The sequence below is a fragment of the Sciurus carolinensis genome, chromosome 5 (genome assembly GCF_902686445.1).
Source record: "Sciurus carolinensis chromosome 5, mSciCar1.2, whole genome shotgun sequence".
Classification (NCBI taxonomy): Eukaryota; Metazoa; Chordata; class Mammalia; order Rodentia; family Sciuridae; genus Sciurus; species Sciurus carolinensis.
This window is the reverse complement of record NC_062217.1, coordinates 28,181,969-28,320,455: the sequence shown is the minus strand read 5'-3', so window position 1 is coordinate 28,320,455 and position 138,487 is coordinate 28,181,969. Positions and strand designations below refer to the sequence as shown.

General features: G+C 38.9%; 1 protein-coding gene across 1 annotated transcript; it reads right to left on the bottom strand.

The window, feature by feature from the left end:
- Nucleotides 1-34,218: 34,218 nt before the first annotated feature.
- Rxfp2 (relaxin family peptide receptor 2) lies at nucleotides 34,219-87,773 on the bottom strand. The gene is made up of 18 exons (XM_047554279.1): nucleotides 87,742-87,773; nucleotides 77,388-77,614; nucleotides 74,703-74,780; nucleotides 71,363-71,468; nucleotides 70,091-70,162; nucleotides 61,558-61,629; nucleotides 60,886-60,957; nucleotides 59,178-59,249; nucleotides 58,051-58,122; nucleotides 55,242-55,313; nucleotides 54,275-54,346; nucleotides 50,634-50,705; nucleotides 50,461-50,532; nucleotides 47,310-47,381; nucleotides 44,543-44,772; nucleotides 43,459-43,869; nucleotides 40,033-40,251; nucleotides 34,219-34,896 (listed from the first exon to the last, which is right to left on the bottom strand). Exons 1-18 carry the CDS (start codon nucleotides 87,771-87,773, stop codon nucleotides 34,637-34,639), a joined length of 2,283 nt encoding a protein of 760 aa, XP_047410235.1. The 3' UTR covers nucleotides 34,219-34,636.
- Nucleotides 87,774-138,487: the final 50,714 nt, after the last annotated feature.

The window sequence follows — 138,487 nt, the reverse complement described above, 5'->3', positions numbered from 1 at the left end:
TATACCTGGAGGGCTTGGGGGTGGGGGGGGGTCTTGTTTTTGTTTGTTCTTACTTGTTTGCTTTTCAGGCTGAAGGTGCCCTTACGCACCTTCTAAACTTCATCTTATGAAGAAACTAAATCCAGTTAATTTGTCCAAGGTCATAGAGCTAGTTGGAGATTGACTTCGTTTTTCCATACCAATCAAAGCTCCGCAGTTTTTATTTTTACTCATGTGAAAAGATGTATTCTAATATGTAATTCTATGTGTACTGCATAGCAAGAAATTAATTAAAAACCTTATAGCGATAATTGGAGGTTGCTAGGGGGAGGGGGAAGGAAGTAGGGAGTGAAAAATAATAGGTAGGCTTTTCTTTCTTAGGGTGAAACGACATTCCGAAGTTTGATGGTGGTGGTCAATGCACAATCCTAACTATTCTAAAAACCCCTGAATTGTACGTTTTTATATGGTGAACTTAATATGTGAATTACATCTCAATAAAGGTATTACAAAAAAAACTGGATGCTGTGGGGAAACACATAAACACATAGAAGTGTCATGATTCTGCTCTTTGTGGGCAGAAAATACCGGTTTATGTGCTGGCATCCGGTCCAGTCATTCAGTAATCTGTGTCCATGTTCATCAAAGTTACTTGGGTGGGGTGCAAAGATTAAAATGTACCACTGTCCTCAAGGAGGTCCCAGCCTGTAGCCGGGGCATCCATAATACTGGAAGGTAAGCATTACCATGCGGAGGTAAGCAAAGTGCTAGGTTTAGGGCCCTAAAGTCAAAGAAAAGACCTTGACTCAGTTATGGAAGTACTGGGCAGTGTGTAATATTTTTAGCAGTTGCCAGTGGAGATAAGTGTAGGAAGTGAAGCTGGACAGTTACTTGCAGGTCAAAGTACATCTGTGGACTAGAGTTCAGTTCAAGGAGGGCAACCTAATTAGGAAGCAAATTTTGGATTCCTGGGTCCTTCCTATGCTGGGGTAGTATGTGAACTGGGTGTGAATGGTCACAGTCTAAAGCCGTTTCATCATCCTGTAAGGGAACAATAGTAACCACCCACTGACCTTTGGTTCTATCTTTCCTCATTCTTTCCATTGAAGCTCTGAGAGGTGAGGGGCTTGTGCCTTATGGCTTCTAAGTGTTGGACATTTCATCTCCCTGACTATGGATCCCTCATTCTGGACATTGTCAGCCTTTTTAAGTCAGCCAACTTAGCTCCTCAGTTGGGTCTGTGCAGAAAAAAACCTGTGATAGGGGACAGATGCAAGTGGTAGGAACATGAGGTTAGGGCATCGTTCTATAAAATGGGCCCGCTGTGCTGACCCCCACGTGCTTTCTTTCCAAGAAGTAATTTACCTGCAGCCCTGCCCGGCTTAAATGGACAGGATAGATTACATTCCTTGGCAAAGTACCTGTCATCTGCAGGAGAAATGCAAGATGAAAATAATGTTGATAAAAGGAAACCAAGTTACCCTGAAGGGGGAGACTTTTGTAACCCTTTTCATAGACCTGATCCGGAAACTCAGGGCGATAAGGATAATCCCCCCTAACCATAAAATCTGGAAGAATTATGGTTACAAATCCAATTAGAACCGGTCAGTGTGGGCCAAGGTGACCTAGAGTTGTCATGAAAGTGGGGACTTGAGAGTCTGATGTCATCCTGCTGTCAGTCAAAAGTCAAGAGGTGAACCTGGGCAGGACTCTGGAAACTTCTTTGGGATCCTCAATAAAACTGGAGTGCAGGAGAGGCACACTGTCCCTCTACTTTCTGAGAGGATCCACTCTGTCCCTTGAGAGATCGATCCCCTTTCCCTTCCTAGCCCTATGATAAACTCATTGAGTTAAGTGGGATCAGCATGTCTGAAATCTTTCTGAGTTGATTGCAAGAATTAGGGTTTGGATGGGGGAGTGGGCTTGTGCTGCCTCAGTTTCCTGGAAGACCCAGACCTGCAACACTTGGATTCTAAGGTTTATTAAAAGTGAATAACCAGGCACAGTGGTGCACATCCGAAATGCTAGCGACTCGGCAGGCTGCGGTAGGAGGGTGGCCAGTTCAAGGCCAGGCTGTACAAGGTCGTGAGACCCTATCTCATAATAAAAATTAAAATATTTTAAAAGGGCTGGGGATGTAGCTCAGTGGTAGAGTGCCCCTCCTGGGTTTAATCTCCAGTATCAGAAAAGAGAAGAAAAAGTAACTGTACAATTTTTAAAAATTTAAAAACTGGAAGACAGGTCATTTATTTATATTGTCAGTTAAAATTGTCAGAATACTTGCAACCTCTTCCTTTTCTTCCAACTCTCATTCTTCAGGAGATTACAAACACCTTTCAAAAGCAAGCGGGGCCTGTACTGTTTTGTTAATTCCCTTACTTCCCCTCCTCTATTTGCATTCCTATCCCCATCCTTACCCCTCCCCCACTGTCTTCTCACCCTCAGTAGGTCCCCAATGAATGACCAATGTGATTTTTATCATCAGAAAGGGAATAATTTTTTTTTTTCTGTACTAATTGTCCATAGTGCTGACACGCGTTATGAAATTTGGAATTAATTGGCCCATATAGCATGTGTGCTCCAGAGCTTTGGGACAGAGTTGCAAGAACATTAGAGAATTACATCAACACTTTCCACAGTTTAATAAGCTGTGAATTGAACTCTAAATGCCTGAAACTGAAAAGTTAGTCTCAATCTAGGAGAGCACAATGTTTGTACTTTAATAGTAAATCAGATAAATACTTGGAAGCAGAAGAATTTTATGCTTATATAATTTTTCAGATAATTTACTAGTATACTAGTATTTTAAAGGTCTTTGAAACCTTTTCTAAATCTTGGTTCTTTTCTCCCCTGTCCCCTCCCCCCCCTTTTTTTTTTTTTTTTTTTTTGGTGGTGCTGGGGATGGAACGCAGGTGCTCCTGAGCATACTAGGCAAGTACTCTACCTCTGAGCTCCATCCACAGTCTCTTCTTTCCTTTTTCAGTACCCCGTCTTAAGCTTGTTTTTCTTTCACAGGATTCTGATAGCTAATTAACACTTCAACATTACAGTTCTCCTTCCCATAAATTTCTGTGCAGAAATCTGGGCAATCCAAAAGAATGAAGGAGTGCTAACCTCCCTGGAGTCTAAAGCCTAGAGAAAACCAAGGAGAAGGCTGTAGCTATTTCTCTTGCAGGAGCAGATGCTGTCCCCCTCCCCCAGGGAGTTATTATAGGTTGGAAGAAATGAGATAATGAAAATAAACAAGCTACTTTATGAATGTTATCAAATGTGATCAGCACCAGCCAGTTAGATCTCTAATGAGTAAATGCTTTTTACTGATAGAAGCAAAAGCAGATGAGCATTAGAGTTTTCTAAATATTTTGAAAAGGAAATAATTTGAGCAAAAGGACGACCTAATTGGGCTACATATGGAAGCATGTGGGAAATAGTCTCTGGGAAGTAGAAAGTGTGTTGCTGGGTTGGCTCAGCTGGCTATCAGCTGTCAACTTTGCCCCACAGCCTTGGCTCTGCAGCCTTCTCCAGCAGGCTTCCTCCCTTCCAAGGTCACAGGGCAGGGTGATGGGGACAGTGATCTATTGTCCCTTAGGATGCTTCTGGGATCTGCTTTGAAAAGTCAACCAAGGATAGGACCAGGAAAAGAACCAAAATGCCTCTCTGCTGAACTGTCTTTCAGATCCTAGTATTTCAGTCACCTGGCCTGGACTTCTTCACTATTCTAGAAGAATCAATTAATTTCATGGCTAAATTTCAAGAAAGGAAGCAGACCAGCAGTTAGTGACCATCAGAGTGGTAAGCTGATAGAAAAGAAGAAACTTGAATGTAATGTAAATGTGAAAACTATGGAGTTGTGTTTTTTTTTTTTTTTTTTTTTTTAATTAAAAATAATGCAGTCCTCACAGCACTTCCTTAAAAAAATAATAATGGGCAGCCTTTCCGTAGCTGAAGCAGGAACCTTGGATTCTGTCTGGGGTGACCAGGGAAAGCATCTGGATGTTGGTGGATATGGAGCTGACAGCGAAGGATGAGTGAGGATCAATAGTGTCAGAGGAGGAAGGCACATTCCTTGTTGACTAAATGACACCAGGAAAGTCACAGGGTGTAAAAAATGTACACAGGTTTTTTTTAAAAAGAAAACAAGCTGACCTGATTGAGTGAAATGTGGAAGAGATCTTGAGAGGTGAATCTTGAAATATACATTTCTGTTAGCCTAAACTGTTTACACCATTCCTGCTTTGTATTTCCAGATTACCCCCAAGAAAGTAGATACATGCTCAGAGAGAAAAGAAATAGGCTTGAAGTATCTTTGCAGTTACCATAGAGAGTCAGAAAATAAATTTTTCATATTATGTGAAAGGAAAGTTAAGCATGGTATATAATTATTCAGAAGCAACCACAAAAAAGGCTCTTCAGTAGAATAAAGAAGAATAGTTATCCCAAAGGAAGCTACTGTTGTGACATGTAACTGGAAGACAACCAAAAATTTAGACTAGGATTATAGCTCTTGCTTTTTCTTTTGGAAGTCTTTGTAGTGATTATTCAAAGAAACCGATGTTTGCAATTCTAGTTACCTTAAATGATAATAAAAGAAAAGAAAACACAACCCAATAGATGTATGTGTATAAAAGAAATTGACAAACACTTCTAAAAAGATGACTTGAAGTCATTTCTTGATGGAGCTAAACTTCCCTCAAAAATGAATTATAATTATCCTTTTCTTTATTTCCTAAGTCATTTTGCCTATTTACAATGCTAGTTGAAATGGTTCAATTTATTTATTTTTTCCTTTTTTTTTTTTCTTGTTCTGTCTCTTGCAAGAATTGTATTTCATGGTACTGAGTGGCTGGGAAGGCCCTCACCAAGGTGTTTATCTCTGAAGAATCCTAAGGAGTGAGTTCTCTCTGGAGATGAGAAAATATAACATTGAAATCCAGTTTTCCAAAGCAAAAAACAAACAAACAAAAACTCATTTCTGCTAGCCATGAATTCAGTGAGGTTCTAAACCAGGCTATTCAAAGTCTGGATGTGAGCAACTAATAGAGAGCAAGGACCACCAGAATCCAGCAGATTTATTTAAAGAATAAATTATGTCAGGCCATCCCTCTGGCTCCTCCAGATTACACCAACAGATCAAGAATTTATTAGCTTAGGGTATATAGAGCACTGCTGCTAGTTGTTTTCGTTGACAGCATAGCAGAGACTCTACTTCCTAGGCTTCCCTGTGGCTGGGCATGGCCTTGTGACTAGGCTCTAGCTAATGGAATATGAAAAAAAGAGACATCCAGTCTCCAGATTGTTTCCCTCTTACTTCTGCTTCCTGCTTCCCTCTGTTCCTTCCTTTTCCTGCAAGCTTCTGGTACTGAGGAAACTTCAACCAAGTAACAGGATCAAAACCTGGGAAGTTAGAGTTACAACATAGAAGGTCCCTGAGTCCCTGGATGATTTCATGTAGAAAATCCTTATTTTGTCTGAGTCATTGAGTTTTAAGTCTCCATGTTATAGCTTAGGTTATATCATACCTAGTAAAATATGTAATCTTCAGTAAGACATGTGCTTAGGTCTCTTATGATGTCTTTTTATACAAAGAGAAGAATGTGTACAAGAAAATCCTGTGAATTTGCAGCTGGAAGAACGACCTTATTTAAGTCTTCCTGATTAAATAGGGGCTGCAAACTAGCTATTGGATAGAATTTGACAGTACAGACATTTCGTTTGCAGTGCAGTATGTTGAAAATCTTTTTCTTTTCTTTTTTTTATAACTATGAGTGCTTCTGGGATAGTTACTTGCTCTCTAACTTGCCACAGTCCCTACTGTCTTACTCTTGCCCCATTATGTATTTATGTTCCCTGTGTGACATCTGAAGGCATTAGAGTTAGCGACACTTGAGTTATCATGTAGGGCAATAGAATATGCTGCTGTTACAGACAACCAACAATACTGTAGCTTAAAAATGAAAGAAGTGTGTAGAACTGTGTTTCTTTCTCACCTAACAGTTGTAGGTGAGCATTTTGTTGTAGTCCGTCTTCTGTTGCAATATGGAATAAAACAGACTGGGTAATTTATGAAAGATAGAAGTCTATTTGGCTCATGGTGTTGGAGGCTTGGAGCTCCGAAGCACGGTGGCACTATCTTATCGGCTGCAGGTGAGAGTCTTTCTGCTACTTCAGAACACTCTGGAAGAACAAGAGGGTGGTGAGCTGAGGAAGTCAAGCGTGTTTATTTAACAGCCCGCTCTTACAAGAATGAACCTGCTCCCATGAGAACAGCATTCCTTCACCCGCACGACCTGAACACCTTGCATTAGGCTCCCTCTTCCAGCACTGACCCCCCACTGGAGACTGAGGTTCTAACAAGAACTTTTGAGGAATGCATTCAAACCATACCACATTCCCAGTCAGCAAGTCCCTCTCCAGGAATTGTCATGCAGAGACACAAATTCCTACAAGAAGTTGCTCCAGCTTCTCTAGGTGGTTTTGCATAACTGAGAAATCAATCACAATGGGTCTCAGGCGTGCTGCTGGTAGGAAAGAAAAAACAAATGTGAAGGACTTTGTTGACTGCCACAATATCATTGTGTTAAACAAGTTCCTCTGTACTCCCTATTTCCTGCAAATCAGTAGCTGGATTCAGATCATTGATCAGACTCAAGTTTGATTCCTTTGGCAAAGTGGTGGTGGTATTCTTTGGCAGGAAGCACATGTTACCTGGTGTTCCTTTTTGTGGTTTCAGTCACTGATGACAAGGTAGTGCTGAACTCTACCAATCCATTAAGGGTTGTAAAATGGCTGCATTCTATTTCCATCACTTCTGCTTCATTTTTTACTTGAATTAATTACCCATTAAAAGCATACTTAGGTTAATCTAGGGCGTGATTATCCAGTGGCCCCTTTTATGTAATTAAGGCAAAATAAATACTCACATTTTTCCTTTGCCAGTTTTTAAGATAGTTATTTTCATAATTATCCTAATTATCCTCCAAAGCTGACCGGTTTCTTTAATAGCATGATATAATTCATGAATTTAAACATGTTTAATAGGTGTAGAGTTGGGGGGGGTCCCCAAGAGCATCTTCGTTTTTGACATCAAACAAAAAGTTAGAGGGACTCTAAGACCACTCTCATTTCTGATGCCAGTTGTAAGTCTGGATGTCCCCAAGACAACCATCAGTTTTGACAATCCATTAGAAGGATTTACAGAATTCAGTGAAACCTGTTATGCTCACAGTATAGTGTGTCACAGCAGAATAATAATCTGGAAAGAACCCCCATTAAAATCAGCCAAGACAGGAAGCACGCAAATCAGGTCCAGGTGAGTTCCATGGGGGCAAATGGGAGCATTTGTTCTTTTCCAGGGAGCCATGGACAGTGCTAAATCCTTCTAATGACAAGTGATCCCTCTCTTGCTCTTCAAATAAGGCCACTAATCCCATCTTGGAGCCCCTAGAAGCCCTATCTCCAAACATCATCCCTTTGGGTTTCAAAGTTTCAACATATGAATTTGATGAGAGCACAAACATTAAGTTTATAATATGAGCTTTAAAGATGGGCAATAGGTGGTTATCAATTCCCTAAGGATTTATATTTAAAATTTTATATGAGTGTGTTTGTTTTCCTAGGAAGAGTTTTGATTCTCACTGAAATTCAAAAGAGATCACCAACCCAAATTTTTAAAACCACTTTCATAAAGTGTGAGTGCCTTCAAAAAGTGAGGATGTCTTTTTTTCTTTTCAATACGTGAAGAAATGAATGGTTAAATGATTTTCTTTTTTAGATGATATAAGGGAGATAAGGATGATTTAGAAGATATGAAATATCCTTCCCTTTTCTGTTCCTTGTGGAACAAATGTGAGTATATTTACTGTGAAAATATGGGACCATGTATAGAGCATATAAGGATTGATGGGAGTGGGGTACTTAAAACAATGTGCAATATGTAGGTAGAGAAGTGGAAATCTTGTAGGCAGACTAAGGGCAAGATTCTGCCATCTTTTCACTTAAAGGTGAAATTCTAATGGTTAGGTTGTCTTAGATCATATAATAGGATAGCAATTTCTTTCCAAGGATGTCATTCTGGTGATGAAATAAAACTAGAGATGCTCCAACATTAATCATTAATGCAATAAATGTGAGACTGTCCCAGGACAGGTTTGGAGTCAGGATGAAGTATTTCTGGCAGATTCGAATCACATTAGCAAGCTTTGCAGATTCAGTTCTCATTTCCAGCTCGCATTTTTATGCTTTCATCTGGTTAAAAGACATGTGACTGCTGGAAGAACCATGCATATGCTCTATTCTAAAAAGCAAATGCAGCATTTTCAGCTCTAGGTAGTTCCTGATGCTTTGTGCTCTGCACCCACGGCTCTCATCATGATTCAGAATTAGGGCTTATTGAATGACAAGAACTGTCAGAAATTAATCCTCAGGAACATTAAAAATAGGGAAGCCAAACTCTGGAGCTCTGTTGATAAAAATTACATGTATACTTGTTGACTAGGCAGCCAGAGGGGCTCATGTGGAGATTGACCAGAGGCAAAGACCTGCAGAGGCAAAAATCAGGGCAGCACCCCCCCCTTATGTGCATACAGTATGGAAAATTCCAATAGCATGCTTCTCCTGTGGCAATTTATTGATGTGAAATCAGGTTAAATTAAACTCAGCCGCTTTGAAGACAAGGGTGAAACACAGCTTGAAGGGTATAGATAGACAAAGGGAGGGAGAATTCCAATTTTGATTGGAACTTAGGGGTTGAATTTTTGGGCATATGTGAATACAGGTCTTTGCACACCATTGGACAAGACTGAAAGCTTCTCTATTACACACACCCCTTCCTTTGCTACTCAGTGGGACAGTGATCTTGTTGGTAACTTTAGGGTGCCTCGAAAGTTGCTTTAAGAAAAATAAAATTATGGCATCTGCTGGTAAATAGATGGAACTGAAGACTATCATGCTAAGTGAAATAAGCCAATCCCCCAAAACCATGTCCTTTCTGTTATGCAGATACTAATGCACAATAAAGGGGTGGGGGAAAGAATAGAAACTCAGTGGATTAGACCAAGGGGAATAAAGGGAAAGGAGGGGGATAGGAATGGGAAAGACAGTAGAATGAATCAGACATAACTTTCCTATGCTCATATATGAATACATGACCAGTGTTAAGTTCACATCATGTACAACCACAAAAATGGAAGTTATACTCCATGTATGTATGATATGTCAAGATACATTCTACTCTCATGTAGAATGAAAGAACAAAAAAAGAACAAATTTTTTTTAAACAAGTTACTTTAAGGAAGTAGCTGCCTGTGCATCAAATTTGCCTATAGATGGGACCTTCTACATTCCTTGTGATATGTTTATGTATTTCATTAATTCATTTTTTTCTGAGGACTGTATTTCTAAATGATGTACTTCTGTAATTGTCTTTTCAAACCAACACCTACTAAATTCTATAGTAGGAAGCCCCAAGAGTTTTGTAGCCACAATTTCCAATTTGAAGTCATGATTAAAAGCGTGTTAAACCCATAATAATTGCAAATGTATAATTTTTTCAGGAATAGGCTGAAAATATACTCAAATTATAGGTATTTCAAATGCAAAAGAATCCACAGGCTAAATAATTTTGATGAATTTGAAAATGTTTAATGATTATTAGAAATAAATAAAAATGAGGTTCTCAATACTTTTTTCTCAAAAACAAAATCAGTTTTCAGACTCAACTACAATATAGACTGATCTGTCTTGAATGGTAAATCAACTCTAGGCTGATTTGTCATGAACTAGTAATGCATTAATTAGTTTGATTTATAATCTATTTTTAATAATCCATATATCAGGGCAGGAATTTAAAATTTTAAAACAATATATAGAGTACATTTTTTTTTGTCAAAGTCTCAATTTTCCTAAAAGTAAGGAAAGAAAAATTGTAACCCTTATCTAAAGCAATATATTTATATCTGCTTCTCAGTATTCTAGAATTCTAATGGACTTTAAAACCAAAAAAATATATTTGTTATAATTTTTATAAAATTTCATTTTCCTGAATTTTTTTCTAAAACATTAAGATGAAAAAATCATATGTCTAATTTCAAATTTATTTTTATTAGTCAATATTTCTGCTAGGTACATATTACTAAGACACAGCGTTCTAGCTATAGAAAATCTAAGGATAAGCTACTGAAATTAATGTTCTTTCATCATACTTTTAATTCTAATTGGCTAAATCTAAGTATTACTCCTGCACATTAAAATCAGGCAGACAGAATTGAAAATACAGCTTTTATTTTGACAGAATATGCTTTGATTTTTCTAGAAATTGTGATGTGCATGCCTCTAGGATGAATTATACCCAAGTATGGAATTTAAGATACTTTTAGATATTGATTTTTAAATTATATTTCAGAAAGCATTATGGTTGTGCTTACAAACTCAATAACAGGCATCTCTGTGGTACTCAGCAATAGCTGTCAGATCAGAGAAATAATGCACTTCATTTTAAAAATAATTTAATGTCATATGTATGTATTTATACATTCTAAATTAAGATATTTGAGTAATTAATACATGAAATATTCCAATTTTGCATTATTAGAGATGAAAATTTTCTGGATAAGTTAATTGAAGAAAAGAGAACAAATTAGCAATTTGTGATTTTTTTTTTTTTTTTTTTTTGGTATTAGGGATTGAACCCAGAGGTGCTATACCACTGAGCCGCACCCCCAGCTTATAGCTAGGTGGGAAGTGGTTATAAAGATCAATCGGGAACATAGAGGTTGGTAAAATCTGTCTCTCAGAATGCAAATCAAAACTACTTTAAGATTTCATTTCACTCCAGCCAAAATGGCAATTATCAAGAATACAAGCAAATGCCAGGTGCAGTGGTGCACGCCTGTAATGCCAGCAGCTTGAGGATCCCAAGTTCAAAGCCAGCCTCAGCAAAAGTGAGGCACTAAGCAACTCAGCGAGACCCTGCCTCTAAATAAAATACAAAATAGGGCTGGGGATGTGACTCAGTGGTCAAGTGCCCTGAGTTCAATCCCTGGTAACCATCTCTGGCCCCCCAAAAATACAAGCAACAATAAATGTTGGCAAGGCTGTAGGAAAAAAGGCACACTCATACATTGCTGGTGGTTGGCACTGCAAATTGGTCCAACCACTATGGAAAGCAGCATGGAAATTCCTCAGAAAACTTGGAATGGAACCACCATTTGACCCAGTTATCCCACTCCTCTGTTTATACCCAAAGGAAGGACTTAAAGTCAACATACTACAGTGATGCAGTCACGTCAATGTTTATAGCAACTTAATTCACAATAGCCAAACTATGGAACCAACCTAGGTGCCCTTCAATAGATAAATAGAAAAAGAAAATGTGGTATATAAACACAATGGAATATTACTCAGCCTTAAAGAAGATTGAAATTATGGCATTTGCAGAAATGAAATTATGGCATTTGTAAATGGATGGAGCTGGAGAATATCATGCTAAGCGAAGTAAGTCAATCCCCCCCAAACCAAAGGTCAAATGTTTTCTCTGATATGCGGATGCTAATTCACAATAAGGGGGGTATAGGGAAAAATAGAGGTACTTTGAATTAGGCAGAGGGAAGGATGGGAGAGGAGGAGGTTTAGGGGTAGGAAGGATAGTGGAAAGGATCAGAAATTATTACCCCATGTACATGTGTGATTCTATGCCATGCACAACCAGAAGAATGAAACTTTACACTCCATTTATATACAATGTGTCCAATGCTTTCTACTGTCATGTAGAACTAATTAGGACAAATACAATAAATAAATAAGTAAATAAATTGGGCAGAGGAGGCGTAAAAAATAAAATCTGTTCCTCAGTCCTCTTCCTCCATTTTTGTCTTCATTTGTTTCCCTGAGCCCTTGAATAACTATTGCTTTTAATTATTTTGGATAGTCAGGACTTTGGGGGAGCTTCAGGGGGTCATGTGTTTTATATTTGCCAATTTGTAAGACAAAAGTGAGATGGGAGGAGGAGGGCCTTGGGATCCAGCTCTCTCCGTGTCTGTGAAATGACCCAAGAGACACGGGGCGAGCGTGGGTGTCTGTGGGGGCCTTGCTGACCTCGCTGCTGCCCCACCCCACTCGCTGTTCAGGGTCACCATAGGTCCCTTCTCTCTCTAAAGCCCTCATCCCCTCCCTTGAGTCATCTGAACTGAGTCTCCGTCCTTCTCTACCCCACCTGCTTCTCGAGGGAGGTCCATGCTGCAGCCCGTCAGCCTCCCAAATGCCCTTGGCTGTCACACAACTTCTACCTCCAGGACGGCAGAGCTGAGGGAATTCAAAAGCTCTGTGATGGTTTGAACAGTTTAGACACCGTAAGTGTTTGGGTGCTGACCCTTAACTATTGATCTTTTGGGTGGGACCTAGCCCTTCAAGGCATAGTTGGTCTCACGGGTAGGGCTCTGCTCCTTTAATTTTCTCCTTTGGGCAAGTTTATCCTTCTGACCTGCTAGATCACAGGAGACCATGGTTGACAGACCCTGAAATCCTCTCTGTTCTAAAGCCAAGTGTGGTACTGGACCAGTGGGATTTAAGGGAACCCAAAAGCCTTTTGTCAAGAAAGCATCAATGAGGGCTGGGGATTTAGCTCAGTTGGAAGAGTGTTTGCCTTGAAAGCACAAGGCCCTGGGTTCAAATCCCCAGTACCACAAAAAAGAAAAAAAAAGAAAGCATCAATGTTCCCAGAACTTTGAAGGAAAGAAACTAGCAAGTAAGAACCTCCACACTAAAAGATTAAGGCTGGGAGAAACCTCTTAGGTTGGGGTGAAGGTGGCCTTTCTGACTGTGGTTACCGCTCCTCTCCCACCCAACTGCAGACCGGCCTTCCTCAGCTGTCCAATGTGACACCTCCACCACTAGAATCACTAACAGTAAAAAAGGTCCCCAGGGGACCATGTGTCTTCAGGAGTGATTATTTACCATGTGTCTTCAGATGTTACATGTCACCTGGAAGCACCCCAGCCCCCTGCCCCTCTCTCTGTATTGTCAGCCTCTGGAGCAGCCGGCTAACGAAGAAATCCCCAGGACATGAATCCGGGGGCGATGAGCGGGAAATATGTCCTCCACTGAGTGTTGGAGGCAAAGTAAAGACTGAGTGGGAGGACCAAGGGGGGATGAGGAGTTTGAGAGGCCAGAGAACAGCAAGGTGAGAAAACCCTTTAAAAAGAGAGGAAGATCTTAACAGGAGAATAAAGAGCAATAACAGAAGGAAAGAGAAGAAATATCTCAACTAAGTTGGCCTTTTTCTTTTTTCTTTCAATTTAGCTTAAGTTTTTTTTTCTGTTTACTATCAGATTGATCCTCGCCTTCTATACTCATTATCAATATTGATGGAAGATAGTCAAGGAGGATCATTTTTTCATGTTTGTTCTCTGACTTTAGTAGAGCAGATCCCTTCCCCCTCTCCCTCCCTTCCCCCCCCCCCCCCCTTTCCTTTTTGGTGCTGGGGATGAAACCCAGAGCTTTTCACACCCTAGGCCAGTGCCCTACCACTGAGCCAGAGATCTCCATCCTGGCCCACTTTCAATAGTGGGCTTTTTCAAAAATAGAATGTGCTTTATCCTTATCAGTGCTGGAATAGGGCTCAGGGAAAGAACATTGCCTTTAGCAAAGGGAAAGTGTTTTTGCAAAGAAGTACTTTTGCACAGAAGTACTTTTCATGAGTCCAAAGAACTGTTACAGGGCAACTGAAATTTTAGTTAAAGTTTTAAATTGATTTTTTTTTATTTTTGTAAATTGAAATGAAGAGCTCAAAGTTCTCCAAAGTTGCTGAAGTGTAGAGGCCCTTATTATATTCCCTATTTTTTCTTTGAAAGTCATTTTTTACTAGGTAAATTGCTGCTCAAGTCCAAGATTATTTCTCTCCCAGGAAGGGAAGCAGGCTGGTAAGTAGGTAGGAAGGGCTCTGTTTTCTGAGGCAGGTACAGGTATCACTTCCAGTGAGACTCCCATTGACTCTTCTCACAGATGTCCCTGCTATGTCCCTGCTATGTCAGTCTTTGCTCTAACAGTCTCTCCTTCATTCTTTGCGTTTGTGATCAAGCTACTATCTTTCAGATCAAATTCCTGATTATTATGAAGAAACTGAGTAGAAAGAAAAATGAGCCCATCAAAGGAACTGAACAGGCACTTCACAGAAGACGAAATGTGATCAGTCAACAAACACATGAAAAAATATTAAACACCTTTAGCAGTTAAAGAAGTGTAAATTAAAACTATACTGAGATTCCATCTCACTCCAATCAGAATGGCAATTATCAAGAATATAAGTAACGAAAAATGTTGGTGAGGATGTGGGGAAAATTTACTCTCATACATTGCTGGTAGGACTGCAAACTCGTACAACTACTCTGGAAAGCAGTATGGAGATTCCTCAGAAAACTTCGAATGGAACCACCATTTGATCCAGTTATCTCACTCCTCGGCCTATACCTGAAAGGACTTAAAATCAGCACACTATAGTGATGCAGACACATCAACGATTATAGCAGATCAATTCACAATAGCTAAACTATGGAACCAACCTAGGCGACCTTCAACAGATGAAAGGATAAAGAAAATGTGGTATATATACACAATGGCATATTACTCAGCCATCAGGAAGAATGAAATTATGGCATTTGCCAAGAAATGGATGGAACTGGAGAATATCATGCTAAGTGAAATAAACCAATCCCAAAACACCAAAGGCTGAATGTTCTCTTCAATATGTGGATGCTAACACACAATAAGGGGGAGGTAGGGAAGAAGTTCATTGAATTAGACAAAAGGGAATAAAGGGAAGGGAGGGGACTGGAAATAGGAAAGAGAATAGAATGAATCAGACATTACTTTCCTATGTTCATATATGAATACACAACCAGTGTAACTCCACATCACGTACAGCCAAAAGAATGGGAAGTGGTACTCCATGTATGTATAATATGTCAAAATACATTCTACTGTCATGTATAACTAAGAAGAATAAAAAAATTAAAATTAAAATTTAAAAATTTAAAAAAGAGCCCATGATTATCTACACCATTCTCTAGCCAAGGTGGACTGAAACATTAGCATTATGCTTTCTTCCCCACAAAAGCATTATAATATGGTTTCTTATACACAAACAGGACTTGGGTTCCACATATCTCCTTTATATCTATTCCTAAGGGTCTAACTTGAGTTTCTTTAGTTCATTTATGCCCAAGAATACAGGTTTTCATGTTGTCTCAAACCTGAGTACGTTGTAACAAATTATTTTCTATTTTTTTTAAAAAATTATTTATTTAAAAAATTTTTAGTTATAGATAAACACAACACCTTTACTTTATTTATTTTTATACAGTGCTGAGGATCAAACCCAGTGCTTCACACATGCTAGGCAAGCACTCTACCATTGAGCTATAACTCCAGCCCCACAAATTATTTACTTAAAAATTTTTTTTTTCATAAAATTTTCAGAATACTTTGACATCCCCCTCTGAATTCTTGAGTTTTGACATCTCTTTATGGGTCTTTCTGACTTAGTTTCCACCAGATGTGAGAACAGTCCAGAGAAGTATGTTTCTAGGGTGATCAGAATGGTTTAGTGCTGAGGAGGATGGATTTCAGAAATAGGCAAAGGAAAAAGAAATATAGAAAGAAAGAAAGAAAAGCTTTGGAAATTTACTGAATAATAATAAATTAATTCTTGCACTCTGTAGAGTGTTTCCATGAGACACATCATTAAGTCCTCAGACAAGGGCCGTGTGAGATAGATGGGGAGGAATTATTCTTATCTTACAGACATTTGAGCCTGGAAAACAATAACAGGCTTGTTCAAGAGCACACTGCCTCTCTGTGGCTGATCTGAAACTTGAAATAGATCTTTTGATGCCAAGAGTGAGATTTATATTTCATTTCTGCCCCAAAGCCTTGCAACCTCCTATTTCCTTCATGGCATGTTACAGTCTCTCCAGAAAGTACACTCTGAAACCCAGTTTAGTGTCCAGGGAGAACTAGGGCATGCCCTCAGGATCAATACCTGTGGAAGAAAAGGGGAAGAGGCAGATTAGGCTGCAGAAGTGAGCTGGGACACAGGGCCAGCAGCCTAGGCCAGTAACTTGGGGGGATCTGGGTGGAAATTAACCCTTCATGCCTGCCAGGCATTGGACTGCAGTAGACCAAAATGACCTCAACCACTGAGCGGCAGTTATCCTTGGGAGGACATGATCATGGGCAAGGTGCTCTCTGAAGATGATATGATTCCTAAAGGTGATGTTGATTGACAACTGAAGTTGTTGACTGTACTCAGCAGCTGGGACAATGTAAGTCCCCTGCCAAGAGCAAAAGCCCTGATTCCATCATTGGTGTGCCCTCAGCAGTGCTTCTCAGGTCTAGTGTGTCTGTCAGCCAATCAGGGACCTTATGAAAATGCAGGCTCTGCTTTGGAGGGTCTGAGGTGGGGCCAGTGATCCTGCATGTTAATTAGGCTCTCAGATGCTGCTGGTCCCCTGATCAGCCTCCGTAGAAAGGCATTCCAAGTGCTTACTGCAGATATCTTCATGTGCTCTTCCTTGATGCAACATCTTTATTTTGCGTCCACCTCCCAACCCAGGGTGTGAATGTATTGTCTCAAAGTTGTGAGGCAGGCTTTCTGAAATCAAGGTGTCAGAAGGGGTATGCTCATTCTGGAAGCTTCTAGAGGAGGCTCCTTTCTCATCTCCCAGTTGCTAGTAGCCCTAGACATGGCCTGTGACTGCTCAACTCCAATCTCTGCTTCCCTCTTCACATGGTCATATTCCCTGTTTGTCTGTGTCTTTGTCCAAATTTTCCTGTTTTTTGAGGATGCAAGTTATATCAGATTAAGAACTCAATGTCATGACCTCAATTTAAGTTGATTAGATCTACAAAGACTTTTTTCCCCCCCCCAGGTGGTTTGATGATCTTTTTTTTGAAAGTCTTGCATTTTTAAAATTTGTTAATTTTAGGTACACATGACAGTAGAGTGCATTTTGACATATCATACATACATGGAGTATAACTTTCCATTCTTGTGGTTGTACATGATGTAGAGTTACACTGGTTGAATATTCATATATGAACATAGGAAAGTTATGTCTGATTTATTCTACTGTCTTGCAAAGACTATGTTTACATTCCTACGTACCAGGGGTTACTTCAACATACATCTTTTGGGGGAACACATCAATCCATAATGTATCTATTCATGATTAGGAATAATTCACTAAGCAATTTAAATATTTAAGACACAGTAGTGGCCAATCAATTCTGTCTTGAAGTACTTTTTGCATGTTTCATTTCACAAAATTTTCAGGGATAATGCTGGGACAAGTGGCAATTTCAGATTCCAGAGTGATCTGTTTCATTAGTTCAGTCTGTTTGCACATTGCTTGTAGAATGTATCAGAGCAGATTTTCTCTGTGTCTACCTGGTGGATCCTTTGCCTAATTATTGTCTTGCAGTGGATCCTGAAACTGAATAGTTATGGGAGAAGCTGCAGACCATCTTCCTACCTGTTGATTCGGGGTGCATGCTGACTCTCTAGGAATAGATTTTTAAAACTGTGTAACTTTGCTCCATCTATTTCTCCTAAAGCCCACTTGACTCCCACTCCCTTTTCTCATAACACCTATTCACAAACCTTCCTAAGGGTTTTGGGAAATGCTAATCAGGACTCCTATAAAAAAAGAAAGAAAGAAAGAAAGAAAAAAGAAAGAAAGAAAGAAAAAAGTGCCTATAGCTTTGATTTTCAACCTTTTAATTGCACTGTGTTTTGGTTTCTTTTTAGTGAACATTCCTCTTTCACCCCAAGAGTAGAAGCCTTTTTTCATTTGCCATTAGGTCCTTCATGTTTAGTACTTAGCATGGAAAAAAAAATTGCTTCCGTGCTCTCTGAATAAATGAACAAACTTAGAAAAAACCAAAAATGTTTTGCAGCAGGGAGATGGTTAATCCAATCGGGCTTAGCATTTTATTTAAAAATTATGCCTCTCTATCTGGACATGGTGAAAATGTGTAACATTGTGAAAAAAATGTGCCACCTTGCACAAGAAAAATAGCACAGTGTAATTGTATGTATACTGGGTTTGTAATGAAAGGAAACATGTATATGTATATAATAAGGGCAGAAAAGAATTAATAAATGAAAATAGTCATTATATTAAAATGGTGGAATTATGGGTGTTTTCATTTCTTTATTTGAATTCTTTCAACATTAATATAATGTAACTTGTGTGCTACTAATTACATTGTTGAAAGAAATAAAGAAAGAAGAAGAAGAAGGAAAAAAAAAAAAAAAAAAAAACCCACAAGCTTGTGGCTTTCCTAATACCACAGTTGGCCTGAGAGTCAGCCTGGTGGGTCCCGGGCAGTGAGTTGGGATTTAAAGAGCTCAAGAATAGAGCTGCTATGCAAATCCAGTCAGCTTACTGCTCAATTCCCAGAAAGCTATACTTAACTTCCCCAAAGCACCTGCAAGAAAGACATTATCTCCTTTGCTAAAGGCTATTTCAAAGTCATTAACTGTTAAATTGTATCTGCAGTATCTGTGAATTCAAAATTGCATTGACTTAATGGAATTTTGTTTCTTTTGGTATTCATATTAACTTATCACAAGACATTTGGATCCTTATAACATGCTTTTAATTCAATCCAATTATACACAGAGCCCATTCAAGGATTGTTGTGGCTGGGGGTGGGTGGCGGGAAGCAGACCCTCTCCTATACGCACCTTACAGGTGACTTAATGAACCTGGCATTTTTGCTCAACAGGGAGTGTTTATTTCAGTTAGTGGTATAAATTCTCTCATATGCTTCAGTTACAGTACTTTTATGAGGTATTTATATGTGATCCTTACTCTTTCTCTTTGAACACGTCTCTTACTCTCTGAAAGCAAATTCTGCTAAATGAAAAAAAACTCTTCTGCATACTTGGCCATAGGAAGTCCCTCCCGAGACTGGCACCAAGTTCTGCCCTCGGATGTCCCATTCCTGCAGGAGATTTTGCTTCCTCTTGTGAGTCGGGTCAAGGATCTGATTTTGCCTCCTCCATTGCTGTTGAGCCTCAGGAAGAATGGTATCGGACATGCCCTTTTCTTAAGAAAGCTCTATTTTGTAGATAATAAGCATGTGGGAAAATCTTATCGCCATCTCAGTGTCTCCCTCTAGGTAGGGTTTTTACATACCTATGTGTATTTTCTTATCTGTTTATAATCTATACTTTCTAATGTCCTTGTGTATAATAAGATGATGGGAAAGGAAAGAAGGGTGGCTTTGGAGAACCTACAGATGTGCACGTGTCTATGCCTGTAAGCACTTCTCTCCCTAGTACCACACAGCCAGTTAAAACCCTGGGCACGTTCTGCATAACTAGACTGAAACACCAGATAACTAGGGATCGACACATTTCATTATTCATTTGTTTATTCATTCAACCAATAATTCCAAAGTACCTGTTTCAGACACTCATGTATTCATCAAACTTAAACTTTGAAATGAAATTATTTCTAAAACCTTTTGCATTTCTTTTTTTTCTTCTGCAATGCCCTGACACTATGCTCTCGTGCCTCCGTCCTCCCTCAGTATGATGCTTCCACCAACATGCTAGCACTGCAGAGGGCGCATCCATCCTCAATTCCCTGTATCACGACTAACTCAAGGCTGCTGTTCAGGGCACGCCAGTATTGATGGTTGAGGATAATCAGGGATTCGAGGCTGAGTTTTTTAAAAACTCATTGAGTCAGTCACAGTGATACACATCTGTAATTCCCACAACTTGAATGGCCGAGGCAGGAGGATTGCAAGTTTCAGGCCAGCAGGATTGCAAGTTCCAGGCCAGCCCGGGCAACTTAGAAAGATTCTGTCTCAAAATTTTTAAAAATAAAGAAAATGAAAATAAAAGGGCTGGAGATGTAGCCCAGCATAGCCCCTGATTTCAATCCTTAATAACACACACACACACACACACACACACACACACACACACACAACCTCATTGAGGGAGATCAGAAAAGCAAGAGATGGGGGAGGGAGGAAGACAGGGAAGGGGAAGGTACTGGGTGGGGAATTTAGATCAAATTATCTTGTGTACATGTGCGAACATGGCATAATGAATCCCACTATTATGTATAATTATAATGAACCAATTAAAAATGTAAAAAAAAAAAAAAGTAATAATATAGCTCATTGAGCCATTTCTACCTCTGTGCTTAGGCCTGCATTGTTTCTATCATCTGGGGCCTTTTTCTTAGTGTCTCCATTCCCCTAACCCGGTACCCCACACCCCCACATTTTCCTAACCTCCCCAATCCTGTTAATCCCTTCTGCATAATAGTTTTGTTCTCCACCGCCCACTTCAAGTTTTAAGCCTACCTTTGCATATCCAAAATATGAATCTACTTTGCTAAACAAAGGCCTCTATTCAAGTTCTTTACCCTGTAGCTGCACAAAACAAAAGGAGAAACTTTGTAATTATAGGCTTTCTCTTAGCATAATCAGATTTTATGAAAGATAACTTCCCCCTACAAGTTTTTTCTAAAAGCAAAAGGAAATCCACCCTCCATCCTACAGAATGAATCTGTAAGAATGGTCTTTTCCCAGGACACACAGCCTTGCTCCACACACACTTATATTTTGTGTTACTCTTTTTTCCAGTCACTATGACAAAGTACCTGGGATAAACAACGTAAAGGAAGAAAGTTTCATTTTGGCTCATGCATTTGGAGTTTCAGTCTGAGGTCCCTTGTGCTCTGCTGCTTTGGGTCATGGCGAGGCAGTCCATTACCTGACAGTACATCTACTTACCTCACGGCAGCCAGGAAGCAAAGAGAGAAAGAGAGACTGGTATCTCAATGTCCCCCTAAAGGGCATGTCCCCAGTTCCCTAACCGCCTTCTACTAGGTCCTACCTCCTGAAGGTACAACCACCTCCCAAAATAACACCAAAGGTTGGTGACCAAGCCTTTAGCATATGGGCCTTTAAGAGTTAAAACATAACATTTGCAAACACTAAAAGCCCTGAAATCTAGGTCCATTTAGTATAGGGAAAAAGAATGAAACTTAATTTTTTTCTCTATGTGGGATAACAAATTCACTTAAAGCTAACCATTAACTAGTCTTTCCTCTTCCCCTTGACTTCTTCTCCAACATTCTAATGTGAAAAGTAGTAAACATATAGCAAAGCTAAAGGAATCTTACAGTGAACTCCTGAGTTTGCACCACTTCAATTACCTTTAACATTTAGGGTACTTGCTTTATTAGTCTGGCCTTCCATTCATCATCAACTCCTCTTGTTCTTAATCACTTCAAACTTAAAGGCATACACCAATACATTTTCTCCTAAATATTACAGAATGCATACATTAAATACAGCTCAATAATGTTTTCAATTTTTTTCTTTTGAGCTAAAATTTGCACAACAAAATACACATATCTTAAGTTTATATTTACTGAGTTCTGACAAATGTATATACTTCTGCAACTTAAACCTTAATCAACTTAGAACATTACCATGAACCCAGAAAGCTTCTCATGTCTCTTCTCAGTCAGTCCCCAAATAATAAGCTTAGAATTCATAGTGCACACTTCATATACAAGCAAAATTTTTCCTTAGGTTTACTTTGGGAAAATTTTGGCCATAATTTCTTCAAAAATTCTTCTGTCCATTCCCTCTTTCCTCTCCTTCTGAATTCCAATTACATATATCTAGCTCTTTTCATATGAACCCCATAGGTTCCTGAAACTGTTTATTTTGAACTTTTAATCTTTTCTTCATATGGAATAGCTTCTATTTGTCTATCTTAAACTTTGCTGGCTCTTTATTCTGCTAAAGGTTCATCCACTGCATCCTTTTTTATTTTTTATTCCAGGGGTGATAAGAAAATATCCACATTAAATCCATGGAATGAGTACATGTGACCTACTTTGAAGAAAATGGTCTTTTCAAATATAGGTAAGTTTAGAATGTTGAGATAAAGGTCATCCCAGATTATCTGGGTGTGCCTTAAATCCAGTGAACAACATCTCATAAGAGATAAACAGGGGAGAGTTAACAGAAGGAGGAGGAGGCAATGTGATCATGGAGGCCGATATTGGAGTGATAGAGCCACAGGTAAGAAATGCCACTAGTCACCAAAAGTTGGAAGAAACAATAAAGAGACTTTTCTTTCTAGATCTCCAGAGGGAGTTTGAACTTGTCAACACTTTGATATCAGACTTCTGGTCTCCAAAACTGTGAGAGAATACATTTCTATTGTTTTAAGCTAGCCAGTTTGTGACTATATTTACAATCACCACAGGAAACTGATATATATTTCAGGTCTAAAATACTTGAATGTCCATATGATTTTCTTTTTATAGTTTTGATTTCTCTAAGATTTTATGTAATTTCATTTATTATCATCATATTTTCCTTTATGTCATCAAGCATCATGATAGTGATTTCTCCAAAATTCTTATCTGCTAATTCCAACAACTTGGACACTTCAGAATTGGTCTTTGATTTTTATATTCTCTTGAGAATGAGTCGAATTTCCTTGATATCTGTGGAATGATTTTGGATTGCATCTTGAAATTGTGAAAGTTATGTTGTGGGGATTCTATATTATGTTATATTCCTCTGACAATATTGATTTTAAAAAAATTTGGCACAATTACAAATGGTTGGTTTGATAATACTTAGTCAACCATTACCCTTTATATTGATTTTTAGGGCTTTCTGTTATATACTAAGACCCCCTAAATATGAGGATCTGTTTCTGATCCAATGAATTATTCATTAGTACTTTCATAATTACTACATTGCATTATGAGTCATTTTCAAAGAGACATCACTTGTGAAATTCTCTAAAGGTTGATATAAGGATATAAATAAACTTCTGGAGACATTTGTGAAGACTGAGTTGAGAATTTAGATTGTGTTTAGATCTTCCATCTTAGAATTGATTTTTTTCCCCCAGGGCCTTGTGCTTGCAAGGCAAGAACTCTACCAACTGAGCTACATCCCCAGCCCCTGGAAATTTCTTGATTTTGAAGTCTATGAACCACAGGGAGTTTAATTTTGTAGTGCAAGCATGCGTGGATGTCTACCACATACAAACACATACAAACACGCACACATGTATACACACACAGTCATGCATATACACATAACTTTCTTAAAATCTCTGAGGTTAGAAATAAAAATAATCATATTAAAATTATATGTGAATTATAGGAAAATGGATTCTGAATACCTGAGAATCACTATGATGAGTATAATTTATGAGATTAAGAGAAGTCTACTATTTTTTCAGCTATTAAAGAGTTTCAGACTCTGTGCTGAAATATTTACTTGCTTGTTTAAACCTTTTGGTAATTATATGAAGTGGTTATTACCTTTTCCATTTTAAATATGAGGACACTGAGAAGAAACATCATCTTTATTGATTTCCACACTGTTTCCTCTCCTCTCAAAATAGCTCTCACTTCTCTGATTACTTTTTTATGGAGAACTTCTCATCCTCCAGTAAACTATAGATATTGCTCATTTTCCTTTATTGGGCTTGTCCTCCCAGTCTTCAAGAATGCAAAGTCTATTAAGACTGGTTCATGTGTTTAATGCTGCATTTCTATCACCTAGACTATTACGTGGTATAGTGAACACTTGGTCAATATGCATGCACACATGAATGATTCAAATAAGATGCTCTGTGGTTTTTCCTATATACTATTCTATTTCTCAACTTTAATTCACAAATCAGTGACAAATGTTTGCCTTTAGTCTTTTTTTTTTTTGAATGGTCCTGGTGATCGAACCCAGGGCCTTGTGCTTGACAGGCAAGCACTCTACCAACTGAGCTATATCCCCAGCCCTTGCCTTTAGTTTTTAAAGACCTTTATAAAGGAGTAGTTTTTTTTTTTTTTTTTTAAATTTAGTTATGTCCCAAGTGGTGAAGTTGCTAAATAAATTGAGGTGTTTCTGTTAGATATACATCTGCAAAATCATGCTGTTGTGCGTAGATGTTTGACCAACAAATCCATTTCTATGTGAAAGCATGTGGTAACCTATAAGGTCCTGTTCAGATGTGGTATACTTCTAATGTTATTTTAATGCTGTTTGATGGTTTTTCAGCCAGTGAGGCCCATCTAATCAACTTAGGGCACTTACAGCAGGCTGAAAGCATACAAGTAAACATCATCAACGTCTCCTTCCTAGTTTACTCAATGTAAGTATCCATCTTACTTTTAGCCTCAGTCTGATCCTATAATCCTTCTCCAAACACTGTCTACACACTGAGAGAGGCACACCGTCTACACAGGGAGAGAGAGAGAGAACAATGAAGAGACAGAGAGAGAAGAGACAAGGACGCAAAGAAGCAGATTTATAAGGAGGTGTGTGTGTCCACACGTTTTGGGGTGTGGGAAGAAAAAAGGGAAAGGAAGAAGAAAAGCAGAGAGAAAAATATTACAATAGGAAAGAACACTCTGTGAATAAAAGTGATTAAGGCTGGTAAACACACGGAACTCAATCTCTGAAGACAACTCTTTGAAAAGTTTGACAATTGTCTTGCATAGTCATTTCATCCAGGTGTGAATTTACTTGCCTTCAGAGATGATCTCATTAGACAGGAGTGTTTCCAGCTCCAAGTACCTGCACAAGGCTTGTTTATTGAATGAATACATAAATGAAAGAATAAATGAATGGCAGCAGAAATTTAGGTGTATGCTTTTGGGAATGATTCAGTTTCTCAGAAATTTGATTGGAGTCAGATGTTATATCCAACTCTTATCTCATTGGCAAACAAAGAGGGTGGTGGAAATGAAAAATTCATAGGAAACGGGGAACCAAGCACTTTTTAAGGAAGAGCAGAGGTTGAAGAAGAATGACAGAAGAGGATGACAAAGATTTTCTGTTTCAATGGCAACAAAACAATACAGCACTTGTCTCTAAGGCTGTTGCTTGTAACATTAAAACAAGAAAGATAAATCAATTAACATTGCTGCCTCTGAATAATGGTTAGGTTTGGATATGAGCTGGATCCCAAAAGAGACAGGAAGAGTCAGAGGTAAAAATCATTAGATTGTGAGAGCCGTAACCTCATCAGTGGACGAACTGGATGGTAACTCTAGGCAGGTGGGACATGGCTGGAGGAGGTGGTCCCTGGGGGCCTTCCTGGAAGGTTGTTCTTCCTGTGGGTCCCACCCTGCCCTATCCTGACCCTGCCATGACCGGAGCAGCTTTCCTCGGCTAAGCCCTTCCCCCAGAGCAACGGAGTAGGCTGTCTATGAACTGAGATCTCTGAACCCGTGAGCCCCAAATAACTTTTCATCCTTTAAGTCGTTCTTGTGGGGTATTTTGGTTACAGTGAAGAAAAGCTAACCAGAACAACTGTCCCAGGATGAGCTGGTGACTCCTGAGGGTGTCTTGGAAACTGAGTTGCCTTCTAGACCTCATACTTTTAATGAATATGTCTGCACATTCTGATTTGGTCCTGGACTGAAAATAGGGAAACTGAGAGCAAATTTGTATATGGAGCTACCAGTATTCTCACAAGCCTTCTCTAGCCTCAACCACTTATTCATTTTAAATGTATGGAGTGTCCTATTCTGCTAAAAAAATCTTCTAAGCAAAAAGTTTAGGTAGGTTGGGAAACCCATTTGTTATATATAGCAATGTATCACCTTTGGATGAATTTATGAGTATAACTGATTCTTGTCGGATAGGATAGAAAACAATAATTGTCAAGTACAGGCACTTCACAGAAGAAGAAATATGATCGGTCAACAAATATGTGAAAAAATGTTCAACATCTCTAGCAATTAGAAAATGAAAATTAAAACTATGCTGAGATTCCATCTCACTCCAGTCAGAATGGCAGTTATCAAGAATATAAGCAACAACAAATATTGGCAAGGATGTGGGGGAAAAGTACACTCATACATTGCTGGTTCTTGGCACTGCAAATTGGTGCAACCACTATGAAAAGCAGTATGGAGATTCCTCAGAAAACTTGGAATAGAACCACCATTTGACCCAGTTATCCCACTCCTGTTTATACCCAAAGGACTTAAAATCAGCATACTACAGTCATGTGACTACATCAATGTTTATAGCAGCTCAATTCAGAATAGCTAAGCTATGGAACAAACCAAGTGCCCTTCAACAGATGGATGGATAAAGAAAATGTATATATACACAATGGGATATTACTCAGCAGCCATCAAGAAGAATAAAATTATGGCATTTGCCAGTAAATGGATGGAACTGGAGAATATCATGTTAAGTAAAATAAGTTAATTCTAAAAAAGTTGAAGGCTGAATGTCCTCTCTGATATGCAGATGCTAACACACAATAAGGTCAGAGGAAGGGAAGAGTAGAAGTTCACTGGATTAGACAAAGGAGAATGAAGGAAAGGGAGGGTAGATGGAAATAGCAAAGACAGTAGAATGAATTGGCCATAATTTTCCTAGGTTCATGCATGAATACATGACCAGTGTAACTCCACGTCATGTACAACCACAAGAATGGGAAGTTTTATTTCATGTATATATAATATGTCAAAATACATTCTACCGTTGTGTATATCTAAAAAGAATAAAAAATTTTTAAAAATTATCCTGTAATTGGTAGATGGGATTAAAAATGTCAAAACTGGTCTGGGGTTGTGGCTCAGTGGTAGAGTACTTGCCTCCCATGTGTGAGGCACTGGAATCGCATATAAATAAATAAATAAAATATAAATAAATAAAATAAAAGTCCATCAACAACTAAAAAATTACAAAAAAGTCAGGATTAATATGAATAGTGAAAATAAGCTCCTTCTATTTTAATTTATGTTCCTTAAAGAGAATTTTAAAAATTAATTTACTTAGTTTATGACAACCATAGAGAGGTTGGAAATGAGAAGACATACATAGAAGGCAAATGTCAGGAAGCCAAGGATAAAACTCCAGAAATCTATACAGAAGTTTGAAGGACAAAAAGAGAAAGGAGGTGCTCATAAAGAAGTGAGAAGTTTCTTTATCCATTCACCTGTTGAAGGGCATCTAAGTTGGTTCCACAATCTAGGTATTGTGAATTGAGCTGCTATAAACATTGATGTGGCTGTGTTACTGTAGTATGCTGATTTTAAGTCCTTTGGGTATAAACCGAGGAGTGGGATAGCTAGGTCAAAAGGTGGGTCCATTCCAAGTTTTCTGAGAATTCTCCACACTGCTTTCCAGAATGGCTGCACCAATTTGCAACTCCACCAGCAATGTAAAAGTGTGCCTTTTTCCCCACATCTACATCAACAGCTATTATTGTTTGTGTTCTTGATAATAGCCATTCTAATTGGAGAGAGATGAGATCTTAGAGTTGTTTTAATTTGCATTTCTCTAATTACTAGAGATGTTGAACACTTTTTCATATATTTGTGAATTACCTGTGTGTCTTCTTCTGTAAAGTGTCTGTCCAGTTCCTTGGCACATTTATTGAGTTCTTTTTTTTTTTTGGTGTAAAGTTTTGTAAGTTCTTTATAAAGTTTGGAGATAAGTGCTCTATCTAAAGTGCATGTGGAAAAGATTTTTTCCCACTATGTGGGCTCTCTTTTCACATTAATAATTTAATATTATGGCACTTGCAAATAAATGGGTAGAATTGGAGAATATCATGCTAAGTGAAATAAGCCAATCCCAGAAAACCAAAGGTTGAATGCTTTCCCTGATAAGTGGATGATCATATATAAGGGGCTTGTGGGGGTTGGTGAGAGAAGAATGGAGGAACTTTAGATTATGTAGAAGGAAATGAGAGGGAGGGGGTATGAAAAATGGTGGAATGAGACAGACATCATTACATGTATGCTTACACGAATGGTATGAATCTACATTGGGCACAACCATAGAAATGAAAAGATGTGCCCCATTTGTGTACAGTGAATCCAAATGCAGTCTGTAAAAAATTTTTAAAAATAATCAAAAAAATAAGAAGTGAAAAGAACCAACCAGTGAAGTAGTTTAGAACAGGAATGAATTAGGTCCTTCATTTCAAGAGAAGAGTTTAAAAAAGGACTCAGTGGTCTACATTCTTTAGAGACACGATGTAGTGAAAGGAAAATGCGCATTGGGTTGGCATCATGGCGACCTCACGAGGGCAGGACAGTGGGGAGCGTGGAAGCCGTGAGGTTGAGAAGTCAAAGCAAGATGAGATGGTGACCACAAAGAGCTTTCCATAATTGGAAGGTGTTTACCAGCAAGAGAAGGCAAGACAAAGAACATAAAGGAAGGGAGAGGATGGCAGGAAGGTGTTTTTTGGGTGTGAGAATTGTGAACACTGTGAGCTGAGAAGTTGCTGGTGGAGAGACACAGAAGAGAGAGAGTCTACGGCTGATGACACAGGGCCGATGACAGATCCCTCCTGGTCAAGAACCAATGTTCAATCATGGTTCCATGGGGAAATTAGGTACCTTTTCTTTTTATCCTACAACACTTTTCCCAAGAAAATACCCAGTCATAAGGACTGACATGCCTGTGTCCTTAGGACTGTGTTAGAGGATAACGTAAGTGGTAGTAGACCTACTGTGGAGAGACCGGTTTATGATTCGAGGTTTCCATGGTTGCTTGTTAATCATCCTGATCATGACATTACAAGATCTATCTGGCAAGAGGTCATCTACTTTTTAGGTTGTGTCTGACCTGCCCTACAAAAACCTTACTGTTGGAGACTTTCAGTATTCTTTTCACAGCAGAATGGTGCCCTGTTAACCTCCACTGGAAAAAGTAGATTTCAGAATATGGGTGCCCCATGTATTGATTCTTCCTTCTTCAGGAATTTTTATTTTTGAGATGGGGTCTAAGTTGCCCAGTCTGGCCTCAAACGTGAGATCCTCCTGCCTCAGCCTCCTGAATTGCTGGGATTGCAGGTGTGCACCACCACATTCAGTTTTAATTCTTCCTGAAAAGAATGTAATATCCCAGGGAAGGTGGGAATTTAATGATATTGGTGCTTGATATTAATTTTTAGGTGCTTAACACTTGGACCCTCAGCATGAGTCTTTATCTTCCAACACATAATGGATTTTACCAGAAAGGGTATTAGACATCTGTTTATGTAACGTGGTTTTAGGGAAACTCAGCTACAGAAGAGATGAGATTTAAAGATATTGTCTGGGGTTATGCATGTAGTTGATGGTTGAACTGAAACTCTGTCTCCAGTCCCCTGACTTTTGACCCTGAATTTCCTTGCCTTAAATGTGTGTTGCCTGTAACAGGAAAGGGTACGGCTTTCACTGCAAAATTAACGGAATCAAACACCACAGCACCATGAGTTCAGAGAATTGCCAGGCCAGTAAAAGTATTATTGGCTCCCTTGTGGTCCAGAAATAATTTCTTCTTATAGTGAAACTAGTTATGAGTTATGAAGTGTCACTGGGACCGGGGCCAGGCCATTGAGACAGTAGGAGATCCCTATTCTTGGATCTGCAATTTCATAACTTGGCCTGTGGTTCCCTATTTCTTCATTTGTAATTTACTCCTTTTATATGTGTTATGTGGGAAAATATCCTGAAGACTTTTCTAATGAAATATATTGAATAATGGGTTTTAGTCGGCTTATAGAATTTAGGAAGTATTTCTCAAGAACTTTGAAGTCATCTACTGAAAAGTCATTTTAAAAGAATGGCTTACCAAAGGCTGATGTTTTCTCTGATTTGCGGATGCTAATTCACAATAAGGTGGGGGAGATAGGGAAGACTAGAAATACTTTATATTAGGTAGAGGTGAGTGAAGGGGAAAGGGTCGGGGGGGTAGGAAGGACAGTAGAGTGACACAGACATTGTTACCTCATGTACAATATGATTGCATGATGGATGTGATCCTGCAATATGTATAATCAGAAAAATGAGAGATTATAGTCCATTTATATATGATCTATCAAAGTGTATAAATGCATTCTACTGTCATGTACAACTAATTAGAACAAATAAAATTTAAAAATTAAAAAAAAGAATGGTCTAATTTTGTTTCATTTTTGTGGTTCGGGGCTGATCATTATTAGTATGCATCTTCTGTCTTGCACAAACAGAATGTAGACACCTGGCTTACAAACAAATATATAAAGTGTGTGCTTTGTAATCACTCTTCATATTTATCAGGGAATAAGAAAATAGAAATAATTATCTTCAATGTTTTGTTTCTCTAGTAAAAATAAGACAACTTTAAATATGCCCATTTGTGCTCCATTGGAAAACTAAAAGGAAATATGCCTCAAAGGAATTCCTGGTTAATTTTGGAAGCTACAGTTATTGGTGACGCGTAATTGGTGATGCGCCCCCCCCATATCTCATTCTTATCGTTTGCACTCTCTGGAGCTCCACATTTCTTACTAACTTGGGGGTAGTGGAGCGGAGTGAAGAATCATCTGGGGTAAGATAGATTCTTGAACCTGCAGTGTGAGCAAATATGAAGTGAGTCATCAAATGTGGACTTGATCTGGCACCAGAATCATCCTTAAGAGACTGATATCTGCAGGAGGGTGCTGGGTCTGCTATTGTGGCTTCATGATGTCATGGAGTCCAGGTAAACATGGCTGCAGTGCTCAGGTAGAAGGGGGGGGGGGGGGAAAGTGGTAGTGATACCTGTATAGAAAGTTCAAATATGTGTGATTTCACTTAAAACCTTTGATCTTCAAGAAGCGATCTCAGCAACAGCAATGGGCACAAACCATTTTGACACAAAAAGAATCGAGCCTTAAGAATGAAGGAAAATGACATAAACAAGCTTAGCTATTTCCAACATAAATAATTCATATTCTCTCTGTGTTCTCTTCTGAGCCTCCACATTGACTGTTAAGAATATCTTTTCTTTTTCCTTTCAAGACAAGATGTCAGTCATCTACAGATACAGCATAGGGATGTGGAGCAGGTGATTTACCTTTAACCTCTCCCACTGAGAGGTAGCATAGTCTATGGCATTTAAATTCTGGGAGGATATTGGATTAATATTGTTTATATTGTCAGAGAAGGTGATTCATGAACTCAGGTGGTATTTTCATAATCACATAGAAATACTGGGTTTGGAAAACAGGTTTTACCTAGCACAAAAGATTTCATTCAACCCAGATAAAAGACTACTATTTGCTAAAATCATACACATTTCTAATGGTTTTCCATCTGAACAGCAGTACTGAATGAGATTATAAGTCACTGAGCTATTAGATTTCAACTTTATGCTATTTGTTGCAAGTTGTTGACCAAGACCTAGCTTCTGTTTTTCCATATTGCTGCCAACTTCCCTGAAATCTCAGATCTTTTGCTTCTCCTCATGCCAGCTGTCCAACAACACAGAGCAGATGCTCACACTGACCATTCTCAGATGCTTGGTTCATGGACTGTGGACAGTGCTTTTCAAGAGTGGGAGACACATTTTTTTTTTTGTCAAAATTGAAATACCATAGGTTTAGGGTCAATCCCTTATTTATGCTCATGCTGTTGGGAAAGAGGAAATAAATCATATGATTAGCCTAGTCAGATTTCTGTCACTGTGACAAGATAACTGAGATAAATAACTTAAAGAAGGAAAGATTTTTTGGTTTATAGTTTCAGAGGTTTTAGTCCATGGTTGCTTGAGTCTGTTGCTGCTGGGACTGAGGTGACAGAAGTGAATGGGAGGAGGAAACCTGCTCATCCCCTGGCAGTCAGAAAGTAGAGAGAGGAAAGGTTTGGAGTCCCAGTAGTCCTTCAAGGGCACACCCTGGATGACTTACCTTCTTCCAGTAGATTTGCCTCCTAAAGGTTCCACTGCCTCCCAACAGTGCCACAGGCTGGTCACCGAGCTGTTAACACAGGGGCCTTGGGGAGACATTCAAGAGCCAAACCATAATCAGGATCAAGGACTGGCAGAGGGCATGTAATAAAATGTCAGAGAATCTAGAGAGCACATTATGAAGCATTTTATCATACTGAAGAGAAAGGTGGAGAAATGTTTGAAACCGTAAAGAGAAAGGGCATCCTGGTCAATGAGTAGGAACGTCATTTCTAAGAGCCTAATGGGAAGATTTCACCTCTGTAAGAAATATATGACTTGATCAAAATGAAGGAACTCACATTATGACTTTAGTCAATAGTAAGTAACAAGTAAATGACCAGGATGGCGGTGATACACAAATTCTGTTACTCTGTACCCTGGATGGCACTGGATAAAAGGACATCCTAGTCACCCTAATAGGAGGTGCATTCTTGGTCAGATACTTATGTTTCATCTCATTAAAGGAACTCAGAATGCAGTGAATGTGAAGAAATGGGTTTACTGTCTCATGCTTTGGCAAAAGGGGAGAAGAACCAAAATGTGAGATATGGGCTGGGGTTGTGGCTCAGTGGTAGAGCACTTGCCTAGCATGTGTGAGGGACTGGGTTCGATTCTTAGCACTGCATATAAATAAATAAAATAAAGGTCCATCAACAACTATAACACACACACACACACACACACACACACACACATATATATTGAGAGTAGTGACGGAGGGTGGGAGAGCAGTTACTGAAATCAGGGGTCTCTGATGCCTTCATAGCTGTGGCATGCCTAGTTTCTGGGAATGTTTCTGTGCAAAGGCACAGCATGCCTAACTGCTATAGCAATGTCCTGCATGAGGAGGCTTTGTGCAAGAGTCCTATCAGCTCTGACCTTGATCTCGGGCACACAGCTCCTGGGAAGAAAGGAATTCTTATGCTAGACAACCACAGTGTTTCACCAGCTCTGCTTCTTCAGCTCCTGCTCGCCTTATAGCAACTTTTAACAATGGCCTTTCTTGAGAGCTACACAAAGCTCCTAACGTTGCACTTTGCAACTATGGATTGCTACTGTGGAAAAGCTACATAGATGTCCTAGTTTCTGTAATGTTCCTGAATACAAAGAATAATGCTTGCATAATCTTTAACCTGACAACGAGACATATATAAATAAAGATTGCTGGCGTAATTCTTTAGACCAGCATCTCCATCAGAGAGCAGGCTCCACCTGATCCCAGCTTGATCTTCAAGATCTCTGTCTGTGAATCTTTATTTTCCAATCCCTCTTTGACCCTCACCAGACCCAAGAAATTGATTGTGCTGGTCACAACACACACACACACACACATACACACACACACACACACACACACACACACACATATATATATCTACTGGAGGAAGGTAAGTCATCCAGGGTGTATATACACACACTCACACATATATATGTATATAAAATACACACACACACATACACACACACACACATATATATATATGTATATTAAAAAATATGTATGATGTGTCTTATTTAATGAAACTCAGGGCTTCCTGGCTATATTCTTTTTTTGTTTTTGTTTTTTTTCCCTGGGCTAGGAATTAAACCCAGCGCTTTGTGCTTGCAAGGCAAGCACTCTACCAACTGAGCTATATCCCCAGACCTTTGGCTATATTCTTTACAGGAGGAACATGCTTAACAGTCAGTAAACCTTATTCATGATTTTCATTAAATGTTAAATAAAATATGGACAAATGCAAAATATATTTTTAATTACCTCTTTTTCTTCACATATAAACTTTCAGTATAAAAAAATATCCAGGCCTTCACAAGCATTTTTCAGTTTTGAAAAACAAACCCAAATGATACTGATCTTTTTGTTAAAAAAAAAAAAAAAAAAAGTGTGTGTGTGTCGGAGGGTTTAGCCAAGTAAACAAATGGTCCCAGATCAAACCACTGTTCTAATTTTCTTCGAGACTTCTGGCCTGTGTGTTCTACGAAGGCAGAAGTTATCAAGAATAGAAATACTGCTCTAAAGAAATTATACTTAAAAAATACTAAAATATAATTGTTAGCAGTTGGGGTGCCCAATTTTCCTTTGTACCCGGAGTAACTTTAGGAAAAATATCTTTTTTTAAAAATATCTTAGCTCTCTTGTTTTGAATTATTAGCTGTAATTTGTATTTTTAAATACAAACACAAAGTCAATATCATTGCATCTGTAGTCAAAAATCATAGCCACTGCTTCAAAGGATCTTAGGTCTTCTGAGCTTAAATAAAAGTCAAAAATGCAAATGGTGCCAAGGGTCAACCATGTGCCTCTCTGGATCTGTTAGACATGGCAACTTTGTATGAAGTTCGGCTTTCAAAGTTGCTACTCCAGCAGCCTCCATAGGTAAGACCTGGTGTAGGTGGAACATCTCAGAAATCCTCTGCTGTCAAAGCATCCACAGGATGCTCATAATTTTGTTTGATACTATAAGAGCAAGGAAAGAGATGCTAGATTTATGTTATTATGGCCACACTGGAATAAGATGTTGTGAAGGTATTTTACGGACAGTGCAACTTGATGTAAAAAGAAGACCGTGCTGTGTCTACCCGCGGGTGTTCATGGGTTGGCTTGGAGTGCTGAGTAGCTGGAGATCAAGGGCATGTCAGCCTACCCTATATGGAGTCGCAGTGTTTCAGGCATGTAAGGTGAGGAGAAGAGTCCTTCGGTGCTGTTCCCAGCACAGTTCACGAGTAGTAGATTTGTCACTGGAAGGCAGGGCCAGAAGTCATTCATTCCACCGTGTCCGCCGGGCAGAAGGGTCACCACTGACCAAGATGAAAAGCGTTGCAGTCACCATCTTCCCAAAGCCAGACCTGTTTTAGGTACCCCTGAACATCCAGTGATCCAGACCTATGGCTAGGAAACTGGTTTCATTATACTGTCCCCAAGGGTTATTTTGTTCAAAACCCCAAGTTTAACGGAAGAGGAGTCATCTGTCCACACAATGGACGTAGATAGACTTTTTTTTTTAATTTTGAAAATGGATTTCCTCCGATGTTTATGCAGCAGCTGTTTCAACTTGTCCTTAAAAAAACTGGTGGTGAGCGTGTACAGGATCGGGTTCAAGGCGCTGTTGACTGGAAGGAAAAAAATCACTATCCAGGAAGTGATTGTGCCTGGAGAAGGAAAAAAAGCATGAAAAAGAATGGAGAAAACGTACGCACTAAGGAAAAAAAAAAAAAAGAATCGAGGGTCAGGGTGTGTGTGTGTGTGTGTGTGTGTGTGTGTGTGTGTTGCTGGGGATCAAACCCAGGGCCTTGCACATGGTAGAAAAATACTCTACCACTGAGAAACACCCCCATTCTGAAGGTGAGGATTTAAACAGACAAAACATAAATAGCACTGCAGTCAAGGCTATTTATGAGAGGGTTACATGAGACCTTTGAGTTTCTTCTTACTTGGAGCTACAGGTTCAAAGTCTTCCCCTTTAACTTTTCTCAGTTTTCGGAACTATCTTGCAGATCATTGTGACAAAACAAGAGGAAATAGCTGAAAAATATGTAAACTAGAAATTGCCATGCCATGTGTTTTTCTTGCCTTCACTTATAGAAATATAAGGAAATGAGGAAATAATCACTAGAACAAGCTCAGAACAACTTCTGGTCCAGAAGCCAGATTTGACCTTGGCAGTAACTCCATCCAGTCCCCCAGGTTTACTGTCCTGCCCTTGTGTGCCAGAGACCCCATTTTTGAGGTGGGAAGATTTGAAGAGGAAAGAGGAACGTGTCCCCCAACCTTGATGAACTCCTTTTGTGTGAGTCTTACAAAGGCTAGTAGAATATTCAGGAAAGAGGTCAGAAAAGGATTTTTGTGAGGAGAAGTTTGGAAAGATGGAGTCCTTCTCCAGTATGTCCTTCGCTGGGTTTGAATGAAATGCATTTTCCTCTTTTAAAGGCAGCCTGCTGCTTTGGGGAGACACGTCTTAGCTCATGTGACCCTGGACAAATCCTTTGCTGTCTCTAACCCTCACTGACTTTCTCTGTACAAGGAGGCTGGTGGTAGCTGACTTGGCTGCACCTAGGGGGCTTAGCTGCTCACCTCTGTGGACATCCCCTTACAAATTCTCACACTGATCAAGATGCTGCCTCCTTCCATGTTGTTAAAAGTTCAGAGACCTCCCAACTGTGTAGTAAGACCAGTGGCATTTTCTCTCACTGTCTCTCTGTTTCCAATCCTGCAATTTTCTAATCCTTTAGTCAGAATGTACAAAGCTGCACCCTACTCCTTTCCACTGCAGCCATTTCCCCCTCTACCAACTACTGTCAATCTGTGAACATCCTAGCTAGCTATTGGTTCATCAGTCAGTTTGCAAGTATCCTTCTCCGTTATTGGTCCCCTGTTAGCCCAGTGGGATTCTTAAAGATAGCTTCACCACCATCTTCTCTCTCTTGCTTTTCTCTCCCCCTGACTCACTTTCTTTCTCCTCCTCGCTTTTCACATTCTTTCTTGCGCGCACCCTTTCTCTTTCTCTTTCTTTTCCTCTCATTTTCTCTCTTACCTTGCAGGGAGACACTCTGTTTGCTTAATAAACTCCCTTATGTGATTTCCTGTGTCCGGTGTGGTTTTCGTGGAATTCCTTACATTAGTTACTGTAATTTTATTCTTCTCTTCTTTGTTCCTTATATATTTTAATTCTTCCTCTTTTTCTTTGTCATTTCTTCTCTGCTTATCTGACCTTACATCATCTTCCTCCTCCTTTTCTCCTCCTCCTTTCCCTCCTTGTTCTTCTCTCCTGTATTTGCCTCCCTCTTTCCCCATTCTACCTTCTCTTCCTTATTCTTATTTTTTTTAAATGGAAAGAGAATCGAAGAATAAAATCTATATCCTATCTCAGATTTATTCAAGATTTCTATTATTTGTTGTTAATTTTTTTAACTCAGATGATCTGAAGAGTTAATGAATGAAGAAAAGCAAAGTAGATTGCTTTTTGTTGGTGGTTCCTCACCAAAGGAATTATGAAGAGTAATTCTACCCCAACCTGTTGGAGAAACAGTTCCTGAGAACACTTGCTTTCAATTAGGCAAAGAGAAAAGGGCCAGGAAGATTCCATGTGTAATTTATACTCTGCGTGAGACTTCCTATTCAGTCTCAGGGAGACTCCTAACTTAAGATGAACAGCTGAGTTCCGAGACAGGAGGGCTAAGCTGGTTTTATCTTTTGGGCTGGTGCTCAATAGTATCAGTGACATACCATGACCTGCCCAACCCAGAATTTGGAGGGTGGGGACAGGTTGGGTAAGGTCAGTGACACAGCACTTCCTACAGCACTGGGAGGAGTCAGACAAGCAGTCAGACAAGCAAGAAGGGCTTTGTGATAGACTTCTTTCCTAGATCCACCCAGGTGTTTCAGACAAACTTTCATGTAGTGAGCATAAATGTAGAGGAGGACTGAGGTGTGACCTAGTCGTGTTCCATGGGACAGTTTTTCCTGTTCTAGGGACCTTCATGGAACATGTAATTAAGCTGATAACAATCTAGGCTACCCAGGCTCTCCCAGGAGGCTGATTACTCCTACTGCCATCAGATGCCCTTGATCACCAGATGCCTCCTGATTCCAAATCAGAGAGTGCTGTGGGCCAAACTCTTTCCCCAACCCCACCAAATTCATATGTTGAAGTCCCAGGGTCTATGAATGTTGACTATATTTGGAGACAGAGCTTTTTAAAAAGTGATTGAATTAAAATGAGGTCATTAGGGTGGGTCCTATTCTAATCTGACTGGTGTCTTTATATGAAGGAGAATTAAGGACATAGGAAGAGATACCTGGGATGCACACACAGAGCAAAGGCCACAGGAAGACACAGCAAAGACTTCCATCTGAAGGACAATGACAGAAGCCCCAAGAAAAACCAAACTGAGATAGGAATTCGGGGATGCAGTAAAAAGAAGTGCCCAGGGCTGTTGAAATGCAGGAAACACCCACGGACCTTTTAAATGTGAAGCAAGCATGCCTAAGCAACACCTCCCTGTCCTTCATCTGTACCCTTGACCTGGGCCTAGATCTATGTTTTTGCCTGCGAAAAGTAACTTGAGGGCAATGCGCAAGCACTAGAAAGACTGGAGCCAGGCCATGTGGCTTGCCCTGGTTCTACCTCTAGTGCAGCCCCAACTGTCCCTCTATAAACATCATATGCCAAGGACCTCATTTGTCCTGAGTTGGTTTCCCTTATTGGGAATTCCTGGGACCTTCCTTTGGTGACAATACCTGTGGGGTCACTTTGATCTTGGTTTTCTAACCTCCAGAACTGTGAGAAAGTAAGTTTCTGTGATACTTTATTCTGACAGCCCTCGTGGTCTAATAAAAAGAGAAAAAGCCTCAAGGAGCTAAGATTCACAGAATATTAAAAAGTGAAAGAAATTTGAGAGATCATCTAGGTGAGATGACATTTCTAAGCTCTCTCCATGGATCAATGACTGGGTCAGGACAGGAAACTGGATCTCTGCCTCCCTCATGTAGGATCCTTGTACCTGCCCCCGAGATCCAGGAGAAGGAGCGCCTAGGGTGGGGAAGACATCACAGGGTGGAGATAGGAGTGGGGAGGTTGATGAAATAAACTCTATCCTTTCCACCATCTTGGGTGAGCTCAGCTTCTATAATCAACCAGGGAAGCTATGTGCTGTGGGCAGCCTGTGTGTTGCTGATACATGTCATTCTTCTTAGGTCATAGCCCAGCAGAAGCTTTTTCATTTACTGAATAACCTATGTGAAAAGCACTTTGGAAAATTCAAAGGTAAGTAAGATGTGGTCCCTTTGCTTCTGAAGCTAGAGGGAGCCATGGATCCATTCAAAACCAATACTGATGTGGGGTGACTCAGGAAGGGGAGGAGTTCAGTGCAAACAAGATGTCAGGGACAATTAAGCATCTGGCTGGAAGGAAATGGGTGATGAGAGGTCTGGAAAGCCATTTTAGAGGAGGGAGTACTTGGGTTGAACCTTGCAGGATCAGAAGGGGTGTTTAATAGGCTAGAAAGGATCATGAGTACAATCCAGGTAGAGGGAAGAGTTCAGCAAAGGCTGATGTCATTTCAGAAAAGAGCAGAGGCGAAAGAAAGCCTCATCATTCCAAAGGGTCTGATCATAGAAAATGTGAGAGTAATGTGAGAGATAAGAAGCATTATAATGCTAATCCCAGCATTTGGACTTTATTCCATGAAAAACAGAAGCCAATGTCCAGTTTAGTCCTGCTGAATTTGAAATGACAGGACGTAAACATTGAGATGTCCAGGTAGTGGTCATAGATTGGACACTATTCAAGAGAACATCTGTGACCATTAATATTGAATGAACTCTCCTCTTCGTGTACAACTAGCTCTCTTCAAGTGATCTTGCACAAACTCTCTGTTTCTTCTCTTATCATCCAGGCCAGAAAGGCTCCCACGTGTTCAGTCCTGATCTCCCTTCTGATTTTAACTCCCACCTCACCTGGTTCACGGGACATCTATGCTTGCTTGTAAAGATGAAGCCTATAGGCTAAGGGGCCACTGTGGCCGTCCTGTGTCATGGTACAGCAAGATATTTGACAGTCTCACACAACTGTGCACAAGTCAAAGGAAAAAAAGGTTGCAATGGCTGTTATTGATCTACTATCCACCAAAACAGTGAGTTTTTAACTCACCAAGAGTCAGGCTAGAGTCTTGGGAGGCCCCTAGATGATTGTGATCTCTAGATCCCAGAAATGACTTTAGGTAGAATCCTAATTAATGAAAGGTGGTCTTCTCTGGTTGAAGTAAGACTGTCAGCTGAGAAACCTGGTCTTCTAGATGAAGCACTTCTACAGAACAGCTAGCACTCCACACAATCCAGTGTGACTGACATTCCATGGCTAGGGTCACACAATAGACCAGTGATTCCAACCAGTTGTGTATGCATCAGAATCACAGGGGAGTTTTTGTAAAATACCCAGGCATGCCTGAACTTCCAGAAATAAAACTGAGAGCTCTGAGTGGAACCTGGCCATGTATATTTTATTACTGTTGTTATTGTTGTTTTCCACCTTCCTGGTAGAGAACCACCACCTAGTTCAGGTGCAAGCAAGATGCTCAGAATTACTTTCTCCCTGGGTTACACCACTACCGAGTTTCCATCTTACCATTCCAATTACAAAACACTAGGAGGAAAAAATAACTCTTCATTTGCAAGTCATAGGTATTTATGGAGAATCGACTATGTGTAAGGCACCATCCTAGATTCTGGTCTCATCAAACAAAGGGCATTAGCAAGGAATGTACTTGAGAAAGATAGAAGGTACTGACCTGGTATTTCCACTCTGAGGAGGGAAAGAATTTTAACAACAAACACAGGAATCCAGCAGATGGCATCAGAGAACACTATAAAAAAGAAGCGATTTGCAAGAGCCACCTCTTTTCCGATGTGATTCCTCACTTCTGCCGTCTGCAAGGCAGTTTTTTGGATGGAACAGAACATAGTAATATAGGAAAACACAATGATGAGAAATGCCAGCAAGTTCACACCTGTTGGGAAAAAGCACATCTCTTAACATCTCAGGTGTATAAGTCAACGGAAAAATATTGGGGAACTTAGATGTTAAATATGGCATCTTTTAAACTTGTGCTTCCAAGAAGCGTTCTTTTGTAACAGCCTAGAGGTATTCTGTTAAAATTCCTGAGTTTAAGGAAACAAGATTAAGGAATTGGGTTTTCTAACTCAAGAAGATGTCAAAGACATAAATCCTTTAAGAAAAAATTATAGACTTCTGAAATTTACATCTAGATATATTAGGAAGTAAACTCTAGCTTTTCTAAAACATAAAAAAGCTATTTTTGTTTTTAACACTCTGCAAATTCAAACCTTAAGGGATTACTATAATCATATACATGTCTCAAAAAATAAATACAACCCCATTTCCTTATCTTATACATATGAATAAGATAGCCTTGGAATTTATCATGAATATAATTGCCTCAGAAACATTATTCCTCACATAGTTTGGTCTTAAATAAAAATAATACACAGAACAAAAATGCATTTTTGTTTTGTTTATTTTTCTCTAGGTTGCTCACAGTAATTTAAACTACCATGGTTCAGAACCCTTTAGACTCATCTTAGAAAAAGAAGACAGAAAAAAGTTACAAATTCAACTGTATGAATCACTCTTGGGGCCAAATAGATTCACAAAATTCTCACTTAGCCTAACTCTTCCTGTGGCACAGACTTTGTAGTCACTTAGTTTGCTTTATTCTTGCTGTAATAAAAATCCTAAGAGATCATCTCATTTCTCATAGTGAACATAAAATTTGCACATATTTTCAGTTGCTTAAAACATGGTAATCTTAGCCTAGACCGTATGTAAGACTGGTGAAGTCTAGGAAAAATACTTTACTTTCAAGGCTATTTTTTTATCCCAAACAATCTCACTCTAAAGTTGAACAACAGAATTTTATAAAACTGGTTTACCTTAGACCAGAAAATAAAATAGCTGTTAGAAAATGTTCCTCAGGACCAAATTCTGAAAACAGACTTACAGAAAGGATGAAAAGTGTGTGTTCTCAACATATCGTAGTAGTGGAAGGGTGTTAATAATAGGGGAAACTGTTTTGTTGGGGGTTAGGGGGACTGTATGTTCTGACTTATGCATATATGTCTGAAATTCATAAGAAATAGAACGTTTTCCCAATAATGTATAGGCCTGGAAGCTGATGTATTCAGCCCCTGATCTAGTAAATAGGATCAAGTTTTCATTGCTGGTGAAAAATAAATATTTATACACATTCCAAAAAAAAATAATAATAGGGGAAACTGTGCTACCTCTAAAACTTTCCTCTAAATCTAAAACTGCTGTAAAATAAAAAAAAAAAACTTAAAAATTGTATATTCTTAAAACAGGAAAAAAGTAATCTAGTGAGAGTTCTGCAACTCCTATCACATGCAAACCATGCATAGACAGACAATAAGGATGATGAGGACAACGGCTGTGGGGTGTGTGTGTGTGTGTGTGTGTGTGTTGTGCTACTCTCTCGTCATCATCTGAAATACATCATGGGCATTTAACACTTGTAGTGGACTCTAACTGTAAGATCTAGCTGCACCAAACTTCCTTAGTCCATCACCCAGGCCTGTCCCTGGCTTTGGGCCTTGGACTCCACTGTGTCTTTTCCTGGCACACGGCCCCCACACCCACCTTCCTCTGCCTTCACTTAGCTATGCCTCCTCATCCTTTGGACCTCAGTTTGGATTCCTTTCTACTGGAAAAAGCCTTCCCTGGTCCTCAGGTCTGGGACTCCTAGAACATCCTGTACTCCTCCATCATGGCTTTTAACCACCTGTGATGTAAGGACCTGTTTACTGGTCTCCATCCTCCTCTCTAGCCAGGGAGGTCTGTGAGAGCCAGATCTGTCGCACCTCTAGTTCCCAACAGAATACACAGCCTACGGCAGGTGACACATCAATCCTTGTTGACTCGGGGAATGTAATGTGGGGTGCGTGTGTGTCCGGGAAAGGCAGCTACGCCTGGATCAAGGAAGAAATGGTGCAGAGGAATCCAAGGAACCGCCTATTCCACCACGGTGGGGGGTGGGGGGGACAGATCTATGAACAAAAGCTACCCAACAGGGCTATGTCTGAGGAGTATTATCAGAGTGGTGCACAGGGAGCGTTTTGTTTTCCAGAGGAGGAAGAAAATGAGTAGACGTGGAACAATGGTTAGAGTTGGGTCAGGATGAGTTTAAGTAACTCATTTAAACCTGGCCTTGAAAGTGGTAGGGAACCACTGAAGGTCTCTGAGCAGAGGTGCACACAATTTTTTGATCCACAGGGAGATGATAATGGTGGTGAACAGATAAATGGGAGGAGGGAAGGCCTGGAGGTAGAATGACCAGTATGTGCTAAGGGAGGGGAGGTGGTAAGGTTCCAAACCGAGGCAATAGCAGCAGGTAGAGGCTGGAAGGAGCATAAGACAGAGGCTCAGTTTGGTGACTATTACTTTATGACAAAGAAAGGACCACAGAGCTTGTTGACTGCATGCTGATGAGGAGAAAGAAGGGAAGGGGAACAGAAAATGATCATATGCTCTCATGGTTTTAAGATTAAGCAGAACTAAAACACATTATACAGTAGAATTTTTTAAAAAACTTTAAGGTGCTCAATTTGTCATTCATTTATAACAGAGGATATAGGGTCTTCTTTTCTTAAAAAAAAAAAATTAGGAGAAATTAAAACAACTGAAAAGGAAAGAATCTTATTAGGCATCCTTATAGTGCTGGTTTAAAAGTTTCCTTTACCAAAGATGATAAGTCTTCCTGGCATTTCCATTCAGATAATCTCCTGCTAGTAAATTTCCAGAATTTTATTGTTATTTATTTAACTTAGAACTGGATTGTAAAAAAAAAAAAAAAGAGTTCAAAAACTGGGTAGGGTTTTAGGACTCGGCTAAACTAGATTCTTCAGCTCATAGAGACTGTATACAAACATGAATTCAAAGGTATGTAGAGATAATAAAAAAGAAATCCACAAATCCCGATAGCATGTCTGTTTTCTGCACTATATCTCTACAATAAAAAGTTTAATAAAAGCTTCTAGAAATATGTAGAACTTTTCTTTCACAAGGATGTAGTCTTGACTAAATTTGTTTACTTTCTGAAATAGACAAACCTACCTTTGCTGAAGTTTTTGGTATTTGTCTTAAAATGATGTTTATGCAGGAAATGAAGAATAGAATTTACCTAGGAAAATTCCAAGAGAATATCCTCTGCTTCCAATATCTTCTGTTTGGTCGTAATAAAGTGGGAAACATACTCCATTTTTCCCATAAAAGTTTCCAAAGTAATCCTCATTCCAAAAGGGAATTACAGCTATTAAAAATCCCACCGTCCAGATGCAAATGAGGATGATGGAGGTCTGCCGCTTCCCAAGACGAATGTTACTGAAGGGGAAGACGATGACCAGGAACTTCTCCAGAGTTAGGAAGGTCAGCAACAGGACAGAGACTTCGGTGGACAGCATGGCCAGGAACCCCATAAGGCGGCACGGCAAACTCTCCATCCACAGCAGGGCATACTTCTGATACTGCCCTCGGTATTTTATATCAAAAAAGCCAATGAAGAACAAGTAAATGCCCATCAGGCAATCAGCACCTGTGGATGAATTAACCCAGTGTCTGTTGGTAGACCTCAGCGTCTCTCATTTTAGTTTTCTGATTAGGTCTGTCTAGCTCCTTTGACCTGTGTTAAGTGAACTAATGTATCTATTGGAATACCAAGTAGCCAATGGACTTCAAAATCTGTCTATTTCTAAAGTACCACACCATGACTTCGTTATATAGTTAAAAAGGGAGGAGGGGGGACCTTCTTGTGGGGAAGGGTTAGTTTTAAATAGCAAGCATCTACTACTGGCAGTGAATAAAAGGAATCATTTCCTGAGCTCAAGAAGTGGGGGTGTTACTGTAATTGAAGTTAATTAAGCTTAGTTTATAACCCACAGAACTATCTCCCTAATCCATTACTTGGCTTATCATTTTGTTTCCCCATTTCCATAACATAACTCCCAGGGGTAGGTCATTATAAGATTGTCCAATTTAAAATATAGCTACAAAGAAAACCACCTTTATATATAGAAAATAAATTTTCCCACCATATATATATATATATATATATATATGTATGTATACATATGTACACATAATATGTATTTTATATTAAATGCCATTTGTTGAAGATCTCTTTCCATAATATATATGCACATAGTATATATCTCTAGCACCCAGCTCACAGAAGATATCCTGTCTACTTATATAGGAAACATACTTACAACAAAGGATTTTGATGGACATAGCGTGAGTTGTATTCTCAGCTTTAATGAAAGATCTCATGCCAATGACAGAAAGATTTCCAAAGCAGGTAATGAAAGCTATAACCCAGACAAATATTCTGAGGATATTGTTAGCCAAGAGGTCCTCAAATGAAGAAATGCCGTCAGTCGAGGGCATACATATTCGGACATGGGGAGCATAGGAGCAGTATCGAAAGTTTTTGAAATAACTAAAGTCAAAGGGAAAAAAAGAGTCACTTTACAGTAATGATACAGAAACTACAGCCGCAGTCCTATCAGGCTGCAACTCTAGGTTAGGCACGCAACTTCGCTATGTTTGTTTGCTCTTGTTTGTAGTGACTGCGTCACTAGAGGGTTCTTCATCAAATAATGTGTTACTCTAGGCAGTGTCCTTTTAGAGCTTAGGAACCTAAAGGACATAGCAGTTCAGAAGTGGCTTGGCTAGGGAGAGGCAGGGGAGGTTATGGGAGTTTGAAGTTCAGGGACTCTACTTTTTTCCATGTTCACATTGGATTATTCTCTCACTGGGTATTATTAAAAGTAGATTATTATTACTAAATCCATCTCTAGTCAACATCCAGGGGCTTGAACTGGGGATGTAAGAATCCTGCTGTAGCTCACTGAAAACACCCCTGACTTGTCCTTAGTATGAAACAGTGAGGTTCCTCAAAGTGTCTCCTTCTCCCTGACACGGGCAGGAAGGGATGGTCTCTGAGACTAGGAAAATTCAGTCTCACTGCAGTGGGGAGGAGAAGCAGCCGCCTTGAACACAGATTACTTACCAGGGTCTGGAAGCACTTAATTTCTAGAGGAAAATACAGATTTGTTCAGATGTGTTTGTGGTCAGTGAATTTATGAGCTGGGGAATCTTGAAGTGTTGGAATTGGTGAGGTCATTTGGCTTATGGCCATTCCCCAAACCTGTGTGTTTGGGGATTTTCTCCTATAAAACTAATTTCTTCTTTTTCTTTCATTACCTCTTTCATTTCTGTTTTTTTTTTTTTTTTCTTCCAGTCTACTCCTTTTTGTTTTTTGTCATCTCCCAACTCCATTTCTACACAAGCCAGTTAAACAAAACTTTCCTTGGTCACAATGACATGGCCTGCTGTGATGAGACCCAGGCTGCCCTGAGCCACCTTGCCTTGCTCCGCCCAGACCAATGGCTCTTCTAGTCCTCACCCAAGCCAGATGCAGGCCCTTTGAGAGTCTTGCTTTTACTTCTCTCTGCTTGGAAGATTCTCCTCCTGGACATTGCTAGGACAGCTCCCTCCCTCCATTCGGGTCTGCTCAAATGCCACATCACTTTGACTTCTTCCTAAGTCACCCAAATCCTCCTTCTATCCCTTTTTCATTTTGCTTTATTTATCTTCATAGCATTTAATACCTGCTCGTTTACTGTGGTTCTAAAGTTAAATGGAGTCTCCCTGGGACAGACAATCTCTTGTTTGTCACTGTTCTCAGCATCTAGAACAGTGCCTGGCACCTGCTAGGTACTCAACAGATATTTCCTAGATCGGCACCCGTGGGTGATGGACAATCGGGAGCTGGGTGTGTCAGCTAGAGACACAGTCTGCCTTCCTAACATTTGGCATCCAATTAAAGGAATTGACATAGGTCTCAATTTTATTTTCTTTTCCCTGACTTGACCTCTTGGTTCTTTTGGGATTCCATTATCCCCACTGTCTTCTTTAAGTTCTTCCACTGTGACCCGTTGGCAGGTAGAAGGGGTGGAAGTGATGAGGTGGAGTTATTTCAATGAGCAAAGGACAGGCAGCTGAAAGAATCAGTCGCTCTGCAGGGAACTAGCTAAGCTAGTATGGCTGGGCCCTTCCTGATCTTGACTTGAGGTCTAGACTGAAAACAGAAGTTTCTCTATCGAGTTCTGTAAAGGACAACCTTCTCTATTCTAAGAAAACCTCACCTCTGCCCACAACGAGGAAATGATAGCCTCTTTAAATATTTATGTAATGGTGCCACAGGAAGAGAAAGGAACACAACCAGGTGGGTCTGTGTCCGACACTGGTCTCTCACGCCTGCTGTGGCACAGATATAAACAAAATGTTCTCCCCAAAGAGCACCTTGAACCAACACTTCAATCAACACTTTGATCCACTTGCTGCACCCAACTTGTGATCTTACGAGTCCTCCCTATTTTTGTGGATAACAATGGTTAATTTTTTGAAATCATGAACATATAGATTATACAGTTGATAAAGAAATGATTATGTTATAAACACATATATTAACACAACTTAGTGCACTTTAGCCAAATATATTAAAGTGACTTAACAAAAACTACTATAAAGATTAATTACCTCCATTTTGTAGTGCACTTAGTAACAGTAACAACACCTGGAATTTATATAGCACCTTTCTTCCTAAGGGCTCAAATCTTAGAGCAGCCGACTGCTCATTCATGTGAGGTGAATTAATGTTTCCAGGTCGCCTGAGTACCATTTAGCCAGTGACTTCATCTTGTGTAATATGTGGCATTCTGGTACCCTGATCTCTTATTGGGCCTCAATTGGATAAACATCGTGTTTCCAGAGAGAAGGGTCATTCATGTCGGCGCATCATAATATTGAACTCTATTTGAACAGGGACCAAAGGTGACAAAATTAAAAAGTTCTCAATAAAAAGACTTTTGTTGCATTAAAACACATTGCAGTGATACAGTAGACAGTTGACACGAGAACACGTGAAACATTTCACTATGCTTTCTCGTCCATTCTTTCATACATACATACATGTGAGAAAGATTCTCCATGGGTTGGAACATTCCTGTGTTTATATTTGGAATCTCTATCCTTTCCAGGTCTCTGGAAAATACACACAATAGGTTTAATGTTTTTAGGGTTAAACTTTTTAGTAATTGCCTTCTTTGTCATGTCCTCTAAATGTTTCAAAATTTTATGTCACTCGTTCAAATTAGGATGGAAATTTTATATTTTATGTTTGATGTTTTCTTAGAATATTGTCATTTCTATTTAAGCCTCCTATAAGTTGGAGTTTGTTTTGTCATTTCACAGGCAGAATTACATTTCAATAGAACATTTTCGTTCATTTTTTGGTTTAAAGATGGCAAGGGACTCTCTACTTCCTGGCTGCCATAAGCCGAGTAGCTTTCCACCTCCATATTCCTCTGCCATAATGTTCTGCCTCACCTCAGGCCTACAGTAATGAAGTCAGTCAACCGTGGACTGAGCCTCTGAAACCATGAGCCAAAATAAACTTGTCCTCTAAGTTGTTATGGTCAGGTAATTTTGGTCACAGTGATGAAGAGCTGAGTAACACAACCCCCAAAGACCCTTGCTCTTACAATGCCTTCCTCTTGGAGAATGGATGGAGCCTGCGATTATGATGAAACATGATCCTTCACAAGGCTCATATGGGTGGGCTTCACCTAATCACATGAGCCATGTATGTATGGATGGATGTATTCTAATGAGCCCTTTAAAAGCTGAGCATTCTTTCCAGTTGTTGGCAGAAGAGAAAACCCCCCTGAGAACCCAGTTTAGCTGGCCTGTACTTCCAACTTAAAGAACTAGAAGATAATGAAATGGAAGTTGCTTTAAACAAACAAACAAACAAAAAAACCAAGGGGCTGGGGTTATACTTCAGTGGGAGAGCACTTGACTAGCATGTGTGAGGCCCTGAGTTCCATCCTCAGCAAAGCAAAAATCAAGCAATCAAAACAGGCAGAGTTGTCCTGTGAGTATGGAATTTTTCAGCAATTTTTTTTTTTTTTTTTTTTTTGGCAGTGCTGGGGATTGAACTCAGGGACTTAGTGCTTGCAAGGCAAGCACTCTACCAACTGAGCTATCTCCCCAGCCCCCATTCTGCAATTTGATCTAATAAGTGATGCCTTGAAGGTTAGAAAGTTCCATTCAGGGCTGATACTTCCAACCTGTGAACATCACCAAAGTGAATTTTGTGGGAAACTGGATTTAAATATCCATTTCTTCCTGGCTTATGTGTTTTTAGGGTTGGAAAAACCATGGAGGCAGCGAGAGAAGCGTCAGGTAAGGACAATCATTTTCTAAGATAACAGTGGGAATTCTATAATTCCTCCAGTTCTCATTAGATACCCTTAAGGGGTTTCAATGAAAACCCCTACACTTTTACTTTTTGGTAGTGGGGATTGAACACAGGTGTGCTTAACCACTGAGCAACATCCCCAGCCCTTTTTATTTTCTATTTTGAGACATGGTCTTGCTAAGTTGCTTACAGCCTTGCTGAGTTTCTGAGGCTGGCCTTGAACTTGTGATCCTCCTGCCTTAGCCTCTTGAATTGCTGGGATTATAGTCATGTGACATTACACCCAGCCCTACACTCTTAATTTATCCAGTTACATCTACAAATGAAGATGCTCTTTAGATTGAATGAAGACCTTATTTAGGATGATGTGAATTAAAGCTACTAAGTTTTAGAAAAGAGATGAAGGAAGAAAAATCTATAACAAAGATAATCTTTTGCTTTTAATATATGATTTGAAAGATGCCTGGCTTTTTTTCTGTTTCTTTTTGGCTAATTTGAATAGGGATTTCTCAAATGGTTCTGAGTTCCCTTTGCCCATTGGGTCCTTCATAGAGGAGTCACCTTGCTCTCTGGAACTTGAGGGAGCTCTTATACTACTGAACCAACACATGATTCTAGTAAGAAACTCAGAGTCCTTTCCAAAGGTCCTCACCTTCTTTCTTTTGCTCTCTGTTCCTCTCTGAATAATCACAGTTTTAGCTTTATGTGGATGATATGTTTATGTGATTAATACCTTCTAATATGCTAAAATGCAGAGGTCACCATATCCTGAGTGCATAAGGCAGTATGATATATAAGTGGGTGACAAATAAATGTTTGTGAAATAGACACATAAGTGAATCTTAGAAGAAAGAAATTAGTAAAGAAAGTATGAAGGAAGAAAAGCACAGAGTACCTAGTTATTGCTTTGACTTTCAGAAAGGTACCATGTGGTGGTTTGATATTTCAACTTTCAGAAATACACTATATGGTGTGTAAAGGGCAGAGTCACATTATCCACACCCTACGGTCTGTTCTTATATTTAAAACCAATGGGTTATTTATATATTTTGTTTTATTAACACTCTAGCTTCTTGAGAGCAGAAAGCAAGTCTTTTTCACCAGTGGATATTCATCAGTATCTGTTGGAAGAGAACTTAATCTTGCATTAATTTCAAATAGAAACCTATTTAACAAGAATAAAAAGTTATATTAAGGATTAATCTTTAGAATTAAATGAAGAAATGCTTCAGGTTGAAATCAGGTAAGATAGTATACTCTCTGTTTAAAACAAACACATGATTTAGCTAACAATTGGTCACCTGGGGAAAGAAATCATGAAGTTCAAAGGATAACGAGCAGAGCCTTGGCACCATTGAAACCTAAATGATTGATGTTTTGAGATACTAAACAACATTACTTATCTAACTTCATATTTGAGGAAGAATTTTTTTACCTATTGAAAAGTAAAAATCATGCAATGTAGACTGGTTTCAAGCAGTTGCTCATAAAAAAGGGGAAGAGGGAAAAGAAGGCAAATCTTACATAATTTGTTTTTTCCAAAGTTCTAGAAACAAAATTATTGCAAATTTAATTTTTTGTCAAAATCATAGTATAAGATTTTTCCGAAATGAACCCAGTTTTCAGGAAGAAGTGATATATGTTTCAAACACAGAAAATGACTTTTTTACAACTGAATGGTAAAAAATAAAAATGAGGCTTTGTTGTCATTCAGTACATAATTGATGGCAGCAGAGCTATTCACAGTCCCCTGAGGGTACATGCTCCTGTGTGTGAAACACCCGTTTGAAAATAAATGTGTCTCTAAGTAAAATACATCCACTAAAATGATAATGGACATAATTGCAATATTTTACTTACAGAGACTGAAGTTGTTTAAGACTTCCAAACTGGTTCTTGTGGAGATACAAAAGAGGATTGGATGACAGGTTCCTTTTTAACCATTGGAGGAAGGGGAAGAGAAGTATGGATATTATTATTTTGGAAACCTAAGATGCTGCCATTTACATCTGAAGATCATGAGAAGAACTTACAGTTTTTGAAGAAGCTTCAGGTCTTTAAACAGGTGGACCGGTAGCTCCATTATCATGTTGCTAGACAGATCCCTGTTGACGACAGTGAAAACCCAAAGCAATTACATTGGAAATAAGTGACACAGATATCACTCTGCAGAGTTATCATCATCCCATTTGATGTAACAGAAAATATGAATCCAATTTAACTAACCTGATAACCTGTTACACAACAAGGCCATATGAGTCAGTCACATGGATGTGTTTTCCATCACTTACAGACTTGTGACATTTCTGTCATCCAGTTCCTGTCTGGAATTTCCTCTCACACCCTTTCCAACACATCCTGGCTTTAATATCTGCTTTGATTAATTTCCTCTGTTTTAGGTACTCTTTGTACTATCACTCATGCTTCTGTGGCTCCTACGTGCTTCATGTATGCGATCTCTTGTTTATCCAAATAAACTTTTTGAGGTCAAGTCTTGCGTCTTCTATTTATTTTGCATTCCAACTAAGACAGTGAGTATTAGTCACTCAGGATCTACCCGCATAATCTTGAATGGACAAAGTTTCACCTTTTTAATATGTTCTTACATAGGATTATTTTTGTATAAGCCATTGAGATTTTAGAATTAAATAGGATAGCATTGTTCAATCTGGAAAGAACCGTAAAGATGTGACTCTATAGTATGGGAAAGATATGGTAAAATCAGAAGAAATCAACAATCTTTAAGAATCCAGAATATCTTTCTGCATCAGAGAAAGATAAAACAGATGCACGATTGCCTAATTAAGAGTGAACAAAACGTCTTAACTGTTCTTGATACTTTGGAGTTGCTGACGGAAATGTGGGAGTTATAACTAAGGCAGTTCTTTTCCCTAAAGAAGCTTTTATTTAGATTAACAACTCATGCTGGTTGGGGCCCTGTGGGAGGTGTCTAGGTCATTGGGGGCCCTACCCAAAAAAGAGATTAAGGTGGTTCTCCTGGGATTCCAGTTAGTTCCCATGAGAATGAGTTGTTATAAAAATGCAAACTTCACCCCAATCCCTCTCTGACTTCCTGTCTTAACATGTGACCCCTTCTATACATGCTAATTCCATAATGCCATCTTCCATGATGCCTTCATTAGAAGTTGAATCAATGGGGCTACCTGATCTTGGACCACCAGCCTCCAAACCATGGGTTAAATATACTTCTTTTCTTCATAAAGTACCCAGCATCAGGTATTTTGTTATAGCAATAGAAAATGGGCAAATACAACCAGCTTATAAATCAAGGAAAGGATGAAGCAAACGCTATCACAGAAGAAAAGACAATGGGTAGAGGAAAGGAGTCAACAAACTTGGCCTGAGACATAAGGAAATGTTTAAACAAAGCTCAGTGATTTTAGGTGGCGTAAAAGATGAGCAGCATTTTAGGTGAGAGTAAAGTGTGAGAAGAGAAAAAGATTCTTGGAATTGAATGTTGTCTTCAGGAGTCAGCAAGTGGTCCAGTATGGGCAAAAGAGAAACAATGTGGGGGAAATGTAGTAAAAGTGAGCCTGGAAGTCCATGAAGACAAGGTGGGAGGGTTATAAATACACTCTAAGGCAGTCTTTTGCACAGTCTAGTCCAGGCATCAGAATCACCGAGGTTTCTTAGAAAGATCACATTTCAGGTACCCAACCCAGAGGTACCACGTCAGAATCTCAGGGAGGAATCCTGAAAATGTGCATTTAAACTAATACACCTGTGATTCTTCTGCACATTAACATTTGAGAGCCATGTCAAGGACTTTGCCAAACATCAGGCGACAAGGAGCCAGAGAACGTTAGGCAGGACAGTGGCATGTTATGCTCTGGGTTATGGGATGACAGTTCTCTCAGGACCATGAAAGAAAGGCAGAAATGCCAGAAAGTCCAAAGAGAGAGACCAGGTGGCAGGCTTCTTAGGGCTGGGTGAGAGCTGATGAAGATTTAACAGGGACATTAGCAGGGTTTAGGGTCTGAGAAAACTTAGCACACTAAGAGAGAGGCAGCGGCCAGAGAGCAGTCTTCATTCAGGCTTGACGGCAGGGAGGACGCTGCAGCCACTGTGAGGGCAAGTCCAGGAAAGGAGCTGGCAACGGGGGAAGATGTGCTGTCAGGGTAGTTTTAAATAGTCTGATTTTGAGGTGGGATCATGGCATCCAAGCCCCAGGTCCTGCTAGGTAGGAATTCTGATCTGGAGTCTCAGAGAGGAGGAGCCCAGCTGGATCATGGCCCAGAAAGAGAGTCACAGGTGTGTATGCATCAGAGAGAACATGGCAATAGAGCAAGATGCTGGTGATCTCATAAGCCTAGACATTGCCCTTCGAAATGTCAGAAAATAAAGCACACTCTTCTGGGGGAAGGAATGGAGGGGCCTCATGTACTGTGCTTCTTCCTTCCCAGGATGAGTTTGATGCTATCATGGCAAATTATTCAACACCTGTAGACTCAAGACATGTACATGCCTTGTTCAGGTTTAGCCTAGCAACTTGTGTATTTCTTGACGCTCAGAGGCAAAGTGGTCTTAAAATTAGCAAGCTAGTGTCTCTTAACTGGGGGGATCTACTGACATGTAAAATGAGATGAGGATTAGGAAAAATGCAAAATATGGAGTCCATATCACTCTTTCCTTAAGTTTACATCTAAAATAATTCCCTCTTTGTCTTAGGCTGCTGCCCCACCCTGCCCCACCCAACTTGGGATTCAAGTCCATACTTCTTTTCCAGAGCCTGATAAGAAATGGCCCTTTAAGGAATTCTATTCTTAACAGGTTGCCTTTAATTTTTATGTCATAAAATGATGATATTTTTCATTATGCAGAGCCTTGTATATTCTAGGCATTTAATAAACATTTGTGGATTTGATTTGTCCTAATTGTTCATGAATTATAATTCCTTTAAAAATTACTTTTATTTTCTTTTTTCTCCAGTCCTTTCTGGATTAAAAAACAAGATATAAAGAAAGGGGGAAAGGTTTTTTTAAGATGTTGATTTCCATTTTAAGGTCCCAATTAGAAGGACAATTTCTTTACCCTAGTTGCTTCGATTTTTAATTTAATAGACTTGAGTTTAATTTCCAGTGATAACACAATTATGTGGGGAGCAAAACGAATGGTTTTAAAAAAGGTTTAGATTTATAAAACAAACATTTGAACAGAAAAAAAGTTAATGAGTTCCTCGAATATTTTTTAATGAGCCCTATCCCTGTGCTACAAAAGTCATAATTTCTCAAGAGATAATAAAAATTTTCATTCCTTGTGCAGTTACAATTAGTAAATATCATTTCAGTCAGTCCGTTATTCATTCAGCAAGCATTTTATTGAGAATGAGCTATACTCCAGCCCTTAGAGATAAATGATCTCTGTGTTTAAGAAACTCTGGGAAACTCATTGACTCCCAAACATACATACTCATGAAATCACCCAAAGAAAATAGGTAGGGAGACTAGAGTAGGCCAACTCCATAATAAGCCCACTGTCTGATTTTAATGTGCTTCTGACTTTAGGATAATGTTGATTTTCTTAATTGAATTTTAACATCCAATAGTCTACAGGATTTTGATTGCCACTAGTGGAAAAGCAGTCTCACTAGTCATTTAAATTTATAATCCTGGAAGAAGCAATCATATTCTTCCTAGTAGACGATGCTACTTACAGTTCTCCTAAATTTTTTAATGAAGAAAATGTCTTCTCTGGAACAAAATCAATTTGATTTCTAGGCAGAAACCTGTAAGACATGGCGAGAGTCAGCACCGTGGGTTTGCGTCCGCTGTCAGAAATCAGTCATCATTGGGAGATGCCACTGATCCAGCAGCTATTACTAAGCCTCCTTTGAGGTCTCAAAGGGAGACATCTTCAGGTGTGGAACCTGAGGCAGGAGTGCCTCACTGTTTCTCCAGGAGGTGCTACTGTGAGCAACTGCTGCTGGTGTGGTCTCGGAAGCTGCACTTTGTTTGGATTCTGATCATTTTAGGAAATGTCTCTTGCTAGTCTTCCTGCATCACTCTTTTCTCCAATCACCCATTCAATCAGCAAACACTACTATCTATGGGAAACTATGATTAAACAAACACAAAATACTTGTGTTTTTTTAGCTTACCAATGTGCCAATTGACCAATCCATCTGTCTTCCCGCCCCCAGAACAAGCGTAAGCAGCAATCAGAATCACCCGTCAGAATCTCTGGCCAATCAAATATGTTAGGTTCTTTTCCCTTTAGAATAAGACCATATGTATGTTTATATACATTTTATTTTATTTGCTTTTTTCTTTAGGAAGAGAGACATCAAGTGATAAGAGTCTTTGGCAGTAATAGCGAATCCTTGACAGCTAACCATATTAACATATGTGATCTCATTTCACTGCTGACCTTTGGGTTAGGAAATGAACTTTTGGGAACGAGTGCAGCTGATAGTGTACACAGAAATGACAACTGCCCTCAGGAACAAGGAGCCAGCAGGAGACCCCCATGGTGGGCAACTTAATTGAAGGCTCAGTTCCACCATCAAAATCAATAAATCAACCTGTGCAATCTCAACAAACCGAGGCTGCAAACAAAACCCTGCCTTAAAATTCATTGTCATTTGTTTTCTCTTCCTTTACTAAAACGCATTGGGTACTTACAGCACTGTGAGTGAATCGCAGGATAGAAAGGTCGAATTCGTAAGATACTTTATTCGATTGCCTTCCAGATCCCTGAAAGTCATGGAGGGAGAGTATTTTGAATATTTTTTGTACAAATCATATGTGGACAGATACTTTTTAGTGACATAGCTGGTCTGAACTTTATTTTTACTTCATTCTGATGTTTACTATGCTTGTCTCGTAACTGTTGCTGGGCTAGTGTAATTTATAAATGGCTCTATTCTCTTTCCAGTTAATATTAGAGCTTAATCAAATTGAGAAAAAGGCCAGCCTTACATTTAGTGAGTGTCTCTCTGTTCTGGATACCATGTTATCAATGGAAATATTGTCCAACCATGGTAATCTACCTCTGGTGTTCTTCTATAGGCTCCTGCGGTGGGTATTCTGTGGGCGACATTATCACTCCACATATAACACCAGAGGAAACCAAAGAGCTTGGAGGTGCTCTTTCCTCCCGGTCACACATAGTAAGAACTGACCCAAATCAGATCTGTCTGAATCTAAAGCCCTGACAATGAACTGTGCCCGAGGTGTCCTGGATCATTATATTCTCTCATTCCTCCCAACATCAGGTAGGTACTTGGGTTCTATTTTCCTGAAGCAGAAACACAGGCTAAAGCTATCTTGCATGTCCTGAGTCAGAGACAAGCTACGACTCCTGGTCTGGGTAATGCCAAAGCATGGATTCCTTCCCATGTAACTTCAGTGAGGCCAAGGCCCGTGTGTTGTCACTCATTTTGTGGCGGGAACACAGCCTTGGCACCACCTGGGAATGTGTGACAACTGCACATTCTCAGACTCCACCCAGATCCACTGGGTCAGAAACTCTAGGACAGCCCCCTGTGTCTCAGCAAGTCCTCCTGTTGTTTGTGATGCCCGCTAATGTCCAAAAAGCACAGGAGGGAAATTTCCTTCTGCCAGTTGATTCCCTTAGGACAGTGGCATCCCATGTACCCTGGAAATGCCCTCCAGAACCCTTCTGGGCAGTCTTGCTTTGAGTAGGGCAGGGGAGGAAGAGAAAAATTCAACTTTTCGGCCAACTTATATTACAGTCAACTTCCTATGAATTCTCCAAATACGACAAGAGCTATATTTCTGTTTCTGAACTCTTTCATGGTCACACTGAAATCACCAAACTCTATGTCAGGTTGCTTTAAATCCGATTTTAAAACCATCTTGGAGATTCTTGCAGGAACTCATTATTTTTTCATTTGAAAAGCTGTGACTTCATATAATAAATGCTACCCTCTTTCAGAGGTCCAAGTACCGCTGAGTGAAACAGGAAAATGTTTATCATGCTCTCACCCTTAGAACACTTGGAGTCACGAGAGCCACTGTCCCACTTGATGGCAAGAGAAGAGGGAGAGGCCAGGCCAGGCTAGCACAGGTTTTCTCCTGCCTTTGAGTTGGAGCAATTTGGGTCTGACTTCTCACTTTTCTGTTTTCTGGGCATAAGGGCCCTTTCTCATTGGTGATCAGGCCATCTTGCCAACTCTGTGTTTTCACTGGGTATCTGTTTTCTCCCCTGGTGTTTGTGACAGTGAGCATGCCGGGAACTCAGGCTCAGAGGCTCACTCCTGATCTCCCTCCTGCTGTTACTGCCCATTGGCTGGCAGGTGGAGCAGGCTGGGGTCCTGATATTCTCTTGCTCGTTCCTGTTTGTTTCTTATTGTACAGATGAACTTGTTCAGTGCCTAAAGTACTTTTCCACTTAGTTTTATTCTCGTGGTTTTCAGACCTCATTTCTATTTTTAATAATGGCACACTTTTATAAGCCCTCAATTATTTTAAAAGCCTTTGATGATAGATATAAACTTAAGTACCTAGAAATAAAAGTGAGTAAACACAATACTGCCTAATTGTTTTACAAGAATTTTTTAGTTCAGACAGGAGTATCATTTTATGAGTACCAAGTCCCTTGATTGGATTATGAGAGGAGATCTGGGGGCTGGCACATTCTGTATCTCCACAGGGTGGAGCATCAATGGCTGTTACAGCCTGGTTGTAGTAGGAGACCATTAAGACATGTGGCAGAGAAGGGTAGGTAGTGGTGGTGAGGGCATAAGGTAACTTAAATGAGTGTTTTAAGTAAGTATCAGCTAATGAGAAGTGGAAATGGCTTAGCACATCCATCTAATGAAGGTTTACAGAGTACCTATTATGTGCTGGTCATTGTGGAATCACTGAGGTACTGAAGTTAAATATTTCATTTTTGCCATTAAAGAACTTAAGGAACAGTAGAGGAGAGATGAACAAGTAAACTAGTGATTACATGATCATAGTACCCTGAGATAGCTGGGAGGGGTAGAAAATGGGGGGCGGTACACAGTAGTTTTATAGGAGGTGCAAAGGAAGCAAAAAGGCAGCCACAGAATGCCAGGAACGGCTCCCTGGGGGGATATTTCAGTTGACCTCGGAAGGAAATATTGGAGTAAGCCAAGAGAAAAAGGGAGCCAGAATTTTCAATTTCAAGGAACAGTATGTACTTAGGGAATTGGTTGCAGAACCAATGGCTCAGTAAATCTGGAAGGAAAGAGCATTGGAGGAGGGGTTGGAAAAGAGATTATATAGGGTCAGAGATGGAAAGTAAGGGTGTGGGGTGCTCAGGGGGAAGGTGGAACATCACTCTCGCACCTTGGGAGCTCTCAAAGGATTTTAAATCTGGGACGTAACATGATTAGATATTTGATTTTGGGAAGAAATCAAAGATGGACTTTCATGAATTAACTTCATGACTAGTTTTGGTATTCTGAAGAAATAACAAATTAAACCTTGAATGAATACTCACATCCAGTTGAGTTGAGGCATTTGGGTGCACATCTGCTTCGGAAGGGCCTCTAAGTAGTTATTAACCATTGACCTTTACATAAAGAAAATATTAGTTAGAAACAAAATAATATGCCACCTGAAGAACAGTAGTTTTGCCCTCCTACAATTTAGAGATTTGCATGCTAAAATTAATATGGAGAATGAAGGATTTATACATAACTACCCCTTCAAAGTGGTCTTTAAATAGGTGAATGGCAAGGACTAAGGAACAGATGTCAAAGAAGCCATGAATGAGATGCATCCTAGGCATAAATATTATGCAGTTTAATTTTATGATGTGAAACAAAAGTATGTATCTTGTAGTAATTTTGAAGTTCATGATCATTTTGCAAGTATTCTAAGTTTGCAATCATTTCCAGTGCCATACATCCAAGGTTTCTTCTTATGGGAAATATTAATCATTCATAACATTAAAGGGCCATATTGGAAACCACATTAAACCTAAGAAGTGACAGCAGGGGAGACTTGGGGGAAAAAACAACTCATGAACATGTGAAGTCGCACGATGAATTTATGACATTGTGGTCCCTTTTGACAAATGGAAAAATAATGATGCTATATGATCAACTCCAAAGGAACATAATAATTCCCTGCCAATAAATCATTCTAGTATATTAATAAACAGTGAAAACATAATTATGAGAACAGCTCTGTTGGCAAGACAAAGATTCTGGAATTTCCAGTGACTGTTGCTGAACAAAAGCATATTTTTCTCCATTAAATATGAAGTTGGAGTCGAGTACCTGGGAGATTCTAATAGATTTAAATGTAGTTAGGATATAATAAAAGTGAATAGGATATGAAAAGGAATCTTTGGTCAACTACTACAAATAAAAACATGCCTCAGGACTTTAGAAAATTGAAGGGGATCCAAAAAAAAATGTCAACTAGTAGGCTTAAAATATATGTTATAATCTGACCAGCTGTTCCCTTTGAGCCATGGGCAAGAAGAAGTAACTCAGGAAAGGTTATGACTAATAAAAATTTTAGTGGATCTGTTGTTGTTTTAAAGCTTTTTCTGTAAGCTAGCATTAGATTTCATTGCAATTTGCCAACAGATGTATTGAAAGGAAGATGAACACTTACAGGAAAAACAAGGAATTTAATCCAGTAAACAACCGCTGAGAAATCCTGGTTATTGGATTGTCATCTAGAATTCTGACAAAACATATCAAAAACATTTCCAATGTTAGACATATTTCTGAAATAAAACCAGGAAAAATAAATAAATACAAGGCCTATGTCCATCTTGCCTCCTCTAACATCTGACCTGCTCCTTCTTGTCTTTTCATAATTGACCCAGGTATCTCTTCCCTGAAAGCTTCTCCTTCACCCTGTGGCAAGAGCATCACTTTCCTCCAAATTTCTGCAACTTTCATCCCAGCACTTGTCAAGTTGGACCCTAAGGGTTTGCTTTCTCTCCCTGCATCCGCCTTCTGCTAGACTTATAAGCCCAGATTTTTTTTTTTTAATCCTTTATCTCGGGATGCCTGGTCCAGCACAATTCACACTTATTGGCTGATGTGGCTCCATAAATGCTTTGACTTTCTGAATGGCTGAATAAAGAATGGATGCAAAAATAATCTTCAGGAAATTACACATGGCTCTTTGGTCTCATGATGTATTCAACAAGGTCTGTTCAAATGAATAAGCGGATGTGAAACCATTCATAAGGACTTGGTAGGTGAAAGAGGAAACATATTTGTATATTCAAGTCACTATCTTAAATTATATGTAGTATTTTTTCTTTTGTAGAAGAAATTAGACTCATGGAAAATAAGTTACCTTCTCTCTTGTTGCCTTTGAAGCCAGGCGCTATTTCCTATTATTCTTAGGAGTCCAGAGGGTAGGAAGAGGAGAACTCCTACTACGTGTGAAGAGTTCTGCATGTGGTATTTTATGTATATTATGTGATTTAATCTTCATCACATCCCTCTTACAAAGGAATTATGATTATAGTTTACAGATAAGAAAAAAGAAGCCTAGGTAGATTAAGAAAGTTGCCTGGGAGATTAAGCACTGGGTCAGGCACACACAGGTTCTGGATAAAGTCCTGTCTTTTTCCACTGGTCCAAGACAACCCACAGTAGATAAGCAAACTGGCCCAAAGCCTTCTACTGCACTGTGTTTATTGCCTGAAGAAAGCACAGACATACACCACGAGAGTCCTAGAGATGGAGCTAGTGGCTCAGCCTGGATGGTGGTGAAACGCTACAAATCACCGAATCTTCAGACTTTTTCTGAATGCTCTGGGAAGCAGGACACATCCTTAACTTGCTTACTTTGGGGGTCAGTGGTGTCCAACAGATGGCAATTTTTCCTCCCTGGAGACATCTGGCAATGCCTGGAGACAGGTTTTGGTTGTCACAACTCTTGGAGGAGGAGGTGTCCTACTGGCATTTAGTGGGTAAAGGTCAAAGATGGTGCTAAACATCCTAAAATGCACCAGGCATCCTGTTCCCCCGTCTCCCCTGAACAAAGAATTATATGGGTCAGAATTCAATAGAGCTGCGGTTGAGGACTCCTGCTCTTGGTGAACCTGGGGGGAATGGCTGACTGACTGGGCAAGCCTAAGGCTGGGTGTGCAGGCCCCCTGAAAGGCATGACCAGTTTCCCTCTTAGTCAACCCTGCTTGGCATGCCATTGTCTGAACTGCTTGGGTTAAAGTGCTCCAGATTCTGTGACAGTGAGAAACAGAATAATAAGCAAGGTATATCCCAACGTGGAAACAGCACCGTTATGTATCATACATACTGTGATCATTCATGAGGGAAACAAGAGTTGGGATACTTACAGCCACGTTAGCTGATGTAAGTCTTTGAATACTCCAGGTCTGAGAGTTGTAATGCAGTTGTGGTTGAGATATCTACAAAGAGCATGGGTGAGTTAATTATGCAAACTTAATATTCCCTTTTAGTCACATGTAATTAGAATATGAGCCACTGATGATGAAATACGAACATCTGCTTCTGAAAGCATTTTGCTGGATGAGCAGAGGGGAACGGAAGCTACAAATAACCACAAGTCCAGTGTGTTCAACACCAGGGAGAGGGCAAGAGAAGTGGCCAAAATAATGTTCAGGGTACTGGGTGATAGTAGAGTGTAAGAGTACAAAAACTAAATATGTGGGTCAATTTTTGTTTTTATTCTTTTTGGGTCACACCCTCAGTAGATCAATATTGTAGGACAGCATACAGCGAGTTAGCAAGGGTTAGGAAAAAATTTTAAAATATTGTGGAAATAACCCAAGATGGAAAAAACAATGTTATGGAGAGTCTTCATATGTTTTTTGGTAGAATCTAAATCTTTGAATAATTTTTTCAGTGTAATAATGAATCTGAGTATTTTGTGATACCCTGTTCCTCCCATTTCTCTACAACCAAGTCAAACCTTGAAAACCTGCCATTCTACCCCTTTAGTTTACTTAAATGTGTACCCATTATATAATCACAAAGAAGTTACTCACAATATTTGCAGATTATATAATCCAAAAAACGCTTTCCTGGAAATGTGTCTAATGCAATTATGCTGAAGAAATCTGTTAGGAATAAGCAAAAGAATCAGATAATCATGGTTTATGGACTTTGCTAGCTTATTGAATGTGCTTTTCACTTGAAGACAATTTGTGAAATTGGCTTATAAAGTCCAAGGTCCTATATGCATGTTGGGGGTAGGTGTTGTTAGTGAGAGATGATTTTGAAGTGAGTCAGTGCATGCTGTCTGATAGCACCTGTGCAATGAAATTTAGCATCTCTGATTTGTACTGTGAAATTCTGGTGTGACATTGTGGGCAGGTATAGTCCTATTTCTCCAGGTGGAACTATGGTGGCCTTCTTGTTCTCATTGGTAGGAATTATAGGTCAGGAGAGACCCACCAGGCTTTTATCCAAGCTTTCTCTCTCAGCACAGAGTTGAGTTAAAACTCTTTATTCCTCTTCATTCTATTCACATGAACAAAGGAAGTGTCCAGTTTTATTCTTTCCCTTTTCAAGATGCATAGTAAGAAGCACAAAGTGAGTTAGTGAGGTGCTCAGGATCCTGTCCGTTGTGGAACTGGGTCTAGCGTGCCCCCTTCACTCAGAGGATTGTGATTTACTTCATCTCTGAAGCAACTTAACAATATATTATTGATTCAATAATAGTGCTTTCAGGATTCTCTAAGAAAATAATTTCCATCTCCTGGAAATGAGACAAAAGGAGGTTAGCCTTGAATTCATATTTTCTAAAGGCTGCCAGGGGCAGGGACTAGCCGCACAAATAATAGTAACTAATTACTGCAGTCCTCTGAGAGGTTTTGATTTCTCTTGTTTTGATTTGAATTGATTCCTCAAATATTACACAATATTGTTTTAATTGTCACAGTACTCTCCTGTGAAATTATAGGTAGTACATGTGCTTATTCAGTGTCTGGCTGTACTTTGAATTTTATTATAAAACAATTATTCCCTAACAGAGCATTCCAGTATTTGCCTTCTCATCATGAATGTGTTATAGATATTGACAGCCTCAGATCTCAAGGTAGCCAGGCAAAGACAAGGTTGGTTTCCAGATACAGAACAAAAATGGTCATTTTCCTGGTGGATCACCATGTGGAAAGGGCTGGTACTACAGAGCACATGCATTACATCCATAGTAATACACAGAGCATCAATCTCGATGCCGAAAAATAAACTTGAAACTCAAGTGTGACCTTGTGCCCTCCAACCCCCCAGCACCCTGCACCACGTCTGTAGGGAGATGCTTCATAGTGCAGCATGAATTCTGCTTTTGGTTTAAGGCTCTGCTATGAACCCACACGGATTGATATCTGTTTTAGCATCTTCAGAGCCCTTGGACGGATGTAATGAAAGTTAATATGGTGAATTAGGTTACAAAAACTTTCTCTTAAATATAAAATTCATTACCTAACTACTGTTGTTTACATTTTATTTGAGATGATTAATTGAAAAGTGCAATGCATGTTTTACATACATCTTAAGAGATAGGTACAGTTATGAATTGCGAATTTGACCTTGTGCTTTTATCTTAGAAGTCAAAGGCAATAAAGGAAAAAACCAATTATCTACATGATTCATCTGCTGTGTACAAATTATCTCTCTTCGCTGAATCACTTAAGCTTCTTAATTAATAAAGAGCCTCCACTCGTCTTCCACTCAGCCGGCTGGCTGCCTCCACGTTCAGACCTAGAGTCTCAAGTCTCAGGTCTCAGGCGTAGGCTGCTGAACTTAAACTCCATCCTCAGTATCTACTTTCTTCTTTGTAGAACAGTAGCTTAGTGAATGAGAGGGGAAATTTGGAAACATGATAATTTGGTGAGTGGCGCCCTCCTCTTATTCAGAGCTTAGATAGGAACTCATTTAATACACTTTACACTGAATGGTTTTTCTAAGAATAACTTACTGCTTCATGAATTCCTGCTGTTTCAGCTGTCAGGACTTTTCAAGCAGAAACACCAGGAATTTATGTACCTGAAACTAAAGCAAATAAATGCTTTAATGACATGCATAGGCTATTTTTTAATGTGACATCTTGTATTTAAGAGCGAGGCAAACACCTTGAATTACATTTTGTGGCCAAAGATTGCATTTAACAAAAATTCAGTTTAAGAAGGAATTCCTAATTTATATAAGGTTTGTGTTACAAATGAGGAGGAGAACTGCTGTTGGTTTCCATGGTAGCAGTGATAAAGTATTAGAGTCAATCCCATAAATTGCATTTTATTTCTCTGAAAGGTCATCTGAAACTGCTTTTTCTTTCTCAACTTTAGAAAGTCCTGACATTTTAAAAGATTATTAAAGTGAATAAATTGACCAATGATAAAAGCAGTCAGAACAGTTAAGAAACATTTATTCATCTGGCAATTAAAATTTAATTTTGATTTAGGAATTTATTTTTCCCAGTGCCTACACGACCTCAACTCCACTGTATTTAGAACATTCCTGACTGGGGACTCCTTGACATTAAATTCTGTAGTGTCTTAGGATAAATCCCAATACAGGGTACATATGCAGATGAACATTACTCACTCAATAGAGTTGAAAAACACAAGTTTTTGCATGCCTTTCTCTGCTAAAACCAAATAAGATCTAGATTCTTTCACTGGTATTCAGTTTCTACAATTATGAATAAATGATCTCTCCAGAATATGCTACATCTTCTGTGGAAGTTCTTTTTCTTTAGGTAAAAGGTTCAGTTCACCTTTTTCCCAATATTCTTTGAGTGTTCTTTGTTTATATTTCTTTGTTCTCTCTTCTAAAGCTGCTTCCTACCTTCTCTTTAGTCCTGCATGTTGGTTCTCATTCACTGGAGAAATACTGATCCTCGCTATGTGCGTAATTTTGTGTGCTATACATACACTGTAGGGGACAGGGGTACCTGGTACTATATAGTACGATGAGAACCAGGAGGACCTCCAACTCAGAAGGTGAGTATGGTGGCCCGAAAGTGTTTCCTTCACAAATCAAGGATGAAAGTGAAGGTTTCATGAAAATGAAATCAGAGTTAACCCACAGCATGTTAAAAAATCAGAAAGTAAAGTATACTGTGGGAAATAAAAATGTGCTTCCGGTGATACTGTAGAAGTAAGAAGATCTTAAAGAAAAGCCTACGCTGGCCTCCTGGGACTTGTTTTATAATGTTGTGAGATAATATAAAAAAATTACAAACTGGTAACGGTTGTGCACGCCTGTAATCCCAGTGGCTCGGGATCCTTCTGGATCACGAGTTCTAAGCCTCAGCAACTTAAGTGAGGCACTAAGCAACTCAGTGAGACCCTGTCTCTAAATAAAATACAAAAAGGACTGAGGATGTGGTTCAGTGGTTGAGGGCCCCTGAGTTCAATCCTCAGTACAAAAAAAAAAAAAAAAAAAAAAAAAAAGCCCTAAAAGTAAATAACAACTTATTTCTCAATTCCTACTTTGTCCCTGTCTTCTCACAGAATGTGATCTCAGGATTGAAGTGAGTTGAAAGACTGTAGAGTGGAGTTAGTGAAAATCCAAGTTAGAATTTGCTAGACCCAAATGAAATACAGTCCTCTGGTTTGTACAATTTATCTCAGCAATTGAGAAACACCAAAAATGAGACCATCAAAGCATGATCGATTACAGAGGAATCTGGAAAATTAAAGAGGGTCAAGGTGTTTCTGATTTTTTAGGAGGGGAAGAAGTAGGTTTTACCAGTTGCAGTGAATGAGGTCCATGCTGGTCTGCTGAGCTCGCAGAACAGGCTATTTCAATGTTGTTTTCTGAACATCTCAAAAAGAAAGTGAACAGGACAGTTGGAGAGAAACAGGTCATGCCTGATTAACTTCAATTTCTTCTTTGAAAGACTGACCAGACAAAACTGTGTGCTAGATACCACTATGTCTATCAGGCACCAATCAAGTGGTTTATGATGTTTTTATAGACAAAATAAAGAATTATGTACATCCTTATCTGAAGGATGATGATGAAGGATATGGAAGGACAATTTGGTACTGTCTTCTTCAATATTTTACTCCATTGCTTGGGTAAAATATTGAGTTCATCTTATTTTCAGATCACAGAAATCTGGGAGGAATAGAACACCCATTGGATGATCCAAAAAGGAACACCATTTAGTAATAAAAATGGAATTTAACAGGATGAAGCTGATTAGTGATACATTTAAGGAATGCAACTGCCTCTCAAATGCTAACTGTACAAATTCGGGAGGAGCACACACCACCTAGCAGAGACTTAGATGGCATGGAATTAGGAATTGTAGGGGAAAGGTCAACAGGAGTTAGGGGAGGAAGTTACATGGCGTCTTCCACATGTCAGGTAAGCATTCTATCACTGAGCTACCCCAGATCCACACTATTTGTTTAAAACTTGGTTTATTGACTCTCTTTCTCCATTGTACTTGAGGCTCCACAAAGAGAGGGCTTTTCACACATTGTTTACTGCTGTATATGTGGTGACTGGCACCTTGTAGGTGTTAATATTTGTGGACAGGATGAATGAATAGGTGGGCTTTCTGGCCTTTCCTCTCCTGCTATTGGTTCTGGTTGTTGCCCATCTGGTTTCTCCCTTTTCCTGATACCAGTTCCTGGGGATGGTTTGATGTTGTCTATGTTGGTTGTCTGGGATACTGTATGTTGAACTGGGGAGAAAATCAAGAGTAGTAGAATAAGAGGGACACAGTGGGACTGGGGCTGGGGGAGATTTTTCTGGAAGTTTGGAGAAGAGTGATAGGAGGAATTGATGAATGAGAGGGAGGGGATTGGAGAGGAAAGGAGGTATAAGGAAGCACTGCTGAACTTCTGAGCTGCTGTAGGCTATTTCAGCAATGCTTGAAAAGGATGTGAGTTACTTTCAAATCAAAGTTTGGGTACTGGATGGTTTCTTTTTTCTTGTTTCTTTCTTTCTTTCTTTTTTTTTTTGGTACTGGGGATTGAACCCAGGGGTGCCTAACTACTGAGTCACATCCCCAGCCCTTTTATATTTTACTTAAACACAGGGTCTTGCTAAGTTGCTTAGGACCTTGCTAAATTGTTGAGACTGGGCTTGAACTTGCAAGCTTCCTGCCTCAGCCTCCTAAGCTGCTGGGCTTACAGACGTGCACCACCGCGCCTGGCCCTAGATATTTTCACTGATGGTAACAATACTCAGAGACTGGACCATGTGGGCTAAAATTTCTCAAGGAGCACAATCAGAAGGTTTGAGCCAGCTATCTAACTTTGGGTAAACAAGCTCTCTTCTCCAAGAGTGGGTTCCTTATTTCTACCCACCTCACCAATTTTGAGGCCCAAAGCCTAAATAAGAATTCCAAATACTAGAAGTCTTCAAAAACTTTAAAAAGTGATATCTAAATGAAAGGGATTGTATTTCATCCCCTGTGCTGTATCTTGTATATAATAGACAGTGTCTCTTTTTTTTAACTGTTAAAAGTATATTTTTAATTGTAGATGGACCTTTATTTTATATATTTATTTTGGTGCTGAGCATTGAATCCAGTGCCTCACACATGCTAGGCAAGTGCTCTACCACTGAGCTACAGCCCCAGCCCCCGGCTTAGTGTTTTTTGATGAAGGTGTCATAATTTCTATGAGTTTCTGGGGGAAGTAAATTACCTAGAAAGCATCAAATAGCAGCTTGCATGGAGAGAACCCTGCTGGCTGATATTCAGGTCATGATATGGTACCTGAAATTCTCAGACAAGGTAGAATTAAACATTTATTTGGAGAAGTTGCCAGCTGATCTTGGCAATGAAGGTTAATCCCTAGCTTTTTGTTTACTAGGAAAATTTGGGACTTGAATTACTCCTATGCTTCCATATTCTTCTCTTCAGTGGGCTAGCAGCTACCATGACCAGGAAGTATTGATACAAAGTGTGATCATTGGACAGGAAAGGACTTGGCCTGAGAGGTCTAATCTTACCTCTACCTCCTGATCCTCTAGTGACTCCTCTACCTCCCCAGAATTTGGCTTTCCCTATGTTGGAGGCGGGGCAAAAGGTGAAAGAGTGAATCTGCATGGGTCAGGGTAGTGTGAGTTGGTAGAAATTCAGAACAATTTCTTTCCATCTCTAGGTCTTTTTGTTATAAGAAAAATAAGCACTGGTTGGAGCATGTGCATGTAATTTTGACTCTTCCACTGTCTGGTTGTAGATTTTAGATGACTCATTTGACCATTGTAGATTTTAGTCACCTCATATATAATAAGCAGATCTGATTAGAAATTCTAATAGCTTTATGACACTTGGTGATAGAATTTGCTTGACTGTCCACAAAGGCCCATGTGTTAAAGGCATGGTCCCCAGCTTGGTGCCTTTGGGAGTTGGTAGAACCTTTAAGGGGTGGGGTATAGTGGGAAGTCTTTGAGTCATTGAGGCGTTCGGTTGAAGGCAATAATGTGACACCAGCCCCTTCTACTTCCTCCTTCTCTTTCACTTCTTGATCACAAGGTGAAAAGTTTTGTTCTTCCATGTGCTTCCACCATGATGTGCAGCCACAGGCCCAAAGGAATCGGGTCAACCATTCATGAACTAAAACCTCCAAAATAAACTTTTCATGGACTGAACCAAAATAAACCTTTTTTCTTTATTAGTTGATTATTCCAAGTATTTGTTATAGTGATGAAAAACTAACAAATTTAATAGTTACTCTAAAACAAGATGTTTTCCCTCTTTCTGATAGTACTATTTTATTTGTTTCCCTTGACCTTTATTCAGGCAGTACATGAACAATATTGATTCACAGAATGAACATGCTGTGATTTTGAGAATTTCCAGGAAGATAAGAAGCATGGTGGTTAAGATTTCCTTTCTTGGGAAGCCTAGAAGCCCAGAGCCGATGCTCTGTGACAATGACAATGACATTATCATGTGTTCTTAGAGGGAGCAGAGGTTCTATATGCAGCTGGGACTTACAGAGGTGAATTTCAAACTTAGGTAAGATTGAGTATCGACAAGACCCCCTGGTAGACTTTCTTCACTGACTTCCTTTTTTGTAATGAGAGAATCTGTCCTTTAGATTCATGAAAATGGAATCATTGTTGGTGTTTCCACCCAAAGATTCAGATCATTTTTATGTCTGGGAGTTTATTTAGCAGATTTCATACAGGTAGAAACTTTTTCCTCTATGCTGTATGTCAAAGGATAAAACACTAAGACGGTGATACTGCCAAAGGCCTTCTAGCATGTGCAGCGTTACCGTGCTGATTTAGTTAACTAGACCAATGGTCTTGGCAGGTATAGCCCTCTAGTACTCCAGGGGCACTGGCCAGACACTTACAGAGGAATCGCATATGAACCTATATATTTTCCATCTATTAAATATGAAAATGAGGTATACCATTTTGCTGATGGAAATGTCCTTTTTCCCTATCCAATGCAATGTTCAATCAAATTGCTTCAGTATGAAGAAGTTGGTAAATTATTCATCGTCATAAGGTTTGTTAGTGAGTAAGGTATCAAAGAAAGGCATATGGATAATATCAAGAGACAGTTCATGAAAACTGTGGTGGAGATTGATGAGTCATCCCTAACCTCCAGCAGTGACCATCTCTAGGGATTATATTTCCCAATCCTGGTTACGTTTCTTGGGTGATGCTAGAAGCACATTGGCCCCTTCTTTCTCACTGAATTCTGTGTGCTGACTATGCACTACTGTTTTAGTCACCTTTTTTGCTGCTGTAACTAAAAGATCTGACCAGAAAAATTATAGAGGAGGAAAGGATTATTTGAGGGCTCACAGTTTCAGAGGTCTTAGTCCATAGAAGGCTGGCTCCATTCCTCAGGGCTCAAGGTGAGGCTGACCATCATGGTGGAAGAATGTGAATGTGGCAGAGGGAAGCAGCTCACATCATCAGGAAGCAGAGAGAGAGAGAGAGAGACTCCACTCTCCAGACACAAAATACATATCCCAAAGCCACGCCCCGATTCCATTCTCCTCCAGCCACCCCCTACTACTTCAACTAATCCCTCTTACAATCCAAGCATTTCTCCTCTGAACTTTCCTACATTGTCTCACATGTGAGGTTTTGGGGGACACCTCACATCCAAACCATGGCAACTACTTATTGATTTCTCTTTCCTCAGATGTGTTAATGTACTGATTGTATTACAAATGTGGTTTTGCCCCTATTACCCTGGGGAGGCAGTCTCTGTTCCTATCATGGGTTTTAAGTGATCTGACTGTTCTTGTCTGTGCTTTCACTCTTTTCCCAAATAAAACAATACATGTATTGCCTCTGCATCTGCAATGTTATTTTTCAAAAATTCTTAGGGAAAAATATGAAACTATGTATTTTCCAACTGAAATATTTTATCTCAACTCTAAGTTAACTCTGAAAAAGTTTAAATAAAATCAGTTCAGCTACTTTAAATTATGGAATGGAAAGATATCATACTTTTAGATACTTTATTTTCTAATCTTAAATTTACAAATATAAATTTAGCAATAAAGACAATAAACTTCATATTTTATTTTGTTTTTTTTTAAGGGTTTTCCCATTAATACACTAGTAATAGCTACTTACATCTTTTTAAGTTCTTTGTATTTGGTGAAAACTTTATCTGGAAGACTGTGGATTTTGTTTTTCTTTAGAGACCTAAAATAAAGCAAAGAAGACTTCATTATGGATTTTTATGACCAACCAGAGTCTTTTCTAGAAACTGTATGACCGGGAGAAGAATATTTGCTGATGTTGCATGGTACTAAACGCACATTTGAACGTGACTGTAATTGAAAACTTTTCATGGGATAATAAAAACTTCAGGAAGAAAAATGAAGGTACAGTCATGCATGGCTTAGCAATGGGACACATTCTGAAGAGTGGATCTGTGAGGCAATTTTGTCATTGTGAACATCATGCAGTGTACTTACAAATGAGATGTAGGAAGTATAACAAGGCATACTACTTTACGTTTTTTTTTAATATGTAGAAGAGGTGCATTCCAAAATGACAATATGAAGTACAGGATAGCAAATACATCAACCAGCAGCATAGCATTTATTATCATTACCAAGTACTGTACGCTATACATGACTGTATGGGCTTTTGTGAGTGGCAGCACAATAGGTTCACTTACACTAGCATCACCAGCAATATCGGTGCTAAGATAGCACAATGACTATGGCATCCCCAGGCAAAGGAATTCTTCAATTCTATTATAATCTTACGGGACCACCATTGTACACATGGGCCATCATGCATCTCATGACTGTAGTTTGCAATATTTCACAAATTTAGCCAGTTAGTATAATAAACTGGAAAGTCTATGGTGATTCCACCTTTTCTTTTACTTTCCAGATAAGTTAATAAAACACAACAACCCAAACCAAAACAACCAAAGAGCCTAACTAACTCAAACATGCTCAAATGATGACATGATTAGCAGAGTCTCCAGGCTCTTGAAAATTTCTGGCAAAAAGCAGAAAAGTTTGCATGATAAAACTAGTTCATGGATCTTTTATACCATCTTGGATGAATTATCAACACTAAAAATGAGATGGCATAAGTGAGTGTTTCCTTTTTAATGTTTCAGCACAGGCACATTAGTAGCAATACATCAGAAAGTAATTGAAAATAAGTGCTCCGGGCCTCATGCATTTGTGAGCTGCACATTAACAGGTCTAATTTAGTGCACAGTGTTTAAAACACATTCCCCCTATAGAAGAAGCATGCAGAATTCTCTGACAAGTGGTTTCAAATGGAATTTCTATTATTTTTCTGATATAACTCCACTGTAGGGTTTTCTTGGTTATCATGTGACTTCAGGGATAAACATCATCCAGGTACCGTACTCACAATAATGTCACATTGGTGGAAATCACAGGCACAGACTGCAGGTCAGTATTTACACATTCCAATTCAGTTTCTTTGCAGTCACAGTGTTGTGGATACTGGTTTAAAACTAGGAACAAAAAGAGGAAGGTTTTACTTGGGAGAAAAATGCATTCCTTTATTAGAATAACAAACATTATCTTCTTTTCATCAAATGTATAAAATTTACATCTGTTAAATGGACTTATTTAGTGCATAATGAAAGCAAATGAGCATTCTCTCCTAGTAGATTTGTGTGGTGTTCAACTCAGTTCTAATTTCCAGTGGTCATTTCAGAGGTGTATAACAGGTGAGTAGAAAGAAATCACAGAAATGTTCAAATAGCATAAAATCATATGGTATATCAATGAAGTAGATTAGTATGATTGAGTAAATCTTAATGGAAACAATTGGGTCAGTTCAATTCAACAGCACAAAATAGTCAGTAAATAAATTCTTATTGGTTAAAATTTGTCTTACATTTTTTCCCCCTCTCACACTTAGAACTGTGAGAAGAATTAGATGCAGATTCTGCTATAGCCACTAATGTGCCTTATTAAAATCGATCTGGTCAGACATCCTTTCATTTTGGTTCTTTGTTTTTTTCATAATTAAATTTTCAAATTTGTCCTTTTTAGATATACATGACAGTGGAGTGTATTTTGGCATATTACACATACAAGGAGCATAACTTTTTCCAGTTAGGATTCCATTCTCGTGGTTGTCCATGATGTGGAGTTTCACTGGTGGCACATTTATATATGAACATAGGAAAGTTATGTGATTCTTCGTTTTTCATTACCATGAAGTTGAAAGTGGAAAGTAGAAGTCGTAGCAGTTGTTTATAAAAAAGTAGAAGTTGTTCATAAGCTGAGAAAACCAAAGATCCATTTATATGAAGCATTTGGAATAAAGAGAAAGCCTTCATAGTTTCTCTGAAGAAACTTGCAGAATTATTAAGATAATGGCATGCAAAGGAGTGAGAAATCTGGTGAGACAAAGCCAGGTTGGTCCATGGGACAATCACAGTGGGTGTGTGTGGGTGTGTGTGTTAGAGAGAGTTAAGAGGCAGACCAGAAGAAGGAGAATAGAATATTTCTAGAATCTTTGATTTCTTCATTAATCTTATGGATATTGACTTGTTGCAATTAACAAAGTAAGATTTGTGAATTTTAAACTTATATTTTTCCATTATTCATTTGGGATTGTAAGTTCTTTCTAGTTGTCCTGCTTCTTTTAGATCACTTTAAGACAAATGTTATTTTAACAATGAATTTTAGTAGTTGAGCCAGAAAACTTACTGTTGAGTACCTACTTAATGCAAAAGATGCTTTCGGTGTGTGACATTTAGAAAATAGTTTATGTTGTTTATAGCAATATGCTAACTGGCTCAACTCTCTAAAGAAAACATTGGCCAATAAAAGGATTTTATATAGTCAAGCTGTGTGTTGTCTAAAACCAGAAATGTGGATGTAACCCTTCACCTATCCTCTCCTGCAGCCGACTGCTTGCAGGTTCTGTGAATTTTCTGAAAGGTCTCTTGCATCTCCCTCTATCTCACTTGCCCCTATGGCATTCTCTGGCCTCAAATTCTTACTGTTTGTCCAGAGCATCACAACAAACATGATAATCAATATCTCCTTTTTCATTCTTTCTGATTAATCAGCATTGATTGACATTTTGGCCCAGATCATTTTTTTTGTTGTTGTTGTGAGGGCTGTTGTGTGCATCACAGGATGCTCAGCAGCATCCCTGACCGCTACCCACTAGATGCCAACACAATCCACCCAGCTCTAACTGGGATACTAGAAATGTCAGCAATTCTGTCAGACATAGAGGTCTCAGTTGAGACTTGCTGTTCTCACCCATTCTCTGCAACTCTGATGGAGGAATTTTCCTTTCATTTATCATCTCTCTCTTTGTTATCTCTTTCTTTGTTAAAAAAATAGACAAAATCCTAACCTAAACCAACCAAACACAAAGACCCACAACTTTAGTGATTGTCCATGGGATTGTCATGGGAACTTACAGCAGTAAGTTCCAAATTGGGATGTGTGCACGTCAACCACTTGTAGTTGAGGAAGAAAATATCGGAATTGTTACATTAATTTTTATCTTATCCTTTTAAATTTGTATACATTAAATACAGTCATCCCTTGGTATCTGGGGAGACTGGTTCCAGGAACCCCATGGATACCCACATCTGTAGATGCTTAAATCCCTTATATAAAATGGTACAGTATTAGTATAGAGCCTACACATCCTCTAGTGTGCTTTAAACCATCTTTACATTACTTATAGTACCTTATAATACAATGTAAATAATCGTTATACTGTATTGTTTAGGGAATAGGGACAAGAAAAAAAATCTGTACAAGTTTAGTGCAGATACAATTTTTTTCAGAATATTTTTCATTGACAGTTGGTTGAATTCACATTTATAGAACTCATGGATATAGAGGATTGATTGTACATTGTTAGTATAGTATAATATATATCATATTATATATATGTGCATATAATATATGCATATAATATATATTCTCATATATATTTATATATTCCTGCTATGATGTGAAGCATGTGTGGGCTGGGACCACATCTTAGTTATCACTGTACTATCAATGTCTAATGGGTTAGAAAGTATTGGGTGCTTAATATCTTTATTGAAGGAAATAATTAAAGGGAATAAGAACCTTACTATTGGTTAAAAAAATTTCAATAACTATATAGTCCTGTAATCATGGACTTATACATAAAATAAACATGAGTATAGATAGTCATTTTCTTCCATCTTTTTAGTCCCATGGACAGACCGTAGACTAGTTGGCCAGTGAAATACCTTGAATTGAAATTAAAATTCAGAAGCAAATTTATTGCACTACAGTAATCCCCACTTATCCACAAGGAACACAATCCAAGACCTCCAGTGGATGTCTGAGACCACAGACATTACCAAACCTGATATATATTATACTGTTTTCTATACATATTTACCTATGGTAAACTTTAATCCATAAATTAGGCCAGTGAGAGATTAATAATAATCAAATGAACAATTATAACAATATACCATAATAAAATTTATGTGAATGTGGTCTCTCTCCAAACATTGTTATTATCCAAAGTGCTGGGGATCCAACCCAAGGCCTTGGGCATGCCAGGCAAGCACTTTACCACTGAGCTACACTCCCAAGCTCTCAAAATACTCATTTCAGACTGCAGTGAAACACAGATGGTGGAACTACTGTACTCATATAAATACATGCACCAGAAATCATGTTTTTTGAAACACTGATACTGTCTTTGAACCAATACCACTTACAGCACTCCTGTGTTAATGTCACGTTATTAACATTTCCAAGGACTGTGCCAAATATGGTTGCCCATCCACTAGTGTCACCTGTGAAATGGTGATTAATATGTGTCAGTTATTCTAGAAATCAGAATCATAAACAAAAGTATAAAAATTTAATAATGAAATGAAATGAAAATTTAAGTAACAGAATGACCCGTATTTTTAATACATAGTAAGGGAGAAAAAGTGAGGCAAATATTCTGTGGGATTTTCCTTTTTTATAATTACAAATATTTCAAATATATTTATCATAAAATAAATAACATGTATATTACTATTTTATATAAGTGTCTTGAAGAAATCACCTATTTCTAATCCTGATATTTTAAGTGTTTGACCTTCATTTTGAGGACCTCGGAAGAAAATAAAATCCGAATTTTCTTTTTGTCATGCATATACTGCCCCAGGTTTATGTAGACACATGCTTGATAGATGTGGTAGATTCTGCAAAATTTACGTCACCTGAACTTTTAAAATTATTTTGATTTGTTGCTGGATTGAACCCAGGGCCTTGTGCATGCTAAGCACATGCTCTGCCACCGAGCTATGTCCCCAGTCAAATGACTTTTTTCAAAAAGCAAAAACAAAGTGCTTATTAATAAAGGGTGCCAAGTACTGTTGAGAAAAATAACATTTCCTCAATTTGCCATGAATAAGTATCAATTTTTGTATGTTTACACATACTCCTTATTTGCCAAGTATCCTTTTTTAGTGGTAAAATCATATCTTTTTTTAACAAAAAGGAGAATTAATTTTGAAGCATCATTACTAGAGAACATGCTATGTAAATGATAAGATCTGCATTATTATGTATGATGCTTAAGTTTGCACAAATCAAAAAGCAAATTTAATTGCCCATAGACTTCTCTGATCCCCGCAATCTTTATTTCTTCTCCTGATTAATATCCTCAATGATTCTACTATGATACCTTCAATTGTGTTGTAAGCTCCTTCAGATGCATTATTTAATTTGATCTCAGAACATTCTCATGAGGGAGATAAACACCCACGGTTCCGGATTCTTATGCAGCCAACAGGAAAATCTCTTTGGGTGACTTGTTCATTGGCTTCCAGAAAGCTGTCTCTAAAACTGAGCACTGATTTTCTACTGTGTACTCGCTCTATTGTTCTAGGCTTTGAGGACAACAAAGCAAGAAAGATTGGGCCTCTTCTCAAGGTGTTTATGTCTAGAAAGAGAAATAGAGTGAAAAGGTAAGACAGATCATTTTGGTGTTTGTAGAGAGAGGACCCGGGTGCTGGAGCAAGAGGGAGAACTTACACCTGATCTAGAGTGAGATTTTTATCTTCAGTGTGGCCAGTTTAGTGTGTCACCTCTCAGAGGAGGGGACACCTGAATGAGTCTTAAAGGATAGGTAGGAGTGATCCATGGGAAGGTGGGAAAAGGGAAGATGCATGAGTAACTGGGACAGGAGAGCGGATTAGAGACCAACAGCTGTCACTCCTGGGCTTTGCTGCCCCACTTTGATGGCTAGTTGGGCAGTGCTGAGGAGAGAAAGCCTACATACAGGATTTTTTCATATTCAGGAGCTCTGTGTCCTAGTGTGTCCTGTGGGACTAACTAGACATGTCGGACTCTCTTGGAAACAGGTCCCTTCATAGAAAAATAAGTCAAATTGGACAATACATACAGTCTCAATATACAGACCTAAAATTGGCCTGTGTGACCCTGTGTGATCTGGCTGCTGTGTACCTCCTCACCCTCTATTCATATCCTTGTCAACTCTGCTCACACCACACTGGCTCTTCTATTCCCCAACATGTCCTTTTACTTCATTCAGCCTCAGGGCCTTTGTACTTGCTGTTTCCTTTGCCTGGTATTCTATTCCTCCAGAATATTTTGTGAGTTCTTTCTTTTGTTTCATTTAGTTCTCAGTTCAAATGTCACCCTCTTAAAAAGATTATCTCTGGTTATATCTTTAAAGTATCCTTCCCTCTAGTCACTTCTGTCTCATTGTGCTGTTTTATTTTCTTCATGATTCATATCACTCTGAAGGTATTTAACTTGCTAATACAGGTTTATTGTCTTAGTTCACATTGTGCACATTCATATTGACCTTGACAAGGTCAAGATGCTTATCTTCCTTGACCCAACTTGTCCCAGTGATTGGAAAGCCCTAGGCACCTAGTTGGCACTCAGTATAGGTCTGTTCAATTAATTAATTCTCTAGGTGACTTCATTCATATTTTAGGGATATTCTCACCACTGACTCAAATTACCAATCATAGAAGGTGACAGTCAGGGGACATCCCTTAAAATTAAAATATGAGTACCCAGATAGATTTTTTTTTTTTTTTTGTATTTGCTTCTTTTTTATTTATCTTTTAATTTTTTACAGACTGCATTTTGATTCATGGTACACAAATGCGGTACATCCTTTCGTTTCTATGGTCGTACACGATGTAGATTCATTTTAAAATATAGTTTTCATTTTTATAAGATCTAACGTTTCCTAATCCTGTACGTCTATTCAAGCAAGCGCTACCTGTGAAATTATAAGTCACTATCACAACCTGGGGGTGCTTGCGTTATACAGGGATCGTCTAGCGAACCCCAGGTCACCTCTGCGGGGTCACGGCCGATGGCCACCCCGCGGCCGCAGGCCGGGGCGGCGCGGGCGGAGCGGCACTTACCGCAGTTGTCCTCGTCGGCGCCGTTCCCGCAGTCGTCCACGCCATCGCAGTGGAAGGCCCGGGGCAAGCACTTGGTAAGATTCCCACAGGGGAAATAGCCTTTGTGGCACAAAGGAGGGATTGTGCTGCCTTGAGTCAGTGCGAGATCTATGTGAAAGGGGCACAAGAATCTCACGTAAGAGAACCGAGCGTGAACCTGGCCAAGCCTTCCCACGCCGTCCCACTGACTTTTGAAAGAAGCCTATGGGTCCAGTCTGTCCGCTGTCCTTGGTCCGCGGTTGCTAGGGCACCCGGAAAGACTCCAGGTTAACTGGCGAGGACCCGACCTAACCCAGGCTGTCCCAAGAAGCGGGTCAAGGTTCATTTGGAGTTTTCATTTCAGCTGGGTAATATTAAACAGAGCCAGAGGTATTGTCTGACTCCTGCTCGAAATCAAGGAGTGAGTGGTCCACAGTTGGAGACAGAAAGGCAAAACCACGAGTGAGTAGGATTGAATAGGCAGATGGGAGGAGTTGAGGTGAATTGTGATATTAATGTACGTATGCAAAAGGACGCTTTAAGTGGAAGGAGAAATTCTGAACCCCATTGAAATTATATCAAGAGGGGCACCTGTAATCCCAACAGCTCTGGAGGCTGAGACAGGAGGATCCAGAGTTCAAAGCCAGCTCAACAAAAGTGAGGCACTAAGCAATTCAGAGAGACCCTGTCTCTAAAGAAAATACAAAATAGGGCTGTGGATGTGGCTCAGTGGTCAAGTGCCCCTGAGTTCAAATGCCCAGGTATTGCCCCCCTGCCAAAAAATATAATACTCATTCAGTTAACTCGGCACTAGACACGTTGCACAGTATTATCTTAACTAAGTATTTGTCTTAGTTAATCCTTCTTCTAACCTATGGATGAGTAGTGTTATTCTTCATGTTTTGGGATAAGGGAAGTTGAACATCTTGCCTGCAGTCATTCATCTAGACACAGGGAAGGTCCAACTCTACCCTCTGACCCCGGAGGCCTACTCTTAACCATTGTGCTCTGAGGATACCAATCAAGTCTGGAACCTGCATTCCAAAAAGCACAAGCCCTCTATGAAGACTAATTAAAAATTATTTTCTGAGCAGGGAACATAACACAAGAATGAGGAGCACTGAACACATTCTACGTTGAGTAAAATAGTACAGAAAGGAAATATCATGAACATTTACACAAGTACTGTATCTATGGAAACGATGGACAAAGCAATTCCAGAAATTTAGATGTAAAAGACATTCTTTTCAATTGTAAGAGAGCACTTTCCCAAAAAATAAAGAGACATGTTCTTTGTAAATTGACTTTGTAAAATTACAGAAGTAAGCTGGGTGCATGCCTATAATCCCAGTGGCTCAGGAGGCTGAGGCAGGAGGATCTCGAGTTCAAAGCCAGCCTCAGCAAAAGTGAGGTACTAAGCAACTTGGTGAGACCCTATCTCTAAATAAAATACAGACTAGGGCTGGGGATATGGCTTAGTGTTTGAGTGCCCCTGAGTTCAATCCCTGGTACACTCCCCCACAAAAAAAAAATTACGGAAGTCAATTTTTTTTTTTTTGAGAAAGGTGTTCAAGCTGAAATTTCACAGAAGTTGATATCGGGAGAGGGTGGACAGGAATGGTTACAGTTTGTGAGGACTTATTGAAGGGAGCCAGACAGATGTTGGCAAAGTATTCCCAACCAGGCCACTGGAGGTCAGCAAGGTGACCAGAAGTATCTCTGGCTGGGTGAAGGGAATGGAGTTTTCTCAGCATAGCAGAGGATAGAGAACAGGCTCTCATGGAACATCTACTTTGTACTGGGTCTTTCCTAATGATTTTATTGAATGTCAATGGCAACCATGCCTATGACTGTGAGGACCTCTGTGTAAAGAGAAGGAAACATAGACTGCAAACATAAAGGCACTTCTACCCTGGCTCTGGGGAAAATGCCCTGGGGGTGGGGCTGGGCCCTCCAGAAAATGTTTCTTTGAGGCCAAGCATCCTGTTCCAGACCCCACAGACTCTCCTAACATAGGTGATCCTGCTGACCCACCTTGTTTGACAAATGATGCATTTGTTAAAGAACAGAAGCAGGTTTGGGCACTAAAGCTCTATCTGAATAGCAAATGCATGTTAAGCCTCTAGTGACATCATTAGAGAGGATGAGTGGATTATTTGAGCTTTAGTGGTTTAGACCAGATGACCAGGGAGATTCGGCAAGTGCATAAAAACAGAGCAACTGGCCCTTCCTTGGGGGCAGCCAAATGTCAGGGTGCACTCTCTCAAGTATCTGCTGCTGCATTTTCTGGGCCTGCCTGATGGAGGAGGTCAACCTGGAGCATGGCCCTAGCATGATTTTCTACCTTCTACCTTTAGTTTTTTGTTCGTCCAAAAGCACAGTATTTCCTCTATGCTTGCCGCAGTTGCAGATGAAGGATTTACTATCAGCAACTAGGCACAAGGCCAGTCAAGTCGTGACTATTTTAGGAAGAGTTTCTTTGCTGTGTGGCTTTGGAGGTTGGCTTGGTAAACATATTCACACAGGGAGAGGCAAGCTGAGCCACAGAGTTTAACATCCCTTAATTTTTTGTTTGTAAAGATTTCTGTGGAAGGCAGATTTAGAAAAACTAGTTGTCTTCTTAACGCTTGGAACTTGAATGAATGAGATTCCATATATCTTAGGGTGGTAACTTTGAAATTTTTTAAGATAGTACCTCATAGTTAGAAGTAAATTTTACACATGCCTCTCACTCACACCTCCATCCACACCTCTGTACACCCGGAACACACCCACATATCTTTCCCTCCATATACCTCTAGACACCTCTGCATACATCCCCCTATTTACACCCATATTCCTGCACACACTCCACACTCCACCCCCTGCCCCACTTACACAATGAAAACAGAATTTCTTGAAATATTACTTACCTTTTACCATGTGGGATGAACTCTGAAAATTGTTACTCTATCTTATTCACTTGAAAAGTGATCACAAGCCACTAAATTGATTTCATGATCCGTGAATGGAATGTGACCTACTTTTTGAAGCACCAGAGCTGCATTAGGGTTCTCTCTGTCACTCATTAGCTACGAGACCTCGAGTGAGCTACTTCACTTCTTCGAACCTTTGTTTCCTTAGATTTAAGGTGGGGTTCATGTGAGTCTCCCTTTTTGGGATATGTCCTGGGGGCTCAGCATCCTCTGCAGTACACAAGCATTAAGTACTGGAAGGCTTGGCCCAGAGTAAACCCCGGCATCCAGGCAATCTCAACTCAAGGTACAAAACCAGGATTTTAAGAGGGAAGCTCTGACCAGGCATGGTGGTGCACACCTGTAATCCCAGTGACTCAGGGAGCTGAGGCAGGGGGATCCCAAGTTTAAGACCAGCCTCAGCAACTTAGCAAGACCCTGTCTCAATATAAAAAATAAAAAAAGAAAGCTGGGAATGTAGCTCAGTGGTGAAGCACCCTTGAGTTCAATCCCCAATACACCCTCGCCAGAAAAAAATGAAAGAAAGAAAAAAAAGCAACTCTTTGCAACATGAAAGCTTACTGTGCTTTCATGTTTTAAGATTTTGTGTGGCTTCTATTGTGAAAGAAAGGCACAGTACTATAACAACAGCTCTTCCTACTTCTTCATGTTTACTCTCTTTCAAAAGTCATATGACATATGATTTTTATTTTAAGCCATCTCAGATTTTTCTTTTCTTTAAAAATGTTTTTTAGTTGTATTTGTACACAATACCTTTTTAAATTTATTTATTTGTATGTGGTGCTAGGGATTGAACCCAGTGCCTCGCATGTGCTAGGCTAGCACTTTGCCACTGAGCTACAGTCCCAGCCTCTCAAATTTCTTTTGAAAGTTGAAGGAGGGAGCAGGGTACAGTGGTGCAGCCTCTAATTCCAGAGGCTCAGGAGGCTGGGGTAGGAGGATGGCAAGGTCAGAGCCAGCCTCAGCAACTTAGTGAGGCCCTAAGCAACTTAGTGAGACCCTGTCTCAAAATAAAAAATGAAAGGGGCTGGGGATGTAGCTTAGTGGTTGTGCACCCCACCCTGTGGGTTCAATCCCTGGTACCAAAAGAAAAGAAAAAAAAAGAAAAAAGGAAAGAAATTTGAAGGAAGATTGTAAATGATAAATAAACAATAAAAATGTCCTTTTGTCCCATCAATCTCTTGATGGTAGTACTTTCTTAACATTTGGAAGGGAAGATGAAGCACTGGATGGAAGTGAGTTTTTAAATGGGAGGCTGAGGCTGTGTGGGTGCCATACTGTGAGGCTGGGATACATGCTTCCTTCTGGGGTTCATTCTGAAGATTCTGAGAGTCCTTTGAGGGTTGGACCCAAGCACATGCCTTTTCTCAGATGCAGACTCACCTACAGCAGAGGAAGACCAGCAGCCCATTTTCCTGGATAAGAGGAATCAAGATGATTTCCTTTTCCCCCTGAATACTGAGTTTGATTTAGCAGGCATGGACAAGGGGAGGGGGGAAGTGAGAGACCAGCCATGCACAGAGATCCCTGCCAGTCGCCTCTCTCTTAATTTCCCATTTCCCATCCCTGAGTGTTATTTTCCCAAAGACATTTCAAGTAGAAATTTTATGTGGAAAGAAGATAAATCAAATCTGTTCCTTATCCTTTGCCCTCTGCATCCTAAATCTCTATTCTCTACTTAGTGTGTGGTATTACTTGGTCCTCAATAATTTTTTTTTTAAATAAGTAAACTAATGGGTCATTTGGAAATAAAAAAGTAATTGAAGAAAGAACCCCTTTCAAAATTTAACCTTCTGAAAGTTGCAGGCTTATGTTTTTATTCTCATGAAAAAATATTGTCTAGTGTTCAGTGCACTCCATTGATCATTCTGATCTGTCATTATCAAATTTAAATAATAATGAAGAGCCCCTGCTGGATTTTGGCACATACTGAAAAAGAACGGCTTGTCATCTCTAGGAGGCATATTCTGCTGTCTATTCCTCCTGCCATCTGTGGACGTGGAAAGAGACAGTTTTATTGAAACTTGGGGATTATAAAAATGGAGGATGCCTACATCAAAGCAATATTGATAGCTTCCACAGCCATTTTTACAGGATCCCTGCCAAACACACAGCTGAGGGGAGATGGGAGCACGTGAAAGAAAATTGCTCAGTAATATTCCCTCTTCTGTCTCCAGTCGGTATTCTGGACATGTTGGTGCAAAGGGATTATAAAAAGACTCCGTGATAGCCCTTGGGAGCTGAAGGATTGCTTGCTGCCCAAGGGGATTTTTTTTTTTTTTTTTTTTTGCTGTTCACCAACACCTGCCCTGAGTTATTGGGAACCAGCTGGTGAGAATGGTATTCTAGTTCTCAATTTAAGAATCAGTGAAAAGCCGGGTGCAGTGGTGCATAACTCTACTCCCAGTGACTCAGAAGGCTGAGGCAGGAGGATTGCAGGTTCAAAACCAGCCTCAGCAATTCAGTGAGGCCCTAAACAACTTAGTGAGACCCTGTCTCAAAATAAAACATAAAAAAGGGCTGGGGATATGGTTCAGTGATTAAATGTCCCTGGGTTCAATCCCTGGTACAAAAATAAATAATAAACAAGTAAATAAATAAATAAGTAATAAAAATAAGTCAGTGGAGATACGCTAGTACCTCTTTGCTTAGTCTGGTTTTCTGCCAATGGTAGTCCCAGATGAAGCTGGGTAAAGCTAGTGTCCTCTCAGCATGGGGCTCTGGCTGACACTCTCCCACCCTAGTGCCAGAGATGATGGGTCTGTGGCTCTGGATGGAGCCAAGGAGGCCATTTCCCAGAATGCACCAATGCTGGTGATACTTCACCCAATTCAGATGATATTGTCACTGAGGAAAGGAGAGGAGCTGTAGAGTAACTGGAGAAATTGCAGAGTAAACCTCTGCTGTGAACTCTTTACAGTAAATGCACTGGAAAAACGTTTAACACCTAGATAATGTTAGCTGAGTGCCTACTGTGTGCTAAGCTCTGTTATCAATCAACAAGACAAACAAGGTCCATTCCTTCCTACCTGGAGCTCTGGTGCAGGGGTCTCTGAAGGGAGCAGCAATACACTCTAGGTATCTCCCATGGAAAACTAGGGTGAATCTAACTCCCTTTGATGAAGTTACACCCTCCCTCCCCACTTCTGGGAAGAGTCCGCATATCACTAAAAGTCCACCTTTGCAGGGTAGATAACTTATGATTTGAAGAAAATAGGAAAATCTTTCTAAAAAGACCTTTCTAGTAAAAATGAGAAATTGGGCTCTCCTTTGGTTTTCTTTAAACTTGGAAGTCCTATGCTTTATGTAGCTGTTTGGCGCTCCCTGCCCTGACAGTATTGCGTGGCTGCATCAATTCTTTTATGTAGGATTTTGATCCAGGTTCATTATCACATTTACTCCACTTCCTCCCAATTCAAAGATTCCTGCCTTCACTGGATTTCTCTAAGTCTCAGTTTTCTGTCATGTTCTGGGACAAATCAACCACCTCATGCTGCTGAAAGTTCCTTGGGACACTGCTCAGGGATTTCCTGCAGAAACTATCACCTGTCCCTTGTTTCAAATGACTGCCTGATGTTTGAATAGATAGATTTGGGGAAGTGTTACCTATGTTTGTGGAACAGAGTGTAGGCTCGATATATTTTGACTTAAAATAGGAAAAAAAAAATTCAACTTGCCAGCGTCATCCTCACCAGGGATGACTTTCTGCCTTACATCTTCTTTGCCTGGGAGCCTTTATGGATGTCACACACTGAAAGCTGTGGCTCTTGATGGGTTGTAAGAGATTGAAGGAAACAAGACTTCCCCAAATACCTCTCTTGCTGATCAGTAAACGGCATAAACCTCAGGCTTAGATATGCATCCCTTTAGGTCAGAATTTTATCTTTGTCTATTTCAATGCCCATGTTGCTCTGTGTGATTTGAGAGGCTACTTTCTTCCTGAAGCCTGGCTGAGAAGGGTGAACTCCTAGAATGTGCCCTGCATTGGGACCCATGGAAGGGTGCATGTGGAGGAGACCAGGTGAAGCCCGGTGCAAACATGGTATGGAGCACATGGGGGAGGGAGGGGGCACATCTTAAATCCCTCTCTGATTCATGGTCTGCCCTGTATCAGAGAACTTTGCCTGACTCTTCTTCCTTTTAGAGGGATTTCTCTTAATTTCGAGTCCCATCAATTTACAAATTTACCTGCATTTAAGACCAGGGCATGCCTCTGAGCAGGATGTACCGTGCACAAGTACGGGGTATCGTTTGTGGGCATTGTTTATGCTGAGCTGTGTGGAAACTACAGTCACCAGCCATGGTTGGGATGCTTCACGATTTTATGATGCATAAACAATAAAGGCCTCCTTTTCTGTGTGTGATGAAGCCCTCCATTGCCTTCTATACTTCAATCAACCTTACTTTCAGGCTTTCTCCATGAATCATTTCCTTTCTCTCTATTGTCACTGTCTTGGGCTCTCCACTGTATTTTTAAACATATTATTCTTGTTCAATTCGGTCTCAGGAGTGAGGAGTGACTGAGCGGTACAGTGCTTGCCTAGCAGGTATGAGGACCTGAGTTTGATTCTCAGCAACTCCACTCCTCTCCCCCCAAAATCAGTCTCATCTTCAAAGCAAATCAATCAACCAACCAACCCACCCAAATCCTGTTTTAATCATGTACCTCTAGAACTGAGAAACATTTTTCTTCCCTTTATAGTTACATTTCTTAGAAGAATCGTACAAGCCAATGTCTCCACTTCCTTATGCTCTTTCATTATTGAATCCACAGCTTCCAGCCTTGGCTTTCAGGCTACACTGAAAAGCTCATCAAAATCTGTACTGTCCCTTTGGTTGCTAAATCCAGAGGCACCAGGGCAAAAGCTTTTTTCCCTTGGTTTGTGTTGCCTCGCTACCCTGCTTTTATTTCCTCTTTCACCCTAAAACCTCCTTTCTTTATCTCCTTAATTTGTTGGCTCCCTCCAAACCACCAGCCTTTTAAACAAAAAAAATTTTTTTGGTCAATACCCTGAAGTTCACTGATAGGTTCTAGGTGAGAGGTTTCCAGCTCTTTGCCTTTCTTCAACCAATAATAGCAAAGAATTTAAGGGACCTTCAAAAAGCTGCAAGTATTTTAGGTTGTCAATATGGATGTTTAAAAAACTCTCAACTACTTTATATTTTATTATTGATTTATTAGAAACAAAGTCCTTTGTTGTTGAAAATTAGAACACATCCATAGGAGAAAAAAACAATCCTTTCAAAGGGATACATTTGGCTTTGTGAAAAACCAACTTACTTATGCTCATAGACTGGTGAAACTCGCTCCTGACAGCAGGGGTCTGGAACACAGTGTCTGGAACCATGTGTGAGAAAACAGAATTTGGCAATGTGACTGGAATTCTTTAGGGAGGTCAGCCCTCTTGCTATAACTCACACATATTTTCTCCTAGTTTGTCACTTGTCTTTGATTTTGCTTGTGAAAGGAGCTCCAGGGATAGAACTACTGGATCCTGATTCTAAAATAACTATGTAAACTGAAAGGAGAAGGTAACTTACTTGACTTAATTAAAGTATTATAAAAACCCATTGCATACAATATACTTGGTGGAGAATGTTCTCACTTTGAGAAGGGAAAAAGGACAGTGATTTCCACTATTCCTACGTCTGGTCAACCTGAGGACTTAGTTGATATAGTAGAGCAAGGAAAGCAAATCAATGGTGTAAATATAGGAAGAAAAGAAATACAACTTTGACGAGTCATGCATGATATGTCTATGGACAAAAAACATCCAAAAGAATAAATTATTGGCATTGTGGGTTTAGTGAGGCTTGCTATAAATTCAAATGTGTATTAGGAACAAAGCTTTAGAAAATAAGATGGTTAAAATATGGCTTTTGCTATGCTGTCAATAATCTCTTATATTTAGGAATAAATCTAACAAAAATGTGTAAGACTTTTATGTGAAGTATATAATATTATTGAGAGATAGTAAGGATCCAAATAAAAGGAAGGTAATATTTTTAAGATGGTAATTGTTTCTACAACCTGATCTATTTATTCAAAGCTAAGCTTGATAAAAATCCCAGGAGCATGCATATACACATGTAGGAATAGATAGATTGATTCTAAAAGGTACATAGTATCACTATGGACACTGTTGAAGAGGGAGAATAAGTTGAGAGAAGTTGTCACCTGTATGTCAAGATTTATCACAATGGTACCATAATTCAGGCACTGTGATATTGGTGCCAAGATTGAAAAATACACCAATGGAACAGAAAAGAAAGTTCGGGAAAAGACACACATATGAATTTAAGATCAGTGGTGCTGCAGAACAGAGTGGGTAATTAATTTTAGGTAGATTACAAGTCAAAGTATGCAAGGTAAAATAAGGGAGTTTCTAGAAGATATTATAGGAGAAAAATCTCTATAATAGTGGAGTGAAGATCTTAAGGAGAGTACAAAGGAGAAAAGTCAGACAAAAACATTAATCATGAAGGAAAAATGCTTAGCCTATGTGAAAAAGAACAACTTTTGTTAAAAACGAAAAAGAAAGTTACCATTAAGTGAGTGCAAGCCACACAATAGAAGATATTTGCAAAAACTGGTACTTTGAATATGTCCAGATGTCCTACAAAGCAATAAGAAAATGTTGAACAGTAAATAGAAAAACAGGCAAGAGACTTGAATGGGCATTACACAAAAGAAGATACCAAGTGACTAAACACATCTGAAGATACTAAATCTAATTTGTAACCAGGAGCATGGAAATTTAAATCATATAGATTACTAGTATTGATATAATTAAAAACAAAATAATGATACAGAATTGGTGAGGAGATGAAGCTATCTATGCACATTCTGAAGTGCCAATCAATGCTTTGGAAAACTGTGTCATCATCCACTGAACTGGGACCCTTGCAAATCCTTTAAGTCAGTTCTCCTTCCAGGTATGTGCCCATAGACCTGCAAGCACATGCGCACTCAGAGACTCCTAGGAGAACATTCTCAGAAGCCCCATAGCCCCAAACTGGTAGCAATCCAAATGACTTTGAAAGGCAAAATGGATAAAAAAATTTGACACATACTTCAATGACATATAATATAGTCTTGAAATGAATGAACAAAAGCATCCAAAGAGATTTCAGATCAAGCAGAGCCTGTGGTCAGTTCTCCCTTAACTTTCTATAGTTATCTTGTATTCCATCTGGAAAACATTCCTGGCAGGCAGACTTTTATAGTAAGATGATAATGAGATTTTAGCACGTGCTCGGCTCTGTATCTGAAATGCAATTTTCCTCCTTTTACACTTCATCTTCCTTTGATATTCATCTCAGAAGTTATTTCTGGTAACCCTTATCCCTTCCCTACTCACTTCAGGGTATGAACTTTCTTCTTCTCAACCATCTTGCATATAATTCTATTGTAATATTTATGGCAATGCATTCTAAATATAGATGTTTTATTTCTTCCCATAGTTCACTGTCCCCCACCTAAAGGGAAGCAATTCATTTTATTCATTATTATCACTCATTAATTTATTATTCTCCCAATGGGTAGGAAAGTTCTCATTTTCTAGGCTATACCTCAACAATTGTCGAAACTCAACATTTCCAGGAATAGCAATGTTGTGTCCATAGGGGAGCCACATATACCTAAAATGGGGTGACATGATAATCCAGTTAGAAGCTAAGGTCAAACTGGGAAGTACACATGTTGGATAAAATATCCATGTAGGTTCAGTGCCCACAGAAGCTCTATGAGCATCTTCCACTTTTCATTTATCTTCTACCAATGCATCATTTAAAAAAAAATGCAGACTTTTTTTGCTTGAAGGCTTCTAGGCCTCTCCACTTTTCCAGTGGATTCTACATAGGCTGGGCTAGGGTGGCCCACATTGGTCTGGGAATCAGATGGTCACAGGGCAGGTAATTTCTTCACACTTCTCTCTTGAAAAACTTACAATTCACACAGACAAATGGGCAAAAATAACCTAGCATTTGTGAAACCCTGTGCTATTATGGAGGATGACTTACTTTTCTCAGTAGATGATTTCAGCTTTAGTTATTACCGTAAGAGCAGTGTTTTAAAGTGGGAAACAGGAAACAGCCATAAAGGAAATGGCTTCAAATAAGGGAACAGAGGTTTTCAGTAACACTCAGCATAGATTATCATCCTTTTCCTGCCCATGAGGACATTTATATAAAGACTCTCTCATCTCACCATCAGGCAGAAGTTGAAACTTTTAAGAAAATCTTTTTGCAGAGGCCTCTCCAAGGCAGGAGGGAAGAGAAGTAGCTATACATCTTCTAAGTTTCTTACATAAAAGGGGGAATGGGAGTAGAAATATCTACAGCAATAGAGATACTATTTTTGTCTCAGGCAAGACTGTGAATAAGACAGAGAAACATAGAGGGAGGCAGAGATAGACAAATAGGCAATGACCAATCTGGCTGGACCATAACCAAATGAAAAAGTGGATAATGAAAGCCAGGTGATGAAAGGATCTGGCCACAAATGCAAAACCCCTCTTCTCAAGTCATTTGTCATGAGTCAGTGAATTTCTCCTAAAGGATGGAGTGATTAACACCAAGACTGACCTGTAGGCAAACTTGGATGTTAAGGTTTTTATATATTACATATAAGAATGGATATTATACTATCACAAAGCTTTATATTGATCATTAGACAAGGTAGGGTCACCTAGTCCTTTCCAAACATTTAATTTGTCCTTATAACCTCCAGATTAAAAAAAAAAAAACTTTTCAAGTAAAACTAATATGTTAAATAATCCAGGTGGATTCAATTAGCAATCTCGGTACACATGAAGAGTAAAATAACTCTTATATAACATCTCTTTATAGAAAAATCCTACTTCTATTCTGTTGTGCTAACCACAGTGTCAGTATTTTCAGAAGTGTGATCCGTGGGAACAGGTCATTGGAACCATGTAGTGGCCTCCTTAACTGTGCAGAGACCCAGGCCCTTCCCCTGGTCTATTGAACATTCAGGGATTAGAGTTCTAGAATCTGTATCTTTAACATCACAATTATTGACAAGATTATTCAATACTGTGGATAAATTGAGAGATTATTGGGTATGCTGAAGGCCAAATGCTAATAAACATCAGTGACTTGACAAGGGCCTACTAGTCCCAAATTTAGAATTGTCACCCTGCTGCCTCCCCTATAACACATACAGCCTTTTACTTTGTAACTCCAAATCTCCCAGTGTGCCCTCCTATGTCCCCTCTCTGATAAAGCACAACCTGAGGAATCAAAGCCATCTTCTCTTCTGACCTCTGGATCAAGGTCATCCACTATGAGCAAATCTCACTATGCTTCCATGCCATATTCTCTTCCAAAGACACAGAAAAGATTGCTATTAGGTTTTTTCATTCAAACCCTCGGGTCATAGGAGAGAAAAATCTCCATCAAATATGAATAAAGAGAAAACCACTGTTTAATGGGGACCTAAAGCCATAATCTGCAGTGCTGTTACTGTGTCAAGTGCAGTGACTGTGTCAAGTGCAGCGACTTGAGTCCCTGAGAGGGGAGTGGGAGGGAGTAGTTCTGCCTGACCTCCCAAGGTTGTGGTTTAAATAAAGCCCCTTGCTTATGTCAGCAGGAAATCAGTGTGGTCCTCTGGAAATGGGACATGAGATTGGAGGTGGATCCCCTACAAGCAAAATGCCTGAGATACTAACATAAGCTATGCTTCAGATCTGCATGCTCCCTAGGCAATGTGGAGGCTGTAAGGAGACCATTTGTAGACAGACAAGGACAGGAGAAAAGTCTCTCCAACTTCATGTTCATGCCAGGATGCCTAAAAGGAAGAATTCATACTTAAATAACTAGGGGAAAACAGAGCTTTAAAAAGCAGTTTACAATATGTATGCTTAAAATTTTCAAAAGAATGAATGGAGGAAGGAACACCATGAGATAAAAGTTTATGAAACCAAAACATACAGTTTTAGACACAGTTGGAACTACTGGACTGAAAAATGTAGTTGCTGAAATTAAAAAAAAAAAAAGCACCTAAGAGAATAAATAAAAATAAACTGGAATCAGAGAATGAGGGAACTAGTTAAAACTGTATTTTCCTCATCAAAACAGATTCACTGAACTTCTCTAGGCAAAGAAAATAGTCATTGTAACCCGGTGTAGGATGTTGGCTATCAGAACAGGGTGACAGATGGTACAGATCTGTATCACCTTAGCAGAAACCTTTAGGAGAAAACTGATGTAATATTTATGTATATTTTTAATTTTAGAGAGTTAATTTGATGCATATAATTTATATAACATTTCCTACTAGTTCTGGGGCAAAATTCCATCATCAAACACATTAACAACTTGCTATTGTACAAACATGAAAATTTTGTTATAATGCATAAAGACGGACTCTAAATAGCCTCTGGTTCATTCTGACCAGATTTTTTTTAGGCAAAGACAATCAAACTTTCAGTTATCACAGATTTTTGGATTTCCTAATTGTAGACAAATCACTATGGACCTAAAAAGAGCACATCAATGTCTGAGATTTAATACTCAATTACCTGTGATTGGGTTTGTGTTCTAGTCGTCTTAGTCACAGGTGACCACTGACCAGACCAGGAGAAAGGCAAAGAACAGAAAGGAAGTAAGGGGAGGAGATAGGAAGTCACTAGGGAGGAAGCTCAAAGCAGGAAGTGGTTAGAAGTGAGGAATACTTGAATAAGGGGGCAGGTTGAGGAACGGGATGTAGCCAAGGTGGAGATGCAAAGGCAGATGTGAATAACCAGGATGGAGCAGAAGAGGGAATCAGAGGGGATGGGGGTAGCAAGGTCAAGGGCAGAGCTGGAGATTAGAGCTTAGACAGCAAGAGGGTTGGAAAACAGACAAGAAGAGAGAGGAAGATTTCAGTGTGGAGGAAACCAGGAAGAGAGGCCAGGAGCGTGCCTAAGACAAATGCACTCAATGGTGGAAAGGGGATAAACACGCAAGAAATGAACATATGGAAAAAAGTGACAGCTTCCTGAAATACCTAAGAGGTTATTGTGGCCTAGAGTCATTCCTCTGAGCTGTGGAACACCAGAATTTATTCCTTCTGTGTTTTGGTTCCTATTACCCAACCTCCCATGATCCTTCCTTCCCCTCCTCCTCCTCCTCACCCTTCCCAGCCTCTAGTAATCACTACTTTACACTTGGATAGACTCTTTTGTTTTAGCCTTCACTTGTGAGAATATGTGATTTTTGTCTTTTTGAAGGCTACAAATGATAAGGAGAGGGAAATGCTAACTACCCTGGGTTGATCAGTGCCTGCTCTTTGCCTGGGTTGAGCTATGGTACTATACCCCTTTCATATGTACCATTAATGCATGCTAATAAAAATGTAAAGAGATCAACTAGAAAAAAGGATTTTGAATGTTTTCACTATAAATGACAAATATTTGAGGAGCTAGATATTTTTACCCTGATTTGAATATTATGCAATGTATACATGTATCAAAACATCACATGGTGTTCCATAAATAGGTATATTTTCTATGTGTCAATTTCAAAATAAAGTAAGAAAAAAAAAAAGCAAGAGAAAGGAGAGAGTGGGAGCGAAGGGGAAATGGGCATGAACAAGAACGGAAGTAAAGGGCTACATCAGCGGGAGTGGGAAAGGAGGGACAGGATAAGAAAGGAGGGCCAGAATTTTACTAATCATGCTGAGCATCTTTTAAAGGACTTTGATTTCACAATAAAGTTAACTACTCAGTTACAATTCTTTTCTAATATTAAAACTTTCAAAAACCTGTTTATCACATAAGCACTAAGTCAATCATTTTATATTGGTTTTAGGGCACTTTATAGAGGCGTTTAACAGTGCTGACCATCAAAAAAAACTTTATTTTTTTAAATACATATTAAACCCCGGAAGGGTCTCTTCTCACCCCTGGAAGTATAGGTGCGAGAAACTGATGAAACGTGAATAAAACATACAAGAGAGATTTGTTTTCTGTTTCCAGGTAATTATACCTCTAAAACCACCATGATTTCTCATGTAAAAAAAGCATATTCATTCTGCTCCATGAATAAATTTTATTTACCAGATAAGCAAACCAGGACATTTAGGGTTCTTAAATAGATATATATCCCTTTCTTTCTTTCTTTCTTTCTTTTTTTTTTTTTTTGTGGTGCTGGGGATTGAACTCAGGGTTTTGTGCATTAAAGGCAAGCACTCTACCAACTGAGCTATATCCCCAGCCTGATATATATTCCTAACGAAAAAAAAAAAATGTGCCTTAGTGGTTGCATAATTATTTCTATAAAAACATTTCTCGTTACTTGAGTTCTGTTTAGGACACTATTTTCCAGGATAAAAATGTGTAACTTTTCAATATTAACTTGTTTAAAAGCAGCACCCTCTATTTTGTCTCTAACAGTTGAGTGGTAGAGAATTTTGACACTTCAATGAGAGGCCTTAAAACATTTATTACACCTGGTCAAATTCATTCACAGTACGACCATCAAGTGAGTAAACATCTGCTGGGAGCGGTATTTAGCTAGTGCATTAAGAGATCACACAGGTAGGAAGCCTTTGTTTCTGGGTTTCCCATCTTTCTTCCTTACAGAGGGCTCCATTCGTCCTCAAGCAGTCGAGTTTCTTTCTTATTAGCAATGCCTTGAACTTGGCCGTTAGGGGGCAGTCGAACACTGCCCACGGCAAATCCTGTTCAGGTTCTGCTTTGCGTGACGGCATTTTTTGAAGGTTAGAAAATTATTTGAATAAGTAGCAATTGGTAGTTATCCAGTAGCATCCTTAATACTTGATACTTCAATTTCCTATGTAAGCACTTGATTTTGGTTTGCAATATTGTCCCTAATTAGTCCATCAACAGCATTTTAAAAAGGCGGTTTAAGATTACATAGTAAATAACGATAAAACACAGAACAAGATACACTCTCTGTAGTTATCAGTTACTGCTGGTAGATTAAGCTACTCAGCGTTATTCATTTCTAGACACTCACTCCAGCGTGATCATGGTCTGAAAATAGAAGACAATCATCATATTTCTAACTTTTCATTTTGCTTTAAGAGTCTAGCACAAATATTTATTTAAAATTTAAAGTAATCTTCATTCTGACATAATTCTTAGTGATCTTTCTTTGATTATAATAAAGAACCTTACCACTATAACCATCTATAATTATATTTCGAGAAAGAAAAAAGTTTAATTATGTAGCAAATACTTATTTCCACAAGCAGGAAAAAGATACACAGCATTGATTAATATGTCTTATTTTGAAAATGAATTATTATTTATACAAAGGTTTAAAGTAGCAATCAAAGGTGATGTAAAGTTAGAAAATAAGAATTTCCAAAGAAATGTAATTAACCAATAAACCTTTATAGGTTGGTCCTGTGGACTTGGTATTAGGCATTTACTTATAAATAAAACAAAATGATTTGCTTAAAACTTTTTTTTTTTTGATTTGCTTAAAGAATGCCATTACATTATGGCAAATCAGAAACCATGGCTTTAGAAATAGATTTTTTTTTTCCTCATGTAAGGTTTAAGTAAAATCAGATAGATGCATTATCAAGCACAGTAGAGTGAAATTGGTTTAAACAAAATCAGAGAGATGCATTATCAAGCACAGTAGAGTGAAATTGGTTAACTGCAAGTACAGTTCTGTACATTAAGGACATTTTTAAGGGCACTGGTGATCTCTATGATGTATCTTAAATCCAGGGACCAATTTTTAACTTTAGCACCAAATAGGATTCATAAAAATACTATAAAATTGAATATTACCAATATGGACAGGACATGAACTTCTGAGGTAAGACCTTGAATCAAAGAAATAGACTGCTTTCTACAACTATATTTCAAGCAAGATAAATTCATATATTCTTTCTCCCTAGGTTTTCCTGTAAGAATGACTGAAACACAGAATGAATATCATGCTAGGTGTTTGGAGATAATATTTTGAAATAATTTGAAAGAATAATTTAGTAGTTAAAATTTAAAATAAAATTTAAATATTTTATAATCTTTTATTAGATATTCTTAAATATTACATTTTATGCTTGTACATATTGCATTTATGCTCTTAAATACGTCATTTTGTTTCAAGATTTAAAATGTTCAGTTGGAAAACATCTAATAATATTTAGTGTTTTATAAACCAAGAAAGAATTTCTTAGAAAATAAAAATAATCTTAAATTTGACTATTCTCTGAGGTTTATCAAAAGTCTTGAAGAAAAATTATGAATTAAAATAAATGCATTTTTGAATTTTGATAATGATAAGCTCAGTATACTATGGGTGTGATGAATAGATTTTAAATATATGAGCTCACAACAGAACAAGTTTCTTTCTTAAAATCCAGGTGAAGATTTAAGTTTAATTTTTTTGCCAGCTTTCCAAAAGATTTTAAAATGAGCAGTTTGACTAAAATAAAAATTTCCTCAAACTAAAAACAAAGAATTACATACATAGGTGCACTTTTTTTGATAACTTTGTTTTCTATAGGTTAAATTTTAGGGAAAGACAGCATGTTTTAGATTTGTCTATGGCTTTACAGTTCCTAGTTTGTGATAACAATGAAACAGTTACTAACAATTACATATTTTTTTTTTTACATATTACAACAGGTTCAGTTTTTTTACACAACAAAATTTTAGTTTATTCATTTTCCTACTTTTAAAAAACAAATACTAAAAATATGTTCCCTGTTGTAATTGATATAGTCAACATTGTTTTTAAAAGTTATTTTATCTACTGCTTTAATAACATACAAAGGCAAGTTTCCATGAAAAATCTGTTACATCCAGAAATTGCTAGACTGTATGGGGCTACCAGCAATTAGGGGTAATGATAATGAAACGCAGAATCGATGTCTATTTTTCAAACACTGCAGTGAGTCTATTGTAAATACCATAGCACTAAATAGAATTTTCATATTCTTTGGGAATTGCACTTATTTAAAGTGAGAAAGCAGCAGCCTTACCTTTGACATCTATCAGAACGATGAAAGGAAGGAGAAGGAACATTGCGATCAATCTGAGGCTGGAGAGATGTTTAATATCAGAAAAAAATAACAATAGGCTTACAGCAATTGAGTTATTAGACGTATCCTCCTTACACCTCAGAAGGAGTTCTGATATAGTAACTCCAGAGCCTCCCATGTGTCTGAGCATGCTCACAGCTAAAACTTCACTGGCACGAGGGGAGATGGACTCTTGTCACTAGGCAGCCTCCCTTTTTCTTGTTCTTTCTTTTTTGTTTCCTTTTATTTTAAATCGACAGTTGTGTTCCTGGTCATTTAATTCATTATGGTGTATAAAAGGAGATGTAAAATGACTTCAGTATTATGAATAAGAAACACTTTTTAATCACTCAATTTTTCCCCTCGCAATTTTTACTTATTTTTTTATCCAAACCTATACAGAGATTCTTAAACATGAAGGGTTAAAGATTCATACTGAATAGGATACCAAACTCTTTCTGAGCATGTTTTTTTATACAATAGGCAAGTGACAAAAAGCTATTTACTAACAAATACCCAAGAACACCTACTTCTATTCAAACATACTTCACTGTTGTGGAATAACATACAGAAAGAGAGTAATAATGAAAAGATACAGCCTTGTGTTCAATAGTTACTTACTGTAAAACATTTGCATAATTTTTGAACTTCACTTGCTTCTCCCATACTCCTATCTTAAAGTGGGCAACTGTAACCCTGCTCTCAGTTCTGTGTTGCATATCTATTAGAAGACATTAATTATGACTTAGTTCTTACATCCTGAAAACAGCTTCTTAAGCAGCATAGTTCATGCAAGCGGAAGTGTGGAGAGGGACTTCAGTTATAGGGTTCGGTTGATCCTTGTGTGATCAGAGAGACGTCTCCAAAAGACCTTGTGGAATTTCCTTATCTGAATATACATTTTGCTAACTGGGACGTATCTATGTAGAAAACAATTCCGTAGTCCTGAATTGGACGGAGGATTTTCTAACTACACAGTGCAGCCTCTGTTGTTATTCACTGTAACCTAACAACATTGTTTGAAAAACTTGTAGTGTTGGTTGTCTGTTCTCATCACAAATCACAAGGTGGGGTTTTTCTTGTTCTGTCAGTCCAGCCTTTGATAGAATAAGCATTCAAACAGAATTTTAAATAAAAAAGCATTTTATTTATCCCATAATGGTGTTAGCTCTTCTCTCTCTTAAGAAGTGACTTAAATTCCCTGTGACACCTTCCAGATATGTTTAGAGATGTTCTCATCGGGTTTTTCAAACCAAAAGAAAAAGCAACAAAGGGAATAAAGTTGAAGTTGAAAAGAAATACTTGAAGATCTTTACGTTTCAAGTTCCTCTTTCTTCTCACTCACCTTGAAGTCTTTAAAAATCTCCTTACTTCACTTAAAAAAAAAAAATCAGGGCTGATTAGGTTCTCTTATATTTTGTGTTCTGCCAAGATGATGGATGCTTATTTCTGGTAATGAAACTATAAGCATGAATTTTAAAATGCAATTAAATATCATGAATAGTCCATCACAAGTCTTCTTGAAGTTTAGATATATTTTCCACGAAAATAAAATTTTTAGAGAAAGAAAAAAAATGTCAAGATTTCAAAGGACTTAGTTTAGACTTCTTTGTTAAGATTTCACAGTAGATTTAAATTGCTAAGAGGTTGAATCATTATCTCTTTCTGTTAGTTTTTTTCTAAGTTAATCTTCAAAATATTAACACAAAAAGAATCAGAACTCAATAATTATAAATAATTGTTGAGAACATCTTTGGCTCATGATTGGTTTTTAAAGGCAGAAAGTGCAAGCTTTGAAATGTCATTTCATTTAATATGTTTTAGCTTTGATTTATCTTGTGTGCATATCCAACCTTTGGAATTGCAAATTGCTATTGGAATGGTTGCAAACGTGTGTGTTTAAATAAGAGTAAATGAATTTACTTGCTCCTTAAAGACATAATTGGTAAGGAGGCTCCAGAGAGTGCTTCGTGCAGAGCTGAGGTGGAAGACTTATGCATGCTGGTTCATTACTGGATATGAACTTCAAATCTGTACAAGTGTGTTTTATTGATTCTTGCCTGAATCAGCTCATTTCTTCATTTCAGACTCTGTTGGTAGCATCCACACTTTTGGCAATAATACTATAAATGCTCAAGTAAATACATGATTTGCTATATTGCACAATTCAATGTAATTCCAGATAGCTAAAGGGAATTTATTTACTAAGATACTAAATACCTGGTTCTACACATGGATGGGTGAAGGCAGGCAGTTTCTTAGAATCTACTCTAACTTTTGTGCCTGTCTTAGAAATTGTTAAAGTTCCTAAATCAAGAACATAATTTATTTAAATATGGTCAGAAAACCCTGATTTTTATCACATTATCAGAATTGTGTGATTGTTTTTCATATAGGCTATAATTCACTATCTTGCCAAATTAATATTTTCAACAGGACATTTGTTAAACTCCCACTGTACTTAATGATCATATATCTTTGTAAATGACTCTCATTTCTACAGACTCTTGTGTTTTATTCACAAAAGCTGATCATTTAGCAGTTTGGTATTGTTTTCTGCTTTGAGGGAAAAGGACATAAGGATATTCCATGGATAAATTACATTAATAGATATGTTTTTTCCTCAATAATTAAGTTATAGAATAATAAATATCAGAATAAAGTTGATAGCAGATCAACAATAACAATGCTCACTTGAGTAGTCTCCTGACTATATATCAAGTTATGCTAAAACCTTAGCAATTCAGCCACACTAGCAAAGTATTTGTAACTATAAATGTTAGCCTTTCTGCATGAGTTTGTAGCATTAACTCATCATTCAACAAGATTGATATTTTATGTAAACTTTTCAGCAGTGGTAGCAGATTTATTGGCACCCTTCAGGCAGAGCAGACAGAACTGAATCCCACAATTCTATCAGCATTCTGTGTCCATTATTTGAGCAAACCAGTCCTGTTATAGGCAAGAAAGTCTAAGTGTTCTAACTCTGATGTTCTAAATTTAAAATAATTTAAGTCATGGTTCATTTATTTGGGAATTTTCACTCTTGGCAAGCTCAGCTATTAGGAACACAGCCATAAACCCAGAGTAAAAAAATATCATGAAGATATCCACTGCTGGCAATACGGTAGATTAGATATTCTGAGAGATTTTCTTACTTGAAAATAAGAGCTCCTGCAAAAAAAAAAAAAAAAAAAAAAAAAAAATTGTATTGCATTCCTGGAGCCCTCAAAATGAGAAAAATCAAGTTTAAAGAGAAAACATAAGAAACAAAACCAAATGGTGAAATGGTAGTGAAGCACAGTAAATAAACGTAAAAGGCAAGAATGTCTTATAAACAAATGTAGATATCAGCATGGCAACATTTAGGCCACCCCCTGAATGAGTGGCAAGTTCTAAGAGTTGAACCAGAGACTCTGGAGAGGACCAAGTTGAGGGCTGTGAAGGCTGGTGCCTGTATTACCATCCAAAGGATACATAAGCTCTGTAGGAACACATCCTTAATTTAGACCCCCAGAGTTTACCCAATTAACATCAACCAAATATTAGCTCATTATCAAAGATCAACCAAACACCTACAGGTGAGACTCAGTGGAACAAAAGTAATTGATTTAGAGCCCAGGAACTTTTCAAATATTGAGATGTTCAGTTATGGATTGTAAAATGCTCAAAGAAAGAAAGCACAAATACAAAAATAGCAAGAAACAAGAAATCATCAAAAAAGAACCAAACGGAGTTTTAGAAATTAACAATGTATTTCTGAAACGTAAAGACTCAATGAATAGGTTAAACAATCATTAAGACAGAATTGAGAAGGCAGTGGGGAATGGAGAACATGAAGGAAGTGAAGAGATTTAGAGGAAAACATGAAAAGTTTCCATATACAGTTAATTCAAGTCCCCAAAGAAAAGAATAATGAGCATGAAGAAGATGAATCATCTAAGGAGATGATGACTAGGAATTATATAGCATTAATAAAATATAAGAATTTATTAATATAGGAAGAACAACTTCTACTAGGCAGGACAAATAAAAATATCTAAAGATTTTGTTTTGAGATTGCATAACATCAGAGATATGGAGATAATTTTAAAAGTTCCAAAGAGAAAGGACAGATCTCCTGCAAAGGAGAAATTAGCATTCTAGCCCATTCATCAACAACATCAATGGAAACCATAACAAAGAGAGCAATAATCAGTGTTCTCAGAGAAAGTAATTGGCAACTCAGAATTGTGTCCCTAAAACTATCTTTTAAAGGGACTGTAAAATAAAGTGAAGGAAAAGATGTATTAAAGAGTTATATAGAGAGAAATAAAAAAAACCCAAATAGCCCAATCAATGAATGGGCAAAAGAACTAAGCAGACATTTCTCAAAAGAAGAAACACAAATGGCCAACAAATATATGAAAAAATGTTCACCATCCCTGGCAGTTAGTAAAATTGCAAATTAAAACTATTTTGAGATTTCATCTTACTCCAGTTAGAATGGCAATTATCAAGAGTGCAAATAATAGGCTGAGTAATATTCAATTGTGTATATAGACCACATTTATCCATTCATCTGTTGAAGGGCATCTAGATTGGTTCCATAGCTTAGCTATTTGAATTGAGTTGCTATAAACAATGGTGTGGCTGTGTCATTACTGTTCTGTATATCTAAAAAGAACAAATAATAATAATAATAATAATAATAATAAAGAATACTAATAATAGGAAATGCTGGTGAGAATGTGGGGGAAAGGATGTACTCATACATGGTTGGTGGTCTCCAAATTGGTATAACTACTTTGGAAAGCAGCATAGAAATTCCTCAAAAGAATAGGAATGGAACCACCATATGACCCAGCTATTCTACTCCTTAGAATTTGTCCAAAAGAACTAAAATCAGCATACCATAGTGATACACACATACCAATGTTTATAGCATTGCAATTCACAATAACCAAGGTACAAAACAAGCCCAGGTGCCTGTCAGATGAACAGATGAATGGATAAAGAAAATGTGGTATATACACACAATGGATTTTTATTCAGTCATAAAAAAAGAATGAAAGTAGGGCATTTGCTGTTTAACGGATGGGACTGGAGAACATCATGATCAGTGAAATAAACCAGACTCAGAAAGTCAAGGAACAAATGTTTTCTTTCATATGTGGCAGTTAGAGGAAAAATAGGGGCAAAAATTGGGGAGGGGGGGTCCCATGAAAATATCAAGGTAGATCAGTGGAATTGAGGAAGGGGATAGAAGGGGAGAGAAGAGGGATGGGAAAAGGGAAGAACTGCAGAATGAAATTGATCAAGTTATGCTATGTACATGTATGAATATACTACAGTGAATTTCACCTTTATGTATATCTATAAAGCACCAATTAAAAAATAAACTATAAATAAACAGAAGGAAGACCAGTCAATTAGAGGGAGGAGAACAGGAAGAGGGAGGAAGGAGGGAAAGAGGAAGTAATGGGAACTGAAATGGAGCAAACTATACTCCATGCATGCTACATTATGTCAAAATGAGCCCCGATATTATATATGACTATAATGCACAAATAAAAACATCCAAAAAAGGGAAGAGTCAAAGTGAAGGATGCAGACAAGAAGTTCAATGGTATTTCAGGGGTGGGAACTCTCTGAATTGTGAAGGCCATTACACATCACCTCAGTTGTGCTCATCTTGGTTGATGATTGAAGAGATTAAGTAGTAGTGTCAACTATTGTCCTGTTGGTATCAGAAACTGAAGTAAGGAAGGTCGGAAGGTTGGAGGTAGAAGTAAGTGAAACAGATTCTTTCACCTGTGGAACAGAGGATCCTAACCACACACAGAGGGACAAACAAAAAAAGAGGAGATACTCAAAAAGTATATCAGAGGAACTGTGGTACCTTACTGTTCCCAATGCGTCCACTCTCTCTGTAAAAGGATGATGCACCCCCATGGTTAGCAGTGACTTGGCCATGCCTCTCTGTAGGTAATGGATGTGTCTCTGCTCCATTGCATTTGCCTAAGCCATGAGATTTGTTTTCACCAGTTGAATGTCATTAGAATGTGACACCTACCACCTTCTAAAAGAGGCTTTTAATGTGCTTTTGTGGCATGTCTTGGCCTTTTGTGCTCCCCATCCCTTACCAGAATGAAAGTCACATGGAACAGGCTTGAACCTGAGCCTCTCTAAACCCTGAAGACCTATGGATGACCCACTGACCCATGAACAAGGCATACATGCTTTTTGCAAACTCCTGAGACGTGGACGTTATTGCGACTGACACAGAAAAACCTGACTCTTCTGACTCAATCAATCAGTCAGATCTGGAAATTGTCAGTTCAATGCCTAGTTTTACAGGGTAAAGACTGAGATGATTGGCCTTTGGCACAAGCAGGATATGAAGAATAAAGTAATACATAAATCCAACTTTAATTTTTCCTTGCAGAGTTTTTATTCTTTTGGAATATCTTTTACATGGTATACTCTTCCAAAATTTCTTTGAGTACATTATTAAGGACTTACTCCTAGAGCTTCCATTCCTTTGATTACTCATGAAATGATTCCTGAACATTTACTAACTAAATTCTTCCTTTTTTCTGAAATTGCTTGCAATGCTACTGAATTTGAATGCACACTTAATCAAGGCTGCTATTTTCTAGTGCACATGTATTATAGTCTCTATGTGCCTTCATTTTAAAGCTTCAGGTAACATAAATTAGAACCTTATTGGGAGGCTGTTTGGGTGTTGAGTTTACCCTGACTGAATGAACCTTTATTTATAGAGTACCAACCATGTATATTACTGGGTAATAATCTTTGATTTAAAGTGAAAAGTCACAAATCATTTTTATCTCAATTCTTTTCAAATTCATTATGTCAGCCTTTCTTTTTATAGGATCATAAACATGCAAACCGGGCCGAGGCCCTCCACCCAGCCAAGAATGAGGGGGTGTGGCAGGTACTGGAGCGAAGGGGCTTTGCGAGGATATCAAGTGTGTGAGCGGGATAGGAGCAAAGACCTCTTGTGGCAAGAAAGGGAGAGTTGTTCAAAAGGCTTGAATAATAAGGGAGAGGAGAGCTGGGCATGGTAGTGTATACTTGAAATCCCAGTGGCTCTGGAGGCTGAGGCAGGAGGATCAAAAATTTGAGGCCAATCTCCTCAGCAACTTAGCAAGTCCCTAAGTAACTTAGTGGGACAGTGTTTCAAAAAAAAAGACTTGAGGGGAGTAGATTGGCTTGGCTCCTGCTGGAAAAGACAGAGCCTGAGGCCAGGAGACACTTTAGATGTATTGCTGAAGTCCAGGAAGGCATGAACCAATGCCTTGACAGGGGAAGCAGGGAAGAGGGAGAACCGTGAGGTCTGTTTCAGAGGTAGAACTGATGGGAGAAGAGGAGAACTAGACAGAGAAGTGGCAGAGTGGCAGGTGACACAGTCCCTGGACGGGTAACAGAACTAGGAAGGCGAAGGGACATGTTCACATGCTGAGTTTGAGAGGCCTGGAGGACAGACGTCTGGACGTAGTGTTCAGTCAGCAGGTGGAAATAGAAGTGTGAACACAGGAAAATGAGTGTTGGGAAACAATGAATTCACTCGTGAAAATATTTCCTTAAATACCTTAAAAAATAAAGGGTTTGAAAAGTTAAGGAGGAGCGCAATCCAAAATTTAAAATCACTCAGTTGTTGCATGGCAGGAGATATTTATTAGAAGCCTAATTGAAAAGTCATTAAAATTCCATGGCATTCCAGGTACTAGGCTCTATACAGCTAATATCAGGTTACGGTCTAAAGAGCATTTATTATGTGATTAGCACACATGAGCTCCATTTGTGCAAACCTGAGTTAAAGAGCTAAGAACAGAAAAATTATAATGCCATGTGTTATAGGTAAGGTTATGTGAATAATTAGATGCTGAGAATTGGCTAGATCCTGTTATGCAAAGCTACAGATTTCAGAATGGGGTGTTGCTTGCACACAAGTAAGCGAAGAAATGGAGAAAACAATAAACTCTGTGAAAATGCTAAAAAGATATTATCTTTTCATGGTCCATGGGATAGTAGCTGAAGGCCAAATAGCTAGACTTTTCCATGCACAGGGTTGGGAAAGGCTGAAATTCTCTATTAATCACGGAGTTGTCTCTGAGGCAGATGCACGTGGAGATGACTTCTCTAGGCCTTCATTTAAGGAGTCCCCTGAGCTCAGTAAAGACCAAGCAAATGCAAAGAGATTCCTAACAGGAACTGAGGTTCTAGAGAGAGAAATGATTTTACTGGTTGGTGCCAACAGTGGCCTGAAGTTAGTTTATTCATGTATCTATGAACTCTTCTGTATAATATTGAAAAATGAATATGAAAAGAGAAAGAAACCAAATAGTAGAAGAGTCAATGACAAAAAGTATAAAGTGAACAGGTGCAAGAGAGAATAGTTAAGAAAAATAGGTCAAAACAATGAGATATTTCTGAATGTTCTGGCTATACTTCAAGTACAACCATGGGAGAAATAGGGGGAATTCCAGACTAATACAGTTTTTTTTTTTTTTTCTTTTCTACTCAGAAAGATTGGAGAGAATAATCAGGAATGATCATTCTCTTCCAAGAGCATGCTAATTTATTTCCATTTTCCTCACTCCTAACTGTATTATTTTTCTCTTTTAGGAAGTCATTCAACCATATCAACAACCACATCAGGCAGGATTATATTCAGATATTGCTAAACAGAACAACAATCCAGGCTCAGCAATAAAAAATAAGTTTTCCCAGGAATGTCTTGGCTGCTGTTTTTTGCAGGAGGCCAAAGCTTACGTCAGACATAGATTAGAGTGACATTTGCATACACTTGGTTCTTAAGAAATACAGAGGGAGCAATATGAATTTGCTATAGCACAGTTCTGTTGCTTCCTTATTTTTATGTTGTTTAATTTTTACCTTAAGTATTTTGCTGTTGAAATTTTTCATAAATGGATCTCTTGAGGTATCCATATCAAGGATTGTTTGAAATTGTAACTGTTTTAACTATTACCAAAAGCAGCAAAAGATAAAGCCTCTGGTGGATATGGGAATGCATATAGGAATATTCCTGAAAACAGAAACATCATGTGCACTTCTGTGTTTCTCATGCAATGGAGATTATTGACCTGGAAGACTTTCCTGTGATAGACCCTAGGGATCTTAGATGAGGTCATGATTTGAACTGAGTACATTGTAAAGAACTATTTTTCTAGAAGAAGAGAACTTCAACTCATGCTTTCCATATACACAATATAAACAAAAACATGGTGTATGATAATGGAGATTATATACACTTAAACTATTTTATTGAGTTATAGCTTACATGGAAGATTACCAATTTTATGTGTATATTTGCATAAATTTTAGCTCCTGCATTTAGATCTGTGATCAATTCTGAGTTATTTTTTGTTGGTAGTAAAAGACAAGAGTGAAGGCTCAATTTCTTGCATATGGCTATCTAATTGCTCCAGCAAAAGTTGTTGTAAGGACTATCTTTTCCCTATTGAATTACTCTGAGAGCTTTGCTAAAATTTCACCAGCCATCTATACATAGGTCTATCTCTGGACTTTCTATTCTGCTCTGTTGATTTATAGTCAGTCTATCCTTTTGCTGATAGTGTACTGTTATACTTCCTATAGCTTTGTTTTAAGTCTTTAAATTAGGTAGTGCAAGTCCTCCAACTTTATTCATTTTCAAAGTTGTTTGGATAGTTCTAGGTTGTTTGCATTTCCACAAGATGGGCTTGTTAATTTCTATATCTGCTTGTATTGCTACTGGGCTCGTGTAGAATCTACTGATGAATTTGGGAAGAATTTACTTCTTAACAATAGAGTGTCTTCTAATTAAAAATCATAGTATTGGTGTCCATTTACTTAGGTCTTCTTTAATTTCAGTAAAGTTTTGCACATTGCAGTGCACAGATCTTGCACTTATTTGGTTAAAATTATCCTTAAGCACCCCTTTAGATGGCATAGTAAATTAAACCTATAAAATAATACGTGCTGGTGAGGATGTGTCATTTTCTCAATCCTTTCCAGTGTGTGTGTGTGTGTGTGTGTGTGTGTGTGTGCATTATAGCTATACATAATGATGGGGTTCATTTTGATATAATCACTCATGCATGGAATATAATTTGTTTTATTTCAGTTCCCAGTACCTCTTCCTTCCTTGTCCTTTTACTCCACGGTTCCCCCTCCTCTACTCTCCTGGCTTTCCTCCTTTATTCATTGGTTTTATAACTTGGTCCTTTACAGGAACACATAAATGTGGACTTCACTATGGAAAACCCACACATAGACCCAACATCATTTGGTCAACCTCATTTTGCTTGTTGTTCTTCTTTCCCATCCCTCCCCTTGCCCCTTCAACCCCCACCTTCTTCATTCCTCTGATTTCCCTTCTACTTTCATGATACCCCATCTTTCCCCCACCTTATTTGGCTCTTGCTCTCACATGTGAGAGGAAACATTTGACCTTTGACTTTCTGAGTCTGGCTTATTTCACTTAGCATGATGTTCTCCAGTTCCATTCATTTACTGGTAAATGTCATAATTTCAGTCTTCTTTATGGCTGAGTACAACTCCATTGTGTACAGATACATTTATCTACTCTCCTGTTGACAGGAACCTAAGCTGGTTCCATAACTTGGGTATAGTGAATTGTGCTGCTGTAAACCTTGATGTGACTGTATCACAAGAGTATGCTGACTTTAGTTCTTTTGGATAAATACCAAGGAGTGGGATAGCTGAGTCATGTGGTGGTTCCATTCCTAGCCTTTTGAGGAATCACCATACTGATTTCTAAAATGGTTGTATTAATTTTTTTTCCGCCAACAATGTATGAGTGTACTTTTTTCCTCACATTCTCATCAGTACTTATCACTACTTGTATTCCCTACGATTGCCATTTGAACTGCAGTGAGGTGAAATCATAATTCTCAAAAGAAGAAATACAAATGGCCAAGAAATATATGAAAAAACTTCAACATTCCTAGTAAATTACATTTTAAAAAATAAAATTTTATTTCTGAGTTTTTGTTTCTGGCATATGAAAATACAATTGGTTTTTGTATATTGGCTTAACATAGAGATACCTTGCTAAACACACATACTGATTCTAGTAGCTTTTTGTACACTAAGAACTTCCTTTATAGATTATTATACCTTTCTGTCAATAAAGACAGTTATACTTCTTTCCCATGTGTGTGTCTTTTATATGGTTTTTTCTTGCCTTATTGCATAAGCTAGGAACTTCAATATAATGTGGAATAGGAGGGATGAGAATAGACATCCTTGCCTGTTCCTGATCATAGGGGGAAGCATTCTGTCCTTCACCACTAATTAAGATATGAATTTCTTTTAGATGCCCTTGTTATTTTGAGGAAATTTCCTTCTATTCTTAGTTTGTTAAGAGTCTTTTAAAAAATAAAACATTGAGGTGTTGGATTTTATCACATGCTATTTATGTATCAATTTAAAGAATCTTTTGCTCTGTGCTTATCATCTACATTTTTTTCATAGACAATCTCAATTTTTTTTCCAAAGCTAAGTTTTTTTTTTTTTTTAAATTTAGTGCTGTAATGATGCTGTTCTACTGTCTTCTTTCTTTGTTTTCTATAAGAAGTCTTAACTTTGTCTTCTGGTATATAATATGGGCTTTTACCCTCTTGTTCTTTTTTAAGATTTTATTTTCACCACTGATTTAAAAAAAATTCATTATAATGTGCCTTGATGGAATTTTCTTCATGCTCTTGTGCCCGGAATTTGTTGAATTTCTTGGATCTATTTATTAAGTGTATAAAGTTTATAGCAACTTTTTCTTCAAATATATGGAATTAAAGAATTGAGAACATGTACAGGTAGGAAGAAAAAGTGAGATAACAGTAGCAAAATCCTTAAATGCATTTAGAACACTCAGAGACTGGAAAATGGACGCATTTTAGGATGATGGAGAAGGAATTGAGAATGTTAGATGTGCTTGTCAAGAAGGGCTTTGATTTGTACATTATCATGGAACTCCAGATCCGATGCGACTGGTGACAAGAAGCCAATTGTGGTCACTGAGTTAGAGAACACGGGGGAGCTGTGGTATGGAAGATGGAACAGGGTAAGGATAGAGAGGTCAGAGGATGGGGAGCAATTTGGAAAAATTAGATCTACATCTCATGCCAAACACAAGAATTGACTTCAAGTGGGTTAGAGATTTAAAAGAGATGAAATTACACATATTAGAAGAAAATGTGGATGAATTTCTCTTAAACTTTGAGATAGGGAAACTATCTCAAACTATGACTCAATCCAGAGGTACTACAAGAAAAATTGATAAGTTTTAAACTGGAAGTGAATGTTACTTTAATAGGCTTATTAGTAATCTATTCCTATGTAATAAGTTGCTACACTCATTGGCTTAGAATACTAAACATTTACTATAGTTTCTGTAGGTCAGGGATCTGGACCCAACTGGTGGGTCCACTGCCCAAGGTCTGATGAGGCTGAGATCAAGGTGCAGCTGGCTTGTGTTCTTACCTAGAAGTTCCAGAAGAATCTACTTCTAGGCTCACTCAGGTTGTTGGCAGAATTCATTTCCTTTTAGTTGTAGTACTGAAGATCTTAGCCCCTTACTGGAACTGTCCTCAGTTCTTAGAGACCTCCTGAAGTTTCCCAACATGTCCTTTTTATCAAGCCAGCAAGTAAAATCTCCAGAGAATGCTGGCTTACATGAAAGTTCTCTACTCAGAATGAAACTACCATTTGACCCAGTTATCCCACTCCTCGGTTAATACCCAAAGGACTTAAATCAGCATACTTAAATCAACATACTACAGTAACACAGCCGCATCCATGTTTATAGCAGCTCAATTCACAACAGTTAAGCTATGGAATCAAACTAAGTGCCCTTCAACAGATGAATGAATAAAGAAAATGTGGTATATATTCCCAATGAAATATTATTCAGTTTTAAAGAAGAATGAACTTATGACATTTGCTGGTAAATGGATGGACCTGGAGAATATCATGCTAAGTGAAATAAGTCAATCCCCAAAAACCAAAGGCCAAATGTTTTCTCTGATATGCAGATGCCAACACACAACAAGGTGAGGGAAGGGAAGAACAGAAGTTCATTGTGTTAGACAAAGGGGAATGAAGGGAAGGGAGGAAGGGTGGGAATAGGAAAGAGTAGAATGAATTGGACAGGTTTCCCAAGTTCTTACACAAATACGTGACTAGTGTAACTCCACATCATGTTCAACCACGAGAATGGGATCCTAATTAGAGTGAGTTATACTTCATGTACTTACAATATGTCAAAATGTACTCTTAGGTTATGTTTAGCTAAAAAGAAGAAATAAAAAAATAAAACCATCCAGTGAAAGATAAAGAAAGTTTGCTATAATGCAACGTAATCATGAGTGACATCCCATCCCCTTTGCCACATTCCATTGGTTATATGCAAGTCACAGGTCCCCACCTCCACTCAGGGAGAGAACTTTACAAGGGCATGACCATAATGCAGTTGGCACCACGCAGGGCAGCCTAAAGTTTGCCCAGTGCAATAGGAAACATTTGACTGTCTGTCACCTGAAGCAGGAACTTGGGAATGAGAGAGATCTTTTTGTAAGAAAAATGAGAGTGACATTTTCCCACTCCCCCTACTCACTGGGCTTGTTAACCTACAGCATCACCCTTGGAGCTTTCTCCTGGGAAGACTTGCTGTTGCTTTTAGCTCATTTCCCATTGGAAACGCTCTTCGATGTGCAGCTCTTCTGGTCAAATTTACTGGGTCACAGTTTCATTGATCTCCCGTGACTCTGCCTGAATGAGGAGTGACTGCAGATCTTCCTTTGCTAGAATTATGGTGTGAAGAACTCCCGCAGCAGATGCATGACTCTCGAACGCCTTCCTCTCCCTGCCTTCTGTAGGATTCAGCATGGCTGGTTTTCTCTCCCCAGTCAGGATTTTTTTTCTTTCTTTTCTCCTTTATCTGATTAGCTTCTGGTATCATCTTGATTTAGGTTCACCTATTGAGTGCCCAAAGAACAGCATAAAATTTTTTTTCATTTTCTCATATAAAATCATTCTGAAAAGATGGTTATCTAGGTCTGGACTGGTAGCTCCACCACATCAAGAAGGATTCATACCACAGGAGTAAAAGGGAGGCACAGTCCTTCACTCTGAGTGGCAGCATGCCTAGATACAAGGCAGGGCTGAGTTACTGGCAGGGATAGCGGAGGGATGTTGGAATGGTGGACGGGCAATCTGTGAAACTCCCTCCATGAGCTCTCAGGCCTGTAAAATAGGATGTCTTTTATATTACAATTTTTACATTATTACTTTTTTGCATAACAAAGACTGTGCTACCTCCATCATTTCATCCAGAATTCTTCACTTGGTCCTTGTCATATAGAGATGCACAATATGTTGAATTACATTAACTGAACAATTCCTGCCACTTCCACCTCTGGTTCTATTGCATGACTGGAAAATAGAGTCTGGAAAAAAATTAGAAAGAGTGTTCCTAAGCAGGAAAGGGTTTGCTGATCTTGGGAAATGAGTCTGTTGGCCTCAACAGACTGGCTCAGACTGAGCCAGGAGACTGACAACCCACCTCTTGCCCCAGAAAGCCGCCAAAACTGAAGTAGGGACTCAGAGAGACCCGTGAAATGTGCTTTCTATTTCATTTCTGCTCTTCTCCCCCAGGACCCCATCTGCATTCTGTAGAGTTGAAAATCTTCCTATGGTTGTTGACATATATTTCCAGCTTCCTGTATCTTCACAACTTTCCACCTTGTTCTTGTTTTCGTGGGTATTTAAGAGAGAGGAGAGCAGGAAGCCAATCAGGGCTCATGGGCTGGGTTCTGTTTTTCTACAGAGCTCTTCCATTATGGAATTTCACTGGAAATTTCCTTTTTCTCAAAGTCATGCCTAAACTTCAAATTCTTAACAGAGAATATTGAAATAGATGCATACAATAGTTGCAGTCGATGATATCTATAAAGTGAATTTCTTTCCATTGAGTCTTAAGTACCCACTAATCTCCTTCATAAAACCAAGATGGTCTTTCTCTGGAAACCATCAGGGAAATCATGTTTCAAAATATGGCAAAGCCTTTAAAAGTTACATAAAGAAAGATTTTGCACTTTCAGTAAAATAATTCCACAAAACGAAAATGGGATTCAAGGAAATGTGAAGAAATTTACACTTAATTTTATTCTTTCATTTTAGCTTAAGGTTCTAAATGAAAAATAATGAGAAGTTTTTTGAACACAATTGCTAAATAAAAAATGAAATTGCAGCCTTATAAAACTCTCTGATATTTAAAAGAAGGATCTATTATTTATTTCTTGCTTTGCTTTCTCAGGTTTGTTTCCTGGCTCTTTCTGTAAGCCACTGCTATCAGAAAGAGAGAAAGAGAGAAAAGGGAGACACTGAATTTAAGGGAACGAGTGGACAAAATAGTGTCAACAATCCAGAAAGTCTCAGTGGTTGAAAAAGTCAAGAAACTGATTACTGAAATAGGCACTAATACAATGAGGCACCTGTACACCTATGTCTCCAGCTACCATATACTGAACTAGTTATGTGACTTAAAAACTCTTTACTCACTCATTTTAATGAATTGAATCTTTGCTGACATTTATAATCAATTGTATATTTCATTTATAACTGAGCACTTTTCATTTAATTTAACTTTTAGGAATATAAATAAGTTGGCACTCCATAAAAAAGCAACACTTGAATTGCATTCATGTTTTGTTTCAGTACATGAAACTTGTGAACTCAGGACATGACCATATACTGCCGAATATTTGCTAGAAAAACATATTGGATTACTTTGGATTTGGCAAACCTCCAGCCTTTGGGCCAGATTCGACACTGAGCTCTAGTTCATCTGATATTTGGCAAATATCCCCTAAGTGAATGGGGTCTGCCAGAGCTTCTGCAGTCCCCAGCGTGATTTTATTGCTGGGATCATTCTATTTTAGAAAGAGTCTGTGAAGGTTTAATGATGTGCTGTGGAGAATTGTGAACAGCAGATTTTAATTTTGTTTTTTTCTGTTCTGGGGATGGGACCCAGGGCCTCACGCATGCTGGGCAAATGCTCTACTAGGGAGTCACAACCTCAGCCCTCGAACTGCTCAAGAAAATGTTGAAGGGTGGCAGCTGCATCCTTTGGGTGCTAACATGTCACATGTCACAGCCACAGTGAACAGCGCATGACTCCTGGCTTCCTCTAGTTCAGGAACTACTGGTTTCTCCCATTATTAAAAAAAGTTCTTTATTAGTGCATTATACACAGTAGTGGAATTCACTGTTATATATTCTTACGCCTGCACACAAACTTCTTTCTCCCTTTTTCTTCTTCTTCTCCTTTTTAATTAATTAGCACTGCGTTGGGTACATAGAGACCCCTAAATAAATATCTGCTGGTTGAGTGAGTAGGTGATTTATTTCTGCATCAATCTTTGCCCTTCTCTTCACTTCCTTTTGCCTTTCTCCATTTTCTTTGCTCTTTTGCTGTTTCCCTCATTGACATGAACACCCTACAGAACTTGAATAGATTCAGACTCAAATAATTTTCACTGATAAAAGAATTCAAAATTATTTGCTAGATAGATTCATGTAGTCTATGCGTAAATTGATAAATTTCATGTTTTATTGTTCTCAGAAAGCAAAATAAAGAGAAACTTATTTTAAAACCTTGATTGATTTCTCTCTTTAATCAATCCTTGAAAGAAAACTATTTCTTTTATTTCTTAATTACTTGATGAATATCATTAATATAAAATTACCAAAAAGGATTTAGAATAGCAGCATGGAAGTAAATAAAACTCTTGCTTTGCTTCTTCCCCAATATTACTTGCTTTTGAAAGGGATTTAGTTTTATTTTGAACATTGAAAGAGAAAGAGGCATCCTAGGAAAGTGACATCATGATTTTATAACTGTATTACATAAATCAAGAACAAGTTTGTCCTAAGAGATTCTTAATTGTTTGGAATAAGAGCCCTCACACATTACCTTAGGCCAGTCGTCCCTGGAAGTATTTTCTCTGGAGGTCAGATATGACTGTGACATGGTATCTTTGCATTATGCAACGAACTGGGATTCCTATGGGATAGCATTACGAACTGAATAAGAATGATGACAGGCTTGGGGTTGCAGGTGGGCTTGGGTAGGTCCCCAAAGTTAATTATAACTATTATTTTGGTGGTATTGGAATTGGACCCAGGGGCACTTTAGCACTGAGCTACCTCCCCAGCCCTTTTTGACTTTTTATTTTGAGACAGGGCCTCCCTAATTTGCTGAGGCTGGTCTCCAACTTGGAATCCTCCCCGGTTGGCCTCCGGAGTTTCTGGAATTACAGGTGTCTGCCATCACACCCAGTCCAAAGCTAATTATTTGGACATGGAAACAGAAGTGGCCATCCCAGTCCAGGTTAGTGTAATTCTGGACAGTCCTTGGAGAGCCCAGGCAAAAAAGAAGAAGGGAATTGGAGACAGGATAGCATAAGGACATTTTCCCAAGTCGGTGATGGAGTGAGGAAGGACTGGACATTGACATCAACTCATAGAATGCACTGATGGATTATTTGTTTCTAACTCAGGCAACAGCTTCAGAGCTAATGCCACAGGTACAGAGTCACTCTCAATTAGTCCTTCTGTTGCATTTCTAATGCCCTAAGGAAGCCTTGACGGTTAAAGAATTTAAACTTATATGGAAGCAATTTCAAGCTTCTGTATAAGCTGCGATCATAATGCTAGTTCAAATATCCATAATATACTTTCTAACCACATTCAAGTTTGTTGATGTTTTACCTGATTTGCATTGTCACAGATTCCACCCATTTATCTCATATACATTTTTATTCAGTATCATTAAAAAGTTGATTACCTACATGATGTCCCTTTAAATATTTTGACGTGTATTTTTTAGGAATGGGAATGTTCTCTTACACAGTACACTTTCAACTTCAATAAAATTTAACATTGAGAGAACACTTTAACCTACTATCCATATTCTAAGCATGTTAATGGATCAGTATTTTTCTTTTTTAGCATTCTCCCCCCGCCCCATAATCCAGTTTAAGGTTAGGGATTATAGCTAGTTGTCATGTTTCATTATTCTCCTTTAATCTGGAATATTTGATAACCTTTTGTTGTCTTTTATGATACTAACATTTTTGAGAATACATTCTCTGTCCTCCTCTCTTAAAATGAAACTGTCCTTATTTTGGGTTCGTCTGATGTTTCTGTATGATATGGATTATGTGTTAAGGCTCAGAATACAGGTTATATGTTCTTCTCAGGCTATCACACTTAAAGGCGCACAACACCCACCTGACTGTAATGATGCTAATTGTTTACCTAGTCAAGTCCGTTTTATTGTGTCACTGTTTAAGTACAATTTTTCCCCTGACAATCACTGTGTAATCTATAGAAAATTCTCTTCAGATCATTCAAATATCCTGCTCCCTATAAAAATATGCCCTCTTGTCCTTAGCATCTCCTGATGATTCACGCCTGATTCATTCTTCACTAGGATGGACGCAAAACGCCAATTTTCTAACTTTGCATTCCTCCATATATATCAATCTGCAATAGGCACTGCACAGTAAGCAGGAACCGCCTTACCCTTCTCAATATGGTTCACGACCAAATGTCCATGTTTGGTCATGGGTACCCCTTCAAGTAGGCTTTGTGTTCTTGGTCATGCCCCGAACATATTTTTTTGGTCATTTACTTTATAGCATAGCTAGCCAGACATTCCTGCCTTACCCAGCCCAGGAATCATTGATTTTTTCAAGGCATTCTGTTTTTTTGTTTTTTTTTTTGGTGGAAGATGGGATTAAAGACCATGAATGGGCAACAAATTGTCAATTGCGTGAAGACTATGGGAGGAAAGGAGGAAGATCTGGCAAAGTCCCCGTACACATGGAGTATGAATGCTGTTTTATCCTTATAGGATTGTTGTATTAGCAGAGAAGTGGGGAGTGGGGGTGAGGAATGGAAAGTTGACTCATGATGTGCCGACTGACATACTTCTCTCATGAATGTTGACAGTACTTACGGTTCTCACCAAGAAAACTTGCACTCAGTGTTATTCTGTGTGAATATTATTTTGTGTTTTTGTTTCCCAGGGAGTCAGTTTATTTCAGTATTGCTGTGGTTTGGATGTTGAACATTTGCCAAAGACATGAGGTCCAGAGGGTCAGTATTGGGAGGTGGTAAAAACTTTAGGAGGTGTGGCTTAATGGGAGGGTCTTAGGTCTTTGGGGGCACACCCTTAGAAGGGATTGTGGGACTGTAGTCTCTCTGATTTCCTTTGGTGATCTAAGGTCTCTCATACACACACACACACACACACACACACACACACACACACTTATGCCATGATGTGCCCACATTCATTACAATGGGATCATCTGATTGGACCTTGAGCCCCCAAACTGTGTGTTGAATAAATCTTTTATTCTGTATAAAGTTTGCTGCTTCAGGTGATTTCACTGTAGTAATGCAAATATGACTATCACAAGCATCTCGACAGTAAACTCCTTAAGGACAGTTCATCTCTCAGTATCTTATAGACCCACTGTTTTAGTCAACTTTTCACTATTATAACAAAATACCTGAGATAATTGAATTTAGAAGAGGAAAGGTTTATTTTGGCTAACAGTTTTGAAGGTTTCAGACCATGATTGGTTGTCCCTATTGCTTTTGAACTTGTGAGGCACCACGTCATGGAAGGGAGCACATGGTGGATCAAACTGTTTACCTTATAGCAGCTAGGAAGTGAAACGAGAGGAAGATACCAGAGTCCCACAATTTGCTTCACAGACAGGACTCAATGACCTCACTTCCTTTTTCTAGGTTCCACATCCCAAAGACTCTACCATCTCCCTAATGGAGTCACAGAGGCCAAACCTTTATCAAGTGGCTCCTTGGGAGATACTTATCCAAACTGTGGCACCCACAGTTCCTTGTCTACTGTTGAGTACCCAACAGCAGGTAATTAGTAATTAGTAAATAGTAAATAGTAATTAGTAAATAGTTCTTGACTGAAGGGCCCACAACAGTCCCAGATGGATATGATTTTTTTTTTTGTGGCAGTGCTGGGGATCAAACCCAGGGCCCTGTGCCTGCAAGGCAGGCACTTTACCAGCTGAGCCCCCAGCCCCCCAGATGGATATGAGATGTTTTACCATTTTGAGCTCTTCCCTTGGTTTCAAGGTTGTACACTCTCCCATTAATTTCTCTGGCTACTTTTCTCAATGACCCTGTTTTGTTCACTTATGATCTCCTCTCTTCTTCTTCCCTTGATGAGGGAAGGACTTAGGTTTTAGCCCTTCACCCTCAGTTTTCTTGCTTCCACACTTTTGGCCAGTCTTACTTATTTTCATGGTGTCACCCATCACCTGCTTTGAAACCTGAATTGCCAAACCTGATTTATTCTGAGTCTCAGCTTCATGGCTTCCATTGGTGGTGGACCTTCCAAGTTGATATTTCATAATCATTGACTTGTTTTCTTTCTCAATATGACAGCTCCATTCTGGCCCATAGACTCTCATATCTACACTATTAGAAAAGGTTCCTAACTAGAGTACATCATATCTCTCTAAACCATTCCAGGTCATTCCCAGATTACCCTTCCAGAGATAATATTTGACACTTCAGGTAAAAAAAAATTTTTTTTCATGAGTTCCCACCATCTCCATAATTAAATATGGTGCCCTTATTTTAGTTTTCAGTCTTCTTCTTTAACTCTATTCCCCATTGGATACCTCATAACTCCTTGATTCCAATCAGTCTACCTTAATATTTCCCAAATACATCCATGATTTCTCACCTATAACCTTTGTTCACATAGTGTTCCCCCTGTCTGCAAGTTTGCCCAGGAAATTATGTGTCCAAGTACATGTGATGTGTCCTTCAAGATATGGCAAAAGTCCCACCATCTTCTCTTTAGAAGACTCTCTTCTCTCAATTTCTGAGGCCATTTTAATCCACAATACATAATTTATTTTTGCCTACATATCATGGTGATGTTACTTTTTACTTTATACACATTTCCCTTCCTTTTCTAAATTCTAAATTGTATAGTAGCTAAGACCTCAGTGTTCACAGTATATTCTTTAGAGTGACTGGACTCTAGAAATTCCTCTATATTATTTGACAATTGTGATATTAAAGATCATATCTGCTCTCAAGTTTGGAGAATAAAAATTGGCAACTTTGTCCTTACCTTGGGAACTTTGTTCTTAGGAGCAGTGAATAAGGTAATACATTTAAACCAAATATATTAGTGTTGTTATGAATTAACAAAGTATTGACTTTTAAAATATAAAAATCTCATGGGTGTTCCATTAGTTATACCTTTACTCCTTTTTAAATTAGTACTTTTGCCATATCAGAATACATTTAATAACTAATAATATTTCCCTTCCATAGACCATTTTAGAATTGCAAAGTATTTTCACAGGCTTCATTTAATCTTCATAAGAAACCTGAAATAGGCAAGGTTGGTATTATCCACCCTGTTTTCCACAGGTGAGAAATCAAGGTTGTTAGAGTTCAAATGGTTTTCTCAATGTCACTTCAGCGCTGCTAATTAATGGCCTAGAACTCATGTACCTTGTCTCCTTGCCCCATGTACTTACCCACTTAAAATTCACACTTATGATTATTTTTAAGTTGTTATGTGAAGGCATTCATAACTTCTTTTTGGTCTGTCAGTTTAGTAGAAATGAAATCTAAATCTTCATTTGTGGCTGGATTCACCTCGGGCAACAATGACCTGGGAAAACAAGACAATACTTCCCAAACTGACAGCAGTTCCAGTTGAATCAGAGAGTCAACTTAATCATTTTTAATGAGGAAAATGACTTCCAGGATCATGTTCATAAGGAAGGCCACAGTAATGAGGTCTGTTTTGGAAATCAAATGCCAATTCACTCCACATATATCTAAATAGAGCTTTTTATACTTGTAGAAACATGTACTCTCATTTGATCCACCCAGTATCCTTCAGTGTTGGGCAGCACAGATGTGATGGTCCCCATTTTCATTTTCTGGGGAGACATCACTCCGACTTTCCCTAAGAGTACCCAACATGGGGTTCTGAGAAAACAGAATGTGGGTGAGACACACATAAGGGTGAGAGAGACTTCATGTATTGTGGAATTTTTTGTAATGAATTATGGTTTTTCCTATAAAAGTCTTCATCTTCCTCATGTGATCAGTTGTAGATTAACTTTGAAATGAAAAGGGTTCTTTGTAATGGGGTGAATGAAAAGGGGTGAATGGGCAAGGAGTATATCAAGAGGCAGCAGAAAAGGAGTAGTCAGGGGCTGAATCCCACTTGGTAGGTTAGTACAGGGAATTGGTCAACAGTGAAGAAGAGTGTGGATGGAAAGAGGGATGCAATTGCAACCAATCCCTACAGACTGTGAAGAGAAAATGTGACCTGGAGACTAGATGGGAAGGAGGTCAGGAGCCTTCCTGTTCTCCACCCTTGGTAGGCGGAGTGATTGAAAAGTCTTGCTAACACCCTCAGTGATTGGAGGTTTGAGAAGCTTGAGGAAAGAGTAGAGATGCATTAGCAAACCATGGAGACCAGGGATCTCCAAGCAATTAGAGAAGTTGAGCCAAGGGGCTCCTCCCCCCAACAGGGAACCTTGAGTCCCTGTCTGAGCTTCCTCAGTGGAGGAGCACAAAGCTGGGGACTTCTTTAACACTTTGCAGAAGCAGCCACTCCAGTCTGGGAAGAGAGGAAGCACCATGAAGTGCAGGCAAAGTCCAGAGCCCAGGTCTATGCCCAGAGCTAGGTCCAGAGCAGTGAGAGGACAGAAGGAGCCTGCTGGACCTAGGAAGCAGGAAGAAGGCATCCCAGTGTGGGCAGTGTGACATCCGCAGATGCAGCAGACTGAAGAGCAGCCAGACGAAAACCCCACCCTGGAGGTTTCTGCCAGACAGAGGAGGACAGGCAGAGGATCCTTCTTTAAATCATATCATGGCTCATCATAAAAAGTCAGGACTCTCCCTCCCCTACCCCAGGAAACTTAAACATGGAGAAAAAAAATTAAAGAGGCAAACTAGGGAGACTCTTCAAAGGGAGGTGTCTTGTACATGTCAGGAAAGAGAGAAGGTATTTGGTTTCTTCCACTAATTAACAAACAAGCTACACAGAAACACCACCAATACCACTTTGGGGGCTCAGTGCAAAGGATCTCAGGAAAATGACAGGCTCTCTGCAGAACTGGTAGTCTGGGCATGAGCAGATGGCAGAGATTACCGTGAGGGAAGAAAAAGGAGGTATGTGTAGCTTTCAGGGGATTTCTTTGGACCTCTTCAACATGGTTCAGGGTACAGTTGGAGAAAATATCCTGTTGACTTATATCTGTAGAACTGCAGACTTTGGATCTAAAACTAGTGACTGATAAAAGGGTTATTTGAGACCCAAGAGAAGTATCTTCATATTCCAGGCTATCATTACAATGTACCGGAGATCTGGTGGCTTAAATAACAGAACTTTAGTTTCTCACAGTTTTGGAGACTGGCAGTCTGAGATCAAGGTGTGTGTAGGGTTGGTGGTTATGAGGCTCTCTCCTGGGCCTGAAGGTGGTCACCTTCTCCCTCTGTCCTCATGTTGTCTTGTCTCTGTACATGTGCATGTTCATATCCTAATCTCCTTTTCTCATAAGGACACAAGTCATATTGGGTTAGGATCTGCCCTAAAGACTTTATTTTGATTTAATTACCTTCTTAAGGATCTATCACCAAATATAATCATAATCTAGGTGCTGGCGTTTAGGAGTTTAGCATGTGAGTTTTGCAGGTATTCATTTTAACCCATAACAGTTGGTAGACACTGCTGAGATTGAAATGAGGACAAACCTTTGTGCACGCTTTTGGGAAATCAAGCAGATTCTTTGGGAGGAGACCTCAAGTTCTGTTTGAAATTTTGAAATGGCAGACTTATTTCTAACCATCCAGTAATAAGGGTAGAGAAGAGGTGGACCAAGGAAACATGCTAAATAGCTAGCTAGCTCAGGGAAAATTTTGCTAAACAAATGATATATTTGCTGCAAGCTTATTTTTTAATGTCATAATGTATAAATACTTCAGTTCAGATATTCACAGGGCAATATCTTTTGGCTACACTGAAAATGTCTTTTTCATATATATTTTACAAGACAAAACTCACTAAATAAGTTGTCTCTATAATGGTGATTGTTTCACCAGATATAGAAGCTGAAAAACTGTAGGCCCTCTCAATTTCATTTACTTCTGATAGAGTATATGAATGTATCCAGTTAAATATGAAAGGGCTTCATCAAAAGACTCTTCCTACAAATCAAGATATTCTAAAGCTGAGTTATGAATTTTCAAAATTAAATCTTGTACATAATTGAGCTGTCTTTCTAAAAATTTGTTCATTTCCTCATTGAATTTAATAAGGAAAAAGTCAGACAATTTATTATTTTCAATAAATGTAGTTCACTAAAATCAAAATCTGAAACTTTGAGCACTCCATTTGTTTAATCCTTTAAGATTTTTAAGTTGCTTTCGAAAAGAAAAAAATGCAACCAAGATTTAGAAAACTTGCTCACAAGAAAATTGCAGGATAAGATTGGTTTACAAAGTGATTCTTTCAGGGTTTAAATCATTTCCCCAAATCTAAGTGATTATGGGTTGCTTTATTAGATTGTTGGATTGCTGTACCACAACTACAGGGCTTAAACAACAGAAGCTTATTTTCTCACAATTCTGGATGCAGATCTGAGATCAAGGTACTGGTTTCCTTCTCCTGACTTGTAGACAGCCATCTTCTATGTGTCTTCACATAGTCTTCCTTCTGTGCATGTCTCAATCTCCTCTTACAAGGACATTAATCATATTGGAATAGAGCCCATCCATCCAAATGACCTCATCTTATCTTAACTCCCTGTTTGAAAGCCCTAATCTCCCAATCCACTCATATTCTGAGGTACTAGGAATTAAGACTTCAACATATGAATTTTGAGGGGGACATCATTCATTCCATACCAGCAGCAAAGACAGAAGGCATACATGACTTACCTAGAAATTGTTTTGTATTTGACATCAGGGACCTTATCAATCTCCTATACATTCCATTATCTAGAATGTTCCTCCTCCACCCAATACCAGCTCATCCCTGGAGTGCTATCCAATCTCTCCAGAGTCTAAGTGGAAACCATGAATAAAAGAAACATCTTACTTGATCTGCTCTAATTTATTTAGGCTTTGACTCTCTGACAGATTTTTAAAACATGATTCTGAGCTTGGTGGTGGGTGTACGAAACTGGCTCCCTTTCTTGGGTATTATCTCTGTGACTTTCAGAGGTCCCAACTGGCAATACTTAGTCACACTTGACATCCAGTCTTGTCTACTTGGTCATTAAGGGTTTGTCCCCTGAGCTCAAAGACTAGAAATGGAACCACCCTATGACCCAGCTACATCACTCCTCAGTATTTATCCTAAAGAATTTAAATCATCATACTACCGCAATACATTTTACCCATGTTTATAGCAACACAGTTCACAATAGGCAAACTATGGAACCAGCTTAGATATCCATCAATGGAAAATGAATGGATAAAGAAGTAAGGTATATATACACCATGGAGTTTTATTCAGCCATAAAAAAAATAGGTCATTTGCAGGAAGATGGATGGAACCTTATGTTAAAATGGAATTTGAGAGCATTATGTTAAATGAAATAAGTAAAACTCAGAAAGCCAAGGATCATATACTTTCTCTCATATGTGGAAGCCAGAGATAAAAAGGAAAAGATAAAAAATATGGAAAATATTTAAAAATTAAAAAATTGCTGAAGATAATTTTTCTCTCCTAAGAAGTCCATGTTGTTTCCTAGAAGAAACACACATCCTATTCTCTTTCCTCTAGCTCCCCTAGCTTCTAACTTCAATTGTGGAAGAAGTAACTTGAATTCTCCCATGGTGACTGCTGAAGACACCATTGTGAGAACAATGACATTTTACAGGCGTGACTCAGCTCTCCATGGGGTTGAAAAAGATCAAACCATTGTAAGTTGGAAATAGGTTGAACATTGAATTCTGTCCCCCGAGCCTACAGAACCACAGCTTAGCAACACAGCACATGTGGGGTCTTGGTTGTCTCCCCTCCTAATGATGTAGCTGACTAGGGGCTGCCACTATCCAGCATCATGAGAGAGTGCCAGACTTCACGGAGCTAGCCTGGGAAAAGATCCAAATTCAAAACCCTAGGTACAGTTTTTACTGGATGTGTTTCCCTTTTGCACTGTTGTAAAGTTGAAAACTTTTTTAACTGTATGAGGAAGGACACCTTCTGAGGTTTCAAATTGCAAGCAAGTGTCAGAACAGAGCTTGGCCTTCAATCTAGCGACCAGGAGAAGATACCTCCCCAGTGCAACGTCACACATAAATATCTATTTTTAGTGACTGTGGCTGTGCTCAGCCTCTTACAGTGGAAACAATAGAATAAGCTTCCGGCCTCACGACACCAAGAACCTCTTACTGTCATCTCTCATGGAAATTGCTATGTAAGCCCAAGACTCTCTTTTTTTTTCTAGTTATGGATGCTTGAACTCAGTGTTTGGGGCTGTACAGCAATGGACACTTGGCAATCCTTCCCCCCTAATCCCTACTCAAACTATACTTATCCTTCCTGTCCAGTCATGCAACCAAAACTATGTGTTCAAATAAACAACTGATGTGGGGTGTTGTGTGTCTTGTGCTCAGTCAGAGAATATCTGATTATAACTGGCAACATATTATGTCACTCCTACTGAGGCTTCATTATTATCAATTTTTAAGCTCCTCTGTATAGAAATGATATTCTAACAACATTTTACATATATCATTAATGCTCATGACAATTTCATGAAGTAAGTACACGTATTACATATTACAGAAAGGGGTACATATTACAGAAAGGGATATTTTACAACGACTAAAAATCATGATAAGAAAGGGTTTGGAGAATGTTCAGAATGCATGTTAAGTGGAAGAAGGAAGGTAAATATGTTTTCATAGCATGATATCAATTTTTAAAAAATAAATGAGAGCATGTGCATACATATGCAAGGAAGAAAAACTGGAAATAATATTATAGTCCCAATAGGTGGTGAAATTAGATATTATTTTTATTTTCTTTTTTATGTTTCTATAGTTCCGATTTTTTTTACAATGAGCACTTACCGCATTTATAATCAGAAGTTATTACAGAGAAATGTCTAGCACTAATGTGGAAGGTGAATCAGGGGAATGAGAGTAATGACAAAACACGACATTTACAAAGTTCTTAAGGATCAGGCATGGTTTTAAGCATTCATAGTAATTAAAGTTATCTCCATAACAACGGTATAAAAGGACTGCTATTATTATACCCATTTAGGAGATAAGGAAACCTAGATACGAAGAGAGGACAAGGTGCTTGAGGTAGGCAGAGTCAGCATTTAATCTCAGACCGGGTTCATATTTGTTCCTTGTTCTTGTTACAAGTTCCTGACTCTCTTAGGTCACAAGCATTAGGAACTCAAAGCAACAATCCAGAAAGTGCTTGTTATTGTTAGTGGATGTGCATAGAATGGATTTATGTTAGTCCCAAGTGTGGAGGGGAAAACCTTGCCAACAGAGGACTGCTCGGGCGTCTGCCAGGCCTTCAGGTCTGTACTGACTTTCCCGACTGTGCTCCTCAGATGACTGAGTTCTGAAAGAGGAACATTCATGTTAAAAGAAAAATGATTTTTTTTTTTAAGAAAGCAAATTGCCAAGAGGTCAAAGAGCATGAAATTGGATATGAATTCAGAGGGTAAAACTTGGCAGCAACTTAGGAGGCCAGTTAGCTGGACACTATTGTGAAAATTTGGGGGTGCCAAACTTGCTCCTTCTCAGGCTTTCCCACAGGCTATTCCTCTACCTGGAATGTTCTTCCCCCAGATATTGGTGGAACTCAAACCCACCTCACCCAGGGCCATGCTCAGAGAAGTCTTTTTGACTACGTAATCCCAAGTATCAACTCCACCCATTCCTTCCTCTCTGCTGGCTTCATTTCTTTTCCCAAGTCCCACATCTACCTGGAATCATATTATACATTCCTTTTATTGTTGTATCTCTCTCTTCTATCTTAGAATTACAGTCCATAAGGCTGTTTTAGTCTTTGTCAGTTCTTAGAACATACTGGGCTACTGTAGACTCTCAGTATATTAATTGAGGAGGAACTGAGTGAATGATTTCATGAGTAGATGGAGAACCTTGTACATTGAGAGAGAAGAGCTGGTGTGCAGATATTTAGGAGTGATTTCTCTACTTTGAAATCTTTGGTACTTGCCAGTGATTTGGGTTCGTAACTCAGAGTTTAGTGATGGCAAAAGCAAACACAATATTCTTAATCAACTATATGGTTCCTCTATATGTTGAAAACTTATTATCAGGAAGAATCAGGGTCTATTAAGGTTACCTTGGTACAGATTTGAAGAAATCTTCCTGGAAAGTAGAATTAAGCCCTGGAAAGTTGACCATGGTGATTTTGTTGCTCCAAAGGTAATTTTATGTCTTTAATGAATTTACTTTCTGGATAAGAAATACTCAAACCACCTTGCAGGAGCTGGTCCGTAGGGGTTTTGTTGTTGTTGGAAATGGAATTACATATTGTGTAGGCAGAAAATATTTTCATTTTAATTCTAAATATAGAAAAACATCTGGATTACTTGGAAATTTAGAAATTAGTCTAATGATGAAACCCAGGCACTAGAATTTGGATTACCCAAGATGTATGATTAGTCACATTATCTCTCCGTAGGGACAGTCGAATCTGTTTATAAAAAAGGAAGTCTAAAAAGAAAGAAAGAAAGAAAGAAACAGTTATAGGTTTTTCTAAGTAGTATTAATCATTATCTCATTATCTCAGGTCTAATTTACCATGTAGAGGTTTGGCTTCTCATTCAAGTGAAAGTCAGATAAAATAATTTATAGCCCTGAGTGCTGTAGGGTCTTTGATTGATTGGAAGTTAGGAAGATGGAAGACAGTTGTTCAACTCTTCCAGGAAGATAAGTTTCTCTGTAGCCATGAAGAGAGAGTTTTCAACTGGGTATATCAGCCAAGTGGGAAAGAATAGTTTCCCTAGATTTGGGTTACTTTTATTTATTTTATTTTCATAAATATTATTGAGTATAACATATAAAATATGTCTCAATCTAAGTTGTATTAGTTGCATTCATTTTCACATAGTGAATAAACGCATTGGTGTGACCTATACACAGAAGACCCCACCCCTCCTGTGTCTCCCTCTATCACAGCCACTGCCTCAAGGGCTACTACCATCCTGATTTCCCAACGCATACACTAGTTTCACTTGTCCTTGTATTCTGCAGAAATGGAATCACCCACAATGCCTGTGTGGGTAGCATCCCTGACGCAACACCATGAAGCATGAAGCCAAGTCTCATTCATTTTCACTGATTTTCACCCTAAGACTATGTCAAGACCCATCCATCCCATATCACAGATGAACATCTGGGCAGTCCTGGCCTGTGGTCACTGCGTATAATGGTGCCATGAATACCTGTAGAAGTGTCTTCTGGTGAGCATGTGTGTGCACTTTACTTGGGTTCATTACTAGAAGTGGAATTTCTGGGCCACAGGACATGTATGTGCCCAACTCCAGAGGTCACTGACAAGGAGTTCTCCATATCCACCCTCAGATCCCCACTCTCAACACTCTGGAGCTGCTCCATGTTCTCATCAACATGTACTGCCATCTATCTGTGATTTTGGCCTATCGAATTGCTGGGTAGCCTTACCATCTGGTGGCTTCCTCACTCTGCAGCTCCTTGATAACTTTTTTGTATATTTATCAGCCTCAGTAAACCCTTTCCTGCAATTATTCACCCACGTTTCCTGCTGGCTCCTTCTTCTGATGTGTATACCATCCTGTAGTAGTCTGACTAAGGGACCCCAAAGATGCCCAGGTCCTAATTTTCAGAACTTTTGAATGTTACCTTACATGGTAACAGGTTTTTTGCTGTTGTGATTAAGGATATTGAGATGGAAGAGTCTCTCAATCATCCAGGTGGGCCCAGTGTAATCACAAGCATCCTGATAAGTGGGAAGCAGGAAGGTCAAGGTTAGAGAAGATGTAAGACAGAAGCAGAGGTCTGAGAGGAGAAAAGATGTTCCGCTCTAGTTTTGAAGATGGAGGATGGGCCCAGAAATCAAGGTGGTTTGCAAGTGGCTTTTAGAAGCTGGAAAAGGCAAAGAAACAGATTCTCTGGAGATGCCAGAAGGAACACAGGCCTGCTGTCACCTCGTTTCTAGCCCTGTGAACTTACTAAAGACTTCTGACTTCAGAATTGTAAGATAATGTATTTGTTTTATACCACTAACATTGTAGTAAGTTGTTACAGCAGAAGTAGGGAACAAATATACCTCTCCTGATTATCTATAGGAATTAGTAATATTCTCAGAATACCACCCTTTCCAGATACAAACATTGCAAGCATCCTTGAGCATTCTGTGACCACTGTCTACCCACACGATGGCATCCTTAGATGACTAGGAATTCTTAATTTCAATGCAATCTAGCTGAATTTTTTTTTCTTTTATGGTTAGCAATTGTTATACACTGCTTAAAAAAATCCTTGCCTACTCCAAGATCATGAAGATATCCTTCTGTGTTTTCTTAAAATATTTAATATATTGAGGTTTAGCTTCTACATATCAGTGAAAACATTCAACTTTTGGTTTTTTGGGATCTGCTTATTTCACTTAGCGTGATAGTCTCCATCCATTTACTGGCAAATGTCGCAGAATAAGATACATTCCATGCTTCTATAATTTTATCGGAAGGGATTCCACTTCATGTAAAACTAAAAAGAATAAAAAATTTAAAAAAATGATACACTGATAGGCAATCCATTGAATTTTGAGTGTGGTGTGAGGCAGATATTAAGATTTATTCTCGTATGTAAATAATTTAATCGCTTACCACTTTTTGAAATGGCCAACCGCCCTTCCCCCACTGTCCAGCAGCATCACTTTGTCAGGGCTGTGGAGAGTTTGGACGCCAGACACTCACTCTGCTCTGCCTTTCCTCACATGTGTGATTTCCTCTGCCTTCTTAGGAAGGGGCTGCCCTTGGATGGGACAGTGGTTAGAACGCACATGCCCCTCCTACACCTCCAGGACACACCAACTGCTGGCTGTGGGCCTGGCCATGGTCTCTGTCAGAGCTTGCAGTTTCCATCCACCAAGAACCACCCCAGTGCATGACACTCTGAATGACAGTGAGGTGGGCAGGGTAGCCACTCAGAATGGGCCTTGGAAGGAAGCGTCCCCCAAGGCATTTGGTTTGCAAAGATGTATTTGGGCAGTCAGTTCATGAGTAGAAAATGGGTATCCGTTTGCTGACTGGAGGGGTTTCTTTTCTTGTCCTGGATGGCATCCCCTGTGCTAGTTGAAATTCCCTGTCTTAAGATCTGCTGTAGATCCTGAGGATTTTATTGTTTGTTTGTTTGTTTGTTTTATAGTTCTAGTGGACTTGGGGAGACTAGGGGTAAGAACTAGTGGGAGTCAGCCTGGGAACCCTTCTTGCTGAGCTGCTGGATAGCAGAGGAAGGGTACTCGTCAGTCTTGGTCACAAATTACTTGGAGCCCCTGGAAAGGTGAGTGGAGGAATCTGTTCTTGTTTGGCCATGAAGAGGCTCCATGTGGGATGAGGCAGAATGGGTTTGGGAGAGGAGCTGGAGGAAGCCTGGCTGGGACTTCTCTGGAGGCCATGTTTTGCCCAGGAGCGGGAGATTGGCAGTAGGTGGTGTGTCTGGTCACCAAGTTGACAGCGGGGTGTGTGCAGCCACAGTCCCCAGAGGGGAGCTGTTCACTCAGAATGCAAACTACAACTTCCACAAGGCCATAGGTCAGAGGCAGTGGCTGGGTATAGATCTGGCAAGTGTCTTTTTGAGGCTTTTGAGAATTGGATAAAATCGGAGACCACCAGATCTCAAAAGGCATAGTCAGGAAGTCAGAGGAGGGGAAAACACTTCACAAATACCAACAGGTGCTCTTGGTTGAGGAGTCACTCTGGCCACACCAGGGTCCTTCTCACCCCCGAGGCAGGCCTGAGTCAGTCGCTGCCAGACCATGACAGGATGACTTTGTGTCCCTTTATCACAAAGGTCAATTAAGCCTCTGTAATGGGGACCTTTCTCTCCAGATCACTGCTATAAACTGGAAGCAGTAAATCCTATCTCTCCTCCTTCTCCCACCTTGAGCTCAGAGTAAGCAAACAGCCAGTTTTCCGTTTTCTCTCCTTCGGGTGCTTCCCAACCCCTCTGGATCTGCAGAATGGAAGCAGTGGGAACCTTCCACCCAGGCCATTCAGAGCGGAAGGGAGGCAGGAGCAAGGCAGGGCTCAGAGGCAGAAATGCTCCCAGGGCTGCGAACCTCAGCCAGGTCTCCCTGCTCTCCCTTCAGAGGCATCTTCAACCCTCGCTTATGAGGACCAGATCTCAAGGGCGGGAGAAGGAAGGGCTCTGGGGAATGCTCCTATTTCTAGAAGTCCAGCCTGATGATCAATCAGGCAGTGGCTTCTCTCCAGGGGCTGCTCCTCTCCATTCCTTTGACCAGCCCACCTTTTTGCTTTCTCTGCTGGCTCCCCAGGCTACTGCTAGGCTGCCCTGAGCAAGCACAGACTTTACAAGACTGAAGATCCAGCTGGTCCTCCAAGGAATTCACTGACAGTTGGAGAGAACATAGCTTACAATGGGAAGAAAATGAATCCGTCCTGAAAAGCTGGAAGCCCAGACCCTCTGCGTGGGTCCTCCTGGGCACCTCTGTCCTCTGATCCAGGCCTGATGCAGAATCTTGCCTCCTGGATGGGTAATGGCATATATTTGACAAATGTCCCTCTTGTGTGCAGTTGCCAAGATGAAGAAAATGACACAGCTGTCCTGATAGGCGTAGGAACTGAATGCACGGAGAGATTGGCAGTGTTCTCAGGTAGGAGTACTGAATGTTCTAAAGATAACCACCCTATTATCTTAGAGGGCTAACATAATTATGGTAAAAAAAAATTCCACATATACATATGTACTTTTCAAACTCCTTTTAAATTACAGGAAAATAAATAGGCAAAAATTACTTGAAAAAGATGAATTACAAAGTGAACTACCAGCTTTAAAATGTAGCTAATATTGATGATAATAATGGTGACACTGGTCGAGCACTTCTGACGTGTGGGGCGTATTACTAACCACTTTCTGCACATTATTGTAGCTCATCTTCAGGATAATGCTGTGAAACCAGCACCATCATTATCTGCTTTTTACAGCAGAAGTGACAGAATTAAAGTGGTTAAATAACTTGTTCATAATCAAATAGCTCCTCAGCTGTGAAGCCAGGGCCTGTCAGGTGTCTTGGCTTCTCCCTTCACCCTCCTGCCTGGAATAGGCAGATAGAACAGTACAAGAGAATAGAAAACTCAGGGTAATTTTCAGGTTAAAGTGATGAAATGCGACATAAAGAAAGCATTTATAAGAATGCCCTTTAGAAAAGTCTACCTTGTTTCTCTCTCTCTCACAAATGTGGTCCACACCCCAACAGCCTAAAAAACAACAAACTGAAAAAAAATTGCAGCAAATATAATAAACATTTTAAATGGGGTTTAGACCAGAACTACAGCCCACAATAGGAAAGGAAAACCCATGCAAGCAACACAGAGTGGAGACTCTGAAAGAAGGGCTGGAAAACTCTGGAATCAATTTCTAGGCTGGTATTTTATGCTATTTTGGCTTATTTAAGGATCAGGAGAAAATCAGACAGTGTGACCAGAAGGCACTTTCCAATAATAAGTCACTTTTTTTGCCCATTAGATTCTCTTCCCTCCTGTGAATCTACAGCCTCAACCCAGGGCAGATGGGCACCCACTAAGAGATTGCCATCTTTATGCCAGGACAATTCATTACCTGGGTCAGGGATGGTGACAGGATCCCTACCTGGCTGCATGAACAGGCTGTAGCCTTGCCACATCCCGACAGTGCCCGACCCTGGCTGTCCTTACGCGCTGCTCTTGATCTCATTGCTTGAATCAATGGAGTTCTGGGTCCCTCCTGTTTCTTAGCCTCCTGTGGGTCTCTCACCCTCTGTCCTCTTTTCCTCATTTCCCTTCAACACTTCACCCCAGGGAGCAAAGGAGGGTGGAACTTACAAGTAAATAAATCTTTTAACCTGGCACATGCCTTAAGAATTAAATTTTAGCTGGGCGTGGTGGCACACACCTGTAATCTCAGCAACTCGGAGGCTGAGGCAGGAGAAACCCAAGTTTGAGGCCAACCTCAGCAATTTACTAAGGTCCTAAGCAACATAGCAAGACCCTGTCTCAAAATAAAAGCTAAAAAAGGTCTGGGGATGTAGCTCAGTGCTAAAGTGCCCCTGGGTACGATCCCTAGTACAAAACAAAAACAACCCCCCCCCCCCGCCACTGTCCCACCCTGCAACCCCCCCCCCCAAGAATTAAATACTAGACAGTTCTATTTTTGGAAGAGTGAAGACTTTCTTGTTGCCACAAATTTGTTATTGATACCTTTCCTCTTGGGTTCCAGACTTTGTGTGTGGCCCCATCCCTTTCCAACCATACCACCCCGCTTCTCGACTCAGGGATCCTTTGTCATTCTGTCCCCTTTTCACTCAATCTGTCCATGCCCAAGGGCCATCTTTTCACACCCAGCAATGGCCCATCTCCTTTTACTAAACAAAGCATAATTTTGAGTTCATTCTGCCAATAATCTTTAAACCTTTATTTTGTCCTTCCTCCCATTTTTAGCTAAATTTTCTCTTTTATGTATTTTCCGTTTGGTTTCTTTGCTCATTTATCTGCTGATGTCCTAAGGTTTCTCTTGCTGGTTAATGATGTCTTTTTTGCTCATTCAAAGATTCTTGAATTAAAAATACTATCATGATTGACAGTTGTTCCCTCCACAATAAACAAGGTATTATTTCTTAGTTTCTGGGGGAAATTACTCTCTTCTAGAAGGATCAATAAATCTTTTAAGATATCATTACATATATGACTTCAAGCTACAAAACAGAAACTCAAATCTCATTATAAGTATGTCAGAATATATTTCCTAGAACTGAGTTACTTATCTCTAGTTTATCTTCATAATCAATATCCTTATCTTTACTCATATACAGTTCCATAGTCAACACCTGAAATTTAATAGAAAAAACAATGATCTTTGCTTTGCATATTCACTGTGCAGTTCTCCTTTAATTTTGAATCTCATTCCAAAGAATTTGAAAATCATCTGGTCCTAGAAATTGATTCCACTAAACTCAAGTCCTTAGCTCTATCTTTGAGGAAGTTTCTTTATCTTGCTTGTTATTGCGTCTCAGAAAGAAAGACAGATATCTTTAGAATACGCAATTCAGGGTTGAATACTTTATATTTTCTATAAAATTTTTAGCACAGAGCTAGTATACATGAACAATGCCCAGAACATTCATCAGCATTTCCCAAGACTTCTGCAGTACACTTTATAGGAAAAAAAATTGAAGGATGTTGTGAAAAGGCAGATTTTAAAGAATTGATAGGTAATCAAAATACATTAAATAAATATAAACATTAAGTATATTTTACAAATATAAAATAAATGAAATCAAAACAAAAAGGTCATCATGCCCAGAATTAGAGGTTGAAAGTAAAGAAGCTTCCTGCCACTAAATCTCTATGATTGGCATTGGATTTCTTGTCAAAGGGTTAATATTCCTCTACCAAGGAATAAGCAGGCTGCAGAAAAATAAGAAGGCTTTATGTGCATTAAATCACAAGGAACTTTCGCATCATCTCCGAATGGCGGTTCGTGAATTCCAGCCTAGGTTTGGAGAGATCATCTCCTGCTGTCACCATCACCTGCCTTTCTGTGTTATGTGCTGCTGTCTGTCAGAGAGCTTGCCACAAGGCAGCACATACCTTACTTATCAAACCTTTCAGCTCCCTGAACAGGGGAGAAAAAGTATTGTATTTCCTTTACCCATCATGAGGTTCGTGACTGAGGCACCTAGAATAAAGGCAGATTAAAAAAGCACACAGACTTATTTAATAAGTCAGTTATGTGACCCCAGAGCATTTAGAAATGAAGACCCAAATAAAGAGAGGATCCTGTGTATATTTGTGCCAGGTTTGATGAATTGGATGGTTGTGGAGAAGCACAACTGGAAAAGGGGGTATGATATTAATGGAAGTAAACTGGGGGAATCTTAGTAAGTCCACTCTGTTCAGTTGCTACTTCAGTCTCTGTGCCTCAGAGGAGAAGCATCTTCCTTTCCTCTGCTGGCGTCAGGGCACCTCTGGGATGAAGGTCTTAATGACCTACTTTATGGAAGAAGGAAGCAGAGGAAGGTGTGAGTGACCTTCCTCCTTCTGCTGTTTCCCCAAATACCATGGCGCCATGTTTTGGGATAGCACGTCCTGAACCCCATCACTAGCGACTGCCGATTGTGTGGGAGTGAATGATAGAAACTGACAAATGCACAAAGTGTTCCCAGTACTTTAAGATACTGGGAAGATTACAGTATGTCTTGGGGACACAGATGATACTTTTAGGTCTTCTTAATTTTTGGAGCTCAGGACACTGGACGAAAAGAAGGTGGAGAAGACAGAAGAGGTGAAACCTTGCTTATAGAGATGGTGTTGGGAAACTGGATTTCATTTTTTAGATTATGACCCAAGCTTTCAGAATAATGGTGTTTTAGTAAGGGATAGGCTGCCTCTCCTGGAAACAAGAAATTAGTTTTCCTTTATGTCATTCAAATTTACAAAGGCTAATTATCTGATTAATGATTCTCCATGATCAATGTGGGCATAAAGAAGAAAAATGCTTTTGTAGCCCTTGCTTTCTGAGGCCATATTAGCCTATGGGAAGATAAACAGAGGAGTGGTTAACATTCTTATTGGGGATGAATGGATTCTTTGGTTCTAAGCTGAACACAAAATATGTTAAGATGGCTGAATAGAGATACTCACTTCCTCCTCTGCAGAGAAGAACCAAAGTAACAGGTATATAACTGCATTTCGAGTTGACTGATGGAAAATATTGGAATCAGCAAGAGAGGCTGGAATCTTGTTAAATTCAAACAACTAGGATAACATCATAGAAAGAGAAACAAAATAGCCCTGCTGGGGGAAGTTGAGTGTAATTTTGCCAGGCTCTGGCCAAGGATCCACTTTTGGGCAGGTACCACCCTGTAGCAGAGAACATCATTGAAACTGCCGCCATTCCACATTTGTGGGTCCTGCCACCCCTTCCTACTGCAGCTCACTCAGGCACCTGTGACTGACAGAACTGGGAGGGAACACTGCAGTTCCCACGGTTGCCCCACCCACAGGGGCATGTTGAGGGTGCTGGAGAAAGTCCTTGGCTCCCGCATTGGCTCGTAACAATGAAACTTTGCCTAGCTGCAGTTTAGGGCCTGCTTTGGGGTTGGTGCTGAGTTCCTGCTGCAACCCCAACTACATGCTCCTGCTGCTGTTCATCCCTGCACCTTGTCTGACCTTGCGTTGCTATCAGGACTAGATGTGTGCACAAGAGGGATGCTGTGGTCCTTCTACCACCTCTCTCCATGCAGCACCCAGGCCCATGTCTCTGACTGGTCAAAGGACAAATGTTTTTGGCTCCTCACCACTGCTGGGGCCACCAGTGCTTGAGGTCCTTGGAGTAACAGAGCTAGAAAACAGAAGTGTTTGAGCAAAACCCTAATAAGAGACACTGTCCCCTTTGTGGGAATAGCCACATAGTGAGCACCTCACACCCACTACCTTCTAAACCACACCTGCCTGAACTGCCAGAGCATCCCACTGTTGTATGGCCCACAGAGACAGAGGGTCTTTCCAGCTCTTATAGAGTATTCACTATGATCAAACTCGCTAATCAGAAAAAAGTTATAGGGAGGCTATACTACAGAGCTCAGCGAGAATAACAGCCAACATTGCACAAAACGCCCACACCCCAAGACACATATTCAGCAGAGAGTTGCTTACTCAGAAGGTCATCCCATAAAAGCAATAGAGGTATCTCATCCACAGATGTGCATATCTCAATGTCGGGATGCAATAAATGTACTCCCCCAGGTAATATGATGCTTCCAAAAAACCATAACTCCCTAGTGACAGATTCTAAAGAAATTGAAATGGATGAAATGCCTGATAAAGAATTTAAATGAATGATTATGAAAAACTCATTGAGAACCAAGAGAATAAAACTAACACTTAAATAAAATTAGGATGACAATTTAGAATACAAATGAAAAATTCAGAAGAGATTTTGAAAAAGAAACAAATTTTGTAAATGAAGAGTTTAATGAGTTAAATAAAAAAACAGTTGAAAGTTGTCAACGTCAGACTTGATCAAGTGGAAGAAAGAATATTTAAATTTGAAGATAGTTCATTTTAAATATCCCACTTGAGAATGGTGAATGAAGAGAGCATTCAAAATCTCTGGGACAATATTAAACAAATGCCTGCTTTTTGTAACAACCAAAGACAAGAGAAAAAATTAAGGGAATAGAAAACCTCTTCAATTAAATGATAGCAGAAAACTTTTCTAATCTTGGGAAAGTTTTGGACATCCATGTACAGGATGTTTATAGAACCCCAAATAGATATGACCGGAAATTATTTTCATCATGGCATTTTACAATCAAATTGTCAAAAGTGCAAGACAAAAACTTTAAGATCTGCAAGAGAAAAGTGCCAAGTTACATTAAAGGGAATCCCCATTAAACTAAGAGTAGATTTCTCAAGAGAAACCCTCTGATCAGTAGGAAATGGAATGAGATATTTCAAGTACTGAAAGAAAATATCTTTTCAACTAAGATTACTATAAATAGCAATGCTATCTTTCAAAATGAAGAAGAAATAAAGACCTAAAATAAGCAAAAATGGAGAAAATTCATGACCACTAGACTAGGCTTACAAAAAATGCTTAAGGAAATCCTACATCTAGAAGTGAAAGAAAGACAACTATGATCATGGAAGCATGTCAAAGTACACATCTCATTAGAAGAGTAGATACATGATAGAGAACTAGAAGGCAGCCAAACATTACTAACACGGTAAACCATCAAACCACAAGGTGAACAAGAGAGGAAGAAAGGGATCAAGAATATTCAAAACAACTAGAAGAAAATCAACAAAATGACAGGAATAAATCCTTACCAAATTCTTACCACAACATATCAAAACTTGTGGGATACAACAAAAGAAATACTAAAAGGTAAGCTTATAGCAATGAGTATCTACATTAAAAAAAGAGTCAATAATAATCTGAAATGCAAATGGTTGAAATTATCCAATTAAAATATATAGACTAATAGATAAAAAAAAAGATCCAATAATATGTGGCTTACAAGAAACACTTCACAAGTAAAGACACACATAGACTCAAAGTGAAACGATATAAATTGATTTTCTAAGCAAATGTAAACCTAAAACAAGCAGGAGTAGTTATATTTTTAACTGACAAAATAGAATTTAAGATAAAAACTCTAAAAAGAGACAAGGTCACTCACTCAAAACAAGAAATATTGTTCTTTGAGTGAGTACTTGAAATACCTATTTCCATTTCCTACCGATCATAGGGTTTCTCTTGAGAAATCTTCAACGAGATACAATAATGGTACATATATATGCTCCTAATATCAGAGCATCCAATTGGATAAAACAGACACTATTAGACTCAATGGAGAGATAGGTTCCAATACGATGATAGAAGGGGATCTTAACACTCCATTTTCATCAATGGCTAGATCAAATCCAGACAAAAAAATCAACAAAGGATCATCAGTTAAACTGTACTATCAAATGGTCTTAATAATAAGAACATATATTAGTCCCTAAAACTAGTGTTAACAAATTAAAAAAAACTGAAATCATATTATGTATGTTTTCTTTTTCTTTTTTAAAAGTTTTTAAAAATTTTGATTCATTGTACACAAATGGGGTACAACTATTTTTTCTCTGGTTGTACACAAAGTAGAGTCACACCATTTCTGTAATCATACATATACATAGGGTAATGATGTTTGTCTCATTCTGTTATCTTTCCTTCCCACTATGCCCTTACCCCTCTTTTTCCTTTATACAATTCAACCTTCCTCCATTCTTGCTCTCTCCCATGCCCCATTATATATCATCATCTGCTTATTAGAGAGATCATTTGACCTTTGTTTTTTTTGGGATTGGCTTATCCCACTTAGTATGATATTCTCCAACTGCATCCATTTACCTGAAAATGCCATTGTTTTATTCTTCTTTATGGCTAAATAATATTCCATTGTATATATACACCACAGTTTCTCTATGCATTCATCAATTGAAGGGCATCTAGGTTGGTTCCACAATCTAGCTATTGTGAATTGAGCAGCAATGAACATTGATGTGGCTGTATCTTTGTAGTATGCTGATTTTAAGTCCTTTGGGTATAGGCTAAAGAGTGGGATAGCTGGGTCAAATGGTGGTTCCATTCCAAGTTTTCTAAGGAATCTCCACACTGCTTTCCAGAGTGGCTGCACTAATTTGCAACCCCACCAGCAATGTATGAGTGCACTTTTTCCCCACATCCTGGCCAACACCTATTGTTGTTTGTGTTCTTGATAATAGTCATTCTAATTGGGGTGAGATGGAATCCTAGGGTAGTTTTGATTTGCATTTCTTTTATTACTAGAGATGTTGATTGCTTGTAGATCTTCTTCTATAGAAAAAATAGGGATAGTAGGCATATTTCTAAATATTACAAAGGCCATCTATGCTAAGCCCCATGGCCAACATCATTCTAAATGGAGAAAAACTGAAAGCATTCCCTCTAAAAACTGGAACAAGGCAGGGATGCCCTCTTTCACCACTTCTATTCAACAATGTCCTTGAGACTCTAGCCAGAGCAATTAGACAGACCAAAGAAATTAAAGGGAAATGAATTGGAAAAGAAGAACTCAAACTATCCCTATTTGCTGATGACATGATTATATAATTAGAGGATCCAAAAATCTCCACTAGAAAAATTCTAGAACTAATAAATGAATTCAGCATAGTAGCAGGATATAAAATCAATACGCATAAATCTAATGCATTTTTATTCATAAGTGATGAACCCTCTGAAAGAGAAATTAGGAAAACTACCCCATTCACAATAGCCTAAAAAAAAAAAAATACTTGGGAATCAATCTAACAAAAAAGGTGAAAGAACTCTACAATGAAAACTATAGAACACTAAAGAAAGAAATTAAATAAAACTTTAGAATATGGAAAGATCTCCCATGTTCTTGGATAGGCAGAATTAATATTGTCAAAATGGCCATACTACCAAAAGTGCTATACAGATTCAGTGCAATTCCAATTAAAGTCCCAATGACATACCTTACAGAAATAGAGCAAGCAATTATTAAATTCATCTGGAAAAATAAGAGACCCAGAATAGCTAAAGCAATCCTTAGCAGGAATAGTGAAGCAGGTGGTATCACAATACCAGACCTACTACTATAGAGCAAGAGTAACAAAAATGGCATGGTATTGGCACCCAAATAGACAGGTGGATCAATGATACAGAGTAGAGGACACAGAGACAAGCCCAAATAAATACAGTTTTCTCATACTAGACAAAGGTGCCAAAAACATACAATGGAGAAAAAGATCTCCTCTTCAACAAATGGTGCTGGGAAAACTGAAATCCATATGCAGCAGAATGAAACTAAACTCCTATCTCTCACCCTGCACAAAATTCAACTCAAAATGGATCAAGGACCTCAGAATCAGACCAGAGACCCTGCACCTTATAGAAGAAAAAGCATGACCAAATCTTCATCATGTCGTCTTAGGATCAGATTTCCTTAACATGACTCCCAAAGCACAAGGAGTAAAAGCAGGAATCAATAATTGGGATAGATTCAAACTAAAAAGCTTTTTCTCAGCAAAGGAAACTATCAACAATGTGAAGAGAGAACCTGCAGAGTGGGAGAAAATCTTTGCCACACATGCTTCAGATAGAGCACTAATCTCCAGAATCTATAAAGAACTAAAAAAATTTTACACCAAGAATACAAATAACCCAATCAACAAATGGGCTAAGGAAATGAGCAGACACTTCACAGAAGAAGATCTACAAGCAATCAACAGATATATGAAAAAATGTTCAACATCTCTAATAATAAGAGAAATATAAATCAAAACTACCCTAGGATTCCACCTCACCCCAATTAGAATGTTTATTATCAAGAATACAAGCAACAATAGGTGTTGTCGAAGATGTGGAGAAAAAGGGCACTCATACATTGCTGTTGGGGTTGCAAATTAGTGCAGCCACTCTGGAAAGCAGTGTGGAGATTCCTTAGAAAACTTGGAATGGAACCACCATACCCAAAGGACTTAAAATCAACATACTACAGTGATGCAGCCACATCAATGTTTACAGCAGCTCAATTCACAATAGCCAGATTGTGGAACCAACCTAGATGCCCTTCAATAGATGAATGAATAAAGAAACCGTGGTATATATATGCAATGGAATATTATTCAGTCATAAAGAAGAATAAAATAATGGGATTTTCAGGTAAATGGATGCAGTTGGAGAATATCATGCTAAATGAAATAAACCAATCCCAAAAAACCAAAGCCTGAATGATTTGTCTGATAAGTGGTTGATGATACATAATGGGGGGGGAGATAAGGGAAGAATGGAAGAAGGATGGATTGTGTAGACAGAAATGAGGGGTGGGGCGGGGAGGAAGGAAAGATAATAGAATGAGACAAACATCATTATCATATGTACATGTATGATTACCCAAATGCTATGACTCTACTTCATGTAGAACCAGAGATAACAATAGTTGTACTTCATTTGTGTACAATGAATCAAAATAAAAAAAATATAAAAGATCAATGAAACGACAAGTTGGTTCTTTGAAAAGATAAACAAAACCAACAACTCTTTAGCTTGCCTAACCAAGAAAAAAGAGAACCAAATTGATCAATTCAGATGTGAAAAAGGAGAAATCACAACCAATACAGAAACACAAAAGATCACTAGGGCTTATGAAAAACTAT

Bases quoted from the DNA above. Each gene is read 5' to 3' on its own strand.
- Rxfp2 (XM_047554279.1), bottom strand. From the start codon at position 87,773: ATGGTTGAGAAGAAGAAAGTTCATACCCTGAA. The intron at 71,469-74,702 runs GTAAGTGGTATT...TTTTGTTCCTAG, and splicing joins GACATTAACACAGGAGTGCT to TTTTAAACCAGTATCCACAA. The intron at 34,897-40,032 runs GTCAGTACCTTC...TTCCTTCTCCAG, and splicing joins CCTCAGAGTGGAAATACCAG to GCACAATCACTTCCTGGATA.